The sequence below is a fragment of the Vigna unguiculata genome, chromosome 11 (assembly GCF_037176805.1).
Source record: "Vigna unguiculata cultivar grain cowpea cultivar isolate G323 ecotype 2 chromosome 11, ASM3717680v1, whole genome shotgun sequence".
NCBI lineage: Eukaryota > Viridiplantae > Streptophyta > Magnoliopsida > Fabales > Fabaceae > Vigna > Vigna unguiculata.
Window position 1 is genome coordinate 5,148,456 of NC_140802.1, and position 144,179 is coordinate 5,292,634.

General features: G+C 30.3%; 9 protein-coding genes and 3 pseudogenes across 10 annotated transcripts; 7 read left to right on the forward strand and 5 right to left on the reverse strand.

Moving 5' to 3' along the window:
* Window positions 1-3,322: 3,322 nt before the first annotated feature.
* On the reverse strand, window positions 3,323-4,835 carry LOC114168526 (MLP-like protein 43). Its single transcript, XM_028053379.2, has 2 exons — window positions 4,584-4,835; window positions 3,323-3,842 (listed from the first exon to the last, which is right to left on the reverse strand). Exons 1-2 carry the CDS (start codon window positions 4,768-4,770, stop codon window positions 3,568-3,570), a joined length of 462 nt encoding a protein of 153 aa, XP_027909180.1. The 5' UTR covers window positions 4,771-4,835; the 3' UTR covers window positions 3,323-3,567.
* Window positions 4,836-33,205: 28,370 nt separating this feature from the next.
* Window positions 33,206-34,178, reverse strand: LOC114169312 (N-terminal acetyltransferase A complex catalytic subunit NAA10-like). Its single transcript, XM_028054419.2, has 2 exons — window positions 33,809-34,178; window positions 33,206-33,682 (listed from the first exon to the last, which is right to left on the reverse strand). The coding sequence occupies exons 1-2, from the start codon at window positions 34,106-34,108 to the stop codon at window positions 33,419-33,421; spliced, it is 564 nt and encodes a 187-aa protein (XP_027910220.1). The 5' UTR covers window positions 34,109-34,178; the 3' UTR covers window positions 33,206-33,418.
* Window positions 34,179-51,398: 17,220 nt separating this feature from the next.
* Window positions 51,399-53,298, forward strand: LOC114168961 (MLP-like protein 43). The gene is made up of 2 exons (XM_028053966.2): window positions 51,399-51,671; window positions 52,736-53,298. Exons 1-2 carry the CDS (start codon window positions 51,485-51,487, stop codon window positions 53,005-53,007), a joined length of 459 nt encoding a protein of 152 aa, XP_027909767.2. The 5' UTR covers window positions 51,399-51,484; the 3' UTR covers window positions 53,008-53,298.
* Window positions 53,299-61,512: 8,214 nt separating this feature from the next.
* On the forward strand, window positions 61,513-62,795 carry LOC114170482 (MLP-like protein 43). The gene is made up of 2 exons (XM_028055968.2): window positions 61,513-61,771; window positions 62,318-62,795. The coding sequence occupies exons 1-2, from the start codon at window positions 61,585-61,587 to the stop codon at window positions 62,587-62,589; spliced, it is 459 nt and encodes a 152-aa protein (XP_027911769.1). The 5' UTR covers window positions 61,513-61,584; the 3' UTR covers window positions 62,590-62,795.
* Window positions 62,796-77,623: 14,828 nt separating this feature from the next.
* LOC114168903 (MLP-like protein 43) lies at window positions 77,624-78,744 on the forward strand. Its single transcript, XM_028053876.1, has 2 exons — window positions 77,624-77,879; window positions 78,279-78,744. The coding sequence occupies exons 1-2, from the start codon at window positions 77,693-77,695 to the stop codon at window positions 78,545-78,547; spliced, it is 456 nt and encodes a 151-aa protein (XP_027909677.1). The 5' UTR covers window positions 77,624-77,692; the 3' UTR covers window positions 78,548-78,744.
* A 7,451-nt stretch (window positions 78,745-86,195) lies between these two features.
* LOC114168970 (MLP-like protein 43) lies at window positions 86,196-87,819 on the forward strand. Its single transcript, XM_028053975.2, has 2 exons — window positions 86,196-86,437; window positions 87,378-87,819. The coding sequence occupies exons 1-2, from the start codon at window positions 86,251-86,253 to the stop codon at window positions 87,641-87,643; spliced, it is 453 nt and encodes a 150-aa protein (XP_027909776.2). The 5' UTR covers window positions 86,196-86,250; the 3' UTR covers window positions 87,644-87,819.
* A 3,544-nt stretch (window positions 87,820-91,363) lies between these two features.
* Window positions 91,364-92,834, forward strand: LOC114168326 (MLP-like protein 31). 2 transcript variants are annotated; one of them, XR_014986251.1, is made up of 3 exons: window positions 91,364-91,617; window positions 92,233-92,623; window positions 92,669-92,834. XR_014986251.1 is itself a non-coding variant. In XM_028053101.2 (2 exons), the coding sequence occupies exons 1-2, from the start codon at window positions 91,431-91,433 to the stop codon at window positions 92,499-92,501; spliced, it is 456 nt and encodes a 151-aa protein (XP_027908902.2). In that variant the 5' UTR covers window positions 91,364-91,430; the 3' UTR covers window positions 92,502-92,834. The 2 variants fall into 2 exon arrangements, 1 of the variants encoding a protein (XP_027908902.2); XM_028053101.2 differs by having other exon boundaries at window positions 92,233-92,834.
* An 8,777-nt stretch (window positions 92,835-101,611) lies between these two features.
* LOC146880912 (uncharacterized) lies at window positions 101,612-102,815 on the forward strand (annotated as a pseudogene).
* A 12,684-nt stretch (window positions 102,816-115,499) lies between these two features.
* Window positions 115,500-116,477, reverse strand: LOC146880913 (uncharacterized; annotated as a pseudogene).
* Window positions 116,478-119,009: 2,532 nt separating this feature from the next.
* LOC114168257 (MLP-like protein 43) lies at window positions 119,010-120,716 on the reverse strand. Its single transcript, XM_028053008.2, has 2 exons — window positions 120,447-120,716; window positions 119,010-119,530 (listed from the first exon to the last, which is right to left on the reverse strand). The coding sequence occupies exons 1-2, from the start codon at window positions 120,631-120,633 to the stop codon at window positions 119,259-119,261; spliced, it is 459 nt and encodes a 152-aa protein (XP_027908809.1). The 5' UTR covers window positions 120,634-120,716; the 3' UTR covers window positions 119,010-119,258.
* A 6,351-nt stretch (window positions 120,717-127,067) lies between these two features.
* LOC114180913 (uncharacterized) lies at window positions 127,068-130,256 on the reverse strand (annotated as a pseudogene).
* Window positions 130,257-142,366: 12,110 nt separating this feature from the next.
* LOC114168992 (MLP-like protein 43) lies at window positions 142,367-143,275 on the forward strand. Its single transcript, XM_028053997.2, has 2 exons — window positions 142,367-142,631; window positions 142,772-143,275. The coding sequence occupies exons 1-2, from the start codon at window positions 142,445-142,447 to the stop codon at window positions 143,041-143,043; spliced, it is 459 nt and encodes a 152-aa protein (XP_027909798.2). The 5' UTR covers window positions 142,367-142,444; the 3' UTR covers window positions 143,044-143,275.
* Window positions 143,276-144,179: the final 904 nt, after the last annotated feature.

Genomic DNA, 144,179 nt, shown 5'->3' on the forward strand with positions numbered 1-144,179 from the left:
AACATTTAAAAATATGAAATTTTGAATCTATGTAATTAGAAGTAATGAATAATTATAACAATTTTTTTTAAAAAATTGTAAAACTGAATTTTTCCCGTAGGTTAAGTGAGCTAACTTCAGTTTAGTTTAACCCATTTTTACAAAAACTAAATTTTTCACAACCTAACCCAACTCAAACCCGTAGTAAGCCGAATTAACTCACAGATGGAAACTCATTCTAATATCTCTAATCATAATTCAGCATTTGAAAAGTCAATCTTAAAATTGTGATAAGTGTACCAGAATACTGGTTGGATTTTAGTTTCCCAAAAAACTACATTTTGAGTTGATTTTACATTTTCTTTTGTTTTTGATATTTAAAAAAGAAGAGGATGAAAAAAAATCATATAGTTGATACAAATTATGAAAATAGTATTTTATAATTATGACCATTTTATCTAAAATAAAAATGAAAACAAATGTACATTTATTTTGAAATAATAAGTTATTTAAAAATAAGTTAATAGTTATAAGAAAAATAAAAATAAAAAATAAAATGATTAAAGTCGGCAAGTGACATCATTATGATCAATTACTCCTCACGTGAAAGGTATCATCCGTGTTGGAGTTTGTGCTTCGATATTGTTTTGTTTTTAAAAGGCACTTCGGATGATGGAAGAAGAATGAGTATTTAAATTTCTCTTAACCTCGATTCCTAAGCAAGGTGAGACAATTGGACGTGGTAGGAATAAATATATTTTTCAATTTTGGTTTTACATTAAACAACTATAAATGTAGATTTTATTTCAAACTATATTCTTCATTTTTATTTTTCTAAGGTTTTCATCCTAACTTATTTTTAAATGAATAACTATTACAACATAACAATATGTTTATTTTAATTTTACATTAAACTATCATAATTTTTAAATTTTATTCAATTAATTTCCTTAGATAATCTTATTATTTATTTTTATTTTACTATTTTCCACTACTTACTTATTTTTAAATAAAAGTTTATTAATAAATAAAAGTATATTTCTTAATTTTAGTTTTATATTATTAAACCACCCTACATTTAAACTTCACTTCAAATAGTTTCTCTTATATCATCTTATTATCTATTTTTATTTTTCTAATTTTTTACTCCAGACTTATTATTGAATAACTTATTATTACTAAATGAATATAGATTTACTAATATTAATTTTAAAAAAACAACTATAATTATAAAATATTGTAACCATGATTTTTTTTTTCAAATCATCTTCTTTTTTATTTCATCTTTTTTCTAGTCTTTTCTCTTTCTTATTTATTTAAATATCATGAAAATAAATAAATAAATTAGCCCATAATTCGCTTCTTCAAAAAGTAAATTTGGACTGATTTTACGACCAAATTATGAGAATTGAAAGTCTAAATTCAACTGGAAAAAAAACTGTGTTATCTCTCTTAATATATTGCACAGTCTGATTTATTTTTTGAAAGTCATAATAAACATAAAATGTAAAGTGTGTGATGACTTTGATAATATAGAGACTATTAAATCAATTGTAGATAAAAATAAACAAAATGACTTATCTAACGTATGAGAAAATAAGTTGTATTTTTATTCAAACTTAAAACAAATAACAAAGGTGAATTGTTTTATTTAAAATAAAATTTATCATATTCATGAAATGGTGAAGTACCGATACTTCAATCTAGATTATGTATATTAGCGTAATTCAGATAGTAGAAATCAAATTGATTTCTACTATATGAGAATTGCGTCCAATTTTTTTTTTCAGATTCTTTTTACAAACAATTCCAGTATCTTAGGAAAAAAAGGGGTAAAAAAACAGGAATGGTTATTACACGGTCCGCCATTTTCCATATATATATATATATATATATATATATATATATATATATATATATATATATATATATATATATAACCAGGTTAAGCGTCAGTTCATCGAAATAGAAATTTTAAGAAAAATTTGATTGGAATAGGAATCCATTTCTTCTTCTTTTTGATTCCCTTGTTTTTCTCAAAATAGGAATATGGGAATAATGAAAATATTTGTTTGACTGAAAGAGTATTTTCAATTCCTATAAGATACATAGAATACATTACACTACTAAAATATAATAGAATCAAGATAGATTTTCTATTTGAATGTGTCTGACACATGTCCGTATATGATGTTTTATGATATTTTATTGATATTAATCAATGAAACATCTGATTTATAAAGAAATAATAATTTTATGATGTCAATAATTTATAATTTCTTATATTAACAACTTTAATACCTATGATTTTAATTTGGATGTCCACAATAATATTTATTTGAAAATTATTGTATAATTTTAGAGGGGCATCCCCTCCCTCCTCCCCCTCCCCATTTTTTTATATTTATATAATTTTATATACATTTTTTGAAAATTTAATATTTTAATATATATTATATATTTGATATTCTAATAAATTTTTATATATTTATATTTATAGATTGACAAAAGTCTTTTTTTTACATTTGTTTTTCAATTTTACCTTTTAAATATTTTTTAATAAAAATAATTATTTTATTAATGTTATTTTTTAGTGATTATTTATTTAATTTAATCTTTTATATTTTATATTTTCAAACTTAATTATTATAAATAAAAATTAATTAAATTAAAATAAAAATTATTTTATATTTAATTTTATAGTTATAATTATAATAATAACTGTAATTTTATTATTTTTTATTATTAGAAAAAAAGTAAATACAAGATTTTTATTAGTTTATATAAAAATTTTGGAATTACTCTTTTGGTTTCTATTTTCGTTCAAAAATAATAAGTTTGTCTCGATTTTTTTAGTCTCAATTTGGTCCCAATTTTTGAAAAAATAATGCAATCTTATCATTTCTTTCATTAAATTTCTTGAATCAGACTAATGTTTTCTCATCAAAATGAAAGTTGTGAATAAGGATAATTTGTTTTGTTGGTATAATTGACATAATCCTAATGAAAATTTTGAATAAAAATTCTTGCTTCGCTTTAAAAAATTTAACAAAAAAGAACAAATTGCATCAATATTAAAAAGTCATAATCAAATTGAAACTAAAAAAATATTAGAAGACCAACTTGATATTTTTAGACAAAAAATAAATTAAAAGAATAATTTAACCAAAATTTAAACATCTCCAACATATTGATTGAAGACGTGTCATTGCATATATTCTACCTTACTATTTTTAAAATAAATAAATTGACGTGCCAGATATCAAAATCAATACGTGTGCATGATAGGTTGTAATCAAACAGATACTAAAATTCATGCAAAATATATAATAGTAAAACAATCAACAGAGAAAAGCAAGCACTTTTATATTGCAAAGTATACATATTCATTTATATGCATCACATGCAGCATCACATACTTCAAAGCACCGACATATTCATGCAAATTTATTCCATTCAAACAAAGGACCTACATGATAATAAGAACACTTCTCCTCGAACATCGCAACCATTATTTAAGGGCTAATAACTATACCATTATTTTAAGGGCTAATAACTACACCAGTATTTCATCTTTTACTTTTCTTCTTATGCCTTCATCACAAGATTACGATCGATATCTCTGGTGCAGTTGTGCAGGTACTCGACCCAGCCATATGGAGCATGAACTTCTTCATTAAGCTTCTCATATTCAACGCTCCATTTGATAATAGCACCACCATTCTCCTTATCAATTGCTTGAAATATGAGCTTAAACACCTTAAACCTGTGGTCTATGTCTTCACCGAACAGCTTGTAGTAGATCGTTTTATTCTTTTCATCAACAGATTCGATCTTCTCATGACATTTTGCAACCTTACCATCTGTTCTTTCACAACCAATATCAACAAGAGGTCTTTCACATAAACATTTTAAGAGAATACACAAAAAAAGAAGAAAAGAGTTATAAGTGAGATTTACAATCACTTACAATTACAATACCGTACATTATTGGAAGTCCCACATCGACTAAACAATTTTATATTATATAAGTGAGGTACAAATCTCATCTTATAAGTCGATTTTGTGGGATTGAGTTAGGTTTCAAAGTGCATTTCTAACATGGTATAAAGTCAATTAAAACCTATCCTAATGAATTTTCTTGGACAGTCTGTTCCACCTACTACTGGACCGCTAACGGACCACCCATTTCTAAACCCACGCACGAAATGTCTATACCTTGGTGTGTTGAACCTTTTTCTTCAAGAAACAAATTTTAAGTCTTTGATTTGTACAAGGAGATTTGCATACATCGACACATATGCATCTTGAACATAAGACTATATATTAATAGGTAGTCCAAATAACAAACTTCACTAAAATAAACTCTAACCCATTATTTTGATACTATATTAAAAAGTGATGAATGAAAGATAAGATTTACACTCATGTTTAAAGACAAGTAGAACTAAGTCAGTAAATTCCTATAAAAATTATACTTTTAAAATCATATAAATAAAAACTAAACCTAAGATAATTATATATATAAGAATCTATTTTTGAAAGAAAAATAAAGTTAATAATGGTGAATACCTATCCATAAGTTTTGTTTGCATATTAATTACCTACTATATAAGTCCAGTGTTTGATGGTGTCATTGTGATGCCAGTCTTCACCCTGATGGAGCTGGGTTGCATGAACACTATCAGTTAGGTGTTGAACATCATGGAGGCTTTTTGCGAAGAGGTTGTACCACTTTTCAGCAGTTGAATGAACGCCAATTTCAGTGGTGATTTTACCAACAAGTGTCATGATGATGAAGAAAGAACCACCTAATAATAGAACCAAGAAACTGAAAGAACAAGGATGAGGATGCTGAACAATAATGCCACCATTTATATACTAACATAACCCACCTAACTCCTCAACAGATAGTCAATTGGGATCTCTATCAGTAACCCTAGAAAATAATGAAAGATATATTTTTATTATTTTATATTGAAAACTTCTCATTTAAATTAGTTTGGACGAGAAAAAAAGTCGGCAGTTTTGTAATTCAATTTATAATTTTCATTTTATTTGCATGTTTTTTTGTGTTTATTATTGGTCTATCATTTTCAAGTTATGAAATTAAAATTATTTTATTTTTTTTTCAAAAACATAAAAGTGTAGACTAAGGGAGTGTTGCACAATATCAACCTTTAATCGGTTTCATCTATATTTCGAGTTCAAGTTCTTACGGATCGATATGGATCGTCTAGGAGTAATTGCCACCGACAAGAAAGTAGGTTTAGATAAGGATGTTTATGAATCGCATTTATTAACAGTGAATGAAATTCAAATTATTTCAAATTATTCGGATTTTATTAATTTAAATTGGTAGAAATTTTCTAAAATTGTGCAGATATATTAAATTAAATTAATCAGATCAGGACTTTTTCTTTCTGTAACATTTTATTTTTATAAAAATAAAATAATTTAATATAGATGTTGATTTATTTAATTAAATTACTTAATTGGGCTTAAAAAGCAAAATAAAGGTTTTGTTTAAAAAAATAAAATGAAGTTGTTAGAGAGAAAAAAAAAATAGTCAGAAATTAATTGGACTTGGTGTCTAAACGAATCATAGACCATTTTTATGTTATGGAATATAGGGGTTCCCTGTTTTTCCTTCTCATTCCATACAGTACTTGTTATTTTTGGTACTTATATAAGTTAGGCAATCTTTAAACCTCATTTCATTTGATTAAGATGTGTCTTTTTATAGATTGATTTAAGAGAGAGTAAAATAACCACTAAGGGTTTTCATATTTGTTCACATCAAATAATCAAATAATTGATGATCATTGCAAAAAAAAAAAATCATACAAAAAAACAAACACAGGCAAAAGGATAAGCTAGAGTAAAATATTTTTTGTTACAGCATTGAGCAAGAAATATTAAACAGTTTTCAAACAGGCAACACATTACGCATTCAAACATGTGATGACAAACAACAAACTCTATGATTCAATTATCCGGATACATATAATAAGACTGGATTCACTAGATGCTTGCACTTTGGTGGCCTCTACTGCTCTGCAAAGCCATTGCCAATCCTACCACGCACAAGGTTAACCCATGATCATCTAGGGACATTATCCTGCTAAAGACTAGGGCCTCCTGCTACTCTCACCACCTGAATCAGTCTGCTCTACGTGAGACTAACTGATTCTTTAGAGTTTCACGATGTAACCTTACTTGAATCCTTATCTAATTATATACACTACAACACCACCATGAAATCACCCCACGAGACTCATGGAATTACGTCTATCTCATACCATAAACATGATCTCACATCAAACCACATGTTGTCTCAAATGTCACAATCTCATGCCAATCCACCCTCAACCAATCAAGTAAAGCTTAATCTCATACCAAAAACATGAATTTCAGTCTCATTATATCACATACAACATACAGAGCATCATACTTCATATTCTAAAAGGTAAAACAACCAATCATGGAATAGATTCAACCAACATAGTCTTACCTACGCAAGTCTCACTCAAGCTAAAAGTCCCCGCTCAGTCGAAAGGGATTCTCTCGCTCAAGCGAGCCCATCTCACCTAGGCGAGAGCTCGAACAGTAGGTATTACAAGGTTTTAGCGAGTTCTCGCTTAGGCGAGACCTTCTCACCTGAGCGAGATTACTCATCGCTCAAAACGAAAGCTCGTCGCCTGACAAACAATTCAAGTAGAAATCAGGGGCGAGGTTCTACTATTCTCGCCTAGGCGAGGGTTGCTCGCTTGGGCGAAAACAACAGGTTCCTCCCCTGCTCTCGCATGCAACAAACGGACATTCGAAACCAAACAACATTTTAACATTTTCCAAGCAACCACAACAGCAAACGAGCAATAAAAACATGAAACAAAACTAAAACAAGCAGAACATTGTAAAACATGCAAACCCTAGCTTCCCTTACCAGGCAAATGCTAGCAAACAAAAATAGACATCGAACAGATGAGCATCACAACTCCAATAACAAATTACTGAGCTGAAAACATGGACACCAGAACGGAAATAGGGTTATGAAGATGAACCCTGGACAGAACCAACACAAACAAACTGAAAAGGGGAAAGGAAGCATGAAGGTTTAGTGCTCAACTTACTTCGAGGAAGAATGCGCTTAGCTAAAATGAAGAAGAACGTGACTCAAGCCCTAGTAGAGCTTCTGCTTCAAAACAATGAGGGAGATAGGGATTTGTTTTTGGAAAATGAGACAGAATGAGAGTCAGGCTCAAACCTTATTAGAGCAGAAAAATGGGCTTACATTTTTAATAGTAATTTTAGAAGTAATAAATTTTTATTATAATCATAATAATGAATGTTATTCATCATTATTAGTGTTATTAATTTTTATTATTTTGTTTTCATAATAAGCAGAAATAAAAAACAGAAGTGAAAAACAACAAACACATGCAATTGCTTCAAACCACATTCCAAAGCATCATGGGAATCGTTGCACAACAAAGTAGAAATGGATCTGCAGTGTGGTGGAGGAATCGTTTCAAGTTGTGCTCCAAGACGAAGTAATAAATTTTTAGTATAACCACAATAATGAGGGTTATTCATCACTATTTGTGTTATTAATTTTTATTATTTTGTTTTCATAATAAGTAGAAATGATAAAAATGAAAAACTGAAGTGAAAAACAAAAAATGCAGGCAATTGCTTCAAACAACAAACATTTTTATAAACGCATGCAATTTCTAATTTGATTATGTACCATAATCATGATTATTTCAATATTTTTATATATTTCAATGGACATTGGTACTCGTTTGACTAAGAGAATTTCACGTGAGGAAATTTGTGTCATAACCAGTCTCAAGCTTTTAATTGGGTCATACAAGATATTTCCTCGACATCTATTTATCCTTGTTTAAAGATCATCGTATTTCTTTGCCTTCATATGCTCCAAATGATTGATATTCATACTATCCTCCAAGTCATATTCTCTTTTCCATTCAATTCCATTAGGTAAAAGTGTTGAAAATGGTACTTGGGTTGATTGTGATGTACTTTGTTCACATCAACCCATCTATCACACATGCTCAAATCTTTCTAAGCTATTTTATAGGAGATAAATAGATGATTACATGTTTCTTATTTCTCATGGCATAAAGGTCGTGTAGTGTTCATTAATGCTACCCCATGGTAGCTTTGTCCTTGTTGATACGTTATCTAACAACACCCTATGAAATATTGCGCAGTTGGTAAAGTCTTTATTCTCCAAAGGGTCATGAACATATATCAGCGTCCTCCCCACTAAATATTTTTTTTTTTGCATTTTCATTTAAGCAAATTTTACCATATACTGTCATATATCCTTTTCTTTCCATACCTAGGTATCCTCTATTTCCTTATTGAAAGTCACAAGTGTTATCCTCTAAGAGGCAAAGTTGAGGATTGAGCCACACTAGCAAATCGACTGTAGAAAGAAACCTCAAGCATTGAACCTGAGGCTAAGCCATGAAGATCCCTTCTTTAAGAAGTTATCTCAGGAGCTGCAGCACTAAAGCATCAGTCCTGAGCCATAAAGGAAACAAACCTAGGGATAAAATCTCCATAACTAGAGCCACAAGTGCACTTTTAAGCACTACCCTGGATAATTTATAAAAACAGAGTTGCACCCCTGTTTAGACATACTTTTTGTGAGGTTTGTTTTGAGGAACTCTTATAGATTTTTTATAGACACTTTCATGTACTTAGTAAACACTTCTTGAATGAAAAAAAGACTATGATTCTTCCATGTGTTGTATTCTTCTCATCTAATATGAAAGCTAAATATTTTTTAGTGTTGAAGCAAAGATGTAACCCCTTTGAACTTTCTTGTATTGGTATTGTTTCGTTTATAAAGTATGCTTTCATTACATATTCGTGAATTAGTTTATGCTTATAGAGTTTTTGTGGGCACGTTCATGTACTTAGTAAACACTTCTTGAGGGAAAAAAAGACTATGATTCTTCCATGTGTTGTATTCTTCTCATCTAATATGAAAGCTAAATCTTTTTTAGTGTTGAAGCAAAGATGTAACCCCTTTGAACTCTCTTGTATTGGTATTGTTTCGTTTATAAAGTATGCTTTCATTACATGTTCGTGAATTAGTTTATGCTTGTTGTTGGATGAATTGATCATTCGTCTTATTTCACTAGATTGGGATTGGGTGGGAACTGGTTCAAAGTTGTGGTCCAACTAATTATCCTCTTTTAGAGGCCAGGAATATATATATATATATATATATATATATATATATATATATATATATATATATATATATATATATATATATATATATATATATATATATATATATATATATATATATATATAAGGCTCTAGCTGATTATAGAGACTTGATCTTAATGTAAGTGATTCATTCAAGCAATCACTAAGGAATCATACTGAAGTTTGATGATCCTAGGCTCTAGGTGTTATGAATGGACCTAGAGTTACATCCAAAGAGAACTCCCAAGACATGATTGATTGTATCTTTATAAATAAAATTTACATTAGAAGCATTGCCTTTTCAGCTCTTGTTTGCCTTGTGTTGAATGCATGTTCCTTTATAGTGATTTCACTTTTCACCACAAGGTCTTATTTGGTCTTGTCTCTCCATCTTACTAGAGGAAGATTGAAAGAAGACCTCTTTTGAATCTCCACACAAGCCTTTGACCTTTAACATGGGTACTCTTTTGTTGGGGCACTCATTGGTCTTGTGTGTACTACTTTGACACTTAGAACAATTGATCTCACTTTGGTGTGTGCAAGTGTCATCTCTTTCTTTCTCTCTCTTCTTTATCATTTACCCTTGGTCCTCTTCCACTTGAGAAGCATTGAGAGGATGAAGTACAAACTTTTTGTCTTTGTGGGTGAAGGTTGTCTCATTAGTATAGCTATGGCGTATGGTTTGTTTTTTCAAATAACCAAGCCTTCCTAACAAAATATGACAAGCTTATAAAGGGACTATATCACAAAGCACAACATCTTCATAATGACCTATGGAGAACTTGTCCTCCACTAGTTGATTAACTATCATGTCCTCATCATCATTAAGCCATTGGAGTTTGTAAAATTGTGGGTGGGGTTGTATAGTTAAGGCTAACTTTTCAACCAACCTAATGCTACAACAATTGCAACATGAGCCACTATCCACAATGAGAGAACATGTGTTTTCTAAAACTTTACATCTTGTGTGAAAGATGTGATCTCTTTGGATTAGTTTTTTTGTACTAGGTTGATTGTGGAGAGTTCTTCTTATCATAAGATCTCCATTGCAAGGGTAGGCATCCTCACTTTTGTTCTTACATTCATCCTCACTCTCACTATCACTTCCCTCATCTTAGCTACTATACACATCAATACCCCTTAAGATCATGGTTCTACTGGCAGGACATTGTAGTGCAACATGACCTCTACTGATACATTTGAAACACTTAATGTATCTCAGTGTGTGATGATGTTCTCTCCCTTGGTTTCTCTTTCTTTCTCCTTCCCTAAGCTCTTAGGGGGTTCTTCTACCATTTGCTTACTCTTCCTATTGTAGTCTTTCTTAACATATGAGTTTGAGTGACCAATTTTCAAGCCTTTTTTCAAATGTGTTGCTCTACTTTTATGCAAAATTGTACCAAATCATTGAGATCTTGGTAGGGAAACAACTCCACTCTATCTCTAATGTCAAGATTAAGACCTCTAAGAAACCTAAACATAGTTGTTTCTTATTCCTCTCTAATTCCCGCCCTCATCATGTAAAGTTTCATCTTTTGCCTATTGTGAGATCCAGGAAATTCATAAAAAATTAATAATTAAAAGAATATAAGAGATGAAGGGTTGAGACTACCTTAGGAGAGTTCTTTAATAAATCCTAAACAAGAAACAATGTGAACCTAAGTGGTTTAGAGCACTTAATTAGGTTGAAGGGACTTAGGTTCAAGTCCTGAGCATATCATTAGTAGATGTATTTAATTTTGTTGTATTTTGCTATTATATTGTGAATGTGAAAGCATGATTTTAGTTTATATGAATGGGTAAATTAACATGAAACATGTGATAGCTTGTTGGTGTGCATGTATTTGATGGTAGAAAGGATGTGGGTTCGAACCTTGGGTTAAGGGAAATGAACTCTATCTATATTTTTGTTTTTGCCAGGTAAGGGAAAATAAAATATAAATGAAATTTTGTTTTTAATTATTTTATTAAATTGGGCTGAATTGGGGGGAGGGAAAGGAGTGTGTGAGAAGGCAAAGAGTGAGAGTGAGTGATAGCAAAGGAAAACAGAGAGGAGGCTGAGAATTTTCGTGCTCTAGAGGGTGTGAGGGAGGGTTGAAGGAATTGAAAAAGATACCTATAGAGGGGGCCTTGGACAACAAGCACCAATCGTTAAATTGCAATTAGAGCGAGGATCCGAGGTAAGGGGAGCTGTTCATATATATGTTATTAGTATTTTTCTCTGTTTTGGAATGACTCTGTGACTTGATAATTGTGCTTTACCATTTTTCGCGTTCAAATTCGTACATTCTGGACAAAAATTCCCAGAACCGCCTGGCGGCTAAGAGTGCTCCGCCAAGCGACGCAACGTTCTTAGCGTTTTCTGGGTTCTGTGATGAACCGCCTGGCGACTATGGTGGACCCGCCAGGCGGCGCGCACTGGAACTACATATTTTGACCTGTTTTGATGCTTCTGTGATATGGTTGAATTGCTGTAATTATATAATATTGATGATGCTTTCATTGACGTGATTGAATGTTGATTTAACGGGTGTATGGAAATCCGATCAGTGTGTATTGGTTGTATGAATACTATGGTGTATGTTGATTACAATTTGGAATTTAGAGGAAGTAGTAGTGTGTTATTGAAAGTCCTAATTAGAGTGTATAAAATGATCTGTGTGTGCTACTTAAACTGATGCATGTGGTTAAATCTGTAATGAGAAATTGAATTGGAAATTTAGGGGTAATAGGGTTTTTCTGCAGATGCGGAAAATCTGGAATTTTCAGGTTTCTGATGTGCCGCCCGGCGGTATCCTATGTGCCGCCAGGCGATATTGAGTGGCCAGTGGTGTTTGGCATGCTCAATGGGTTGGGGTGTGCAGTGGAGAATCACTGATTTTAGTATGGGTGTTGGGGAATGATTTTTAATATAAAATGGGGGTACTTGTGCTATGTAAGAGTCACCTAGTGGGATGGGTTGATGCATGAACTATATTATGTGGACTTGAGATAATCGAATGAATATACTGGCAAGATTGTTTGGTACCATCGTATGCATGTTCAGAATGCTAGTATGCAGTTGGGCTTTTATGAAATGTATGATATATTGATAATGGTTAAAATGTCATATTAAGTGGAAATAGAGCATGTGAATGATTTGGGTGGTGAGTATTGCTATAAACTATCTGTTGGGAATGTATAATATGAGAGTAGTGTCCTCGTAAAGATATGAAGTAATGCTGATGGTGGTATTCGGGTCATAGTACCGCATGTGCAAGTTGGGGACTGATTGTGTACGTTTAACTTCCAATAATCATGAATGGGTGCTTACTTGGTTGAATGCTTGTGAGTGGATGAGTTGATGATTTGTAGTACTGTAAATATTGGTAGCTAGTGATCTGGATGTGAGATTTAATGGTTGAATGTGCATGAAAATCTGTGCAAGTGTATAAACCAGTAGAGGAGTGTCCTTACTGGTGTGGCGTCCTTTGCAGATGGTTTTGCATGGACGTTTTCTTTCCTCTTTCTTGGTAGCTTGGTCAGGGATATGCTGGATTGGTTACGAGCGCGGAGGTTCGTAACGGAGTTGTGAGATGCGTGATTGATGCGGGCGGGGAGGTCCGTATCGGTTGTACTCTTGTGTGGGGATACGAGCAGGTAGGTTCATATGTTCCGAGCTCACACCTGAGGCTACTATGGGCGGGGAGGTTCATAATAGGTGTTCACGCATGTTGGACTACGAGTGGGCAGGTTCGTAGAGTTGGACTACAGGCGGGGAACAGGCGGGGAGGTCCGTAGAGTTGGACCACGAGCGGGTAGGTTCGTGGGAGCATGATAATCCCTAAGGACCAAGGTTGTAGTTGAATCTTTCTCATATAGGTTATGAGATTGGAAGTATATTGTGATAACAAGTGTACCAAACCAAAAATTAATTAAATTAGATTGGGTAAGGGACAATTATTTTATCTTATGATTGTATTGTGTTCTTGTTAGCTCACCCTTTCTTGTTTGTGTGTTTGTGTTTGGCGATGATCACGTGACTTGTTACGTGGGAGCATATGTGAATTCAGGTGATCATGCAGATGCTTAGCGACAGAGCGGGGACTACCGATGGGGAATTTTCTTTATGCTATGCTTTCTTACATTTTGTAATAGACATTACGATGTTTTATCCATTATGAACTTGTAATAAAGATGAGACAGTATGAATGGATTATAGCGAGACAAGATTTAAATTTCCGCGCTTGGAAACTTATTATAATGTTTGGATTTCTTAAAGTTTATTTTGTGAAAATAAATTTTAGCTAGTAATATCCATCTGAGGTGTTACACCTATACTCTTCCACACTCATATTTCTTTGTTGGAGCTTTTGAAGTTTGTCTATTAGTTCTCTATAATAGTAGGAGGATATGTGTCTTCTTCTCATGGCACTTCTCAAATCATTCCAATATTAGATTTGAGAAGAATTTGAGAGTTTTTTTTTCTCTCACGAGAAGTCTACCAATACATAACATTTCTTTAGAAACTTAGGGTGTTTGGAAAACTTTTCTTTCCTCACTCAATTAATAGCACTCAAAAAGTTGTTTTACCCTCGTCTCCCGATCTAAGTATACATTCTTTTTTGTTTCTTTTTTGAAATTTTTTTTCTGTCACGTGGTAAAAAATAACATGTGGTAAGAAAACTTGGACTTGACTACTACTAAACACCACCTGCCACAAACATTTATATTCTACCATCCCTTTCAAATTAAGGTCACTGTCCCCACACTTTACAGGGATCCTCCCATAAAAATCTAGAAAAATTATAATTACAATTTTATCCTTATTGATAATACTTTATTTATAAAATAACTAAATTATGTTATGAGCTTTTCAGATATATGTAGGTACATGAACTTTCAAATTTTTTTATCTTCTTCATTTTTATAAGGATAAACTAGCTTTAAAGTTTTGATATTTTTCAGATTTAATTTGCTGTGGAGCTCGAATAATTTTCTTTTAGAAGAGCTTAATGCATTATTTCTGTGTTTAATAGTAAGTTTTTATTTTAGCTTACTTGTAAATGCGAGTGTAATTTATGAATAAAAAATTATACATAGCATTTATACTTTTATAGACAAAAAAATTAAGTCTTTTGGAAGTACATGTAGATAGAAGTTTTTTTTTTTTTTTCTTTTGGAATTCTATCATATCTCAATAGTTTTTTCAAATAGTCAGCTTTCTATGTTTTATGATGCAAAATCTTGAAAAAATATTTTACAACTTAAAAGGAAAAATAAATTTAGCCATGTAATAATATATATGTTATATATACTTATAAAATAATTGTTAGGTTTAATTATGTTTTGAATCTATAATAGAGTTGAGAACTTTCAATTGAGTGTCTAATAATTTTTGTGGTCGGTAATGGAGTATTAAAATTTTAAAACCTTCAATTAAGTCTTTATAGATAAATGTTACTGTTAACTTTATGATATGACAAGTGATCATTCTTCAATATCGTTACATAATATTTTGTTAGTGATTATGAGATTTTTTTCAAATATTTATTATATTTAATGTAAATTATTTTTAAATTTAATTAAAATTATAAAATTAGAAATAAAAAAATAAAATAAAATACATAATTATAGAAAATATACATATGTAATCATAAAACTATGAAATACAAAATTAAAAAACTAAAAAACTAAAAAATATAAAACTGCAAAAATTAACAAATTACAAAAATATATATATAATTTTATAATTACAGAATTATAAAACATACAAATATAAAATTATATAATTATATAATTATAAAACTATAAAATTACAAAATTATTAAAATTGTGAAATTGTGAAATTATAAAAATACAAAATTATCAAATTGAAATTTTTTTAATTTTTATAATTTTATAGTTATATATTTAATATTTTTTATAATTTATTTTTTTATTTTTAAGTTTATAATTTTAATTAAGTTTAAAAAAATTGTTAAATACAATACATATTCGAGATACATCTTGTCATTAAAGTCTATTATTCCAAAATATTATATGGTAACATTTCAGGAGGATAATGATAAAAGATAACTACCACCATATCACAAAGTTAATAGAAACATTTAAATACAAGACTCAAACTCAATTAAAAAAATTTAAATTTATTAAAAACTCAGAACATAATTAAAACTCATTTTTAATAAGAAAAATTTGAAAAAGAGAAAGAAATCCTAACATATAATAATATTTTTGTCCAGCATGCGTACTTTTTTTTTCAAATTTGTAACAGGAAAAGACCTATTTTTGTATTTTTCACGTGAAAATTGATAACTTATTAAAAAACTTAGTTCCAAAATGTTATTATAGAATTTTACACAAAATTTATATTACATTTCAAAACTAACAGTATTCTTTATGTAACTCATCTTTAAATACTTGTTACTCTTTTTTCTAATGGTTGTTATCATATGACTTATTTTTTAGTAGTTATCATACTTGTTTTTAAGTAGTTATATTATTAAACTTATTTTCAAATGATACTTTTTATTGTTAGGGTTAATATTTTTTTTACATACAAAATTGCACATACAATATTGAATAAATGTTCCTCAAAATTCAACTAAACATATTCACGATGTAAAATTGAAGTAAAAAGCTTAAATAATGAAATCAAAGATACTCTAATCTCGAACAAAGTGAAAATTATTTGAAGTAAATTAACTATATGAGACTATTTTTATAGTTTACAGAAACAAAATAAGAATCCCTTTATTTGAATTATTCGAAAAATCTTTTAGTGCCAACCATTGGAAAAAAATATTAAAATATAGGTGTGGACGCAAGAAACAAGTTAATTAGCAATGTTAACGTGGCATTGTTAAGGATTATTTATCTTCATTAAGACTTTAGCTTAAAAATTATCCCCACAAATTTGAAAACTAGCATTGTGCTATTATATGCCTACATTGTTAATAAAATAAAAATCCTAGACTTTAACATGGTTCCAACTTTTGGCAGTGATCAAAATAAAGAGAATAAGATAAGTTGTTGGATGATATCAAAATGCAGGGGGAGAATCAGAAAAGTGGTTAGATCATAGTAAAAAAATAATAATTAAATGATTAAATATGTCTTTCGGTTTTTAATTTTTAGTAAAAAATAGAATTAATTTTTTTTAAGTTTTGATATAATTTAGTTTTTTAATTTTAATAATTGGTAGATTTAATTTTTTTAATCAAATTTTATTAAGTTTATTTGACGTTTCAAATGTGTTTCATGATAATGTTTGAGTTGTTTGTATTGTTTAATATATTTCTGATTCACTGTTAATTAAAAAAATATATTTGAAACGTTAAATAAATTTAATAAAATCTTGATAAAAAAATTTAAATTCACATATTTTAAAAATTGTAAGACTAAATTAGTTCAAAATTTTAAAATGTAACTAATTCAATTTTTACTAGAAAAATTAAAGTCCAAAAATAAATTTAATTTCAAAATTAATACATTCAAAGTTTGAAGATGCTAAATACATAAAAGACATAGAAAATATATTTATATATTAATTTTACACATAGAAAATACATACTCTAAGATCCGCCACGGGATCATAATAAGTTGCTTTTTATTTCTACTTATGGCAACTTGTCTTCAATTCATTTATACGACTTTTGTGGAAATAATAAATGTAGTTGTATTACATGATTCTAGAATTCAGTATATATATATATATATATATATATATATATATATATATATATATATATATATATATATATATATATATATATATATATATATATATATATATATATAAAAGTGGAAAACAAATGTTATAAATTAATTTTGTAAACTTAATTTAATTTTAAAATCTATTTTCTAAAATAATATCAAAAATTAATTTTATTGAAATTTGTTAAGTATATTGTATTATCTTCTACAGAATCTTTATTTACTTTCATACTTGATATTTTTAATTTAAAAAGATATGCTAAACATTCATATTGAAAAAAATATATATATCGAAATTACAACATAGAAATGCAATCCAAACTTTATATTGTCAATTAGGTTTTTTAAAATAGGGTAGACTTAAATTCTATCAACTCTTATTTAAAGTTATTGTTTGTTTAGATTAGTTTAGAAAATTAATAGAATTAAAAATATTTTTTTTTCATTTTAGTAATATGTTAGCATTTTACATTTTTAGGAAAATTAAACAATCTTTTATTGTTTAATATGTTAATACTTGACTGAAATATTATAGTGGTATAAAATGGTTAGAGAAAACGTGTAAAAAGAAGAGCCAAAGATGGAAGATGTGGTTGTAGAAGTTGGACTTCCACCAAACAGCAGTGTCACATTAAACACTTGTATCCATGGGTCAATGTTTTGGACCTGCCTCATCAAGCAATATTTTATATCAACCACCCCATTCTAATTAAGGAAAATTTTCCAACACTTAAATTGGATCCTCCAATGTCAGATCAGGTTAGGTATCTTCTCATTAAGTCAAGTACGATACGAACGACTTTATAAGTACAAAAAATTAAAAATAGAAAAAAAAATTAAATGAAGTTTTTTATAAATTAAAAAATAAATTTATGTATAAATTAAAAATAAATATTTTTAAATATATATAAACTAATTTATGCATAACCAATTTTAAGAACAAATATATATTTTGTATTGACAAAAAAATAAACTAAATAAAGCATATACTTAGAATGTCTTAACTCGTATATAGAGTTGCAACATAATTATATATTAAGTACTCACAAATAAATAGGGATAACAAATAAATTTGTACCAGGAATATTATATGATTTCATTCCTAATTTAACAGAGAATTCTCACATTAACTGAGTATGAGTATGGATGTCAATAGGACGAGTATGGTATGGGTAGTAGTTTCTATGTACCCTAAATATTTGCCCCGTACCTGTATCTATATCTGTCAGGTATCCGTTATGCGGGTATCCACCTATTTTTTTCATATCCACGGGCACTCACGGGTATTTACAAAAATATTTAGAAAAACAAATATTTAACCATAAATTCAAATAAAATAAAATAAAATACATCACTGTCATAAATTTGAAATAAAGTTCAAATAAATTCAAATTCATATAATTCCAGATAATTATAAAAGTAAATATAAAATGACGTTGAACTCAATAGAAATTTTTTAATTAGTGCTTAGATCAACAAGCCCACTTTCTCCGATAATAAAAAATCACTAACAATTTATATTGTAGTTTATTTTTGAATGAAATATTAAAGAAATTACTAACTTCATCAATGTCCTCATCTTGCAACATTGTATAAAGTTTCATGTTGTCAAATTTTAATCTAGAAGAGCCTGAAAATATAAGTGCATTAAAAATTTCTAACAATCACTTAATTAAAATATATAAGTAAAAGTGTTACTTTCATTACCTTCCATGTTGGTCCATAACTAGTCTTGGAGACACATCAATGCCTCTACAATATCTGGAAGTAATCTACTGCGATATAGGGTAAGAATGATACATAAATTCGTCCCATGGATATTGTTTGATTCCATCCCTGATTTGACAAAGAATCTCCACATTAACTAGGTATCAGTATGAGAAATACCCGACTTTTTCAATTGAGTACGAGGATGGGAATATACATATATGTCCCGTCTCCATCCTCATACCCATTATAATACTCATCCCGTCATATTTTCGTCTCTGTTTAAATTATTAAAATATTCAATCTATTATATATATATATATATATATATATATACACACACACACACACTACACTCTTTGTATTTTTTATATTTGTCATTTTCACATTTGAATATTTCTACTTTTTTTAATATTTTTATTTATTTTATATTTTCTTTTCACATGAGAATGATCAAAACTCTCTATTTAAGTGTTCAATAGCATAAACATTTTGTTTATTAGGTAATACAAAAACATTATCTTCTTTATTATATTATTATTGATTTTTGTTTCATTTCAAGAACTTTTTTGTTTCGCTAAACCAATTTTCGTTATTTCTCAACCACTAACTAAGTTGATATTTGAAAAATTTTCTTAGATCTCTAAGGTATTTTTAATCTTATCATATCCTTATTTATATATTTATTTTCCTTTGTGCAATTTCATTCAATGGTATTTGTTCCTACCGCACCCAATAGTCTCAAATCGCTTAGAAGTCGAGGTCTAAGGCAATTTAAATATCTCTTCCTCCTTTTATCTTTTAAGGTGTCTTTTTTAGGACAAAACCTTGGGAGTGTGGAGCTCCGTCTCACTTCGACAGACTCTTGGGTGCGATAGGAACAATATCTTAAATTATTTCACATTTGATCATTTTTTTAATATTTTTATTTGTTGTGTTTTTTTATCATGTATAATAATATTTTGATATTTTTAAATTCTAAATCATTATCATATTATAACTTTAACACTATAATTGTATAATTAATATTTATTTACTATAATATAATAATTTAATGTAATTATCATGAATTTTTTTTATCACCATGTGAGATATATTTAAAGTTCAAAAGATGATAGATCTATGTTAAAATTTTATTATTATTAGTTTAATTTTTGTTCTTTTTGTGATTTTGATCAAGTGATGTTATAACTTCTACTAGTGTATAAAAAGAGAGATTTCATTAGAGTTTAAAAAATTGAGGTAAACATATATTTAAAATGTTTTTTAATTTGAATATTTGTTTTTCTTTGATATTTTTAAACATATTTTTAAATTTTATCAACTAGGTTTCATTAACGTTTGCAAATTTAATAAATGTTTTGATTCTTACGAAATTTTGTTGGTATTCTAATTTGAAATGCATACAATTATATTTTTTTCTAAATATTTAATATTGAATAAACAACCCTTATTTTAATATTGAATATTTAATAATATTATGTTTCCTTTATCATAATTTTTTATTATTTTATAAAAATTAATTATTTGATATTGAAACTGCTAGAAAGCAGTTACGTTACGGGTACAAGTACAAGAATATGCCCATTACCCGGTGAGAATGAGGTTGGGACAAAAATTTGATACTCGTTAGGTTTGGGGATGAGGAGGAGGATGAATTTTTTTCTCTAGTGATAGGTATGGGATAACAAAATCCTGCAACTTGACAATGCCAAACCATACCAATTTTCCATCTCATGTTTCACACAAGACATAAACACTTTAAAAAATCATATTGAAACAATTCATCTCAACCAACATCATCAAGTTCACAAATTCATTTCTCATTCCTTATCCAACAATGCATAACATATAACTCCTAAATTTCACAATGCACATAGATTGCATTTGAATTCCTACATCTCATACCAATCATCAAACATACCAACTTTTGATAGTCTCAACGCACAAACAACAATAAAATGAAATCAAACATGTAATAGCTAAAATTAGGTTCCCTCACTTGAGACAAACTCTTCTATTCTTGTTATTGCTTCCTAAAGCTCTATACAACACATGATCACTTATATAATTAATCAAAATCTCAATTAGAGTTCTAAGCATAACATCATGATTATAGAGCAACTAAGATCACCAAGAGCAACCTTGAATCATATGCATCACCCTAAGACTCACATTTAACCCAAGAGCTAAATGCCTAAAAGAAAAAAAATAAAAAATTTACTTTGTTCTACTCTTCGCTTAGAATGATCCAATTATCCTTAATCTTCAAATAGATAAATATTAGGATCTAAAATACAGAAAAAGGGTAGAGAAAAATCTAGAAAAAAATTTTAAAGAATAAATTTTATATAAAATAAAATTTAGCTATTATAAATCTTTATATTTAAATATTTTTTTATTAAAATATTGTAATGTTCTCTTTTTATAAAAATCACGACTGTAAAACAATTTTCTACCCATGCATTATTTTCCACAGTATTGTTTTCATGGGTAAAATAAATATTTTTCATATATCATTTCTCAAAATAAAATTTTCATGGATAAAAAATTATTTTCCACATTATTTTCTTAGGATGTTGTTTCATGAGTAATAAAAAGTACATTTTCCGTATTCCATGTTTCCCACAAAAATATTTTCTTGGATTACCAAAAAATTACTATTTTTATTTTGGTGCCGGTTTTTATAAAAGAAAAAAAAATATGAAGTTGTTCTTTTAATTTTTTTTTAATCTTTTTGTTAAATTTCTGGAATGAAATCAACAATTTTTTTACCAAAATTGACGTTAAAATTATGTTAATTACATCACAAAACTAATAATTTTTATTAACAACTTTAATTTTAATAAAAAGAATTTAATTTATTTTAAAAAATCTAATTAAAATAATTAAATTGTATTAATTTTTTAAAATTAAAATCAAATTGAGAAAAAAAAAATTAAAAGATGAACATAGAACATAATATTTAAAAAAATTAGGAATCAAAAGATTAATTAAATATATTTTAATACTAGAAAAATATAAATTAAGTGAAAACATAAAATTAGTGTGAAATTAAATTCCCTTCGCTCAGGGTGGGAAAATTTTACTCTGGAAGCCGCAATGCCGTGGTCGCCGCCCACCGCACCGTTTACGCCGTCTGCGTGGTCGAGCTCACCACACCGCTCTCGAGTCTTTCCATAATGCCGTCGTGCACCCCGCAAGCTGAAACTCTGACTCCCACAAGGTATCCGTAATCCTTACCCCCATTTTCACAAAAAAATTTCTTTCTGTTCTTCAAGAATTTTAGTCTCGGAAACAAAATTTCTTATTCGAAGCCTAGTTGGTGATTACTACATTGTGTTTGTCTCTATCACTAACTTGTTTCCCAAAAGAAAGAAGAAACTGAACAAAATTGGAGGAATATATGTTGGCCACGCATCATTTCTAAGATAATAGGTAAAGGAGAATCGAATTTAAGGACCTCAACCACTTGCCTTATAGAAGGCCTGAATGTGTAATCTGGATTTAATCAATGATTTTACCAGAAACATGTTATGCACAGTTTGAAAGGTCTCTGTATTAAAATATAGATAACTTTCTTCTAAAACAAAGCAAAAAAAATGTAAATTGTTACATTACATCAGAGTTATGCAGGCTCTTTGCTTTCACAAGATGCACCTACATGAAACCAATTGCCATGTTATCTCTGTCTTTGAAGATTCAGACTCTAATTCAGCAAACTTTTGCAAAGTAATTGCCACGATCCATAGAGCTTCCAAACCCACTTAACTAGATTTAGTTGACCCTCCTCAGCTTCTTGTTTAATTTAACAAATTTTCTTCCACTAGTTATCTCCAATCACACAGCCCAAAGCTGTAGATATCAGATTCCTTACTAGACTTTCCTGAAGTGATTATTCAAGAGCAATATAGACCCTAGTCCTGACTATGTGTGGTTTGTCACCCTTTCTCATAGTCCACTAGCCTAGCCAAACCAAAATCACCAAGCTTAGCATTGAAACTTAAGTCTGACATAACATTGGTTGATCTAATATCTCTGTGAATCTCATACTCATACTCTTCTTGTATGTAAAGCAATGTTGAAGCCAAGTCAAAGCTATATCACACTCTACTGGCACCACGAGTGTTGTGGCTTTTGGACCAAAATTGGCAAAGGCCACTCATGAAAACCAACAAGTGAAAAGATGACTTTAAAAGGTAATCTAAGACTGATTGGGTTAGAGTTCGAAAAGTTCCTTTTAGCCTTATGCTCTTTTGATGCACCAATATTTCACAACCAAGAGGGGGTGAATTGGTTTTAACAAATTTTACCCAGTTTTAGTAATTTCGAAACTGTTTTGATAAAATCTTTGCTTGTTGAATCAATTGAAATAGTATGATTGGATGCTTAATATTTAGAGCATTTATACCATGTCAAAAAAATAGAAAAGAAGAGATTTAACACACAAGAGATTTATAGTGGTTCGATTCTTTAGAATCTACATCCAATTTCCCCTAGCAAACTACAGCTAGAGATTTTCACTATATCTCAAGAATTACAAGATTTACATATACACATGGTAAATCTAAACTCTAAGACAAAAAGAACACACAAGCAAGACTACCACACACTTGCTTCAACCAACAAAACAGCAAGACTATCACACACACTTGCTTTAAACAGAAAACAACAAACAAAGAGTTTTAAATTGTACTAGAACATAAGAACACAGCCTAAAGGTTAGATTGAGTACACCTTTTTCAAGTCTGAATTTTCTTCATCTTACCAAGCTAACTTTGATGTGTCTTGATGAAATTCTCAAGAGGATCTTCCAAGATTGCTCCAAGAACTTATTCCACACCTTTCTTTCTTTCTTTGGGTTGAACAACTCTGTTTTGAGAGGGTGCAAGATCTGTTTTTATCTTATCAACTATTTTTATCTTATCAACTGTTGTCAGGATAAGCCTAATCGACCAAATTAGTTGGCTAGTCGACTACATTATGACAGGGCCCACATCCAAGTTTCAGAACTAACCTAGTTAACTAGATTAGTAGCTTAGTCGACTATCAAGACAACAAATTAATATTTTCATATTATCACATACATATATTTATGTCTTGTTCTGATTCCAATCATTGTTATGCTATTATGGACATCATAAAAAACTTAAAAATATCACATATTACTTAATAGCAATAAGCAGGTTAATTCATACTAGGTTATAATGCATATCAGGTTAATTTAGATATGAGCAAGTTAATTTAGATCAATTTTCAACAATTGTCAAGTTCTCCCCCTTTTTGGACATAATCAAAACAGGGACATACCAAACGAAACAAGACTAAGATAGCATATACTAAGTGATGAAAGGCATTGAGTTCTATGATGTTGGTGTGAGTTAGCGTAACAGAGATTTCATCACCTAAGTCAAGATTATAGTACTCATACACCTTGGACAAGAGTAATGCATAAGGTAGTGGATACATGGGTAGTTTTGTGGTCTTTAGGATGGTATCACACATAAGGGCAAACCAGTTGATTTTGAATCTGGAGTTTAAGGCATGCATCAAAAATATGTCTTCAGTTAAGAGTTGCCCATAATTACCAGCCCTTGGGGCTAAAATCCAGCCAATGATGAATGCCATAACATGATCGTCTCTTTTCATTCCACCACCTTTGTACAGATTACATTTCTTTGCTCTTGTAGGATGACGCAACAATGATTTGTAGATTTCCATTTTTCGTAGATTTTGAGAGCCAACATAAGATTTTTCTCCCCTTAATTGAAAGCCCACGATCGTTCTCCAGACAGATTCATCTAGGGTTATGTTTACCGCTTTTACCCTAGATACCACAATATCATTTTCCTCTCTAGCATTTGCATAAAAGACCTTAAGAAGATCAAGATAGTAGATACCTCGAATGAACTAGGTTATTAATCTAGTCGAATAGCTTTGAAATGTGACACAGAATATGAAAATGCCTAGTTAACTAGCAAGTTGACTATTTTATGCAAAATGAGAAAACCTTATGTAGAAATGATAAAATCTGATGCAGTATGAAAAGGATAGTTAACTAATGAGTTGACTATGTAATGCAAAAACAGAAAAAACTAATGCAGTGGTGACAAGTCTGGTGCAGTATTTAGATGATAGTTAACTAGTTAGTCAACTTTATTTGCTGCAAAGTGCAAAATGTGATATAGTATCTATGTAGTACATGTAGAATCAAGTATGCCAAGTTCATTTCGAAGTACATAAAATCTTTCTCTAGCCAAAGGCAAATCTAACATTGGCAAATTTGACTCAAAGGCTGATGTAGGTATATTTTTGGGTTATTCTCTCACTAGCAAAGCATAAGGAGTGTATAACAAAAGAACTTTGAACATTGAGGAATCAATCCATGTTGCATTTGATAAATGTTTGGAAGCTTGTACTAACATTCTTGAACCTAGAAAAAGCGATGAATTTCTTGAGATAGAGGGAGATTTAGCTAAAAAGCCTCAAAATGTTCAGATTGAAGAGAAAACTGTTGATACAATCACATATAGTCAACTATAAAATCAACTAGATGCTCTACGAAAAGTATGGACTGCACCAAAAGACATGTCACTAGACAATGTGATAGGAGACATATCAAAAGGGGTCTCTACAAGGAAGCAGCTAAGTCAATTATGTTTAAATGTGACATTTGTATCCCAAATAGAGCCAAAGACAGTAGATGATGCACTCAAGGATGAGAATTGGTATCTTGCAAACCAATTTAAAAGGAATGAAGTATGGGATCTAGTTCCTCGACACCAAAATCAACAGGTTATTGGAACCAAATAGGTGTTTAAAAACAAGCTAAATGATAGTGGCTGCATTGTGAAGAACAAAGCAAGATTTGTAGCCAAAGGATACAGTCAAGAAAAGGGAATTGACTATGATGAAACCTATGCACCTGTGGCCATATTAGAAGCCATAAGAATTCTTCTAGCCATTGCATCAATTCTGGACTTTAAACTTTTTCAAATGGATGTGAAGAATGCCTTTTTGAATGGATATATCAAGGAAGAAGTATTTGTGGAATAACCTCCAGGTTTTCAAGACTTTGAATTTCCAAATCATGTCTACAAACTAAAGAAAACTCTATATGATTTAAAGCAAGCTCCAAGATCATGGTATGACAAACTTAGTCTATTTTTGATTAAGAGTGAATTCCATAGAGGTAATGTTGACTCCACATTATTTGTCAAGAAATCCAATAAAGATCTCTTATTTGTACAAATCTATGTAGATGATATCATTTTTGGATCCATTAATCTTTCTTTGTGCAAGGAATTCTCTACAAATATGCAACAAGAGTTTGAGATGTCTATGATAGGAGAATTAACCTTCTTCCTTGGATTACAAATCAAGCAAGTTAAGCATGGTATATTCATCCATCAAGCCAAGTACTGTGCAGAATTATTAAATAAATTCTCTATGGACAGTTGCAAGAAATCCTCAACACCTATGACTACTAATTGTTATCTAGATGTTGATGAAGGAGACAAGTGTATTGACCAAACAAAGTACAGAGGTATGATTGGTTCTCTACTTTACTTAACTGCTAATCGTTCGGATATCATGCATAGTGTGTGTTTGTGCATGATTTCAATCATGTCCTAAGGAGTCTCACTTAACTACTGTAAAAAGAATTTTGAAATACTTAAAAGGCACTAAAAGTTTAGGCTTGTGGTATCCTAGAAGGCTAATATCATTGGTGGGATATAGTGACTTTGATTTTGGTGGTTGTAAAGTAGATAGAAAAAGCACTAGTGGAACATGTCATTTATTAGGATGTTCATAAGTTTCATGGTATTCTAAAAAACAAGCATGTGTTGCTCTTTCCACCACTGAAGCAGAATATATTGCAGTGAGAAGTTGTGCACAATCTATATGGATCAAGCATCAATTAGAAGATTATAGCATTCATATAGACAACATTCCTCTTAGACGTGATAGCACTAGTGCCATAAATCTCACAAAGAATCCAATAATGCATTCTAGAACAAAGCATATAGAAATAAGACATCATTTTATTAGGGATCATGTTGCAATAGAGGAATGCAAAATTGAATATATTGACACAAATAATCAATTGGCTGACATATTTACTAAATCTTTGGCTAGAGAAAGATTTTATGTACTTCGAAATGAACTTGACATACTTGATTTTACATGTACTACATAGATACTATATCACAATTTGCACTCTGCAACAAATAAAGTTGACTAACTAGTTAACTATCATATAAATACTGCACCAGACTTGTCACCACTGCACCGATTTTTTCTGTTTCTGCATTACATAGTCGACTACTAGTTAACTATCATTTTCATACTGCATCAGATTTTGTCATTTCTGTATTAGGTTTTCTCATTCTGCATAAAATAGTCAACTTACTAGTTAACTAGTCACACATTTTCATATTCTCTATGTCACATTTCAAAGCTATTAGACTAGATTAATAACCTAGTTAACTACGTCTAGAACACAATTTGTTTGGTAAAGTTTTCTCCTTTAAACTTCATTCCAAAACAAAACCACCAAACCCCCAAATCTGTTGAGAACCCTAAAATCCCATTTTTCTCTCTTCTCCTCTCTTCTCCACATAAACCCTATTATCTACAAATCTATCAATGGCGTCGTCATCCTTTCGCCCCAAGCGAATGAAGCGCACAGTTGTAAGAATAACCTCTCGCCCTGCTGAACTCGATGGCTTGATCAGTGATGATGAGAAGCAAGCCAACTTTATCAAGAACTCGAAGGATCGCAACATTGTCAATCCAAAATACATCGACATAGGCTTCTTCCATGACAATGGGTTTCAATTCCAAGAGTAATTTGCCTATCAAAGCTTGGAAAATTTGTGCAACTTCGAGGTATCTACTGCTCTGATCTTCTTAAGGTCTTTTATGCAAATGCTAGAGAGGAAAATGGTATTGTGATATCTAGGGTAAAAGGGGTAAACATAACCCTAGATGAATCTGTCTGGAGAACGATTGCGGGCTTTCAATTAGGGGGAGAAAAATCCTATGTTGGTTCTTAGAATCTACGAAAAATGGAGATCTACAAATCATTATTGCGTCATCCTACAAGAGCAAAGAAATGTAATATGTACAAAGCTTATGGAATGAAGAGAGACGATCATGTCATGGCATTCATCATTGATTGGATTTTAGCCCTAAGGGCTAGTAATCATGGATAACTCTTAACTGAAGACATATTTCTGATGCATGCCTTAAACTCCAGAGTCAAAATCAACTGATCTGCCCTTGTATGTGATATCATCCTAAAGACCACAAAACTGCCCATGTATCCACTTCCTTATGCATTGTTCTTGTCCAAGGTGTTTGAGTACTACAATCTTAACTTAGTTGATGAAATCTCTATTACGCTAACTCACACCAACATCATAGAATTCAATGCCCTTCATCACATGGGCTTTATCTTTACTGGCAATGGGTGGATATTCAAGGATGAACCCCATACTGAGGAAAAATCACCACCACCACTCTTCATTGACCAATCCATACAGTTTGACATCCAACAGTCTCTTGTTGCTCTCAGCATTTCAATTCAACATCTTGATGCCAAGGTCACAAAACTGCTGAAGTATCATCATATTATTGATGCAATGGTGAAAATGCTTCCAAATCTGTCTCTGATACTAGTGAAGACAACTCAACTGCTGAAGAAAATCACACCATGGCCAATGCTACTGATAGTGCTGTTGATGCTGCTACTGATGACGAAAACTATTCCATTGTAGATGACATGTCAAACTAAAGCAAACTTCCACGGTTGCTTACTCACTTTTGGCCTTTGCTAGTTTAAGTTCCTTAATCTCACTTAGTATAGGTTGTGCTATCTTAGTCTTGTTTTGTTTGGTATGTCCCTGTTTTGATTATGTCCAAAAAGAGGGAGAACTTGACAATTGTTGAAAATTGATTTGAATTAACTTGCTTATATCTTAATTAACCTGATATGAATTATAACTTGGTATGGATTGTACTTTGAAAATTTCTAACATGATATATAGGTAACTAAAATCAATTAATCTGAAGTATATCTCGCCAATGTTATCTTGTTTTGACCATCATAAAAAAAGAGAGGAGGTTATTGCTATTAAGTAATGTGTGATGTTTTTAAGTTTTAAATGATGTCATGACAATGATTGAAATTAGAACAAGACACAATTCCTCAACTTAAAAAATTTCAATTTCCTTCTTTGTTGAATGAATTTTAAACTTTATTATTTTAGTTATTTGGAATACTCCTTAAATTCTTAAATTTCAATTTCTTTTTAATCTCCCCATCCAAACATATGATTTTCCTTAAAAAAAATAAATTCTATAAATAAGTCAATTAGTCTCTTAAATTGCTTTTGCTCTGTTCAAACACACTAATAGAGAATTCTAATTCTTGAATAATATATTTGGTTTGAAACTAATTGGTGGTAAATATGTATTATTACGTTTTATATATTATTATTTATTTTGTATGATTTAAATAATTGTAAAAAAATAAAATAATTAAATGTACTATTTGTAATACGTTGTACTGACTGAGATTATATTGTAATAAAATAAGTTATACTGACTGAGTTAATTTATTTTTGTCTTTTTATGTTATTATGTGGTACTTGTTTTTTTTTTCTTGAAATTTTATGGTAAACCAACACGAAAAAGATAATCGTTATTACAAATTATTAAAGATAAAATAAAAAAATAATTTATGAACAACCATATAATATTGTTATGATTTTTACATTATGTTTTTAAAATCATATTAAGTAAAACATCGGTTTGTAAATCTTATTAAAGAACTTACTCCATTTAAAAACCCACCAAGTTTTGAAATCTAAAATCTAACTCACTGTACATCGGACTTTGAAATCCAATTTAGAAACTCACCACATTTCAAATTAAGGAACTCAATAGATTTCAAGATCTGGAAGAATAATTAACCAAATTACTTATTCTCCCCAAATTTTAAAATTCAGTTAAATAATGTACCAAATTTCAAAATCTGATTGACTTAGAATTCTGCACAGCATGAGACTAGATGGAAATCTACAACATCCAATCGTAGAAGTGGTCGTCATGGTGAAGTTGCACCATTAACTCATCCTTGTGTTCATGAGGATGCTATTGAGTCGCATGAGAATGTTGCTTAGCAACACGAGGATATTATTGACCAACACAAGGATGTTGTTGAGCAGATGTTGTTGAGCAGCATGAGGAATTTACCCAGTCCACATGATACTTCTTTGTTGACATATGTTGCATTTATGTTGTGGGAGGGCAAGGTTTGCAAAGTACATGCAATTTTCTTTGCTTTTGATGTTTGATGACTTATTTCAATTTTATTTACAATTATTTTGTCTAGGACCGAGAGAAGATAAAGTTAGTCTTGCATAGAAAAAGAATAAGAATGAAATAAATTTGCAATGTCACGTGACTATTCAGAATTTTATGATTTCTAATTTGATGCCTCTATACGATATATTTTATTGCTTGGTCCTCCCAAAGTGCAAATGTAACATGACCGCCAAAACTCGTCAATAAAAAAGTATATTGTGAACTTGCAATAAATTCACCTACTTCATGCTCGTGCTACTCAGCAACATCCTCCTCAATATGTGTGACTTCTCCAACTTCACCATGACAACCCCTTCTACTCGCAGATATTGTAAATTTCCTTCTAACCTCAACCTATGTAGAACTCTAGACCTGATATATAAAGGCACCTCGTTTTCTAGTCATGTCTGTAACAAACAAATTGAAACAAACATTAAAAACAATCCACACTTAACAAATAACAAAATTTAAAGAGAATAAATATACAATACAAAAATACACAAAATAAAAAATAAAAAAAAAAGAAATAAACAACTTTTAAAAAAGTATTTAACTGGATTTCGAAATTTGATATACTTTTATGAAATTCATTTTAAAAGTGTGTCGAATTTCAATTTAACTGGTTAAGGCTTCTCACAGATGTTGAAATCCGGTTGTTTACCACAAAATTTAGTGACCTCCTACACCAGAATTTGAAATTTGTAGCCTCTTACACAAGATTTTGAAATCTAGTAGCTCCTACACTTGAAATTCGTCTTAACCCTCCAAATCCAATAATCTTCAACACCAAATTTCAAAATTCGATGGCCTCCTAAATTGGATTTCAAAATCCAATAGCCTACTTACTAAACCTGAAATCTAATCCTCCAAATTCAATTCTTTTTTGTACATATCTAGGAATATTTCATACGTTTGAGAGCCAAAACCTAAAACCAAGCATCTCAAAGTTTTCATATAAATTCATAACCAAGTAAAAAAAAATCAACTTACCTCACTTCCAATGCATGGTCGAGAAGAAGTTAGTGATTTTTGGGTGCGGAGGACCGCAGCGCATTTTTGGTTGCAGATGATCGCAGTGCTAGAGGACTACGGCGCTGAGGGGTGAGGGTTGCTAGAGGACTACGGGTTGAGTCGAGGGGTGAGGGTTGTTGGGAGAAGAGAAGATGAAATAAGGGGTTTCTTCGAGAGGCCCTAGGTTAAATTAAATGTGAGCGAGTGGAGAATAAGGGTGAGTGAGGATATAAATAAGAGGGAGGATAATTAACTCTTTACCTCGTTTACCTACGCAGGAATCCATTTGTGGGAATTTAGAAAACTTTGGAGGTGGAGGAAGAAACCCCAAGTGTTTGACCTATGCCTCTTGGCCTACCTTTCAAAATCCCAAACTAGAAAAGTGATGCGTCTGCCTTCAAGGGCTATTTCTTTCTGCACCCCTCCACACTTTTCATGTGCAACCCATATGGTGGTTATAAGAGATCAAACTGTCTTTCTGCTGCCATCACTTGTTTCGTGCTGCCATCACTTGTTTCGTGCTACCCCTGTCTATGTGTTGCATAAAGAAAGTATTTCAGATATTTTTACATAAACAAAACTTCTGCACTGTAGTTCAGAAAAAACATTCAGATTATAATCTGAAAGATACTTCCAAAATATACAATTTGAAAGTTTTCCTACTGAAAATATAAATAGTTTCAAGATTCATGCAAAAACATGACTGCGAATTACATAATTCACAAATAAAAAAAAATTGCGGTTTATACAATCTAAAACTTTTTTCTAAAAAAAATATATTCAAATTGTATAATTCGAAAGTAAAAAATACCTTAAAAATTACATAATTCAAAAATAAAAGGAGATTCCAAATTATACAATCCAACAGCTTCATTTTTATGCTAAAAATTTCATATATTTCTCCATACTCTAGTGCAAAAACAGAGACAATAACTTTCTGTCCAAAATTATTTGCCTTCAGAAAGAAAAACAGAACAGCAATATTGAAACAGAAGTAAAAAGAATGTCAAAAAATAAACAAAATTATGTTACTGAGCATCTATAGATAATAATGATCAACTGCAGCATCACCATTGCTTTTGTCAAGAATTTTTCCCAATAAAACAATAAAAACAATCTAAGTAATAAAGCATGAAGGAGTGCCATAAGTAAAATGAATAGTGAAGGCTTTCATAATCTATTAATGATAAGGAAAAAGTTCTCATACCTTCAGTGTGTGAAAAGGCATCCACATGCTAGAACTTCTAGCACCCTCCTTGCAAGCACCTTCTATCCAGAAATTAGCAACCGGCACTTTAATGTCTAATTGAACAGCTTTCCCGTCAGTTACAAATACAAAATTATTTATCTTAATATATTTTCAGTCTCCTAATAATTGTTCAAAAGACATTGATCCAAGCTGTCCCTATCATAGAACTATTTAAAAACTAAAAGCCTTGTTTTCTCATGATGATTTCAAATTACAAACAATTTTGAATAAATGGTTACCTAGTTTGGTTCTAGCTATCATGAAATTCCACTACATCAAAGCCAAATTTAGGATGTATTTAGCAGAAACCGAGAAAGCCTATGTAACAAGTAAACAAAGTAAGAAAGATCAAACAATCTAAGACTGCAGGGTATCTGACCAAAGAAGGAAGAACTAGTAAGTTTAAAAAGACCAAGAATTTCAAAGCTCAAAAGGCAAGAAGAATTAGGTGAGGTGCAGTCAATGTCTACAAATCCAAATAAAATGATGCACGTAATCAGTTTAGTTAAAACACATCAAAGATAAACACTGAAACCATAAAAAATCAAGTATTCTCCACCAAAAATTGTGTCCAAGCACGAAAACTCAGAACTAGCTCCGCAGAAAAGAAAAAACAATAAAAAAAAGTATATAATCAAATAAAATGAACTGAAACAAAAACTTCTCATGGTATCTGAAACGCCAACACTAATCCCATGAAAGCTAAACACAGATCTTGAACCGAATTTTAAAAAGATAACAATGGCATAAAAGATTCCTCTTTCCCAGCAAAACTGTCGACAGTAGTGACCACACCAGCTGCAGCTATGCTAGAACCATGGCGCAACACAAATGAAGCCCCACTACAAGATAGATGTCGCCAATCCACAGTACCTGCAACTAACTACTCTCCACACAGAAAATCTTCAATAGAAAATAAAATAAATTCCCATGACAAAACAACAAAGACACCGAAAGTTGTTATTAATCCAAGCATCATGAAGCCGAAAGAGTATCTATATTCACCAAGCCAGTAAAGAAAAAATTCTAATAAAAGTGAAATAACACAGCCCAATAAATCTACAGCAAGTTTGCACAACACGATTGGACCACAGCCTACTATTTCAAACTAAAAGTATCATTTCTTTAAAAGACTCGTTAACCATTCAATCAGGTAGCTTTGGCATTCCCCTTGACCTCCCCAGAACAACACCCACCACCATGCTCATGATGGAGGTGGTGGTGGTGGTGATTATGGTGGTGATGGTGCTGCTTCCCTTTAAGCTGCTTCCTCATGTCATAAGCATCTTCTCCATCCGCATAATACTTAGCCTCCACATCATGAATCTTGTACCCCAAGGTCTCGGTGTACAAATTGAAGGCCGCACGGTTGCTCTTGCGCACGTGCAGGGACACATACTCGGCACCAAACACCTGCGTTCAAGAATCCAACATCAGTCAAAACAATTTCCTTAATTATAATCTTAGTAATCCCTAAGTATATTAACCATATTTTTAAAACTAAAAATCGAACAAAATTAAAATACATTAGCAGTGGACCTGTTCCATGGCGTTCTGAGCGGCGGTCATGAGTTTGGTGGCGAGACCAAGTTTGCGGTGGGTGCGGAGGACGGCGAGGGAGGTGATGTGGCCGTGGCAGTCGGTGGTCTCTTCCTCCATCTTGGCGAGGACGTAGCCGACGATGCGACCGTTGTAGTCTTCGGCGACGTAGAGAAGCTGAGGCCAGGAGAGGATGTGGTAGAGGTAGTACTTCATCTGGTAGTTCTCCGGGAGGCAGAACAGGTTGCAAGCCTGCATCGCCAGAAGGTCCTTCACCGTCGCCTTCCTTATGCACACCATTTTCCCCCTTTTCCCTCACTCCCTGAACTACCTAGCGATGATTAAGACTGAATTAGGGCTCCACACTACCCATTCTACTCTATAAAGTTTTTAAGTTTTGGATTTTATTTTTCTTTTTCTTTAAATACTTTACTCTATAATTATTCATGATTACATTTAATTTGTAATTTTTGGAATACGTTGAATCTGTACCAAAATTTGATCACAAGTTCGTGGCCCGGCTAATAATTATCGTTTTATTCTCTGATTTCATTAGTTCATAATTAAAATAACAAAATATTTAATTGACTTAATATTAAAATTAGAAATAGTTAAAACATAGGAATCAAAATTACTTATGAAAGTTCAGAACTAATATTATTAATTAAAATTAAAAAATGAAAAAAAAAATTAACATTATAGATTTTATGAAATTTATAAGATTTGATAGTACTTTTGTTTCCAATGGTATGATAATTTGGTTCCATTTGGCACCTTTCACGTGGCAAAATGATATAAGCCTCTTGGTCATATCTCCCGGAAGATATGTAAATTTGGTCCAACCCATCTACTTAATTATCATCTATGTGGGTTGGAGTAAAAAGGGTAAAAAAGTCTTATTAAAAAAGCCTACAATATCAAAATGTCTAGAAAAAGCCATGTGACTAAGCCAATTTATGGGTTTTCATTATAAATATGAAAAAATATTAATTTATAAAATATCTTATCAAATCTTCGATTTAGGTCAGTCTATCTCGATTTTTTAATTCGGCTTGTCTTAACTTTTGGCTCGAGAAATCTCGTCTCGACATTCCGCTAAAGGTAGTGTCAAATTTGACTTAGGGTTGACTCGGCAGAATTTTGATCAACGTTCGACCCGAGCAAACCCGTCTCGACCTTTGGCACGAACTGACCCATCTCAACCATTGGATTGGGCCAGCCACTCCCAATCTTCAACCCGAGCTTGCCCGTCTCATCCTTTTGTCAAGCCGATTAGTCTCAACCTACGACCTTGTCCAACCCGTCCCAACCTTTGACTCATCTCTACCTTTGACCCAAGTTAACCCTTCCCAACCTTCAATCCATGAGAACTTGTCTCAAAATTCTATCTGAAAGGGCCCATCTCAACCTTCAGCCTTGGTCGACCCATCTTGACTTGCGACTAGACTCGATATATGATCCAGGCTGAACGTATTATTTTTAAGAGTTAATTAGAGTTTTGTAGTGAAGTCAAATCCACCTTAGCCATGACCCTAACCCACTTGAGGGGGGGCTTTGGGGGTTGGGAGCATGGGTCAAGTTGAGAGCTTTATCTAAATGCAAAAATATATTCCTAAAATCAAGTATGAGATGTCATCTTTGGTTAAAGTTAGTGTAAGGAGAAGTAGAATAAATAAGCTTTACCGTTGGATAATGTGTTCCTAAACAGTCAATGCCTTCAAGTTTACTCCACACAAACTTTACATTTGTGAAAAATAAATCAAATACAGTATAACTAGGGATGTCAACGGGGCGGGTAGGGTACGGGTTGTAACTCCCTCGTACCCTACCCGTTTGATAAATATTCGCCTCGTACCCGTACCCATATCCGTCGGGTATCCGTTATACGGGTACCCACCTATTTTTTTCATATCCGCGGGTATCCACGGGTACCCGCGAGTATTTACAAAAATATTTTAAAAAATAAATATTTAACCATAATTAGTGTTTGGATCAACAAATCTCCTTTCTCTCATTGATTATTGAATAACAAACAAATAAAAAATCACTAATAATTTATATTGTAGTTTATTTTTGAATGAAATATTAAATAAATTACTAACTTCATCAATGTCCATCTCTTGCAACATTGTCTAAAGTTTCATGTTGTCCAATTTTAATCTAGAAAAGCCTGAAAACATAAGAAGTTCATTAAAAATTTCTAACAATCACTTAATTAAAATATCTAATTACAAGTATTAATTTCATTTCCTTCCATGTTGGTCCATAACCAGTATTGGAGACACATCAATGCCTCCACAGTATCTAGAAGTAATCTACTCCGTTGTGGGGTAAGAATTCGATCACCATTATTGAATGAAGACTCATAATGTTTTTTACTAATATATATATATATATATATATATATATATATATAAGGGTATTTTTCTGAATTAAAGTTTAGCGGGTACGGGTATCCATGGGTACGGATACTATGATACCCGTACTCGCTCCGTTAACATGCGGATATCAAAAATACCCGTACCCGCGGGTAGCAGATATCCATTTTTAATATTTGTTTCCTACTCGTTGCGGGTTTTATCTGCGGATACGGATTTTTTTGACATCCCTAAGTATAACAAAAATAGATTATGTATTGAAATTAAAGGATGACAATTGTGCTATCAAAGATGTTATTCAAAATTTATTTTCGTAAAACTCTTCTATAGGTTAGCTGTATGTTAATAACATGTAATATAAAAAAAAGAAAAGAGATAGAGGTTTACACAAATAAATAAATAAATATATATATATATATATATATATATCAAACTATGCTCTATTAAACAATATCATAAGGGTAGTAGAAGAAAATAGAATAGACGATATCAAGAATAGAAAAAATATTATTAAAGGATAGAAAAGTACAAAGAAAGTTGGAAAAGAAGAAAATATAAAGAAGAAAATGAACATAAACAAACTAATACATCTAACACATTAACAAAACTAAAACATCCTATAACTCCAATAATGCCTTATCAAGATAGAAATAATATTGATAAAACTATGGCAATATAAAGACTTATTAAAGATATTAGTAAGTTGGTGATGCTTTCTAACATGAAATATTTTGATAGTGCCTTTATCAACTTGTTCTCTAACTTAATAAAGATCAATTTCAAGATGCTTAGTTCTTTCATGACGTGAAGGATCGGTAGCAATATGAATACCAACCTTATGCTAAAGTAAAGTTATTGCAAAAGAAAAAGAAATATGAAAGTTAGATAGTAAGTTGTGAATCCAAGTAAATTGAGTAAGGACAACAACACGATATCTAGACTCATCTTCAACTGAAGACTTGCTAACAATCTTATGTTTTTTGACTTTCTAAGAGATTAAAAAGTTCCCTAAGAAAATACAAAAACCAATAGAAAATTGTCTATTGTCAATACAAAATTTCTTCAGTGAGATTACCATGATGAAAAACATTATTGAGCAAGATGTTAATGTTGAAAGTCACAAAAGATAAAAGAAGTCGTAAAGTAGTAATTTTGGCAACTGCAGAAAAATTTTCGTGAAATTCAATACCATATTGTTGAGTGAACGCATGAGCCACAAGTATAGCTTTATGTTTAGCGATGTTGTCATCAAAATTTATTTTTATTTGAACAACCACTTACATGTTACATGCATTTTACTAGGAGGAAGATGAGTCATAAACCAAGAGTTATTTATATCAATAGCATAAAGCTCAATAGTTATAGCCTCCTTCCAATAAGAGATTTAATGGCTTGAGACTATGATTAGGGTTCAAAATAAATTTGACAACTAAAATGGGTGTAAACATGGGAAATTTTGGAATAATCCATATGATGTTGAATGGGATAAAGAGTATTAAGATCAATGGTGACATTATAGAAATCTTAATAAAAAGATAGTCAAGAAGATTAATATTTCTACTAGCCCTACGAGGAGGAAGATGAGTGGGTTGAGGGGGAGAAGATTGAATGGTAGTTTGATCATTAGAACCAATATCAACAATAACTTTACAATGAATTAATTTGGGTGTAACAGATTAAAGAAAATTATCATGATTATAAAAACTTGTGTCTTTGTTTTGAAAGGAAAAATATTTTCATAAAAACAAACGTCTCTAGAAATGAAATTTGTTTGGTAGTGAGATCAAACAACTTATAATCTATATAATCTGAAGGTATCCTAAGAAAACAACACTTGTAGCCCTAAGACTAAATTTGTGTCTTTGGGAAAGAAGGGTGGAAGCATAGCATTAGGGACCAACAATCCCATAATTGGGGTAGTTAGTCGTTTGGTCCTAATTTTCGTAAACATAGTTCAAATAGGTCCCTCAATTTTTTCAGTGTCAATTAAGTCCCAAATTTTGAAAAAAATTGATACAATTAGGTACTTTTCGTTAGTACTGTACCAACGACATTGAAGACATGTCATGTGTTCCTTTGTAATTTTTTTTTTGTTTTTTATTATTTAAAAAAAAATTAAATATTTTATTTTGTCCATGTGTCAGGTGCGTGTTGTGGCATGTTAGTGTAACGTGACAATGGTAGTACAACATGTTAATGTTAGCACAAAGTTTCATTGTCCTATATTCAATTTAGTCCCTTCATTTATTTATTTTTATTCAATTCAGTTTCAATTCTTTTTAAATTAGCAATGTTGAAAGGCAACAAAAGATAAAATAAGTCCTAAAGTTATGTGAAATTCAATACCATATCGTTGAGCAAAACCATAAGCAACAAGTCTAACTTTATATTTAGCAATATTGCCATGAAAAATTACTTTTATTTCAACAACCACAAGTTCATAGGCACTTTACTAAGAGGAAGATGAGTCACAAAGCAAGTGTTATTGACATCAATAGCATGAAGCTCAACAATTATAGCCTCCTTCCAACGAGGGAATTTGATGGCTTGAGAATATGATTAGGGTTCAAAAGAAATTTGACAAATATAATAGGTGTTAACATGAGAAGTTTTAGAATAATCCATATGATCTTGAATGGGATAAAGAATGTTAAGATCAATGGTGACCTTAGAGCAATCTTAATAAAAAAGATAGTTAGGAAGATTAATATTTCTACTAGCCCTACGAGGAGGAAGATGAGTAGGTTGAGGGGGCGAAGATTGAATGGTAGTTTGATTATTATAATATCAACAATAACTTTAGAATGAATTAATTTGGGTGTAATAGATTGAACAAAATTATCATGATTATCAGAAATTGTGTCTTTGTTTTGAAAGAAAAATATTTTCATAAAAGCGAACATCTCTAGAAATGAAATTTGTTTGGCATTGAGATCAAACTACTTAATCTTTATAACCTGGAGGTATATGAAGAAAACAATAGCAATAGCCTTAGGACTAAATTTATGTCTTTGGGAAGAAAGGGTGGAAGCATAACATAAGGGACCAAAAGTCTCATAAGAAGAATAATCAAGGAGCTTATCATACAAAATTGGTTTAATTAGAGTTTTGGTCGCAATTTTTGTAAAAATAGTTCTAGTAGGTTCCCTAAATTGTTTTTAGTGTCAATTTAGTCCCAATATTTTAAAAATTGATGCATAATGTTCATTTTCGTTAGTACTATACCAACAACGTCAAAGACATTTCATTTGCTAGTTCATAATTTTTTTTGTTTTTTTATTACTTTTTTACTTTTAATTTTTTATTTTGTTTTTTCATTTTGTCCACGTGTGAGGTGCAATGTGACAATGGTAGTGCAACATGTCAATGTCAATGTCAAATATCATTGTCTTATATTCAATTCAGTCCCTATATATACATTTTTTTATTCAATTTAGTTCCATTTTTTTTAAAAGAAGCAATGTTACCTTTATTCAAATTGAGACCAAATTTAATTTTTATATAAATGTTATGAAGTTTTTCAATTCACGTATATATTTTTATTAAAATTAACATCTTTATTAAATATTTCTGGAATTGTTTTTAAACCAACTCTAAACTATTATTGGAAGTAAGATTCTAGTGTTATCCATTGGGGCTAAAGTTCTACCGTAAACCAATAAGTTTGAAATGAACTAAATAGATTTAGATTGGTTTGATTGTATTGAACTATATTAATTTTATGAAAGTTGAATTTTTTTGACTAAGAGGCTTTGAATGAATTAGGTGTAATTAATTCTACAATGATTTAATTAAATTGTGATTAAAGATGTAAATTTGTGTGATGATCACATGATTAACAATAAATTATAATAAAAGGTGTTGATGTTTTACATTATGCATCTGTTTACACTTCAAATTAATTGAAGTTCATGTACAATTTTTTTCCATTTTTATATTATAATAAATTTTATGATTATACTTAGTATTACAAATTTTGAGTGCAATTTTGCAAGCCTAATGTTGTGTTTAGTGGAGGTAATTTAGAAGGGTAATTCATTTATTTGAATAATTTAAAATTATTTACACTAAAATGGGTTTTTAAGATAAAGTAATTAGAATGAAGTTCAAATTTAGAGAATATTAGAAGGTATTTCTGTAAGACCCGAGAAATTTAAATAATTAAATAAATAATTATTTTATAAATACGGGTAGTGGGAACCTTTATGTCATTTAATGGTGGTTCTTATGATGTAGAATAGTACTAACTCAAATGGTTGAGAGTACCTAGTTATTATAATGGGATTTGGGTTCAAGTTCATTGTATGCCAATTGTGTGTTACTTTAATTGTTTATTATTTTGATAATATGCTTGATCATGAGGAGTGATAATATAATCATAGAACATGAATTGGTTAATTGGTTGTATATTGACTCGATAATTGTGTGGTGGTATATTTGAACCTTGGCTTGTGCAAAATAAAGTCCTTTTTGCAAAAATTATTTGTCATGATTGTGAAGGTGTGCAAAATAAAGTCCTTTTTGCCAAAATTATTTTTGTCATGATTGTGAAGGAGCCGTCTTGAGGGGCAGATGGAAGGGACCATCTAATAGTGGTTTTGAATGGCAATTAGAACCATTTTTAATGCAATCCCGTCTTCTAGTGATTAAGCCTAATTAAAGTGTAGTTAAGATCAATTTTGTGGGAGGAAAGTAGGTTTTTGAGACTACCATAGTGTGAGGGTTGTTGAGAGGGCATTCTGGACACCAATTAGAGAAAGTATTGAGGATTGGGAGCAAATTTAGAGAGGAGACCAAGGGTAGAGCAAGTGTAGAGCAAGAAGGACTCTAACTTATTCACTTGGAGCAAGAATTTCTAATTTAGGGGAGCTAGATTAGTTTTGTGTTGTATTTTAATATAATCGTATATTGCATAAACTGTTGTTATTGGTTTTGCCCTGTTATATTGAATTCTACAAGTTTATGGAAATTTTCCAAAAACTGCCTGACAGGCCTTCAAAGCCGCCAAGCGACTCATACCCATGTTTGTGCATTTATGGGTTCCTAATAGGAACCGCCTGGCGATAGGAACCTTCCACCCAATTTTCTTGGTTTTTGTATGATCTGCCTAGCGACGATGAACACTCGCTAGGCGACGTGAGCAAGATTGGCTCGATTTTGGTGTTTAGGATTTGTTGGGTGATTTTGATCGAAGAAAACAGGGAGCTTATCTATTGATTAAGCATTGGATGCCTATAATTGTTGAAATGCGTCTCAGTTTGAGGTAATTGGATGAATTTGGGATTTAATGAGTATTAGGGTTGAGATTAATTTAGGAAAAGTGGGTGGTCGAACCTAGATTTTTAATAAATGGTGATTTCACCTTATGGATTGGTATGCCTTGTTATGAAATTGAGCCTAATTGGAGTAAGTAAAGATAATGGAAACCTGATTCAAGCGCAAATTTGATTAAAATTGGTGAAAGAGAGTAGAATTGGAGTTTAGGGTTAGAATAAAGGCTGTGAATTTCTAGGAAAATTCCCAGGAGGGGATGTTCCACCTAGCAGTACCCAATTTATCGCTATGTGCCATCGTAGGGCAAACTGTAGTGTGTGATTTGGCAATGTGAGGGCTGCGGAAATGGAACCTTGTTAGTGAATGACTTGATTTTTTTAGGCATGGATAATGAAATAAAAGGTAAGGCATGTATTAGTTGGATTAATATGTGAGTTTAATTGGTTCCTCAAAGCTAGAAAATTGTGGAAATATGATATGTTGGTAAAGGCATGTTTAAGAGTAAGTGAGAGGTTGATTTCTGTTGGTCTTGGATTCTAGTGTAAGTGTGCAGACTGTTCTTGGGTTATGACTGCTATAAATAGGTGTTATGCATAAGTGGAACCGAGATGATGATACTAAATCTCTTAACTCAATAGAGTTATGAATATATATATATATATATATATATATATATATATATATAGGGAGGAACTCGAGAGGTTATTGGGTATTGGTGTTATGATGAGTTACGCTTAAGAAAATGGGGTATTTTGAGGTGTAAAACAGTAGGATCTAGATGCCTGAACCCCTTTTTGAGTGCCTAAACCACTACTGTGCGAGTTACTAGTGTAGCGCCTGGTGATGAAGGTTGAACCACCGAACGATAACTACAATCACAGAGGGTCACTAGAATTTGTAGGGTCTTGTGGTGAGGTTGGTTCCGCTACACGATACTTGAGAGACTAGAGACTACATAGGCGTGTGGCGCCTGATGGCCAGAGGGTTTCACCAGACGGTCTGCAACTGGTTTTCCCTTGGCGACACTTAAGCAACGCCAAACGATTACGCTGGGGCAATGCCTTTGTTCTTCTTGTGATGTGTGGTCTACGAGGCATTGGATGAATACCTTAAAGATGGACTTGCTGGAGCATTCCTTGAGTTGTGGCTCGGAATGGTATCGCTTGAGTTGTGGCTCGGGATAGAGGGTAAACATGTGGCATTCCTTAAGTTGTGGCTCAGGATGACATCCATTGAGTTGTGGCTCGGGATGGAGAATGAACACAAACATTCCTTGATTTGTGGCTCGGAATGGTAAGTGTTACCAATGTGAGTGTGCGAGTTGTGGCTCGTACGGAGGGTCTCCACTTGATCGAGCAATCACAGATTGTGGCCAATGATGTGCTAATCTTATGTTAAGAGTACGAATTATGGTTTGTATTGGAAACTCCACCTAGCGTTGCAGAGTGTGGTCTGTAGCATGATTTTCCCTCATGTGTTTCTACAAGTTGTGGCTTGTAGATGGTGGTAACAAAGGATATCTTAAGGTTACCATCCAAAGATGTAGAACACAAATAAACATGGTGGTGGTCATGTGTTGTGGAATCAAGGGACAAAGTTTTCTCTAATGAGTGTGTGTACACCGACTTTTGTTTATATATGTATATGTTTATATGTTAGCTCACCCTATTTGTTTGTGTTTAGCGAGAAAAAACACATAATACATTATTATTATTTTTCTATATTCATAAAAAAATGAATATACAAAAAGCTCATGAGATAAAAAATAATAATGTTTTCATTATCAAGTAAGACAAGAGACGGGAAAAGAAGAGGATAAATGAGAAATATAATGTGTTTATGTCTAATGTTTTTTTTCTTTAAAAAGAAAAAGAAGACATATGAGAGTGAGTGATTATTACAATTTGTGAAAAACTAAAAAACCAATGAAAATAAAATAAAAATTATGTTAATAAATATTTAGTTTAATTGTGTTAATAAATATAATATATATATATATATATATATATATATATATAATTCCAAAAAAATTCAGAATTTTGGGGGGCCAGGGCCGAAGATCAAATCAAGTTGTCACGGGCCGCAGGGCGAGCTATTTTGCCTCCAGCCAATGGTCGAGCTAAGATGACCTGGTCTGAAGGTCGTTCCAAGTTGGTCCATGCTGAAGGTTGAGATGGCCTAGGCCGAAGGTCGAGCTAACTTGCGTCGAAGGTTGAGCTGAGTTAAGCCACACTGATGGTCGATTCGAGTGTGCCTTTGTCAATGTTCGAGTTGAGTGGACTCGGACTAAAAGTCAAGATGAGAAAGACTGAAGATTGAAATCAATCAATCCTAATTGAAGGTTCGAGGCGCCTCACTCAAGTCTTATTAGCCGGTGTCGATTAAGACTGAAAGTCAAGATGAGTCATCTTGAGTTGAAGGTCTGACTAACTCAACTCAGACTCATGGACAAAGTTGTTTGTCGTAAATAGAATTAAATTGTTTTATCCAAAAAAAATCTAATATATTGCTATTATTTCATCCAAACAAACTATTTAAGAAATGAGAAAAATTGAATCGTAAATAATTTAAATACTTTGTATTTTAATTTATCAGAATAGTTTAAATCCTTCGTGTAAACAGAGTATAAATGTTAAAATACCTTATTATATCTATCTTTAGATCCATATAGAAATTTCTGTTTTATTTAGAGAAACAAGTTCTTCTTTAATAAATATATCATGGATCGCAAGGTTCGAGAAAGTATTATTGTTGTATTAAATATTTGTGTTTCTGTTGAAACAGAGATATTAAATTGCTGAACTTCTGGTTCATCCATTCCATTTTTGGCAAATCAAACTTGAGTAAAACATTTCAGACACTGTATATAAAGCACGTACGGCTCGAAATTGTATATTTACACAAAGTATAAATATTCATTGAGCAAAAATTTTGTTTCTGTCCATTAGCATAATTTTATCTTTCCTTTCCTCCATGATCTTTTAAAAAGGTTTAATTTATACTTTTAAATTTTAAATTTATTCAGATTGATCAGTAGTAATATAGATAATTTAAAGATATTAGGTTAAATACCCTCATTAAATAAAAAAATGTTTTTGAAATATTTGATAGACTTAATTGAAAAAGTAATATTGGTTAAAAGTAGTTTCTATAATACTTAGAATTTTAAAAATTAAAAAAATGTGTAATTCTTTATATTCTTTCAAGTTTATTAGGATTTTCCGTAACTAATTCATCATCTCTTTTGCCATTCTATAATACTCCATTCATATATATTGTCAAATGTATAATATGTAATCAATAATATTTTTTTTATAACCTCATGTTAGACATCCATATCTACTCATATCACATAAAAAAAATCAATAATACACCTTTTGACCATATATATTTTTCTATTAAAAATCATCTTAGAATTCTCATACACTAATGAGTTAAAAATAGCATATGATATCATTGTTTATTTTACATCAAGTCATTGAAAAAAATAATAATAATAATAATAAAAATAAATAATGGGCCTTTAAATGAATTTCACACACACACACACACATATATATATATATATATATATATATATATATATATAACTATCTATTAAAATAAAATTCACTGCACAAACTACATAAATAAAAGAATCATCATGCACTACAACATTTTGTAGTTTAAATCACATTAAATTAGATAACAACTAAATAAATGTGGTCTAAATATATAATAAACAATATTTTTATAAATGTTGTATAAATATCATGAAAGTTCATGATTATATATCTGTAGCTTTAAACTATGTTGACAAAACTAGTAAAAATGTGGTCTAAAAATGTGAGGTCTAAAATCAACATGAAAAAACTGTTGTCTATTGTGAGGATTTTAAGCAACAATTTTAAAAGTATTGTCGTACTAAAAACCGTTGTCTATTACCTATAGCTACACTCACCTATACCATACCTAAAAAACTGTGGCATAATCTTTAAACTGCAATTTTTATAATTTAGATTACAATTTTATGTCATTGTCTAAAATGATTTTTGTTGTAATGACCGTCTTGATTTTTATTGCTCTCTGGACTATCAATTTATGATCTTAAATACATTATTATGAGAGTTAAAGAAAGTAATTTATATCTTTATCAATATGGTTGATCTCCAAAAATTTAAGGATGAGTTTTTCTTGAGAGAAAGAAAACAAACTTTGATTCCTTAGTCTTCATTTATGATGACTAAGGTTGAGATAATACATCAATGTGCCTTGTAACACGTTATTTGACTATGAAGCCTCTACTCCACTCACAGTGTATTAATTGAGTGCATTGACGTCCAGTCTCTCTTACATCGAACCGAAAACAGTTAAATACAATTTTAACTTTAATTCAATCTTACAAAATTAATTTGTAATGTGAGATTTTTACATATTTATATATTATAAATTGATCTTATTTCTAGTTGATTTGTAACTTTTAACACACCCCTTCGCGCTAAGATATATATGTATGTATATATATCGAATATGAAATTGGACATTAATGACCGGTTCTTTAATGGTCTAATAAAGGGTGAAACAATAGAACCATATAGCTGGTTAAACAATAAATCTAGCAAACAACAAATTTTGTTAGGATAGGCTAATTCATGACTTTGATACCATGTTAAGAAGTGGACTTACTCAACCTCACAAAACCGGTTTGTAAATGAGATTTGCACCCACTCATATATTGTAAATCAACTTTACACTAGTGCAAAAATAGTTTTCTATGACAAATTTTTATGCTGATCCACCCATCATAATAAGTGATGCGATGCAGAATTGTAAATATGATAAGACTTTTTATGCCGATTATCACTAGAACTAGCATAGAAATTTGACGTGGTGACAATTTCGTAACAAAGTAGAACACCTTCTATGTTAGTTATACATATAACCAACATAAAAATTGGGAGCGATGGAAATTTCATAATAAAGTAGAAGAGTTTCTATGCCGGTTATACCTAGAATCGGCATAGAAAGTTGGTGCAATAGCAATTTCATAATAAAGTAGATGCCAATTAAATCTAGAACAAGCATAGGAAGTGAAGCGCTTCACTTCACTTTCCTCCATTTGCTCCACCTCAACACTTCTTCTCCCCTTTTCCTCGCACTGCCGCTCTCCTTGTCAAACTCTCCTCTCTCGCACTCATCCCTCCCTCTCGTGGTCCTCATTCGTCGTCTCTCCTCGTTGTCACGACTTTTCTTCCCTTGTTGTTGCATTGTCTGCGTGGTTCTCACTCTTGTTGCTCCTCCCTTGTGGAATGCTCATTCTCCTTGCTCTCCACATCTTCAACGAGTATTATTGATCGAAGCACAAGTTGTTGGTGATCATCGCCCTCATCATCGCCAACACTCTCATCTATCTTCACCTTTGCCTATTCGATTCCATCATTCCTCCTATCCAAAAAGTAAGGTTGAACCTTCTCCTCATTCTCATGGTAACTTTCTCAATTCATCTTCATATAACTATCAACATTTCATTCGAATATGAAGGTTACATCATGGATGAGTGAGGGCGAGGCACAATGTCAAGGAGTTAGGGCAACATTTCGGTGATGGAAAAAGAGTTGTTCACGAAGGTGATGGAAAAAGAGCAACAAAGGTAGGATTTAATTTGGGGAAAGTTGAAAAGATTTGAAGCAAGTGTGACAAGATATTAGATTTGGGGATAAACTGAAAATCATTTAATTTGAGGCAAAAGGAGAAAGAATGAAGGGAAGAATTGAAAATAGATTAGCCACTGAACACTATTCAATCATTAATCTTTTTGGGTGAGGGGGAAATTGGACTCATGTGTTAGCTACTGAAATTCCCTAAGTCGCTATCTAGCTAGTGAAATAAATTCGATCGTTGCAAAATCACTTCGGTAGCTAATTTAGTGGCTAAATCGAATAACTTATTCTATTATTCATAGCCACCGATTTAGTGACTGAATTTTTGCCACTAATGTTTTCGGCTGCTATTTCAGACCTTATACAAACTAATTCAAATAACAAACAATTCAATTACTATTTCAGTGGCTAATTGAGACCGACTTAAATCGGTGGCTATTTCAGTCATAATTTGTGATCATATTATTTTAGTGGCAAATTTTGGTGACTAAATGACTTTTTTCTAGTAGTGCTATAAAAACACATAAATAACTCCCCTTACTTGTAATCTTTCGATTTCAAAGAAAGTTTTTCAACTCAAATTAGAGGATACTCAAAATCTAGGGACCTAAAGGAAAATATCCAAACATAAAATATTTAGTATGGCGTAACCAAGTTAAAATAATCACTTTTCTTAAATGACTACACTAACTTATTAAAGTAAAAAGAAGGGAATAAGAAATCTTTAAAGTATAAAACTAACTCTATTTGAAAATTTGATTAGATAAAAATGGTCTTTGGTTTCTCAACTACTATGTGGAGGTGTGATTAGATTCTGATAGATGGGGATGTTAAAACAGGCCAACTCAACCCCTTTAGGCACATCTCGTTTCTAGCCATTCAAATTCGGGCAAGGCCAAACCAACCCGACATAAAAAAGAAGGTTAAAAAATTGAACCCGTCCTACCGGGCGGGCGATTGACCCACCATTTCTTCACCACAATCATCTCTCACTGCTTCCTTCTTTTTCATCACCCTCGACTTTCATTTTCTCCATCAACAGATACACAAAATTAATCATCTTAGTCAACCTAGTTCACGCCACAAAAATCTCAATATGAAAAAACACAAATCTGCAAAACCCCAATATGTAAAAATTGCAACCTACAAAATCTTCACAATCAGAAATCAACCATTATTCATATGTTGTGGAAGCGAAAGTTGGTTCACGATCATTATGGAGAACAAAAAACAAAATTGAAGAAAAGTTATTGTAGTGTTTGAATGGTGGCTCCATTTAGCATCATTGCGTGTGGGAGAAAGTGAGGTGGCTAACGCTGATAAAGAATCCCACTCCGATCATCGTAGCTAGCACAACCTCGGTGGGGCGGAGGAGTGGCGCGAGCAGCAACGATCTTGTCTAGGACTGGTGGTTCGCGAATGTTGAAAGGTATGAAGAAGTTGTTGTCTCTGGGTCAAAGTAGGAAGGAAAGAATGTTGTTGTCTCTCTCTGCTCATTGAAGTGGATGAAAAAAGGGTTATAAAAAAACTAAACATAACGGGCTAACTGGTTGATGCGGGTTGACCCAATTATGGTCCTGCATGTTAGTGGGTCAAGTTGGTCATTGTAGTGGACTAATGGGTTAAAATATATCATCTAGTCCATGATTGTTTTGTCGGGTTGGCGGACCAACCCATCAAACTTGATTTGTTTTGATACCCCTGATGATAGGGGTGTCAAAACGGACTGGGCCTAACGGATCAGTCCGTCAGCCCATGTTAAAAGAAACGGATTGTGTTGAAGATTTCAACCCGTCAGCCCGTTCTGGCCCGTCCTGTCCAGTCTGTCAACTTGACGGGTCAAAGTACGAGCCAACTCGTCCTAGCCCGTTGGTTCGTTTTAAAAAAATAAAATAAAATGAAAGTAATTTGAAAGATTAATTTTTATTATTATATATTTTAAATGTATAAATATAATAGTATTGTAATTTAAATCATTAACACCTACAAATTAAATTTGAATTATTAGTTATAATTGAATAATTGAATATATAAATTTAATAATTATTTTAACTTATCTAATTAAAAACATTAACTAATCAATTAAAAGTTTAAAAAATATTTTATTTGATTAAATATGACTTTAATAATAATTTATATGTATATATAAACAAATTTAAAAAATTAAAAAATTTGAAAACAAATTAAAAAATTAAAAAAAAAAAACTGGACGGCCCAGCCCAGTCCGAGCCGTTAGCCCGTCCTATACGGGATAGGTTATAATTGTTGACCCGTTTCTGTTTGACGAGTTAGTCCGACCCAACCCTTTTTTGATGGACCACATACGATCGAGCCAAAATGGACGAGCCGACCCATTTTGACACTCCTACCACCTGATGATAGATATGAATGAAGAATCTTAGGAGAGAGAAAATTTGTTGAGAAAGAAAAAAGAGAGAGAGGAAGGAAAGAAAGAGAAATGGATCGTCCACTAACTACTATAATTTAAACATATAAACACAAGATGGGGAAAGCTTCAGAACCCTATTGTTGGGTCGGAAAGTGTTCTTATTATAAAGAAATGATTAGTTATAAATTAACACATGGTTAATAGAATAAAGTCTATCATACTAGTTTTTATAGCCACGAGACGCATGATACTTTTTTTTATGTTGGATACAAATCATAACTAATACTTAATTTTCATATTTTACACATACTTTAAAAATTACTTTTGTAGATAATATTGCGAATGGAAGTTAAAGAATTAAATATTGTTTTAAAAATTTTACATTCTAATAAATATTGGTTGTTTTGCACACATATGAAAAAAATAAATAAATAAATAATAATAATAATAATAATAATAATAATCTATAACAATATATAAAGGGGATTCTCCTTTTTGTGTTCACATTTCAAAATATCAAGTTTACCCTTTAAATATAATAATTTATTAAATTTTTAAAAATTGACCATTACTTTTATAAGTTTTTTATAAAATCGGTTATCTCTGCTTCTTCTCTTCTTCTTTATTTATCAATGGTTATTTTTTCATTTGTTCTGATATACTTCACTTTATTGTTAATAAATATAATTTTAGTATATATATATATATATATATATATATATATATATATATATATATATATCAACTTAATAACATTATAATATTATCATCTACTAATATTATAATTTTATTTTATATACTAACTTAATGACATTTTAGTTTAAAAAATCATACAGACAAGTGCGATAGCGCCTATGTTTACGCTAGTAATAAGAATAAGAATAAGTCCTTGAGTTAACCTTTAAAACATTATCTAAAATTTCAATAATTTCTCTAAAGTTAAATTCTTCTGCAAATAAGAAAATAAATAAAAACAATTATAGTGGCTGTATTTTGGATTAGAAAAATGTCCCATTAATTAATATGGTTCATTACATAAATAAAAAATAAGCAACCAGAATAAAAATGTAAAGTCTATAGTTTGCATTAGAAAAATGTGTCAACATATGATATTTGTTCATTATTTTATGTGTAAAGATATGAATTAATTGCTAAAATATTATACATTTATTTTAGGGTTAAATATATTTTTGTCCCTCAAGTTTTAGTGAAATTTGGAATTAGTCTTTCTTTAAAAATTTTGACCATTTTAGTCATTCATATTTAGAAATGCGTGAATTTAGTTTTTTTAATCAAATTTTATTTAATTTATTTAACCTTTCAAACACGTTTTATGATAATATTTGAGTTAACATTAAAGAAAAAATGTGTCAAATAGGATAAACAATTTCAATACTTTCATGAAATACACTTGAAACATTAGATAAACATAACAAAATTTGTTTAAAAGAACTAAATCTACATATTTCTAAAGATAAAAAACTAAATTGATCAAAATTTTTGAAAAGAGACTAATTCCAAATTTTAATATGAGGAAAAAAACATATTTAGCCCTTTATTTTACATATGTATACTGCATGATAACTTACTGTAACAACTATTATCTTTAATGTTTTCTGTGCAAAAAATAAATAACTAATGCATTAATTTGAAAATTGAGACAGTGATTTTATTATGATTAGCATAAAAAATTATCCTTTAATTTTATATAAAAATAAAAAACAGTATATACTTATTTATCCTGTTATATATAACAACATTGCCACCAAATAAGGCATGATACTTATTTTAATAAGATGCTTACATATCAGCCTATTCTATTCTCCATGTTTATATAGTTTAATATTGAACTCAAAGTTTAATTAATTAGTAGTTGTTAGGAGTGGGTAAGTTAAGTCCCTATAAAATTGGTTCATGGTGTCAACTTTCTTCCTCCATCCCTCTCATCCTTTCTTGTTTGTTCCAAATATTCCTTTCTTTCTTGGTTGATCACATCATGTCACTTTCTGGTAAAATCAGCACTGAAATTAGGGTTCATGCAACTGCTGAAAAGTGGTTCAACCTTTTCGCAACACAACTCCATCATGTTCAAAACCTTACTGATAGAGTCCATGGATCAAAACTGCACCATGGTGAAGACTGGCATCACAATGAATCCATCAAACACTGGACTTGTACCATAGGTATAACTAAATTCTAACTATATTAACTAATACACTGTTTGAGTTTTTCCCTCATGATTCTCTTTCTTTCCGTTTTAATTCTGATTTTTAGAAAGTAGTTTAGTTTTGAGTTTCTAGCCACAAGTTCTTTTGGTTCGAAAGGTTCGAAGGAGACGTAAGGGGCATTTGACACTCATAAGTCAAAAATAAATTCATACATATATATATATATATATATATATATATATATATATATATATATATATATATATAAAAGAGATAAGAACATTATTTTAGATCTATGAATCTTCTATTAATATATTATTTATCTTTTTCATTTTTAATCGATGTAAAACTTTTAACGGATTTGAATTCTTAATAATACTAATAACAAGGTATACAATAAACATATATCAATATAATAATATTGAAAATTCAAGTGTGAGTTTACACTACTAAAAAAACTCATTTCTGGCCAATTTTGTTTTAAATTTTTTTCGTATAAAATATTTTCAAATTTTGTTGTGAAAAAAGAATTGCAAGAAATTGTTATCAATTTTCTTGCAAAATATTTTATGTAAAACATTTTTCGCATCAAATTTTGTAGAAAATACTTACAAATTTTATAATTTTGTAAAAAATGATTACCTACGAAGGAATTACCTACCAATTAAAATTCATAAAAAAAATTGCAGAAAAAAGTCTTTTCTTGCAAATTGCAGAAAAAACTTTTGCAAGAAAAATCTCATATAATATGAGAATTTCTATTAGTGTTAAGTCGCATAAATTAAGTACCTTATAATAAGGAAGACATATAAATTCATTATTATATGAAGGTGTTGGATTGAAAATGGTATTGATCCTTTATATGAATTGAGTTAAGACATCCTTAATGAATTATTCCTCGAAAGATCTATCAAATAACAAGATACATAATGAACACACTATGATTAAGGTTAATATCTTAATGATATTAATTAAAGAAATGAACATTAAAGCTAAAGGAATTATCAAAGGGTTTAATTTGTTCTCTAACTCTCGTGTCTATTTACGTTGTTTGTATTGATTGGTTGCAAAAACATCAGATGGTAAGGTTACAACATATCACGAGAGCGTTGAATCCATTGATGAAGCAAACAAAAGAATAACCTACAAGGTGTTCGGTGAAGATTTCGATGACAAGTTTAAGGTTTTTAAGGTAATATTCGAAGCAACTCCTAAAGATGAAGGTGGTGACATCATCAAATGGATCATTGAATATGAAACTACAAGTGAGGAAGTTGATCCTCCGTTTGCCTTCCTTGAATTCGTGCACAAAGGAAGCAGAGATGTTGATGCCAATCTTCTCAAGGCATAATAGCTCCAAAAGTTATGAACAAAACAACAATTATAAAATATCAAATAATGGAGTTCGACTAAGATGAAGTCATTATATATATACAATAAATTCGTGTGATCGTTTCTTTGTGTGGAATTAAACATCATGCATGTTCGTAATATATATTCGTGCCGTCCTTTACGTTGTTTCTGAATTGTTTAAATTAAGTTTTATTTGCCAAATATATATCTTTCTCATGTTGTAATGTATATTACCAAAAAGTTATAGAATTTACTATATATATGAAATAGTTTATCAACCCTTGCTATCCACGATATGTTTTTTTTATATCAAAATAACGACTAATCTTTTTGTATATATATTTAATAAGTTGAGAATTTGGAGAAAATAATTTTAAAATGAAAAAATTATTGCATTAAAAAGTTTGGTTAGGTCACTCACTTCTCGGAGTGGTTAGTCACTTTATAGACTACGTAGTTCCATTTCTTTTATTTTAAAACAAAAATAATAAAATTAGGATGAGTTATTTTTAAAATCAATTATGGAAAGTTTAATAACAACCTCCATCATTAAACAACAATTTGTGGTTAAAATGAAAATTATCCAATAATGGTTGTTATTGAAAATTGAACACTCCAAAAGCTTCGAGCACAATATATAGTGAACAATTAAATAATCAACAAATAATAAGGAAAGTAGCAAACCAGTTGAATTACCCAAAATAAAACACAATCATATAATTGAAGGACTAAGTTTCACTCAAAACCCATTATCTTCAATATTTGGGAGCACATTAGAGTCATTTACTTATAAAGTATAACCAATCCATCAATAACCAGAGAGATTGTCATCCAAATTTGTAAGAATATTTGCAACCTCTATTGTCCTTAAAAAACCTTAAAAAACCTTCAAACCTTACCTTTTATATTATGCATACTCTACAAATTCCATAATCCTATTTTGTGAGTTCCATGACTAAAAAGTTGTCGTTTTTCCACTAATGATATTTTCATTAGTTGAATTCATGCTAGTAATAAACCAAAAACGTATTCATAGGAGATGATTTTTGGATCTGGAAAGATAAAGAATATATATAGTAAAAAAGAAATGATACTTTGACAAAATTTTGTTTGATAAACTTTGACAAATAATTATTATTGATAAAAAAAATTCTACAACTTTATTATTTTATTTTTATAATTTTCATAAAAAATAAAAATTACTCTATTTAATACGTAGAACTAACTAAAAAAATTCATATGTCGGAGATCTATATGATTTATATAACATATTAAGGTGGTGGAGAAAAATCTTAGTAGGAAATGAGAAAAATGAAATTATTGTGCAATGACAAGTAAACATGACATTTTTTTTTCCATTAATTATGACACGTTAAGCAGTGTTGCCATGTCGTTGTTTCAAAAGAAGAATTAAGCAAAGAATTGATAGTAAAAGTTTTGAAATGATGATTATAAGAATGAATAAAAAAAAGCATTGAATAATGAAAATAATAAAAATCTAAATTAAGTGAAACAAAATATCATGAAACAGTAAATCAAAATTTATTTCTCATTATTTTATTTATTTAAAATAATCTTATAAATTGAAATTACTTATTAAACACTATTTAAATCTTGAATGACATGTTTGGTGTATCTTTAAATAGATTGCAATAAGTAGATGGACAGGCCCTACAATTTAAATAGTGAATTAAGAACGATTAGTTAATTAATTAATCAGCTAACAACCACATCCCAAAATAACTTGAAAAATGTTTAAAAGCAGAAACAAATGAATAAGCACCGGTTATAGGCAGCGTAATATATATTCCTTTCTTCCTTTACGTTGTTTTTGAATTGTTTAACAATTGGTTAAAATATCTTTTTGGTCTCAATTTTCGTCAAATTTTTTCAAATAAGTCCTAATTTTAGTTTTGTGTTCAAATAGGTTTTAATTTTCGTCAATTTTGTTCAATTTGATCCTTTTTTGCTAACACCGTTTAAATCATTAACGGTCATGAACAATGACTGCCACGTGTCACTTCATAGTTTTTTTGAATTTTTTAATTTTTTTTTAATTTTAAAAAAAATTTAATTTTTTTAAATGTACACGTGTCAACCCAGTAATGTGTCACGTGTCACTTCGTAGTTTTTTTGAATTTTTTTTTTTATTTTTTTTAAATGTCCACGTGTTATTAGGTCCTAATTTTTGTTAACATAAACCAATTTGGTCATATTGAAGATGTGACCAAATTTAATTTTTATATCAAAATTATAATAATGTGAATTTTAATATATTATATAAAAATATTTAATAAAAAATGTGAATTTAATAAAAATAGCAACTAATCTTTATATATATATATATATATATATATATATATATATATATATATATATATATAATAAGTTGAGAATTTGGACAAAAATAATTTTAAATTAAAAAGTTATTGCGATACAAAGTTTGGTTATTAGGTCACTTGTCGGAGTGGTTAGTCCACTTTATAGACTAATTCCCTTTCTTGTATTTGAAAACAAATAATAAAATTACGATGAGTTATTTCTAAAATCAATTAAGGAAATTTTAATAACAACCTCCATCATTAATAAAAAGTTTTGGTTATAATGAAAAATCATCCAATAATGATTGTTATTCAAAACTGAACACTCCAAAAACTTCAAGCACAATATTTATTGACATTGTTTTCTTCTTTACGTATTTCTGTTATACTGAACAATCAAATAATCAACAAATAATAAGGCAAATAGAAAACCAATTGTATAAAATAAAACAAAACACAAATCATATAACTAAAGGACTAAGTTTCACTCGAAACCTAATATCTTCAATATTTGGGAGCACATTAGAGTCATGTACTTATAAAACATGTTATAATGAAATGGTTTCTCGCGCAGCAACCAATCCATCAACAACTAGAGATAGGATGACATCCAAATTTGTAAGATTTCGTGGAACCCTTATTGTCCATAAAAAAACCTTGTATCCTTACCTTTTCTATTATGCACATTCTACAAAATTCATAATCCATTCTTTTTGAGTTTTATGACCAAACTATTGTGGTTCACTACGTTCACTACAAGAAAAGTTTAAATTACCAATAGATATTAACTAATAGATATATGTCCATCGGTAAACCGTACTTATTAACAGAATTAGCATCGAATATCTTTCAATAATTTACTGACGAAACTATTTGTCGATAAGATATTATGTGAAATTGTTGACTTATATTTACCAATGAAATTATTGACGGATATTCTTAAGTAATTTATTGACAGATATGTGAAATTGTTGATTTATTTACTGACGAAAATTTTGTATTTACCAATGGAGTGAATCCTTCAATAAAGTCCTCGATGAAATCAGAATTACATTTCACTTTCTCTGCCCCTAATTTTAGTTCTGTGCCAAACTGAAAACCAAATAATTGGGTTTGCATTGTGAATTACAATTACGGTGACCTTGCGCTATTGTGAACTTGTTGTTGCCCACTGTGACACTATTGTGACGTTCGTGGCCTGAGAAAGGTGTCTTCTTCAATCTCAACAAGGGTCGTTGTCATCCTCCCTTATTGTTGTCTATTTTCACTCTCATTGGATTGTGTTTCCCAGTCCACTGGTCACATGCGTTGAAGTTGCATTGTTGTGAGGCATCTGCGAGAGACCTGAGTCATTGTTAGGTATGCCATTTCCCCCTTTATATCTCGAGCCCTTATTGAGTGATATGTTCTGTTTTTGGTTCGATTGAGTTGTTTGATTAGGGATTTGCTGTAGTTTTGAGCTAAATGTGTTCATTCCTTATTAAAGATTAAAGATTTCAAAATGAAATTTAAGTACAATTATAGATTGATTATTCAGCCCTTTATACCTATTTTGATTTTTTATGCAATGGTGGCATGAATTGAGTTCAATACTTGGACAACATGTGTATATTGATGAGGCATTTCAACAAACTCATCTCCGCATGGGATCCGGCAAGTTTGTTGATGAAAGATCTCAGAGGACACATGTAAGCAAACACTTTCATTTATTTCCCATAAAAGTTTAATTTTGACTGTATTTCACTAATACCTTCTTGTTTACTTAACATGAATAATTTGAAAATAGACTTCCACATGTCAGATCTGAGTTAGACTCTTGTGTTGGTCCATCAAATCCCAATGATGATCTTGCAACTGAAGAGACAATTAAGACCAAGTGTTGGGTTGAGGTTGTTGGTGGGAACAATAAAGGAAGACTATATAGGACATGACAACTTGCTGCAAACACAGGGGGAAGCGATAACCTCAAACACCAACCATCTTCTTCCACTTCTAGTGTTGAGAATGTTATATGCCTCAAACAACGAATAGGAGCATGTGATTAAGCTTATGAGGAATTGAAAGGCTAGCTTCAATCCTTACACAATGTAGTCTTGACATTACTACTTCCTGATTACTACGCCCTTCAACAACCTCAATCCAACCTAACACCGTCCCAACAGCAGCTCGCACCAGTCCAGCCTAGCCCAATCCAACCTGCACTAGTCTAGCCCAATCCAGTACCAGAGCCACCACACACTATGGAAGAGGACTTTGATTTTGATGATTATGTAGACTATTAGAACCATATATGAGAGTTATTGAGGATTAATTTAGTTTGATTAAGTGGGTTGAATTTTATACTACTTCAGTTTATGTTTACATACATACATATTATGTTTAATAAATATTGTGATATATGTTTACGTTTAATGTTGGAGTTATTGAGGTCTATTTGTGGATATTTGTGGTTTGGAGGTTTCTTATTGTTTGTTGTGTGTGGTAAGCAGACATATAAAGTTGACTTGGTAGTCTGATTCATATTTATCGATGACATTATCGACGGATGTATCCATCGATAAAGGTTGTCATCGCTTTATCGATGGATTGTGTGTCCGTCAGTAATTATCGACAAATATATCAATCAGTAAATGTTTGAATTATCGACAAATATATATCTGTCAGTAGTTACCGCCGAACATGTGACCCGTTGATAAATTTTACAGACAAGCTGGTTATCACAAAATTTTACCTGTCAAAAATTCGATAAAAATTACTGTTTATCAACAAATATCAGCATTACCGATGTATATTGTCATCGGTAATACACAATTTTCTTGTAGTAGTTCTTTAATTAATGATGTTTTCTTTTTCATTAATGCTAGTAAATACCTCAGACGAAATAGCTTAAATATATTTATAATTAATAAATATAATAATTTATTACCAGATTTATTATATATTTAAAATATCATGATATAATATTTTATTATATAATAATTTATTATCTAATATTTTAATGTATAATATTTTATTATTGTATTAATTAGAGACAAATTTATAAATTAATTATTTTTATCTCTAAAACCTTGACCACTACTTGTAGGGATCAATTTATAAACTAATAATATTTTTTTATTGATAATAATAGTGACTATTTTAGTAACCAATAATTTTTGGTTTTGTAAATTGATATCTAAATTAATCACCACACTGACTAATTTTTTTTTATAATAAAAACTTATTACCTATTAAAATATTCAACTTTCTTAATCATATTTCTCGTTTATTAGAAATCTTTTGCATATGAATTTTTCCTTTGTTTCTCGTTAAGACGTGTGACTTTCTCATCCAGAACTATTAACCCAACATTTCAGAAGCTCTAACCCCAACCTAAAGACTCTCAACAAATTCCCATAAAAATATCTGGTGGGTCAAGTGAGCTCAAACCCACAACCATAAGATTATCTCATTTTCCTTTACTTTTACAACTATACTTCACCAAACATACATTAGTACAGTCTCCCATCAATTAATTAACTTAGACATGTTAAAACAGGCTAGGCCCATAAGCTCATCAAGCAAAGGATGGATCGGATTGTAGTTTTTAACCCGCCAACCCGTTGTGGCGCGGCCCGCCTAATCCGTCAAAGTGACGGGCCAACCCGTCCTAGTCCGCCAACCCATTTTTTTTTTAATTTTTGTTATATTTAAAAATTAAAAATAATTAAAATAAATAAATTTTTATATTATATAAACAAATATATATATATATATATATATATATATATATATAAATTTTACAAACAAAAATTTAAAAAAAAATATAAAAGAAATTTAAAAAAATTAAAAATAAAATAAAATTTTAAAAAAAGTGATAGGCCGGTCGACCTACTCTGAGACGAAACAAATTACAATATTAAACTTATTTTGTTGTGACGAGCCAACCTGTACCAACCTAATTTTAATAGATTAAAGACGAGACGGACCAAAACGAACTTGACTGACCGTTTTGACACTCACCGTTTTGACACCCCGAAATTAACTAAACATCAATGTAGAAATGATAAACTTTACTTACAATAGTAAATTCAAGAAACCACCATATAGCTAAAAGTGTTATAATTATGTATTATAATATGCTGAAACTAAAGATTGTAATAATGCATACCTAGGATCACTTTCCAGAAAACATACAAAAATATTTATATATTTACTTATTGACTTGACCCTTTAAATAAATTTTCTCTTTTGTTTCCTCTCTTTAACATTTTCCATATATAACATGTATATTCAAAAATAAAATTTGCATTGCAAGTTATATATATGTTGTAAAATCATATTTCTTTTGGTCTTCATATTCATGACATTATTTTCCTCCGTTTTATCACTAAATTCCTTTACAATAATTCTTCCCATCAAATTAGTTTTTTTTTTTTTCAATTCCCTTTTCTCAATTTTTCTTGAACTTCGATATTCATTTGTTTTTCTAAAATTTCAGCCTGTTCCCTACAAGCATTAGGTAATCCATCAGTATCCTAATATTTCATCAAATTTAATCATTGTGTTCACCTATACTTAAAGTTATATTATTTAAATGCGTATTTTAATATCATATAGTATTCTATATTTACTTCCTTTAATTTGTTCTTTTCATTCACTCAAAATTTTCAGTTTTTATAGACAACTTCTTACAATTCTTTCCTTTTATTTCATATATTTAGATTTTAATATTCTCAGTTTATCTCAATCAATTTATTTTTGTTTCAAAATTCATTCTAATACTTCCCATTCATTTTAATTGTTGTTTTAATTTATACGTACAGTTATATTTCGTCCCCACAGTATTTTATATTATACTTCAGTTCAACCTTTTGTTTTATTTTGAATATTTCAGCTGTGGGTGAAGAAAGGAATTAGAGAATAACAGTATTATATTGAGTGGTTATAAACTTCCCACATACGTTGAGTTCACCGTTTTTTAAAATCAAATCAAATCAAAGCCAAAGAAATTATACATATAAAATTTTTAGTATCTTTTGTTAATTTGTATTTGTTTTCTTTGACTTTTAAATTAAAATTTTTTCTTGACTTTTCTGAAATGCATGTTGCCATCATTATATATATAATTGTGATGCGTGTAATGGCTATTTATTTACATCATTAATAGATACATATCAGGAGATTTTCAAAGGAAAATTTATTGCTCTAATAATTAGTTGCAGGGGCGGAACTTGACCAAAAATTTTAGGGGGGCCAAATTATATTTGTTATATATAAATTATTTTTTTTAATTAAAAAAATTAATTTTTTTTACATAACTTTTTATTCAAAATAAGTATTCATGACAATATAATTCAAACAATATAACAATAATATATAATCCAAATAATATAAAGCATGATTTTATGATATAGAGATATGCCTAGAGCATAGAAAAGTCACATACAAGAGAGGAAAACAAATTGCTTTAAAAAAAGAAGGGAAAAAATGAACTTACTCAAAAGAAGAAATTGTTCAATCCAAAATGTTTATTAACTCTTTAATTTTGTCATAGTATAATTTGATTTTGAAAATAATAAGAAATGATGGTGAAAATTGAGATCGAAATAAAATGAAAAAAAAAAGACGGAAGCACGGAAGAGAAAAACTAAATAAAAAATATAAAAAATTATAATAGAAAAAAAAACATGATTTTTAAATTTAAGAAAAATAATTCAAACTAAATTAATATAAATAAAGTAATAATATATAAATAAAATAATAATATATAAATAAATAAAGTAATAATATATAAAAATATTTTTTTAAAATATATAAAAAAATAAAATAAAATAAAATAAAAATCAATTAATATAAATAAAATAATAATATATAAATATTATTTTTTAAATAAAAAAAGGAAAAAAAAAATGGTTGGGGCTCCCCTCCGTCCTAACGTTGTTTCGTCCCTTTGGTTGTGAGAAGCATTAGTAGATAAGGTATAGAATCTGATTTCTCTGTTGATTATTTTTGTATCGTTTTTTGTTGAGCATTAAAAATATACTGTTTTAATATTTTAAAGATAATTTTAATAAATTTTAAAATTTTAAAATTAATGATCATCATTGTATTTTGAAAGCACAACAGAAAAATAACATAGGAAAACGAATAGAAAATCCAAATTCCTGAGGTATCTCTATATAAGTTAGATTATGGTGGCAACATTCTTTCCTCATCTTCCACCATTTTCATTAGTTTGTTCAAAACTACTTGCTTCTTTCTGCATCATCATCATGTCACTTGCTGGTAAACTCAGCATTGAAATTAGGGTTCATGCAACTGCTACAAAGTGGTTCAACCTCTTGACAACACAGCTCCACCATGTTCAAAACCTTACTGATGCAGTCCATGAAACAAATCTGCATCATGGTGAAGACTGGCATCACAATGAGTCCATCAAACAATGGACAAGTTCCATAGGTAACTAAACTTCAAACTAAATTAGATAATTTGCAAAGACAATTTGTGAGATTATTATTTCAGTTTAAAGATGATTTACAGTTCTCTTTGTTTCAGTTTTAATTATTGTATATTAAAAGGTGTTAAAAAGTTGATTTTAAATCTAAGTCAGTTGATATGGGACTTTCAGTTCACAGTCTAAAATTCTAACATATTAATTAATTAGAAGACCAAAATGGTAGATTGTTTCTGTTTAAATATGTTTTATAATAACAATTCTCTTTGTTTCAGTTTTAACTTTCTGTATTTAAAAGGTAGTTTACCTTTTTAGTTTCTATAGCCACACGTTCTTTTTTGTTCAATAGTATTCGTACTTATGAACCAATAGCAAGACATATACACCGAACACACTATGATTATTAGGGTTTTTTTTAATGATTTTTATTTTAATTTTTTTTTAAAAAAACATTAACACTAATTCTAAAAAATGATAAAAGAGTTTCATTAGTTCTTTAACTCAAATGTTTATTTATGTTATTGGTATATTGATTTAGTTGTGAAAAACAGATGGAAATGCTACAAAATACCACGAGAGTATTGAATCGACTGATGAAGCAAACAAAACAATAACCTACAAGATCTTCGGGGAAGATTTCGAGCACAAGTTTAAGGTTTTGAAGTTAATATTTCAAGGAATTCATAATGATGAAGGTGGTGACATAATCAAATGGATCATTGAATATGAAATTAAAAGTGAAGAATTTGATCCTCCATTTGGGTTCCTCCAATTCGTGTACAAAGCAAGCAAAGACGTTGATGCCAATCTTCTCAAGGCATAATAGCTCCAAAAGTTATGAACAAAATAATAAATATACAATAAATGGAGATGGATGAAGGATGAAGGATGAAGTGATTGTATATACAATAAATTCGTGTGTTGGTGATTTTTTTTTTTTTTTTTTGTGGAATAAAACATGGAGATACATGCTCCCAATGCCTTTGAAGTGTATTACATATATTGAAGTGTGTTTTATTTGAGTTTAAATTCTCTACTGATATTTCTCTGTTGTTCCTCTGTTGTGTCTTCAAAATACACCGATGGTCATTAATTTTAAAATTTTAAAATATATTAAAATTATCTTTAAAGTATCAAAACAATGTATTTTTATTTTTAATACTTAACAGAAGACCGTAAAAAAAAAAATTCAGCAGAGAAACCGGACTCATTTTATCATCAACAATAATAAATAAAACATGGAGATTATTTCATTATATGTTGAAGTGTATTCATTGTGATGCTCATGAACTCAAATGAATGTTATATTATACATTTATTGTACCATCCTTTACATTGATCCAAATTGTTTCAGTTAAGTTTGAAATGTCAAATATATTTTTCATAAGTGGAATGCCTTATCCAGAAATCCAGGAATTAAAAAAACGTGTAAGCAATCATCAAAATTCGAGAATATATAAATAAATAATTTGTCAACCATTGTTATCCCATGATATGCTTTATATATCAAAATAATAGCACAACGAAATATATTTTAGATATAAATTACATAACACAAAAGAAAAAGGTAGTATATGTTAATATAAACTTCACACATAAAAATATTTAGGACAATTATATTCTCTGACACTATTTTTTTTACTCGCATTTAAAATTATTCTTGATTATCTTTCTCTAGCTCACAATTAGAAATTTTTATATTTCATGAAATTTGTTTTATAAATTTGTTATAAAATTTTGCAACAAATTCTATTTTTTTCCATTTTGTCTAACAATTTTAATTTAAAAATAATTTCTTTGTAAATAATTATTTTTTATAACTTATAAAATTCGCAAGTATAATTTTTTTTGTGAAAAATATTTTATATTAAATATTTTATAAAATAATTGATAGTAATTTTATATAAATATTTTTTATAACAAAATTTGTAATTATTTTATAAAAGAGATTTCGAAATAAAATTAATAACAAATGTGTAACTTTTAATAGTGTCTTTTTCTTCGGAAATAAAAAAGTTTACTTTTATTAGAATATTTTATACCTAAAAGGGTTGTTAAATGGTACTAATATCAAATAACTTTTATTTTCAAATATTTAATTGTTGTATTTTTCTAAGGATATAGTTTCGTATATATTATTAACTTTTGGCGGATTTTAAACTTATAATTACATCTATAAGAGTCTTTACGACAAGTGTGATTTTGGTTACCACTTCTCGTACTTTTCTACGAGATACTTAGGAAATTTAATATTTATGAGTGATTAATTTATATATTAATTTATAAGATAAAAAATTATTATTACTAAAATAGTTTTTATTACGAATAAAAAGTTATATTTAGTTATTAAATTGGTCATTAATTAATTAAAAGATTAAAAACCAATTTTTTTATAGTAAAAAATTTGGTATTTAGTATTTATTAATTAATTTTTTTTAGTAGTTAAAATCTTAATAATTAATTTAAAAATCAGACTAATTATAATTTATTATTCATAATAATGGTTATTTTTATAACAAATCAAACACTTCTTGGAAAATACTAATGGCAAGAACCAAAATGAATTATTTTTAAAAAAATAGGATGAGATTAAGATAAAAGAAATTCTGAAAAGAGTAAATTATCCTAAAATAAAATTAATATTATACATCTATCTCATGCCTATTTCTCCAAATAAAAAGTAGTAAATGGTGAATTGATTTGTAGATCAGAACTCGTGGAACATAATGTTTTGAGGAAATTATATATTCTTTACAAAAATTTTACATAAGGTGAGTAACATGTTGAACAAATAAAATAACAGTATTGAAAACAATTGTAATTTTTAACTTGTTATTTTCTTTTATTTTTCATTAACCTTTTATACTATTTATGATTAATTTTTTTTCTTATTTGTAGTTATATGAGTTTCTTCTTTTAGCTTCTGTAATATTTTTACTTTATTCTTCTATAAATTTTGTTCCATTAGATCTCATATCTTTTTATTTATAGTATATTACTCTCGTGATGACATGATTGACATGACACTTATGATAACTGATTGTACACGTTCATTTTTTTTTTCAATTTCACACTGCAAAAGCCAAATTATTAATGATTGCACAATGAGTATATGACATATACTTTTTAGCCAAATTGTCAAATTTTTAGTTATGCGTTATTATTATGACACTATTGACATTTTTTAATGATATAAGAATATATGTATTATAACACTTGCTGATATTCTTAAAACCATACGCTCATTAATAACTCTTTAATGATATATGTATTAGAATTTTAAATTAAAATGAATAAATATAATTAAAATATTATTATTTTAGGTTGTAATAGGAGTGTTTATCGTTTTTTATAGTAGAGTTACTTTTTTATTAATAATTAATTTTAATGATTAATAATGATTAGTTATTATAATAATCCATTTAGATATTAATTTAAAAATAAAAAATTATTGATTATTAAAATATTTATTATTATAAATAAAAGATTATAATTGGTCACTAAATTGGTCATTAATTAATTAGAGACCAATTTAGAAATTAAGTCATTTTGATAGTCAAAACCTAGATAACTAATTTTTAGTGACTAATTTACTTTGGTGGTCAAAATCATGTAGCTAATTTGAAAGACAATTTAGTGACCAATTATATTTTTTTTATTTATAATAGTGACTATTTCAGTAACCAATATTTTTTTACTTTGTGAATTGGTATCAAAATTGGTCATTATAGTAATTAACAATTTTTTGTTACTAAAATTAGTTACTAATAAAATATATTTTTTGTAGTGTTAATATAACACTGCTCAAAACAAAATCCTAATAATAAATCAATGTCATGTCAAAAAAACTTGCTTAAGTCTGTGTTTTTGGAGATAATTATTGTTTACAGGAGATAGGTAGCGATGATTTAGTAGATTTTTCTTGTTATTTTCCGTAGAATTGGAAGCGAGGGAAGGCAATCATTTGCGAGACCGTTGTCCATTTTGTATCCCACTTCTCACATGAGATTTGAGAGTGATTTTAAGTATTTTACTACCATATATCCTTGTTGGACGTTGAGAGCCGACCATAGTGAAGAAGATAACATACACAACAGAGTGGAGGAACCATATTTGTTATATTTGAAATTGGATCTGTTATTGAAAAACCAAATTGAAACTGGATCTATTATTGAAAAACCAAATTGGAACTGGATCTGTTATTGAAGAAACAAATTGAAACCAAATCTGTTATTGTTGAAAGGAAATGAAACCTTTCCTTATTACTGGATCCCCTCCCAAATTCATTTTTGATAAAGAAAAAAAAATAATTAAATTTTTAAATCAATAACATTGAATAATATTTATTTTATTCAAATAATAAATATTATTATTTCAAATGTTAATTTTTTTAATTTAATAAAGAAAAATTATTAAAATAATTATTTTTTCATATCAATTATATTATATTTATTTTATTCAAATACTAAATATTATTAATAATTAATTGTATGTTGTTGTGTGTACTTTTTTAGATATTTGTAGTTTACTTTTTATTAGTGGTGTGGTTGCAAATGTTTTTTTTTCTTTTGAAAATTAAAATATTAATTTTTTTGAATCAAACATATTTTAATATTATTTTTTTTTCAATTAATAAATGTTGTTAATATTTTTATTTATGATAAAAATATATCAAAAATTAATTACAACTAATCTAAATATCATTTTATATTACTTTTTTAGCACCAAGGACAATTAAGTAATTTTACATTTTCATCTATTAAATTTAATTTTGTATTAGTCGCATCAATCAACTCTTTCACAAACGTTCATAAAAATTACTTTCAAATCCAATCAACTATCACCCCAAAATCCATAAAAAAGAACAACATGCACATCACTTTCTAATCAACCAAAATCAATCATCTCCCTCTCCCTCAAATCATCACTTACATAAGAACACACCCTAAGGCTGTGTTCACTTGCAAAGATGGATTTGAGGGAGAGGGAGAGGATGGGTTTGGGTGAATTTGAAAGTGAATGGTGTGTTGTTTTTTTGAAGGGATTTAAATGTGATTAGGAGTGAATTTAGTAGTAAAGTTTGTGAGAGTTAGTGAGTGATTTGATTGATATGATAGATTAAAAAAATTAATATATTTAAAGGAGAGTTTACCATTTTGCCCTTATATAAAAAATAGTATAAATTTGTGTTTGTATGAGTTTAATAATCAGATACGACTATTTGGATCCGGATCTGCACCATCATGGATCGATTCCGCCTCTTGTTGGATCGATTCCAACTTCTCTGGATCGGTTTCTCACATGTTGGGATCGGATGTGGTGACTGCGGATCGGTTCCAAGCTGTTGCAGAACCTTCAGCCACCGTCTCCTTCCACCCTTGCTTCGACGACATCCCTTCCAGGCCACCAACAACCTGCAGCAACCACTGTCTCCTTCCACCGTTGCTTCCACCACATCCCTTCCAGGCCACCAAAAACCTGCAGTAGCTATTTTTTTCTGAGGGAATCTCACTAGCGGCTGAACCTCCACTGTACATGCAAAACACGTGAAAAATTTATGACGAGGGTAAATGCGTCTTTTATTACCACTCTCCTTCAAATCTCTGGTTCATAAGCGTGATGCTAAAATTGATGGATCCTTCAAATCCTCTCACAAACCTGCCTGCAAATCATACCAACTGAACACTGCAAATCACCGCTGATCCATCTCTCCATTTACGTTGCAACAAGAAATACATGGAAGCGAACACAACCTAAATGTCATTATTATGATTGCTACTACATTCATCTTTTTATTTTAAAGAAATTTACAATATTAAGAGAACAAATTATCACGGTTTAACAAAATGAGAGTAAGTTACTTTATAATGACATGGTCTTCTGTGTTTAGATTTGTTTAATACGGAAAAAAGAATTACAAGGTAAAGCTAAAAATGTGTTAAATGTTCATATTTTTAATTTTAATTAAAGCTACTAATTCCATGCACATCACATATAACACGATGGATAAGGCAAAATAACCGCATTTTCAATAATATAGTTGTAACCAATATTCAATGATGTTATTATATACAATGATAAAGTGTTGTAGAAGAATAAGGCGTAACTATCATGGCAAATGAAATGATGGATCCTACATATTTTGCAATGACATCTTTTCTTAATCACCAATCCTTCATTAGTCATTCCTTTTCAACAAAATGTGATGCTTTGTTTATGATGTAGTATAATTGTATGTTTCAGCTTAGTCTTATAGGGAAAGTGCTCATAAGATGGTTATTAATTTTGTTTTTTAGTACAAGGTTTGGATAATCCTATTGTCCCATTTTTAATTCATAGTTATTGTTGATAAAAAAAGAGTTGTTCTCTTTAATTGAAAGTATTTTATTAACTAGGTTCTAAACAAGCTTAATTATATTCAATGTATGTTAATAATTTTTCTAAGGTTTAAGTATGTTTACATTCTTACAAAAACGGTGTAATCAAATTTTAGTTACTAGTTAAATGTATAGTTTAGTTAATTATTGAATGTATAATTTAGTGTATCTACATCTAAGGAATTTAAATTTGGTTTACGAAAAAAATTTAAATCGATTATTGTACAAACAAATATTATTGATTGGTTTTCTATAAGGGTGGGCAAAAAATCCAATTTTTATAATCCAATCCATTTTTTCTATGATCCAATCCATTTAATATCCATTCTATTAAAAATCCAATCCATTTAAAATTCATTTTATTGGATCTGGATATCAATCTAATCTATATTTTATATATTTTATGGATTGGATATCCATTCTCGAAATCTATATTTTCAAAATGGATAATCCAAAATATCCATTCCAAATTTTCACTTTATATTTTTTGTTAGGTTAGGCTAAAGGTTGAGACGGACTAGCCCAAATTTAGTCGTATTTGATTGAGTTGACGTGACCCTATACAAATGGGCCAGGGCCGACTCAGCCAAATCTCAATCGGGGCCAACTCGATTGAATTCGACTGAATTTTGACTGGAACCAACTAGGCTAAATACAGCCAAATTTTTGTCACGGTTGTTTCGACCAAATACGGTCAAATTTTGTCTAGGTCGACTCAGCCCAATGTAGTCAAATTTGGGTCGGGGTTAACTCAACCGAATACTTCTAAATGTCCAGGACCAGCTGGGCCAAATTTTGATCGGGACCGATTTGACAGAAGTAAGCCAAATTTTGTATAGGGTCACGCTAACTCAATCAAATATGACTAAATTTGGACTAGTCGGTCTCAAATTTTAGCCTAACCTAACCAAAAATATAAACTGACCAAAATTTGGTCGAGTCGGCACTAGCCCAAATTTAGCCGTATTCGGTCGACTAAGTCCCGAACGAAATTTGACTATATTCAACTTAGTCGGCTGTGATGGAAAATTGGCCATATTCAGTCGAGTCGGTCCCGACCGACAAATTTAATGGAGTCAACCTTGACCGAAATTTGACTGATCAGGCCCTGACACAAATGTGGCATATTTGGCCAAGTCGGCTTTGGCCAAAATTTGGTCGTATTAGGCAAAATCGACCCTGGCCGAAATTCAGTCGAATTCAGTCAAGTCGATCTCAACTAAAATTTTGTTAAGTCGACCTTGACCCAAATTTGGTCATGTCGCTCCCAACCGAAATTCGTTCGAAAGTCATCCAAGTTCATCCCATGCTGAAATTTGGCCTCGTTGGCCCCGACAAAAAATCTGCCAAATTCTATGGTGTCAGCCCTATGGACACAAGTTTTAAAAAATTTAATTTGAATTTATTTTATGAAAAATGGATTTTGGATTTTGAACTTGATCCAAATATTTAGATCTGGATTTAAACTTGATCTAAATATTTGGATCTGGATTTTTTAAAAAATCCAATCTACTTTTTTTGAAAAAATGGATTTGGATCGAAAATCTAATCCAATTATTTGGATCCAAATCGGATGTGGATTGGATCATTAAAAATTCAATCCATGATCACCCCTAGTTTTCTAGATTATGCAACTATTTATAGGGCTACACTATATTTAAATTTTTTTTAGATTGGTTATTATTACATAATTGGTTGGTTTTATATGCAAAACTCATTAGCACCTTTGTCATCCCCTTCATAAACTTTTGTCTACTCCTGTCCTTTCAATAGAGAAATTACCTTTTAGATTTTTTTTAAGCAAAGTATAATTTATATACATGTATATACATGAAACATTAGGGGTATCTCAACCCTTACAAAATGTTTTTTGTTCTCAATAGAGATATTACATTTAATTCCACCAAATTCCCACACTTCTAGCCTTAACAATGATAAATATATTTTGTTTTCACATATTAAAATTTGTTTTGCATTGAACATTCTTAGTTCAATAGTAAAGATTGTATTTCTTCTATATATTAGTGTAACATATACCTTTTCAATTGAAGAGTAGTATTTGTTGCAACCCTTGAATGTGAAGTTCTTGTAAGATTAATGAGCCTTTTGTGGTGTTGTCCATAATTATGCAACTTCCAGTGGTGCATCCCATAACATTCCAAATAAATTTCTTGTATCCGTTGATCAGGTTCGCGTGACCCCAATTTAAAATGGATTGAAACTGAAACATATTGTCATTTCTCATGATACATTTCATTCCATCCTCCAGATTTGGTATTGTTGAGTAACAATGTTGATCCTTCACTTTTTGATAGTGTGCGTCTTTGATGTGGCACTGATAATACACTCTACCTATAACCCATCTGTCCTTGTATGTCCTTGCACTTGTATAATATTTTTTGCAAAAGCAAACCTATAGGCTAAACTGCTTGAGTGTGGTTACTGCATTGTATCTTTTTGTATTTGCATAAACCCCATTCTTTTATTTCATAGCTAGTCCATCTCGTGTGGTTATTATCATACTTGATGTATTATGTTTTGCCCTTTATTTGAATCAATTTAGTTCCTGAGATGGTTTGTTTGTTTTCTAACTTAAAAGTGTGCCCAATGTTCTAGCTATGTTGTTTTAGAGTCTATCACAGTAATGTTCTAATACAATGCATAGGGCAAACATACCAATCGAAATATGAGAAAGTTGTCTTGTCATTTTTGCTCCTTATCCATGCCCACATTCTCAATTGTGCCATACATAAAATTTCCTCTACATCAGGCTTGCTTTTTCTAAATATAATTCTATTTCTTTGATTCCATATACACCATATAATTTCTATCCACATTCCCTTCTAGATCACATTTCCATTTTGGTTTAGCTCTACTAGGTAGAACTGTTTGAAATGTATCCTTAGCTGGTTATGGTATACATTACTAACTCCTACCCAAAAGTCACACATATTCCATACTCTAGCTGCTATCTTACACTCAAAGAACAAATGATTTGTTGTTTCCTCAGTCCCCCCACACATGGCACATAAAACAGCGTCCAAGTTGCATCCCCTCTACCTTAAGTGTACCTTTGTAGTAATTCTATTTAGCATAACCTTCCAACCAAAGTATTGGGTAGATGGTAATATCCTAACTGCCCATAATGTTGTAAAGAGTGTTGTATCTTCATGGCTAGAGTTGTCATACAACTTCCTATAGGCATCTTTAGCTGTGTAAACTGTGATGACCAAATTTTTATTTATTTATATATATATATATAATTATTTTAATATTAATTTTTATATTATACTAAAAAAAATTAAAACATAATTTACAATAACATATAACATAATTAAAATATTCACATATACATATATTTATATATTTTACAATACTGTATGCATATTAAATTTACATCATTTGGTACATATTATATTTTCTACACTAAAGAGGAAGAAGTATTATTTATTTACAGTTTCCCCCTCATATATTGGTCTTCAAGCATGTGGAGGAAAAAAGTTATGGATAGGGTTCAATTAGACTATTAGGGGTAAATAAAAAGTGACTCGTATTTGTCCTTCAAGATAACCGGTGCCTTTGGAGCATTTAAGAAGGTGATAGTAGAATTTCCAGTTACTTGGAATGTTCAAATTGTTTACCGCATTAGTTTGCCATACGTTTCCCAGAAATACTGCTACTATATCAACAAGAAATGGGTCAGACATGTTAGGGATAACCATCTACGATGACATTATACTATTTTCTTATACACAACCATAAAATAGGGAAGTGAGACAACTATCACATGAAAATATAACATACTTTAATGAAATAAAATAAAATGAAAAATCTTTTCAAATTCATAAAACTTGGATCTTTATTTTATTTTATAAAGATTTTGATTAATTTTGTAGTAACTAATCAGGATAATTGAGTCTCATCATGACCAACAAAGTTACTCAAGAATATCTCATCTTGAGTACCAACTATTTAATTCCCCAAGGTTATACCTTCAACTACAAAAATCAAATCTTTATTTATCATAAGTTTTATTTTGATGTTAAATCATATAATTATATAAATAAATAAATAGGATCGGTGCATAACTAAAAATAAATAAAGAGGATCAATACATGACTTGAGATCTATATAAGTAATTAAAAGAGGGTAAATATAAATTGAATAAATATGACCAATGCAATGAAGATGAATATAAGTAAATAAATAAGAACAGGAACTAAATATAAGTTATAATGAGGTTACATGCATCTCACTTAAAAGTAAATATAAAATTAAAAATAATTATTAAGAGATAAAAAAATAAAAGTAAAAAGGTAAAATATTAAATGTCTCCTCCCTTTACCTTATTTATTGTGGAAGATATACCAAGGTTGTATTGAGACTTTAATGATATATTTTCTTTTTTCTTTACTGCACTTAGACCACCTATTTCTTATACTAGATGAACTTGATGAATAATTTCAAAGCACTAAACTCTTTTTGTTTTTGACTTTTACCTCACCCTTCATCCCTTCACCCTTCACCTATTTATACTACTTAAGTAATGATTAGTGTTAGTTTTATTTTAACCAAATTATTTCCAACACTGTGTCCATTACATTGCTAACTAAACATTTCGATCCTGATATTTTATTTTCAGATGGATGTGCATTTATTGCTATTCTTTCCATGTTTACATGTTTTTATTACATGTGTTTGCAGAATATAAATATATATATATATATATATATATATATATATATATATATATATATATTATAATTAGATTTTGTTTTTTCTTTCTTTTACTTATGGATTACCTTTGAATATGTAACTTTGTTTATAACTCAATCATTCACCATACACATTTGTTTTATTTACGTTTCTTATATTATTATAATAGAAAAGATTCTTTCTCATTAATATATATATATATATATATATATATATATATATATATATATATATATATATATTCTAAAATATTTAATATATTTCTTATAAAATATTCAATTATATGTATATTTTGGAATAATATGTATATTATATTCATATATTCATAATTTATTATAATAGATATGTTATTATTTTTAATAATATGTATATTATATATATATATATATATATATATATATATATATATATATATATATATATTATAGATACATATTAAAATGCTTATAAATAAAGTAATCTATTCCTTCATCGTTCCATACCCAAGTGTCCCTTTCCTTTGTTAATTGAATTATAGACATATGTGACATGTACACACACTTGTGATTTTTCTCATTCAAACCATTATTGCCTCTAATGCATGTTGAATTCCCACTTGTTTTCAATCCATTGGCCTAACTCTCCTAGAATTACTTTTTCATATTTGAATTAGCATATAATCTAGGATATGTTTCCATGAGTGTCATTTCATTAAGCAATTTATCTTCCCAAAATTTTATCCCTTTTCCTGAACTAATTTCCATTTTATGTTTTCGTCAAACCAACTTTCTTTTGAACTTTAACAAGTACTCCTCAAATCTCTTCACCACAAAGATTCCCCTTTAAGGCATTATGCATCATTTAGGTTTCTCCATGATCCGTACGTAGAGTCTATTATGTCCTTTCATAGCCCTGCTTTTTCTGATCCTAATCTCCACTTCCATTTCTCTAGTAAAGCCATGTTAAATGGTTTGATATCCTTAATCCCTAGACCACCCTCTTCCTTATTTTGACACAATTTCCCATTGGACCCAAGCTATCTTTCTACCCTTTGTTCTCCATCCCCACAAGAATTGCCATTGTATTTTCTTAATCTCTTCACCAGATAGGTTGACATCTTAAACATAGACATGTAGTATAAAGGTAGTGTTGTTATAATAGATTTTATTAGGCACACTCTTCCAGCAAAGGTTAAATGACTACCCTTCCATTTTTTTAATCTACTCCTAATTTTATTGATCACAAGTTGCCAAAAGTTTGTTTCCTTAGATTACCTCCGACGTACTTAAATAAATGGCACTTTCATTATTCCACAATTGAGAATGAGCGAAAACTTCTTTATTTCGCTCTCATCTACACCCATTCCTCCAATTTTTCTCTTGTGAAAATTCACTCTAAGGCTTGATATTAATTCAAAGCATTTAAGAATACTTTTGATAACCATTATATTTGTAGTGTCTACCTTACATGTGAACAATGTATCATCTCAAACCGCAGCATATTCACTGTTATCTCTTTTTTTCCCCACTTTCACTCCTTCTAAAAATTGTTTTTTCGCAACTTGTCTACCATCCCAGCTAAACCTTCTACTACTATTAAGAATAAAGAAGGTGCTAATGAGTCTCCTTGTCTATGACCTCTTTTGGCTTGAATTCTTGAGTTGGACTATCATTAACCAGGATTGATATTGTAGATGATTCTAAGCAACCTTTTATCCACCTAATCCATGTCCCATAATAACCCAATCTTTCTAGCATGTAATATAGAAAATTCCACTTTACCGTATCATATGTTTTTTCATAGTCTACTTAACTATTGCACACTTTTTCTTTTTCCATCTAGCCTCCTCTACCATTTTATTTACCTATATAGAATACTGTCCAATAACCCTCTACCCTTAATGATTACAGATTGTGTAGTAACAATTATGCTACGGAGTAGATTTTTCAGCATATTAGATAACACTTTGGATATGATCTTGTACATGCATTCTACCAAAGATATTGGTCTATATTCGTCTAGGCTAATAAGATTATCATTTTTAGGGATTAGCACTATAAACTATGTATTACAGCCCCTAGGTATGGGTTCTTTCTCCTGAAAATCATCAACTGCTAGTTATCAAGATATATAATGATTGATGCATCACTATGAGAATTGACTTTGTCAAATTTTATTAAGTTTGAGATTGTTTGATGATTCAAGTGTCTTTTTTTTATCAATGTGTTTGTCATCCAAACAGATCTCCAACCTTTATGAATCAATCTCAGTAGCAATGATGATGACATAAATTTGAACCACTAAAGTGTCATAGAAAATGTAATAATTGTGAAATAACTAAAACTAGCTCTCTCCTAACTATCTACCACACAAAAAAGTAAACAAATAATAAAAGAAAAATCCACAAAAGAGAATTAGCTAGAAGGTAAATGAAGGAAAGAGCAAGAAAGAATCACACTGAGAAAATTAATGTAGTTCAATTGAAGAATTAATGAACTTCAATTTATAATCGCCACTAAAATTTATCAATACATATAAATTCATAATACCAAATATGGTGACCACATTTCAATTGAATAGGATTTCTCTACTCTAGGCCAAATATCTATGATGGACTTTGATAGTTAAAAGGCAATGAACAAATCTCTTAAAATCTTAGAAAAACGTTAGAAAAAAAAAATAAAAGAGACAAAAGTTTAGAGGGATATTAATTTTCTTTTAAGAATAAAACTTGAATAATTAATTTTTCTATTTATAAACTTTATATCTTAGATAAACTATCTTCACTTTTAACTAGATTTTTACCAACATCACATTAGACAAATGTACTTGATTATATGATGATATGTTAGGCCTTTTACTTTAGGATATGACTTTTTTTTAGTAATAGGAATGGCTTTTTCTATTTCTTTTGTTTAATGATTGTTGTGTCATGAATTTTGGTATAGGGCCATATTCTTTGTTTTCCTTTTCATAGATAACTTTGTGATGCACCTAATCGCACCACAACTTTCATTAAAATAAGAATTTAATTAATTTAATTAATTAATTAAAATTACTAATTCAAATCTTGAATTGTCATCATCATCATAGTAATGGTGTCTCTTCAAAAGCTTTATGAATATAATAATAAGAAGGGTTGGACCTACAATTTGAATATTGGATATTAAGAAGGATTTGCTGACAATGTGATGAGATTTTGGAAATTATGTAGTCTTAAATATTGCATGATCTTGATCAAATACCAAATCATAGCATGTAAGAATAATTTGAATCTATGAAAATAGTAAATAATGAACACTAGATGACAATAATGATTCACATCATCCATTAATTTCCGAATGACAAGACCGTGAATAACTGCTTCATTGTTGTTTATATGGAAAAGCCTCAGTCAGAGATATGTTTCTTCGTGTAACTGCTGCATGTAAAGGTGTTTTGAGCGGGAAACATTTTGTTATATAATATTATCACGTTTGTATTATATTATTATATTATATAATAATAACGATTGCTCTTATTACAATAAAATATTATATTATTTTCCAAAATATAATTTATTAGAGTTGAATAAGCTTTTAAAAGGTAGCTTTTCTTCCAAGCTAAAAATTGTAAAATTATTTTTTAAATTTAGTTTTATATTATGTATAATATATATTTCGGTTCAATCAACACTTATTATAAAAATGTGGTAAATTAGTTGTTAAGGAAAGTTGGTTTAGTCAACTTTAATTGATAGTAATCATTTTTCTTTATTTTTTAATTAATTAGACTAACATTAAATTTATTTGTTTAGATTAATATTGATTAGGTATTGCTAGTATAACATTTGTTTACGGATTAAGTATGTTTCAGTCCTTCAACTTTGACACAAAATTAGAATTCTCTGTTCCAAACTTTAATATATTTTAGTTCTCAAACTTTCAAAATGAATGAATATAGTACTTTAACTTAATTACGTTAATATTTTTTAACATTTCAAACGCGTTTTTAAGTTGACATTGAAGCAAAAACTTGTCAAACAGAATAAACATTTTAAATGCTAGCATCAAACATGTTTGATGTGTCAAGAGATTTAACGTAATTGTATTAAAAAAAACTATTTTTATTCATTTTTTAAGTTTTGGGACTAAAATGTATAATAGTTTTGAACATGAATGAATTTCAATTTCGCATTAAAGTTCAGGTATTAAAATCCTATTTAACCCTTTATTTTAAATAATATCAATTTAGTTATTTCCAATTTTTATTTCTATACCATGAATTCGTGTATTGATAAATAATAAAACTGTAGATTATTAACGTAATCACATAAATTTAAAGATAATAAAAATGATGTAATCCGTATGAGTTTGATTTAAGGAAATTAAAACACAATTTTCCTCTCGTAGTGCTCTATACTCATCCCATTCATCTATAATTATTCTTTTTTATCTAAATATTTTTTTCATTCACATTAGTCTCTTTCACCATACGAAAATTATGATCTCACACTGATAAATTAGCATCATGTTGTACATTGAGTGCAAATTCGACACACTAGTGTCAATTTACACTATATATATATATATATATATATATATATATATATATATAATAATAATAATAAAATATTAATAGATATATGCTGTTAGATAGATTTGGATTTTCTGATTAGGTATTTTCTTTTTGTGTAGGGTATAGAAATGGACCCCAAAGTTTAATTAATTAGTTAAATGTCAGGGTAGGTAAATTATGTTCATATATATATATATATATATATATATATATATTATATAAGTAGAATATGGTGGTAATATTCTTCACCATCTCCCACCCTTCTTTTTTTGTTTCATATATTCTTTCTTTATCATCATGACCCTTGCTGGTAAAATAAGCACTGAAATTGGGGTTCATGCAACTGCTGCAAAGTGGTTCAACCTCTACACAACCAAACTGCATCATGTTCAAAACCTTACTGATAGAATCCATGGAGTCAAGCTGCATCATGGTCATGACTGGCATCGGAATGAGTCCATCAAACACTGGACTTACACCATAGGTAACTCAACTTCTCACCATATTAACCTACAAATCAAAAATCGCATAAATTCATTATTTTAAGGTTTGGAGTTAAAGATAATGTTAATCTTTTATTTAAATTGAATTTATCTTTCATTGATGTTGTATCTATCTCGTAAATCTCTTAACAAATTTATGATATACAAATATATATAGGTTTCTCTCCGTATATATATGGCTCAACTTTTTTATTTTACTCGATGCGAAACTTAGATTAGATTGATACTTGAATTTTCTCAAAGTCCATATTACTACGATTTGGAAATAATGATTCTGATTAAAGAAATTAAAATTGAAGGGAAAAAAAGATTATAAATTCGTTTAGTTATCTCTATGATTCTCACACATTGTTTATGTTTGATTGTTTGAGAAAGAACAGAAGGTAAGGTTATAACATGTTATGAGAGCGTTGAGTCGGTTGATGAAGCAAACAAAAGAATCACATACAAGCTCTTCAATGGAGACATAGATTCGCAGTTTAAGATGTTTAAGCTGATATTTGAAGTTGTTGAGGGTGATGGTGGTGCTATTATCAAATGGAGCGTGGAATATGAGAGGGTTAATGAAGAAGTTGATCCTCCATATGGGTATATAGAGTGCTTGCACAAATGCACAAGAGATATTGATCATAATCTTCTCAAGGAATAGCTTCAAAAGTTTGTAATATGAAGCCCTAGGGAAAGTGTTTATATGATCAGTATAATAAATAATGGCTTTGACATTGCCCTAGGGTAAGACCTTATCTGTATAATAATAATATATGTTTGTGATGTTTGACAAGAAGGATGCTTATGAAGATCCTTTGTTTGCATGGAATAAATTTGGGTATTTTCTGATTTGGTTCATTTGAATTCTTATGATTTCCTCAAAATTTTCAATAAAATGTTGCATTTTACGGTATGTATATTTAGTTTGAATTTGGTCCACATACTAATTTCATCGATTAAATAAGATAAAATTGTTTAATTTTATTTTTGAGATTACTTAGATGGTAAATAGATAATCTTTCTTCTATCGAAAGTTAATCCTTTATTTTTGTTATTGGAAAAGTTGAACTTTTAACCTCTTCCATCTGAATCTTCATTTAACATCTTTCAAACCAACTTTATATCTTCCAAATGTTATTTTCTTTTCAATTTTTATCACTAAATCAACTTTATCCTAATAATCGGTCTAATGTTTAATATTTCAAACATTTTTCTTTGAAGTTAAGTTATTTAATAAAAACCTTATATAACTTGTAAAATTTGTAGTTAATAATTTAAGTAATGGATAAAATATACACCATGATAATATTAATAACTAATACAAGATTTTAGTGAAAAAGGAAAAATAATATAATAAATCTTTCTTTTTTTCTCAAATGCTTTCTTCTCGTTTTCTATCTTTAGTCACAATATAACACTTAGCTATAACAATATATAAAGAGAATTCTTTTTTTTGTCCATATTTTATAATATCAATTATATCCTTTACAATATAATTATTTATTAATTTTTTTTAAAATTAACGGTTACTTTTATTTATATTCTATAAAACTGTTTATCTTTTTTTTTATTCATCAACAATTATTCTCTCTATTCATTTCATTTTATTTTTAATAAATATATATATATATATATATATATATATATATATATATATATTTATTTTATATATTAACTTAATAACATTACACTATTATCACCTATTAATATAATATCATTCATATTTAAAAAATGTGTATGTGTATCATTCATATTACAAAAATGTGTATGTGTTTAAGTTAGTGTTCATAGAGACGCTTGTATTTATGTAAAACATTTTTAATGTTAGTGAAACTTATATTTATATTTATGTAATCTGACGATTTTTAAAACAGAGAACGATTTTGTATACAATAACTCTATTGTAAACTATTTTTTCAATTTCTAAAAAATAAATTAGAAGCAATTTTTTAATTTAATTTTTTATACAAAACTTATAACAGCTACATATAAAAACCATTGTTGCAGGTCTAACTTTAGAAAAACTATTTTCAAATATCTAACACAAAAAATCGTTTTCATATTTACTTATTTTTCAATTTTTATATCATACTTTTATTTTAATGATCATATTACTTTTAATATTTATCTATTTTTTCTCTATTATTTGTAGGTATTTATACGCCTAACAACTTACTTTCAACCACCAGTATAATTAATGTAGTAATTGTCTCACATGCACATTTGACTATATATTATTTTTATTTAATTTTAAACATAATTTAATGTATACAATTAATAATAAAATATATAATATAAAAATGTATACTTTTATATATATATATATATATATATATATATAATTAGCAAATTCACTTTTTAATCAGAAGTATACTTATATATATTTTTTATTTTTAATGTTTTCAAAAATATAACACTATACTTTTTATTTATGTTTTATATATGAAAATATAAATTTTAAAAATTCTAAATTGCACAATTATGAAAATCCCCTTTCTAGCTTATGAATTCCAATAGGGAAAATTCATGCAAGAAAGCAGTTTGGCACATGTTATCAACAAATTTGAGAATAAATTGGCAGCTTGAAAAGGAAAATCTTCGTCTTTTGTAGGGAGAATATGTCTCATAAATTCAGCCTTCATAATTTTACCAATTTATTACTTGTCCCTTTTTATAATCCCACCTAGTGTTAGAAATATTAAGCAAATACAAAGAATATTCCTATAGGGTTAGGTTGCAGAAGGTAGGAAAATAGGATGGGTTAAGTGGAAATCGGATGGTGAACACATCTTCATGGACAATTCAACCACTGTTACAGGGTTAGGTTGCAGAAGGTAGGAAAATAGGATGGGTTAAGTGGAAATCGGATGGTGAACACATCTTCATGGACAATTCAACCACTGTTACAGGGTTTGGTAAAGGAAAAATACTCTTAAAATTTACCTCTAAAAAAACTTCAGCTTTGAATGATGTGTTGTATGTCCTTTCCCTTCTTAAAAACTTAGTTTCGGGTAGTTTGTGTAAAACAATTAAGGATCTTTAAGATTTAAGATTTTCACACAATAAAATATAAAAGAGCACTAACCTTGATTCATAAGAGATTATGTGAGTATGCATTCTTCAATTTGTAATTTGTGTGCTATATGATCATCGTTTCCCAATCTATCCTTTGCCTTTCTTTTCTCTTCTCACACATTCTTGGATGAATTATTGTAAAAAGAACCTTATGCCAGATACAGAACCCCAATCCAGTGGCGGAACTTGGACCAAAATCTTAGGAGAGCCAAAATTAACTTTTTATATGTAAATTATTATTTTTTATATTAAAATAAAATTATTTCCTCACATAATTTTCTATATTCAAAACAAGCATATATGATAATAGAATCCAGAAAAATATGATAATAATATATATGAAAGTGTAACATAAAGTTTATTATCAATAATCATATATTAAAAAAAGCAAAAATTACCTCTAGTGTTTCTCAATGTTATTTCAATTACTTAAAATCTTGAACAATGGATTCATAACTGAAATATGTTGCAATATCCCTTACAATATGGATTATTATAGTGCTTGTTATAAAATATTTTAAAACCTATAAAAAAAACACTAAAAATGGTTAAAACATGTTGATGACAAACAGCTGAATGCCAACTAGAATTAAATGAAAATCAATTCAATTACATGTAACAATAAAAACATTTGAGTCAAGTTGTCTGCTTGGTTTTTTACTAAAAAATAGTACAGTAAGCAATATGCAACATTTTTTAATTGCGAATACCGAATACTTTAGCCATAAAGGAAATAAGTTAAATCATGTGTATTAGAATCTTCTTGAATAACCATCTTTAGTAGACAACGCATAATTTTCTAGATCCATTTGATATGAACCCCATATTTTAGATAAATCCTTCGTACCTCATCAATTTGATTTGGTAGGTATTGTCGAATTTGAGGAGGTTTTCCCGGATCACATTCTAAAGAATTTTCAAATTCATTGTATGTAACTCTAGGAACTTTAAATAGTTGTTTTTCATTTTCTTCATTTTTTGGATTATCGTGAAGTTTCTCAAGTTTAGATGACGTAGATACATTTTTTTCATTTGCATCACAAGCATTCCTTTTGAAAAAAGAATCAATTCTTCTACTCTTTATCATAATTTTTCTAATGTAAATTTGTCACCCTCAACTATTTCGGAAAAGATAAAATTATGAATACCCCAACCAAATTAAATCTCAAAACCAAAACTCAATATTTTAAGAAAATTAACACCTTCTAAATGGTCTCTTACCTTAAAGTAGATTCCTAATATTGTTCTTCCCTTATACAACTTCAAAGGCTAAAATAGCTCTATCTACACAAAGAGAGTTTGATGAACAATTAGAGCATGATTTTATGATCATAAAGATATGCCTAGAGCGTAGAAAAGCCATAAAGAAGAGGAAAACATATTGTTTCGAGAAAAAAAAAAGGATAAAGAATGAACTTACTCAAAAGAAAGAATTGTTCGATCCAAAATGTTTCTTAACTCCTCAATTTTGTTGTGGTGCTGTTTGATTTTGAAAATGATAAGAGATTAATGGTAAAAATTGGAATGGAAAGAAGAACATAAAAAAAGATGAAAGTATTGAAGAGAAAAAAAATCAAATAAAGAAGTAAAATAATTTACAACAGAGAGAGAAAACATGATTTTTAAATTTAAATAAAACTTTTTAAAACTAAATTATGTAAATAATATAATAATGTATAAATATATTTTTAATATATATATATATATATATATATATATATATATATATATATATATAAAATAAAGAAAAAAAAAGCATTGGGGGACTCCCCCTATCATACGTAAGTTCCGCCATTACCCCAATCCCTTTTATAAATCAACATCCATCAAGTTAGCTTGTATTTTATCTTTATTTTATTTGATTATCACTTCCCATAATAACCAATAGTTTAAATTTTATTAAATCACAACTAGGTCCATCATAATATTTCAAATGAGTCACATAATAGAATTAATTCGTCAATTAATTCTAACATTCTTCCACTTGACTCATATGATGTCATAACATCATGTGATTTAATACATAAACATAATGATCTTACATAAATTTGTTCCATCATTATTCATGATTAAAGATACAGAAATAATAAGAGTCATGGTGGTCACACATCATTCGGTCAACATGATCCCTTCCATGTATTATTGTATATCATCCCTTTCTCCTTAATATGACCTTAAAACTACGAGAAGTTCATAATGCATAATGGGTTCAAACATAATGTCTATATATATAGAAAGAACACATGACAAAAATAATTTTCAAAACTTTATTAGATTATCACCCCTTAAATTTAAAAATAAAGTTGTATTTTGATTATAAATTATAATTTTAATTTAACAAATGTTTAATTCTTGATATGAATTTGAAGAATTACTTGATATAGCAATAAATGAGAAAGATTTTATCAGCACTAAACTTCTACTCTTTTAAGTAAAAGGACCAGGGATAATATTTTTTTCTTGTATTAATAGGATTTGAATATATTAGTGAGTGTAGATATAATTATCGTTATAGTTGTCTCAGTTCTCTTTTAAGTAAAAAAAAATACAAAGTATTTTGGGTATTTGGGTCAAACGTCCACTTAAACAATTTGCCAAGTCTTCAAGTTTTCACTTCTATTATCCATTCGGTTCTCCTGTTCGTCAACCAATCGGGGTACTTGTCGAATGTGCTCTGATGTTAAAGTTAGTGGTCAATCGCTCGGTGGAAATAATAAATGTTGTAATTAATGCGAGAAAAAGTCCCAACATCCATATTTTGACCTGTATTTATACACTACAAAAAAAAAACACAATTTAGCAACTAACATTATCGACCTAAAAACATTGGTCGCAAATTGCGACTGAAATAGCAATCGAACAAAAGTAGTTGCAGATTAGTGACTGAAATAGTGACCAAATGAGTGCATAGTAACATTTATTCATATAGCGACATAAATAGCGATTGAATATTGTTAGTCGCTAAATGTAATGTTTAGCCACCAAATTAGCGACCGAAATAATCTTAAAATAGACACAAAAGATTTGTAATATGTTTAATATGTTTATTAGCGACCGAATCTTTTTGGTTGTTAAACATAATGTTTTTGGTCGCAACTACATAATTTTGGTCGCTATTTTGGTCGCTAAATGATTTGCGATCGATTTTAAGCCTTTTAGCGACCGAAATAGGTGGTCGCTAAAATGTTTTTTTTTTAGTAGTGATAGTTTCTCACATGGACCCGTGATTAGAGCTGGCTTAATCATGGCCAATATTGTTTTTTAATCCTGATTACTAACCTTTTTGTGCTAATTAGATGACTGGTTAATTCATTCCGACGCTATTCGACATTACTAATCGAACGACATGACGCATACTTTATGTAAAGGACAAGGATGAAATCCTAGGGACAGTCCAATTGCTAATACTAGGAGGGACCGCTCGGCAGCTGAGCGGTTGCTGATCATATCAATAGAGATCTTCTTCGAAGTAATCTCACACGATCGGCGAATACACATTTGATTACATCTTTGGAATATTTTTTTGAAGTAATCTCACATGACCGGTCGGTAGAGCCCACCAACTAGCCCATACAGTATGTAAAGAATGATGAAATTTGTTAGCTTAGAGAGCTTGAATATGCTTGGAATTTTTCGGTAGAAACAAACAACATCTACTAAAGAATCTCTTCTTTCGTTGATCCCATTTTTCCTTTACCAGCAATAAAATTTGTATTAAAATAAAGTATTTACGTAACATACAGTTTCTAGAAACTTAAATATTATATTTAGATAAGATAATTTAGAAGGGAAAATTATTTATTTGAAAAAATTTAAAACTTTTTACACTAAAATGATTTGTTTGGATAGAGTAATTTGAAAGAAATTAAAGTTTAAGGAATTTTGGGAGGTGTTTCGAATGAATAAAGTAGAATAATTTCAAATACCCTTAAAAATATAGAAAATTTGAAATTTCACTCCTTTTCACCTCACTCTCACTCCACTCACGAAAGTTGACCCGAGCCAACACATGTTGAAGACTCAATCTAGTATGCTCCAACTAAAGGCACAATCGAGCCAGTTGGGCCAAAAGTTGAATCGATTCAGTCATAGTCAAAGTTCGAGACTACTTGGCCCAAGTCGAAGGTCAAACTAGGTTAGTTGGGCAAAGGTTGAAACAAGTTTATGCAAGATGAAGGTCAAGTTGATTTAACGCAAGCCGAAAGTCGAACCAAATTAGCCTGAATAGAAGGTCAAGATGATTTTTCCTAGGATGAAGGATGAATCGAGTTCGGTCATGGCCAAAGGTCAAGATGAGTTGGTCGGACCAATGGTTGAGAGGACTAGACCCAAACCTAAAGGTGGAGATGGGTTTAAATGAGTCAAAGGTCGAGCTAGGTTAAATTGAATTGAAAGTCAAGCTGGGTCGGATCAAGTCAAAGGTTAAGACGAATTGGCATTAGTTGAAGGCTCTGAAGATTGAGACTAGTCGACCTAGACCGAAGGTTGAGTTAAATTAACTTTGACTGAAAAGATAGAATTGAGTTGTCCAAATATTTTTAAAATAAAATTTTACTTTAAAAGAGAAATTAAATTACTTTATACAAGTAAAAAAAATCTAAAATATTTTAATTACATATCAAACAAAATAATCATAAAATAAAAAGAATTGAATTATAAATAATTCAGATATCATGTATTTCAATTTGTTGAGAGGGTTAAAATCACTCTTCTCCAAGTAATAACATTAATCCATTGGGTTCCATCATTCACCCCAACATAAAGTCAATCCTAAATATATATAATTGTAATATACAGATTTTGTGGAAATGCTATGTATAGCACCATTTTTTTTTAAATGAACTTATTCTTCATAATTTAAAGAAGTAATCTTAAATAAATTATCTAATAGGAAGCCATTTTTTTAAATACTTTTATACAACTACTTAATTCAAAATAATTTTTCAGAACATCGGTTTTAGAAGTGATTTAATGAGTCTTGAGACTGGATACCTTTTGTTATATATAATATTGTTACGTTTTACAGAAGGTCTTCATTTATTTTATAGTAATGGCTACACAATAAATAAAATATTATTACACAGATTGCGAATTTTTCACTGAAAAGTGATTAGGTATTTTCATTTCTTGTGTAGGGTATATAGAAATGGACCCAGAGATTAATTAATTAATTACTGCTACTGAGCAGGTAAATTAATTTGCTATATAAATGAGATATGGTCTAAATATTCTTCACCAATCTCCCACCCTTCTTTGTTTCTTAGATTTCTTGTTTTTTTCTTGATCACAATGTCCCTTTCAGGTAAAATCAGCATTGAAATTGAGGTTCATGCAACTGCTGCAAAGTGGTTCAATCTCTTCACAACTCAACTCCATGAAGTTCAAAACCTTACTAACAGAGTGCATGAAACCAAGCTGCACCGTGGTCGTGATTGGCATCACACTGAATCCATCAAACAGTGGACTTGTACCATAGGTAATTAAACTTCTAATACGCAATAGAAAATCCCTCGCTAACTTCTTATTAGGTTAAATATATTTTTGGTCTCCACAATATAAAATTAAATTCGTTTTTGTTTTAAACTTGTATATATTTTGATTTTCAAACTTCAAAAATAAATAAAAATAGTCATTTTAGTCCAACGATATTCATTTTTAAAGCTTGTTAAATGGTGTTCCTGACACTTAAGCCTCAAATGTGTTAAATGGTATAAATAACTCAAAGATATTAATTTTTTAAGCTTGTTAAATGGTATTATAAATTGATATTTAAGTTTGAATGTGTTAAATAGTATAAATAACCCAACCGTCATCCTAAAAACACGACTCACTCGTCCAGAAAAATTTATGAAAATTAGACTAAAATAACTATATTTATTCATTTTTAAAATTTGAAGACGAAACTATGGAAGTTTGAAAGAAGGACGCATTTCAATTTCAAGTGAAAGTTTAAGACTTAAAAATGATTAAATATATTTTTGGTCCCTTAACTTTCATTAAAAATTGAAATTAAATTCATCTTCGAAATTTGGTCGAATTTAGTCTCTCAATTTTATAAATATATGGATTTAGTCATTTTAACTAAATTTTGTTAAGTTTATTTGACATTTCCAATTGTTTATACCGTTTGACACATTTTTACTTTAGTGTTAGTTGATAAACGCGTTTGAAACATCAAATAAATTTAACAAAATTTTGGTAAAAGAACTAAATTCACATATTTCTAAAGATGAGGAACGAAATTTGTCTAAAGTTTCCACGAGTGACTAATTTCAATTTTCACTAAAAGTTAAGAGACCAAAAACATATTTAACCCAATTAAAAACATTTAATCCTTTTTCTTTCTTAACTTTGAATATTAGTGCATTTTATTTTGCTTCTTCTACTGATCTTCTTGATTTGTTGTGAAACAATAGATGGTAAGGTTACAAAATGTCAGGAGAGTATCGAATCTGTTGATGCAGCGAACAAAAGAATCAGCTACAAGCTGTTTGGTGGAGATATTGGTAGTAAGTACAAGGTGTTCAAGCTCATATTTCAAGCCATTGATAAAGATGGTGGTGCTATTATCAAATGGACCATTGAATATGAGAGGATTGGACAGGAAGTTGATCCTCCATATGGCTACGTGGAATACCTCCACACTACAAGTGGAGAGGTTGATGGCCATCTTAAAGCATAACTTTGAACGTTATGCACAAAATATGTAAGAAATAAGATATAAGAAATAAAAAATCATGGGTTTTGCCCTTGTGTCTTCGTCTGTATAATAAGGTTGTAATGTTTTATGAGAAGGATATGGTTATGTAAATCCTTCGTTTTCATGGAATAAATGGAGAGATGTTGGATATGCAACAATTAAGTTCTTTCTTGTCAATATTGAATCTCCAAAACTAATGCGGTAAACAATTTGATAACGTTTCCAGAAATGGAAATTTTACTATCACCTTCTTAAATGCTCCAAATGCACTGGTTATCCTTAAAGGATAGATTGGAGTGACTTTCTATTTATCCCCAATAGTCCAAGTGAATCTTATCTATAACTTTTTTCCTCCACATGCTTGAAAACCTATACGAGGGGTAAACTGTAAATAAATAATACTTCTTTCTCTTCTAGTGTAGAAAATATAATATGTACAAAATGATGTAAATTTAAGATGCATACAGTACTATAAAATATATAAATATATGTATATGTGAATATTCTAATTATGTTATATGTTATTGTAAAATTATATTTTAATTTTTTTAGTATAATATAGAAAATAATAAATAAATAAAAATTTGGTCGTCACACACATCCACACCCACACACACCTACATACACCCCCCACCTACACACACCCACACACATATATTGATATGACCCCAACAAGTTCAACATCAAGCCAAGGTACACCTTCAAGCTCAAGCCCATTAAAAGGCCCAATAATAAGGGGCATGCTCAAAAAGATCCAATTGGGCTTCATCCAAGATAGTCTAAATCCACATGGGCTTCTCACACTATTCACATGGGCCAAAGAAGATGTGAAGATTTGAAGAGGTGTATCAAAGAGCAGTAGAATAACAATTAGATTGGTCCATTGTTTAGGCCTTGTTTTCTAGAATAATGAGTTAAATAATGTGTAGTTGAATTGCTAAAATTGGACTTGACTAAGCCCAATAGGAGATTTGGCCATGAGCTACCAAAGGTCCAAGGTGGACTAAGTGGAAGTCAACATTCCTTCCTACACCTCACAGTCTTAAGGGCTAGGAATGCTTCCTCCTTTTCCAAGGCATCATCCAATGGTTGTGAGCATTGTTCCTTCTCCAAGCCAACTTCCACGGCCAAGATTGAAGCCCACTGTCATCCAAGGGCTAAGAATGCTTATGTGTATTTGCTTTCATATAAAAGCCTAAATTTTAAGCTATTGTAATCACTCTTGAAATTTAAGCAATAGATGCCTAGTGTTGAGATGACTCCACTCCTATTGTCTTTTGAGAGTCACTTGAGCTAGAGGATTGAATCATCTCCTCTAGCCACCTTCCTCTATCTTCTCTAAGATAGAGTTCATTACTCACCTTTCACTCCAAATTCCAAGAACAACCTTCATCATTCACCTTGCTTCCGCTAACTCACACTCTTCCATGGAGCTCTCTTCTTCACCTTCATCCAAGGGGTTCCAGCATATATTGAAGCACCTTCAAATGTATTTTAAAACATGTATATTTTGAATGAAGGCTTTATCATCTTCTTTAAATTGGAGAGCTAGATTCTAAAAACCTTCTATTCTACTTAGTCCACCTATTAAAAAACCCGAACCTTGGAATAAATTAAAACTCACGATATTTGAAATACTTACGATTGAATTTCTCTTTATTTCTTTAATAGTTTATTTGGATAGAATAATTGAAATATCTTAGATTTTAATTTTCTTGTTTGGATAAATTCATTCAACATCTCCTTTAAATTAAAATTCTATTTTAAAAATATTTCGATAACACAACTCTACCCTTCAGCCCAAGTCGACTTTGCTTGACTTTTGGCTCAGGCCAACTCATCTTGGGTCGTCTTAATCGTGGGATCGAGACAAGTTGTCTTAACCTTCGACATGGGTCAACTCATCTTGACCATAGGTGGAGATAGCTCGTCCCAACCTTCGACTTGGATGACTCAACTTGATTATTAGTCCAGCCGAATCGACTCAACATTTGACCCGAGTCAAATCAGCTCGATCTTCGACTCGACCTAACAAGTCCTGACCTTCGACTCATGTCGACTCATCATGACCTTCAATCTAGGCTGACTCATCAAAACCTTCGACCTGAAGAGACTCATCATAACCTTAGATCCAATGAAAATATCTCGACCTTCGACTTCGGTTGGCTCATCTCGACCTTTGACATCAGTTGACTCATCTCAACATTTGTTCGAGGCATCAACTCAACATTTGGCCCAAGTTGAATCATTTAAACCTTCGACTTTAGGCCGATTCATTTCAACATTCAACACCTACCATCTCAACCTTCTAATCGTCTCAACCTTTTATTTGAGTTGAATCATCTTGACTTTTGACCTAGGCCGAATCATCTCAACCTTCAGCCCGGGTTGAATCGACTTGACTTTTGACCCGAACCAAATTAGCTTAACTTTAGGCCCATGCTAAATCTACTCAACCTTTGACTGAGGCTAAATCGACTCAACCTTCAACCCTAACCGAATCTGCTCACCTTTGAACCAAGACTCACCTGCTTGACTTTAAGCCCAAGCCGAATCGTTTTGACCAATGACCTTCAACATGTGTTGAATCGGGTCAACTTTCATCTAGATCCAAATTAGCTCAACTTTATTCTTGGACCGAATCGACAAGATCTTTAGTCTAGGCTAAATCGATTGGACCTTTGGTCCAGACTCAATCAACGACTCGACTTGCGATCTGAACCAACCTAGCAAGACCTTTGGTCTTGGCCAACACAACTCGGACTTTGGTCTAGGGTAACCCATCATGATCTTCAGCCCGAATCGACCTGACTCATCTATTGGCTCAGGTCTAGAAAAAATTTTAAGTTGGTGGATCTATGCCTAATTTAATTATACAAAATCAACAGAGTAAAGTGTGGTTTGTTTCCCCTTATATATTATAATTTGGTTTTATTTCTAGCCAATATAAGTTCTATAATACATGTCCTCATTCGAGGATATGTTCAATGGTCAATCACATAATAGGTCTAAATCCTGACTAGGATAGACTCTTTTATCTTTGATACCACGTTAAAGTAGGGAGTTTAAGAAAAAGGTCAAGCTTTCAAAATCAGCTCACGAAGATAAGATTTTGACTATTTATATTCTATAATTTACCTTACGTCTATTTGATACGAAATGTTCAACAAAAATCTTTAAGATATAACCTGGAAGGCATATTTTATATAACATGAAGAAAAACCATTATTTAAAAATCAGAGCATGTTCTGTAAGATACCTTTAATAAAACATGAACAAAAATCATTTCAATGTATCAAAGTAGTTAATAATAGATGACAATAATGACTCACAATATCACCCAATAATTTCGGAATGAAAAAACCGTGAATAAGTGCTTTATTGTTGTTTATATGGGATATACTTCAAGCATCACTGTTGCACGTAGAAGTGTTTTGAGCGGGAAAAATGACTGTCACGTGGTTTAGAAGGTCTTCATTATAATAATTGGTATATGATAAATAAAATAATAATATTAATAATAATAATAATAATAATAGATATATGGTATTAGATGGATTTGTCTTTTACAGAAAATGTGATTAGGTTTTTTTTCTTTAAGGTAATGGTAGGGCATCAAAATGGACCCCAAAATTTAATTAATTATTTGATTGTAATAATTAGGTGAGTGTTGTTGCTATATAAATGGGGATATGGTGGCAATATAATGCACCATCTCCCACCCTTCTTTGTGTATCTCATTTAGTTCTTTGCTTTTTTGTTTCTCATCATGTCTCTTGGTGGTAAAATCAGCATTGAAATTGGGGTTCATGCAAATGCTACAAAGTGGTACAACATCTTTGCAACGCAGCTCAATCAGATTCAAAACCTGACTGATAGAATTCACCATGCCAAACTGCATCATGGTCATGACTGGCACCACAATGAGTCCATCAAGCAATGGACTTATATCATAGGTAATTTATCTATTTTGTTAACCTAACTTTCAACGAGTAAGTCACAGAAGTGAAAAGTGAAATAATAATTTGAATTTGATTGTTACTGAACAAGTGAAGTCGTCGTAAATCATGATAAGTGTTACTATTTTAAATCAAAGTTGTCATGATTATGATAACTTCACTTCCTCGATACTAAAATCGTGAATATTCTTGACGACTTATTCTTTTTGTTGACTTGTCTATTTATATTATTGTAGACAAATCTGGTTTAATCACGTAAAAAAAACCGTTTGCCTCCGGAGTTCTCTTTGTTTTAGTAATTATTTTCTTAAAACATTTTGATTTTTCAAGAATGAGTATGTTTATGTTAGTTGTTTTTGTTAGGAATCTAAGTGTGAGTCTAAGTTTCACATTGAATAGAAACGAGAAAGTAGAGCACTATATAAGAATAAAAACACATAAATTCATTGTTTTAAGGTTTTGGGTTGAAAGTGATGTTAATTACTTACTCCTATATAAAGTCTAAAATACACCAGAAATGAACCACGTTAAATTCTTGTATCATTTATTTTCTTTCTCCTTATTCTTTCCTTGGCTTGTTCCTAATAGTTTTTGATTGGTTGAGAAAAACAGATGGTAAGGTTAATACATGTCAGGAGAGTGCGGAATACGATGAAGCAAACAAAAAAATAATCTTCAAGCTCTTCGGTGGAGACGTGGCTAAAGAGTACAAGTTCATCAACCTGATATTTGAAGTAAGTGATAAGGAGAATGGTGGTGCAAATATCAAATGGACCGTTGACTATGAGAGGCTCAGTGATCAAGTTCATCCTCCATATGGCTACATCGAGTACCTCTACAAATGCACTGTGGATTTCGATTCTCACCTTCTCAAACCATAGCTCCAAAAAGTTATGCACAAAATTCAGAAAAATAAATAAATAATGAACTTGGCCTTGGGTTAAGTGCTTATCTGAATAATAATAATAATAATAATAATAATAATAATAATAATAATAATAATAATAATAATAATAATAATAATAATAATAATAATAATAATAATAACAATAATATATTTGTGTGAAGTTTGAGGAGAACGATGGTTATGTAGATGCTTCCTTTGGGTGGAATAAATTTGGATATGTCATCATGTCGGTGATGTCTTCAAGTTTCTTGAATTATTATGTGTTAAACTGTTGATGCATATATGAATATTTATGATTTGTGTAGCATACGTTGAGTTTGGATTCTCTAATAATTTTTCTTTATTATTATTATTTTATTGTCTTTAAAATATATCAATAATAATTAATTTTAAAATTTTAAAATATATTAAAATTATTTTTAAAGTATCAAAATAGTATATTTTTAATGTTTTTGACAGAACAAAACTTAACAGAGAAACCAAATTCGTATATGTTGTTTGTTTACTAATTTTCTATTGATGGAATTAACTGATTTTGTAAGAATTTATGAGAACATGGAAACGAAGTAATGAAAATTTCAATAATTTTTTTTTCTTTTATAAACAAAGAATGAATCAGGGACTAAAAGGACTAAACCATGCATCTCTCATCCCATAAAATTGTAACATTTCCATAAACCACTTTTCTTTTATGACCATCAAATTATAATATTCTCACCGATTTTGAACATCTAATATGGCTTAAACATCCATATATTTTTAATTGTGTCAATATAAATATTTCTATAGCGTTTGCTATTCCATTCCTAAAGATGATATGATTTTTTTATTTTTTTATTCCAAGTAATCCAAATTAATGTCATCCACATGCACGTCTCATTATTATTTTTATTGTTCAAATTCCATAAGATAAAATTGGAGAAAATTTTCTCTGCATAATGATGCACATTGTTAAACTACCCACTTGTTGCATTGATTATCACATATTTTACAATAATGAATATATATATATATATATATATATATATATATATATATATATATATATATATATATTATTGGAAAATGTCATAACACTTTAATAGAGGGGACCTTTTTTTTCTCCTCACACAACTAACACACATTTCAATGTTGCAAACTCATTTTTGAATAATACAAATCATGAGGATATTTTTGTGTATAATATTGCATACCTATTGGATACAATAATTTTGAACCTCATTCATGATTGGATAACATGCTACCTTTTTAAAGCATCCTCTAACAATTCTCACAATTATGCAAAATTTTTATTTGTACATCAATCTCGCACACCTTCATGTTTTTTCTTTTATATTTGATTCATTATCATGTTCTTGTCCTCTATAATCATTAATACCAAGTTCAACATTTTCTAATTCATATCTATTATAGCATACAAAAATACTTTTTCGACTTGTATTAATCACTTTTAAAATTATAAAAAATATTCATTAACTTGTATCGGAATGGATAAAAAAAAAACATTTACTCTTGATGACTTATATCTCTGAATACAATCAAGATAATTAAATATTGTTTTGCATCCCTAATATTTTCTATAATTTTTGTTTGATTTCACATGTTAACAAATTTATTAACTTATTTTGTATGCCAAAAGTAATGGTTGTGAATTTTATTATCTTTAATCCGGTGAATATGATTTTGGGTAATTGTATAAAATTCTATAATAATTTTAATTAGTCAAAAAAAATTTCATTAACTTTTTAAAGAATATTTTCATTGTTTCCTCAGGAAGACCAAGTTATTTTTACCAAGAGTTTAACAACTGTAATCATTCTTAACATATTTCTCCGGTGTTCTATATATCTACTTATTTGTTCTTGAATATATTTATTCATTGTTTTGCTTTTTGTGAAACTTATTTCCCAATCAATTCATGCATTCATGTTTGTAATATTCATTCATTATTTCATGACTCTTCAACCTGTCACCAAGATTTCTTCAATCTTTACTATCTTTGTTAGCTAGTTTACTCGTAAAAAAGAACAACATTTACAATTTTCAACAAAAACAAAAGACTCTATTAAAATTTTAAGAATAAATTAGTCATTTTCTTTCGTGTTTTTTTCCATTTGGTAATATTTGAATATATGATGAAGAAAAATATGTATGGGTTATATTTGTTCTTGTTGTTTATTTTTTTTTTCTTCCTACTTTGTTTAATTTTTGTATATGAGTTTGGGTAATCCTATTGTCCCTATTAATATATTTGTTATTGTTAATAAAAAAAATGATGAAGAAAAATGCTTAGAATATTTATCTTTCGGAAAATTTATATCAACGATTTTAATAGGATCCTTTTCAACTAATAACAATCTTTATATTAATAGAGAATAATAGTATAACAAGTTTTAATTTGTGGTTTTTATTCTTTTACCTTATATAACCCATTGTCGCGTCGAAAAGGAATAAATGTCGACTAGCTATTTTCATTAATTAAAATAGAAACTGTGAAACACATTCACAACACATAAAACATGAGAATAAAATGGCAGTTGAGTAATATGTGAAACGGAAGAAATGTTCAAAAAGAATCCAAGAAGTTAAGGAGTCACATAGAGAAAAAGAAAAAGAAAATATAAATTAAAACTGATTATTAAAATAATAAAAATAATCCACTAATCTTTCTTTCCTAAATAAAATTATAATTCATAAAAACAATTGTGGTTCATTAAAAATCATTTTTAGTATCAATAAATATCAACGGTCAGTCATAATATTTAACTAAATTTTATTCTCAAACATAATTTTCCTTAAAAGTATATTTGTACTAATTGTTTTTTCTTTCTTTAAAAGGATCTACAATAATAGTTTTACCTGCTTCTCGGCTGGGACAACCATTAATGGAATTATTGAACGGCTGAAATGTTCTACGTCAGACATCTCACTTTTCTTTTTCTTTTTTTTCTTTTCTCTGATTACTACATTATCTTTCATTTATTTTTTTTCTTCTTTTCTGTCTGTTTCTTCAATAATCTGGACCGATATCTGAATTGATTTTTATAAAACATTTGTTGCATCGTCTTTTTAACCGAAAGAAGTGTTATTTGTTTGGACATGTTTTTGTTTTTTTTCTTAATTTTGATAAACATAATGCAGGGTTATATGATAGGGCACCCTTTAGTTTCTTCACTGATTTGGAACGGTTGTTGGAGCAGGAATTGCAGTTATTTACCTTTTGCTTGGTTGTTGGCAGTACATTTTTTCTTTCTTTATTGATGCATTAAAGAAAATAATCAACGTTAAAAGTAATATAAAAAATTATGTAATCATAGATATTCTAAGAAATGGTTTATAAAATATTGGATTAAATATATTTTGTTTTTCTTAACTTTTAGTGAATTTTAAAATTTGTTCATACTGTTTAATCAAGTTTTGTTAGGTTTATTTGATGTTTCGTAAGTATTTCAAGATTATATTTAAGTTGTTTATACTATTTGACACTTTTTTTTCTTTAATATTAAGTCAAATACTAGTATGAAACTGTGCTTGAAATATCAAATGAACTCAACGAAATTTGATTAAAATGACTAAATTCACGTATTTTGATAGATGAAGAACTAAATTGGTCCAAAATTTCAAAATAGACTAATTCCAAAATTCACTGAGAGTTAAGGAAAAAAAAACATATTTAACCTTACGATATTTAACGTTTGAAGTTGATTTAACAAATTGCCCGTTACCTCCAAATTTTTAATAAATGTTAAAACAAATGGGTGTTGGGAGAAAAACCATGAAAGGTATATATATCTTATGTATTTTTGGTGAGTTTTTTTCTTTGGTGCAAAAGTTTTTTGTTTTGTGGTTTGAAAGAAAGTATGGGTGAAAGAAAGTGGAAGAAAAGGAAGTGCATGTTTGATTAGATGTGTAGATCTTAACTCTCTCTGCAAGAAACCTTCTACATGTGGGTGATGGGTTTTCATTTGTCAATTCCCGGAAGTTAAGGTTTACTAGGATAATGGTGTTACTTATATTATTTGATTTGGGTCTTTCTTCCTGTACCTCCAAAATTTCTTCTACATTTCCAAACTTTTTTTAAATTCTTAAAAAGCTTTTTGACCATTTAAAAAAATCCGCAGACACTACACCTCCAAAATTATGTCGACTTTCAGAAGTCAAAATATATAATTTCCGGAAGTCAAAATATATCACCCGAAGTCGATTTTTAGAAATTAAAATGTATCACCGGAAATCGACTTCCGGAAGTAAAAAAAATTCTCGGAAGTCGACTTCCAGAAGTCAAAAAATATTTGACTTCCGGAAAGTCAAAGAAAAATTCTCCGACTTCCGTAAGGTAAAAAAAATTTTTTTTTGAATATTTTTAATTCTTTTTAGAATTTATATTTTTTAACTTTTAATGATTTTTTTAGTTTACTATTATATTTATTTTTTATGTTTTCATATTTCTTAAAATATAAAAAATATTAATATCTATATATATAATTTTATTTTTATTTAACATAATAAAAAATAAATATAAATATAAAAATAAGTAAAATTAAAATAATATTAAACTTTAAATTAAAAAAACAAAAAAAATTCTGCTTCATTTAATTTTATTTAATATTTAAATTCATTTTAAAATAATAAAACTTTAAATTAAAAAAAATAAAAAAGAAAATATATATACAAATATATATATATATATATATAAATGTATTGGTTTTTTTTTAATTTTAAATGTTATTATTTATATATTATTTATATATATTATTTTAAATATGATTGAAAAATATATATAATTGAAAAAATTTTAAAATGTTTAAAATAACAAAACTTTAAAGTTAAAAAAATGAAAAATATATATATATATATATATATATATTTTTTTTTTCTTCTTTTTAACTTTAAAGTTATCTTATTTTAATTTAAATTATTTTTCAATTTTTTATTTAATATTTTTATTATTTTTATTTATTTTTTAAAGTAATTTTTTTAAAATTTATATATTTTATAATTTTTAATTCGTGTTTTTTAAAAATTGAAATAAAATAAAAGTTAGAAAATATAAATTTAAAAAAAAATTAAAAATGTTTAAAATTGATTTAATTTTACTTATGGAAGTCGACTTCCGTAATGTTTTTTAATTTTCGGAAGTCGACTTCCAGTAATGTTTTTTGATTTCCGAAAGTCGATTTCCGGTAATGATTTTTGACTTCCGGAAGTCAACTTCCGGTGATATATTTTGACTTTCGAAAGTTGATTTCCGGTGATATATTTTGACTTTCGGAAGTCATATATTTTGACTTCCGGAAGTATTTTTGGGGGTGTGATGTCCGTGAATTTCCTTAAATGGTCAAAGGGTATTTGGAGAATTTAAAAAAATTTTGGAGGTGCAGAAAAAATGCTTAGAAGTATAGGAAGAAAGACCCTTTGATTTTACATATGGATGTTGGAAATGGTGTGTTATGTCCAAATAGCATAAAAGGATTGAGTGGAGGAAGCTATATAGGTTAGGATGATTAGGATAATGATTTTAAAATGTAGAGTTGTGTTATCATTTAAATATTTTCCATATTTTGTTTTTTTAATATTTAAATATTTTGATACATCCATATAATTACTGAATTTGTTATGTTGATTGATGGAAACAAAATGTTTGTTGATTTTTTTTATAATGTAATACTTTTTTATATATTTTAAATTTTTATCATCACCAAAGTATTTTATTGAGTTATAAATTTATAAATATAGGTGGATAATAATAAATAATAAAATATTTATATTATGATAATTGATAATGATATATTTTATTTAAAAAATAATAGTGATAATTATAACCATCATAAATATAACGATAACAATTCTTTGCTGTCAGTTTTTTTTTTCAATAGAAAACTATGTCAATTATAATTTATATTGTTTACATTTTTTAATGTGTCTCCATGACTTAAACGAGGGAATGTAAACAAGTTTTAATCTAAATATGACAAAATATAATGATCTTCTGAGCTTAATTTGCACAACCGAAAGTTCATAGTTTCTTCTTTTATTTTCTAAATAAAAAATGTCCTCACACTCAACTGTCCTTATCACGTTTTTCATCTACACAAGATGAAAGCTCCTTCTCACAAGAAGGAAGTATCTCTCCCACCAAAATTTCTTCTTAATCTTTAGTCCAACTCCATTCTCAAGAAAATCACACGTTACTGTGTCTGTTGTAGCATGCTATTGTGTGCTATAAGAATTATATTATATTAAGTACGAAAAATAAAATAATTTATTATATATATTGATTCCTATGATTCCATATATTTCACACTATAGTAATCCATCTCCCTCCATGGAATATTTCCTTTGTGATTGAAGTCCAACAGGTGGAAATTTTTGAAGGTTTCACAACACGTTCTTTATTCCATTTTAAGGTATTTCCAATCCTTTAATATTGGGTTTGTATTTTGTTTTGTTTGTTGCTTTCATCGTGTGGTTGACATTTTTGTTTTGTATTCGATTTGTTATGACAACTCGTAAAGATTATTATCTTCAGTCTATTAGTGTGCAATAGGATGGTAAAAATTATTCCTATTGTAGTTATGTTATAGAAAACTTTCTTTGTAAGTCCATGTGGGATTGTGTTTCAGGTGTTAAGACAAAACGGGTTAACACCAAAGTCGATGATTATGATGCTCCTTTAAAGGTATGTGAAGCTGTTAACTCTAAAATTATCTCTTGGATCAATAAATTTGTCACACACCCGATTGACATTTAATTGACGAAATATGATACTGCAAAAACATGTATGGGATACTTATCTCGATTGTAAATACACAATCTAATTTTGCCAAATAGTATCAACTTAAGACATATATTAATGCAATGAAGCAAAATGACATGAGCATTCAAGTCTTTTATTATGTCATAATAACCCTGTGAGATCAACTTGTCTTGATTGAGCCTGTAGAATTGAGTGTTTTTACACCGTATATTAACTACATCATTTTTTGTCTTAGGCAACACTGAACTTACCAACACTTAAAAAAGTGTTGTTCTAAACATATAAAAAGCAACAATTTTATTCTTCTGTTTAAAATTTACCAAACACCACACTTTTTTATAGTTGTGGTTTAAAAATTACCAAAGAACACACTTCATAAAATGTTGACTATTTGTATCACACCTTTTAAAATGTTGTCTGCAAATGTGCTCAAACCCATAAAAGTGTGGCCTTAAATTTACAAGGGTTAATTATGTTTTTCGTCCCTCAAATATTGTGCGATTTTGTTTTTAGTCCCCTAACTAACGTTTGTTCCAATTTGGTCCCTCATGTTTTGAAACGATTTGAAATAGTCCTCCTTTTTGGACGCCGTTAGTTTTATTTACACCTGGCAACCGGACTGCCACGTATGGATCCCGTTTTAAGCTGTGTAAGTGAAGTGTGTTTCTGCACGTGCTAATTAAAGAGGAGCTTTAATTAAATAAGACGAAAATGTTATTTCTTCCGTGGAAGAGTTATTTTGTCTGAATTAAGTGGGTTGTGTTATTTAATTAAGTTCTCCGAATTAAATGAGAATGTCGCATCTTGAGTGGGAGAGTTATTTTGAGTGGGAGAGTTATTTTGTCTGAACGAAAGCGTTGCACAGACCAATCCAAGGCTTGAGGGAAAGGATTAAACCCTTACACAGCAATCAGGAGGTTGAGGATAGGGATTAAAGCATGGAAGAGTAGAATCGAGAGTAAAATCAAGAGGTTGATGTAAAGGATTCAAGTATTGAAGAGTAGAATCGCGACCTAAGGTAAGTTCGGTCCTTCATGTTTTTTTTTTGGATACTTGGTCTGGTTTGGTTTCATATTTTGGTTCGTGTATGGTTGTGTATTGATTGGAGTAAGGTTTTTTACGATAAATCGCGACCTAAGTAAGTTCGTTCCTTGTATGGTTGTCTATTGTAGGGCTGGAAATGGGGTTTGCAGTTGCTTTTCATCATATGGGACGATTCGAAAGGAATAAGGGATTAAAATACGTTGGGGGTGAGATTCATGTAGTTAAAGGGATCGACCCCGATTTTTGGTCTTATTTTGAAGCATTGGGCATCCTCAAAGAGTTTAAATACGGGGGTGATGTTAAACTATGGTGGAAGGGTTCAAAAGAGAAGCTATTAAACAATCTACGGACGCTGAATGATGACAAGGACGCAATGGCTTTGGCTTTCTTTGCAGAGGAGACTAAGCAAGAGGTTGATATATACGTTCAACATGTACCTAGTCAGCCTGAAGTCGTACACTTTATTTGTGATGGTGTAGCAGAGGAGGTAGTGGGTGAAGAGAATGTTATACACCAAGAGGAAGTACTGGTTGAAGAAAGTGTGGTAGGAGAAGAGGAAGAACTGGCTGCAGCTAATGTGGTAATTGAAGAGGAGGGAGTGGCTGCAGCTAATGTGGTAATTGAAGAGGAGGGAATGGGTGTACATAATGTAGTTGTAGAAGAAGAACAAGTGGCTGCAGATAATGTGGTAGTGGAAGAGGAAGAAGTGGCTGTAGATAATGTGGTAGTTCAAGAGGAAGGAGTGGCTGTAGAAAATGTGACTCAACAGAATGTGGTAGCAGAAGAGGAAGTAGTGGCTGAAGATGTAAATTGTGAAGATGAAGAAGGTTTAGCTGGAGAGAAATTAGATGACAGTGAAGAAGAGAGGGTGGCAGACGATGATGATGGGTTTGGGATGGATATTGATCCACCTGTGAGGAAGTTTGGGCCTGTTTTAGATAGGTGGAAATCATTCAAACGGAATTCAAGCAGAGTGAAGAGGAAAAGAGATATTGGTGAAGGGGCATTTGTGACAAATGAAGATGTTGGAGTGCATGACATTAATGAGGACTACGAATCAGATGAATTAGATTCTGATGTTGACAGTGATCAATTGTTGGTTGCAGTGGGTAGGGACCCGAATGATCAATATTATCCGCTGGCTTTTACAGTAGTAGAAAACGAGTGCAAGGAGACTTGGAGGTGGTTCTTGACATTGCTGTTAGAAGATATTGGGGACATTGGAAATCATAGATGGGTATTTATTTTATCAACAAAAGGTAACTATCATAGTGGAATGTAAACTCTGATTTAAATTAATCTGGAATGTCAAATTGATATCTAATTTTACCTCTGAATTAAATTTGTGCAGGGCCTAATGACGGTCTTTGAGGAAATCTTGAATGGAGTGGAGCATCGTTTCTGTTTGCGACACTTATATAGCAATTTCAAGAAGAAATTTGGTGGTGGTGTTGTGATCAGGGACTTGATGATGGGAGCAGCAAAGGCAACATACTATGCAGGATGGGAAAAAAAGATGGGTGAGTTGAGAAACATCAACCCTGATGCTTTTAATTGGTTAGTTGCCTTTCTTAGGGAGTCTTGGTGTAAACATGCATTCAGCATGTATCCAAGATGTGATGTCTTAATGAATAATCTGTCAGAGTCATTTAATAGTACTATTTTACTGGCTAGGGATAAACCTATAATTACTATGATGGAATGGATTAGATCATATATAATGAGTAGGTTTGCAACCCTTAGAGAGAAAGTGAATGCATATACAGGAACTGTGATGCCTAAACCACAGAAAAGGCTGGACAGGGAAATAGAAAAAAGTGGGAATTGGCTTCCTGTATGGGCAGGGGATTCTAAGTTTGAAGTGACGTAAGGGTTCACTATGGAAAAATTTGTTGTTGATTTAAGTAACCATAGCTGTAGTTGTTATTTTTGGGATTTAGTTGGTATACCTTGTAGGCATGCTGTGGCAGCCATTAATTACAAGGTTGAAAACCCAGAGGATTATGTTCATGCTTATTACAAAAGGGATGCCTACCAGGCTTCGTATGGCCCTCAAATTACCCCAATCAATGGACAACAACTTTGGCCAAAAACTAATGAACCTGAACTACTACCACCCATTTACAAGACTCCACCTGGGAGACCAAAAAAGCTAAGAAGAAGGGAAGCTGATGAACATGTCAGCCATTCCAAACTATCAAAGAAGAATATCATCATCAAATGTAGCAAGTGCAAACAGTTAGGCCATAACATAAGAAGCTGTAGAAGGGGAATCAGAAACAGAAAGGTAAACACAAATCTGTACTACTTACAATTTCTTTCATTCCTAAATACAACTTCTGAATCTTGAATTCATACCAAATTGGCAGGGACAGATGCATACAACTGGTAGTGCAGCAAGCAACACTGCAGGAACATCAAACCTTAGCTCCACCAGTAGAACCAGATCCACATCATGGGTTGCAGCATCCACCAACCAAGGAGAAAGACCTCGAACCACCATAAGGAGAAGAAGAATGGGAACAAGGGTTTTAGGGTCTCAAGCAAGTACTGAAACTTCAGCACAGCCCACGTGAATGTGAAAGAATGAAGTTTTTTTGTTGATTTTTTTGTATGGTGGACCACTTTTCTGTAATGTAGTGCATTATAATAGTGGACCACTGTTTTAGAATATTGGGCATAGTGAAAGTTACCCACTTTTTTGATTGCAGAACTATTGCATTATTGTATTAACAATTTGGGACCACTTGTCTGCTAGACTTAATTGACAACTACTGTTTGTTGGATTACGTTTTATTGTTTATGAATGAAAACTATTTATCAGTAAATCATGATGTAATTATTTGGGCCTGTGAGTTTTGTTTCAATTCCCTGAATGTGGTATTAAGGAAAAATTTCAGAATCTGAGATTGATGATAACAGTAAACGCATAATAATCACAACTACAAGTTCCATTTTCATTGCAAATACTAAGACATAACAGTAACCAAAAGTTTGAAATTCCATTACAATTCCAATAATATCATAATCACAACTACAAAAAACTTCCCACTACAGTAATCTCAAACATTGCAATTAACTTTGAACAACAGCATGAACACCATTACAATTGTTGAGACCCACGATATCACAAATAAAAAAAACAGGAATGTCCTAATTTTTTTCTCTTGTTGCAATTTCATCTTCAACTTCTCATTTTTCTTCATCAAATCAAGCATAATTTTCTCCCTTTTCAAAGAAACTTCATCTTCTTCACCTTTTTTCCCACCATCAACTCTTTTTCCACCACTGGTTTCACTTTCTTTTTCTTTCCCTTGAAAATCAAATTCCTCGTCGTCAACCCATTCAAAGTAATTACAATGTGAATTGGTCTGCGAAAGAAAAAGATGAAACAATTACCACAAATACAAAAGCAACATCCAATAAGTCACGGGATTTGAAACTTACAGCCCAATTTCGACATCTCCAAAATAATCTCCCTTTGTTTTTCACAGTAGATGCCTTTAGGAGCAACAATCTTTCCCCACACCCACAGACTTTGGATGACATTTCTGAAGATGACGCACAACTTTGCGACATTTTCGAACCTGTATTCCGCAGCGTACATGGAAACCCTTTGCTACCACTCTTCATGAGTCAAGAACGCAATAACTATGCCAAACTTTGCCTGCCCAGTGACGATATGCAGCAATTCCTCACTATCTCGAAGCCCCAATTCACAAATTTCAATTTTAGGGTTTCTAAATTTCCCAACCCCTCTTTTATTTGGATGAGCTTCTCTTTAATTAGCACGTGCAGAAACACACTCTACTTACACAGCTTAAAACGGGATCCATACGTGGCAGTCCGTTTGCCAGGTGTCAAATAAAACTAACGGCATCCAAAAAGGAAGACTATTTCCAATCGTTTCAAAACATGAGGGACCAAATTGGAGCAAACGTTAGTTGGGGGACTAAAAACAAAATCGCATAATACTTGAGGGACGAAAAACATAATTAACCCAATTTACAAATATACCTTACACAAAAATCCTAAGTCTTTTTACACATAATATTTGTTTTTGTTAAACTATCCAATACAGTAAATATATCAGAAATATTTTCTGATGGAAAACGATATCTGATTTTTACTTTATCTTTTTACTAATTTATCAATTTAAATATTTTACTAATTTAAAATTATATAAAACGTAAACATATTTTTCTCGTTCTGTATTAATAATAATATATAGAAATTGTATGTTTATGACAGTCTTGAAATTTGTCAATTATATTTCTAAAAAAAGATAATTTTAATTATAATGTTATATATTATGTTAAAAGTGTCATGTATAGCAATTTTCTGCTTATCATCATTATTAACAAAACTTAAAAATATATTTAAAAAAAATACCAAAAAGTATTTTTAAATATATTAATGTATTTTGAATTCTTACATGTGTATCCTATATATTTAACCCTGTATACTTTTAATTTGAATATAAACTACAGTTTATAAATGTGGATAATGAAGATACTAATATTTATAAATAAATGTATAATAATTTTTAATATTAATCATATACTAAAATCACATGTTGAGATACTAAATTATATTTGTGTCTTTTTTCACATTGTCTTGGTCAATAGGAATATCATTGATTTGATCTAGTTAGTCAAACATTGTATATCTTAAGTCATGTTGTGTTTTTTGAACATATTTCATTCTTTTCTATTCCAACTAGCTCACATTATTTAACTACATCTAATGTCATTAAACTTAATCCTTTTGATATTAATGACACTAAACCTAGTTTCGTGCCAACCCTAGACCTTGTCTTTGAACCAATTATAGACACCACATCAGAGTTTATACTTGTTGATCTCCCCACTACCCATGCTCAATCATTTGTTGAGGTTACGGTTCCTCTGCCACCTACTCGTCCTAATCGTAATTGTAAGTCTACTCAACAACCAGACTTTGTTTATTCCTCTTATTCTAGTTCATTTGTCGTTTTTATTTCCTTTGTTTGTCATCTTCTTGACCCTTCATCCTATGGAGAGGTTGTATGTGATCCACTTTGGCAGAATGTTATGGCTGGAGAACTTGTTGCTCTATATCAAACTCATATATGGGATCTAGTTCCATTGCTACCAGGAAAACATTCCATTGGATCTCGTTGGGTATACAAAATCAAGATAAAATTAGATGGCTCAATTGAAAGGTAAAAAGCTAGACTTGTTGCTAATGGATATACCCAAGAGTATGGCATGGATTATGAGGAAACCTTTACTCTTGTGGCAAAGATGACTATTGTTCTTACCTTGATTGTTGTTTTCAATGGGAGATTTTTTAAATGGATGTGAAGAATGCCTTTTTGAATGGGGATCTATATGACTCTACCACCAAGTGTCTCTCACAAATCTGGTGAAGTTTGCAAACTTCAAAAAGCCTTTTATTTTCTTTTTATTTTCTTAAACAAGCACCTCGTGCTTGGTTTCAAAAGTTTTATACAATAATTGTTTCTTTTGGTTTTGTTGCTAGTCATCATGATTCTACTTTATTTGTCAAGAAAACCAATGCGGGAAGTATTTTCCTATCCTTATATGTTGATGATATGATTATTACTGGTGATGATTTTGATGGAATTGCATCCTTAGAAATTGTATTATCTCATCGTTTTGCTATGAAAGATTTTGGTGTACTACGTTATTTTTTAGGTATTGAGGTTGCTTCTTCTTTCAAAGGTTATTTTTTGTCTTAGTCCAAGTATATTGTTGACCTATTTGAACATGTTCAGCTTACTGACAACAATATTATTGATACTCCTCTTGATTCCCCGACAAGATTGTTGACCTATTTGAACATGTCCAAGTATATTGTTGATTCCCTATCGGATGGTGTTCCTTTGACTGATTCTACTTTATATCGAATTATTGTTAGGAGTCTGGTTTATCTTACTATGACTTGTCCAGACATAACACATGTTGTTCATGTTTTAGTCAGTTTGTTTCAACTCCAACAACAATTCATTAAGGTGTTGTTCTTCGTATTCTTAGGTATCTTTTGGACACTCAGTTTCAATCTCCTTTTTTTTCTTATATGTAGTGTTTAGACTTGCATGCCTTTTATGATACAAATTGGAATGGTGAAAAGTCCACTACTGAGTGGTGCATTTTTCTTGGTGATTCACTTATATTATGGAAGAGTAAAAAACAAGATGTTACATCTCGATCGCCCATAGAAGCTGAGTATCACGTCATGTTTGAATACCTGTGAGATTATTTGGCTACGTTAGTTACTTGCAGATATTGGGTGTCTATTTGAAAGATCATACACCTCTACATTATGACAATAAAAGTGTTATTCATATTGTTGTAACTTGTTTTTCATGAGCAAACCAAGCATATTGAAATAGATTGTCATTTTACACGTCATCATCTTTATAATTTGTTCCTTCAACACTACAGATTGCAGATATGTTTACCAAGTTGCACCTCGTTTTACGCTTTAATTATTTATTTGACAAATTCTCAATGCATTTAGTCGTAACATTGTGAGTTTGAGGGAGATGTTAGCATAAGCTCATGTTTTAGGCTCATTAACTTGTGACTTCTATGGTTAGTTTTGTGTGTATTGCATAACACATCTCTTATAACATTTTCTAGACAATCAATAATATATAATATCCTTCTTCATACATTACTTTGTTTTTTACATAGAGAAAATGAGCCTAAAACATGGACCTACGCTAACAAAATTATGATCAAAGTGTGATGATGTATATTAATAGCTATTATATGTGTATTTGAAATCAAAGAAACAATATATTTTTAAATTTGCATGAATTGATGCTGACAAAGTGTTCATCACTTTACTCAACTTAAAACAAGGTCTTGAATAGAGTATAAAAATCCTAATGTAAAATTTTCATACTTTAATCGGTGTTTGTGTTCAAACATATCTACAATCTATATATACCTTTAGTAAATTAGATATTTTGGTTTGGGTTGTTCGAAGACTCTTTTCTTATTCATATATTAGAAGAGTGATGTATTAACTTATGGGTGAGAATAACACTGCACTATTCTCTGTTACATTGGGTTTAGAGTGGAATTTGAAACTAGTTTCTATCATAAGAACCTACAAGATAGTAGGAAAAGTTTTATAAAGATGATTTTATTTTTTTTTAATTTGTAACCTATGTTGTTGCATAGTCTTTTTTTCTAATTATCTCTACAAGAACCAAAATTGTAAGAAGACCGGTAGACCAAGTTTCTATCCCAACTCTCCTATTTTGTTCTTTTCCTATATTCATGTAATTTTGTGGACAATCAATATGGGAGACAAATATGTTTAGTTAATGAAAGACATTTATCATGGGTTGTATTATATATATATTTTAATATATTTCTTTTTATTAATTTAAAAAATTAAAGTATGTAGAGTCATAACAATAATCTTATTAATTAAAAATTAGTGACATAATAATACCAGTTTAGCTAATAATATAGCTAACTTAAATGACCCTAATAAAAATCGATATTAATGAATTGAAGTTTTTATGATTCTAAAATTTGTTACATAATAAGATAAAAACAGTTAATTAAGTAATTATTGTGAGCTTTTAGTCATGTTAAACGTCTATTTTGATGATAGTGAAAACTTTGGCTACATTACCATAATGGAAATAATCAATAGTGAACATGCTGCCACTGCCACAGTTTGCAGATAAATCCCTAATTTTGGACGGTGTTTCTTTTTCCTACAATTAATTAATGTTTTCATTACAGATTATTACATTTCCTTCTTCCATATACTGGAGATTAATTAGACATATTTGGATTTTCCTATCTCAATAATTGTTTTCAACAGAACGTATTGGACTTTTTCTTTTTGAAGACAAAATTTGAAAGGTCCTATATGTAGTGTTAACCAATTGAACACTAAAATCCACCACTCCTCCTAATTATCACATATATCTCAAGATAATGAGTAATGACCTTTTTAAAATCTGATTCCAGACAATTTCATAGATGGTTCCAGTGCAAATTAGGGATAGTTTTTTACCAAAATGATGTAATTTTTTTAATAAATTATAAAAAAGGACGAATTTAAATAAAATTACCTTTTTTGTGTAAGTTGTCTCTAACATACGCAATTTCCTGTTTTATTTTACTCAAGTCGTGATATAAAGAGACAATATCAAAATTTTAATTTTTCAAATGACTTTTTGCATACATATATATCTAGAGTCGTCATCATAGCATACACTTTTCAATTATTATTTTTCTTAAATTAAGAATTGTCAGCTGACAAAACGCAAAGGATTGCACATCAATAATGTTTTTACTATATGTACCCCACTAATAATTTTTTTTTATATTATACGAGAATTTTGTTGTAAGTTTGTTAAAAAAAATTTATAAAAAAAAAAATTTCTGTTATTTTTCTAAAAATCTAAAGATTTAAATCAATAAATAATTCCTTCGTAAATAATTATTTTTTACAAAATTTATTAAAAAAATATTTTATAAAAATATTTTGTATAATAATTGGCATCAATTTCTTGTAATTTTTTTTCATAACAAAATTTATAAACATTTTTTAAAAAAAAATTTCAAAACAAAATATGCAGGAAATATAAATTTTTTTAGTAGTATCCTTCGCTTAATTTTAATAAATATTATTTAGGATAATTATTTCAAATATTTTATTAATATAAAACTAATAGCAATATTTTTTTTCTTTTATAACTTACTTAAATAAAATATCTACAAAAGTCAAATTTTAATTATGACAACTTACCCTAATTCATGTAGGATAAATAATTATACAAAATATCTTATTAAAATTATTTATTGTGGTATGTGGATCACAAAATTTTAAAAATAATTAAACATATTATTTATTATTTTAGTAAATAATTATATAGTTTATTATAAAATTAATATAAAGTTTATGATCCATTGTATAATTTAACTATATTGATGACATTTTAACTATTATACCTCCTGTTATCAAATATTCTACCTTTTAATAAATTTTATTTAGGATAAATTTTATTTCAAATATTTTTTTAATGCAAATGCATTTCATTTCAACTTTTTAGAATTAAGAATTAATGAAATGTTTCATCTAAACATAAAAGTTATTTAAAATTCTTTTACTTCTTTTCATTTGAGATACCTTCCAAAATTTCTTAAATTTAATTTTTTTTCTAATTACTTTATCCAAATAAATTATTTTAATGTAAAAAAATTTAAATTCTTCAAATAAAAGAATTTCTTTTCTAAATTAACTCATCCAAACACAACATTAGCTTATAATAATTTTTTATTCTCAACAATTTTATTGTTTAGCAACACTTGTTCTTACACATATACAAATTTCTTTTTATTTAAGAAATAAAATTGGTATTACAATATTTTGTAATAATATGAAAATTTTTATTATGATATTAAGTCTTAGACATACTTAATAATTAGAATTTTCACTCATTTAAAATTTTTATTAGTTTAAAATTTGAAAATTTAATTATCATGTTAAAAAAAATGTATTTGTTTAAAATTTTAAAATTTAATTATGTTAAGTCTTGGAAATATTTTATTATTAAATTTTTCATTCATATTAAAACTATTTGATTATCATATCAAGTGTTAGATTCGCTTGATAATTAAGACTTCATAACAATTTTAAAAATTATTAATTATTATGTCATGTCTATAATTTGATTGATAATAAGTATCTTGGTATCAAATCTCAAAAATCAAATATTAAAATTCCAAAATTAAAATTATATCCACCTTCAAACCCCTTATTTAAACAAAAAAAATTATAACACTTATTTCTCATCTTGAGTAAGAATACCTAAGAGCACGATTTATATACAGACGTGGAGTGTTAATACCTTACCGATATATATAACTGGTTCTCGAACTTGATATGGTTTTACAATACATACCATTTTTATTTTAAATTTTTTCATAATTTTCCTTTAGATACTATGGTGACAGTTATTAGGGATATCATGTAAACATAAACGCAGAATATGATCTTATTATTAATTCTGACATCTTCATGCACATAATCACACTTTTACGCACATAAACACGCACATTCATGTACATAAACATAATATAAATAATAATATTGATTCTAATAATCAATCATAAACTCATAAACAATATCTCATACCTATACTAATAATCATGTTGTAAATAGTAAACAGAAGCGTACCTGAATTGGCCATAACGATAATATTAGAGCACTCCTATATGCACAGTGATCTTCCTCCTGTAGAGCACCTTGATTTCCCTTTGGTTTTCTCTCTTGATGGGGATAGAGGGAAAGGATCAGGAAAAGTACGTTGACTCTGTGTGTACTCTCAAAAGGGGACCACGACCATTTATAAATTGAATTACTTAAGTTTTAGTATTTCTAATTTGGTCCCTCATCAAATTAGAAATTACTAACTGGTCTCTACACAATATTTATTTTCATGACATATGTCTTTAGCCAAATCTTTAATTTAGTCAGATCACTTTATTATTTGGCTTTATAAATAATGGCCCTAACACATTTAATTATGTGTCATATATATGCATGACCCAAAATTACTAATAATCTCCCACTGATCACAAATATATATGTCCTTACAACCTTATAAATGTGTTAGACTTTATGAGCTCAAAATTGTCATTATATTACTCGAGCATACTCCAAAAGTCCCATCCATTGATTATATCAGTATGTAGAACCAAACCAGTTTTTCATTGCATCAATCGCAACTAAAACCAACAATGATCACTAATCCTGACACAACCAAATGACATGGATTCATCATGAAATGTGTAGCATGATAAATATTTGAAGGTGATTTGTATATACACATCTATTTTCAACTGGTTCAAACTTTAACTTAATGAGATCAATATAAAAACTTAATGTACAAAGTGTAAAATTAAAACCACATATATATAAATAACCAAATATGTTTGAAAGTTTAATGTATGCATACAAGAAATTAAACATAGAACATAAAACATATAAAAAATGACTATCTCCCACTAAACCTTAGATTCCTCAAACTGTAAAACACCAATGTGAGCAACATGCTAATGAAAGACCTTGGGTGGAAGTCCTTTAGTTAGAGGATCTGCAATCATGGAGTTTGTCCCTAAATGTTCTATGGAAATCTGTCCACTCTGTACTCTTTCTTTAACAACTAGGAACTTAATGTTGATGTGCTTCGACTTAGTCGAGCTTCTATTGTTGTTGGAATACAATACAACTGATTTATTGTCACAATATAACTTAAGTGGCCTTTCAATGCTTTCCACAATTTTCAGCCCTGTGACAAAATTTCTCAGTCATATCCCGTGATTAGATGCCTCATAGCATGTTACAAATTCTGCTGCCATGGTGGATGAAGCTATAAGGGTTTGCTTGACACTGCGCCAAGAAACCGCACCACCTGCCAAGATAAAAATGTAACCTGAAGTAGATTTTAAGCTATCTTGACATCCTGCAAAATCTGAGTCAAAAAACCCAGTGATCTCCAACTGGTCTGACCTCCTGTATGTGAGCATATAACCTCTTGTTCTCTTTAAATATCTCATGACCCTCTTTGCTGCTTTCCAATGGTCCATTCCTGGATTGCTTAAGTATCTGCTTAGAACCCCAACTATGTATGCTATGTCTGGACGCGTACATACTTGGGCATACATCAAACTCCCTACAGTTGACGCATAAGGAATCTGCTGCATTTCCTCAATTTCCAAATTTCCCTTTGGGCACTGATTGAGACTGAACTTGTCTCCCTTAGCAACTAGAGTATCCCCGGATTTACATTCATGCATGCTAAACCTTTTAAGAACTTTATCGATATAGCTCCTTTGTGATAATCCTAGAATACCCCGAGATCGATCTCGGTGTATCTAAATTCCTAATACAAAGGAGGCGTCACCAAGATCTTTCATTTCAAAATTCTTTGACAGAAATTTCTTAGTTTTGTGCAATATGCCTATATCATTAGTGGCAAGCAGAATGTCATCAACATACAAGATCAGAAAAATAAACTTGCTCCCCTTAAACTTGTGATACACACAATCATCAACAAGATTCATCTTGAAGCCAAATGAGATAATTACTTAATGAAATTTATGGTACCATTGACGGGATGCTTGTTTTAGTCCATAAATGGATTTAGTCAATTTGCAAAACATATTCTTTGGGTCTCCCGACACAAATTTTTCTGGTTGCACCATATAGATCGTCTCGACAATGTCACCATTGAGAAAGGCCGTTTTGACATCCATTTGATGAAACTCCAAATCATAATGTGCAACAAGAGCCATAATTGTCCTAAAAGAGTCTTTTGATGAAACTGGAGAAAAAGTCTCTTTAAAGTCAATCCCTTCTTTTTGAGTAAATCCCTTAGCTACAAGACGAGCCTTATACCTCTCCACATTACCGTTAGAATCTTGTTTGGTCTTAAATAACCATTTACAACCAATGGGTTTCACACCATCTGGTAATGGGACAAGTTCCCAAACCTTATTGTCTTGCATGAATTTATACTCTTCCCTCATTGCTTCAATCCATTTTTCTGAATTAGGATCTTGTATGGCTTGACGAACGGTGAGTGGGTCATCTTCACCAGTGCAGAAAAGGGTTTTTGCCGCAGTTATTTTGGTCATTTGGCCTCGGTTTAAGACCCGAGGCATATCTAGCCGAGGTAAAAAGGTCCACCTTTCTGCCTCAGTTCTTACTCGAGGCATATCTCATCATTACTGCCTCGGTTCTGATACCAACCGAGGCATAAAATATGTTAAAAATTAAAAAAAATAATTCCAAAATGGCTGAAACCTGCAAGAACACAAGCAAGCAAAAATGCAACTCCGCCAGTTCGCAAAACCTCAACACCTCGTGCGTCCAAAATCTCGTGCCAACAACCATTAAATCAACCATTATGTGAAGTTCACCTGCACCAAAACATGACGAAACACAGCAAGACAAACCCCAACCCTACAGGAAAAACACCCAAGAAAATGGATTCAAATCGCAAAATGGAAACGCAAAAAATACCCCAATGTGCGGACGAAGGTAAGCTGTTGTTCTCGTCGAAGGAGGCACAGCGCCGACAGTAAGTGGAGAAGGCGGGCATGGCGGCGGATCTGCGATAGTGGGTCGCGGGACTGAACAGTGAAGATGCATCTGTAGTGGTGGCGGAACAGTGTGGAGGCACAGGCAGCGCTGATTTTCGAAGGTAGAAGATGCATCTACAGTGCAACGGATTTGGATTTTTAAAACCTAACTGGCCTTACAGCCTCGGTTGATTCGAAACCGAGGCATATACTCACGCAAAAAAAAAAAATCAACCACGTGGAAAAATTCTGGCACTAATAGGTCTCGGGTGAAACAACCCACTGCAGTAAACCATTATATGCCTCGATTTATTGGGACCCGAGGCATAAAACTACCCAATTATTTTCAAATTTTAAAAAACAGGAAAGTGTGAGTTTTTGACAGCGTTACTGCCTCGGTTGAATTTATAACCGAGGCATAAACATTCATAGGCCTCAGTTGTTTAGTTAACCGAGGCATAAAAGTTGTTCGAAATCATAAAAATGCCACCGCATCCTTATCTACCTCGTTTGCGTAAGAACCGAGGCATATAGGGCGTTGTCTAAACATGAAACTGCACTAGTGCTTCCATCACACCATTGTTAGGATCTTCATTTTCTTGGAGAAATACAACATAATCATCTGAAATGGCACTTCTCCTTTCTCTCATAGATATCCGCAAAGGTGCTGGCTCATGAAGCATAGGTTGTTGAGGATCTTGAGTTTGTTCTTCATGAACAACCAAATCATCTTGAGTATGGGGTTCATCAGCAATGTTTTGTGGAGGTTCCGAACTTACTTCATCAAAAGTAATTGTTTGAATCGGTTCTGGAATTATTACCGATTCTTCCTCCAAAACAAATTTTCTAATCTGATTCTTCCCCCCAAACTCAATATCCTCAAAGAATGTAGCAGTCCTTGTCTCAAAAATTGACTTTAATATGGGATCATAAAATTTATATCCCTTGGATCTCTCAGAATAACCAATAAAGTAACTACTTACTGTTCGGGAGTCCAACTTCTTTTCATTTGGCTTATAAGGCCTTGCCTCAGCTGGACAACCCCACACATAAGGTGTTTTAGACTAGGCTTTCGCCCAATCCAAAGCTCATAAGGTGTTTTAGTAGCTGCTTTAGTTGGTACTTTATTTAGAATATAAGCTGTCGTCTTTAGTGCCTCTCCCCAGAATGACTCTGGTAAGGTGGAATGACAAATCATACTCCTTACCATATCCTTAAGAGTCTGGTTTCGTCTCTCAGCTACACCATTCATACTGGGTGATCCCGGCATGGTGGAACAACTCCACACTCCTCTAGGTACCTGGCAAAAGGTCCTGGACGTTGTTCACCTGATCCATCATATCTGCCATAGTACTCACCACCACGGTCAGATCTAACAGACTTAATTCTTTTATTGAGTTGATTTTCAACTTCAGCTTTAAAAGATTTGAACACATCCAAAGACTATGACTTTTCATGTATAAGAAATACGTATGCATATCTTGAGTAATCGTCTATGAATGATATAAAGTATTGTTGACCATTCCAAGAAGGTGTAGGAAATGGCCCACAAATATCCGTATGAATCAACTCTAAGACGTCTGAAGCTCTATATGCACCTAATCTCTTCGCTTTGTTCTGTTTGCCCTTAATGCATTCAACACAAACATCAAAGTTTGTGAAGTCAATGGACTCTAAGATTCCATTTGACACAAGTCGTTCAAATCTATTTTTAGAGATGTGACCTAATCGTTTTTGTCATAATGCTCCTGATTGAGTATTGTCAATTTTACATTTAATACCATGAGATTCTGTATTGAGGGTTTCATTATAGGTGGTCACAGTATCAAGCAAATATAGATTATCATAAGCCAAAAGTGAACCAGTTCCAATAATATTTGAATTAAAAGACAAACTAAATTCATTGTTTCCAAATGAACAAGAATAACCGGATTTGTCCAAATAAGAAATTGAAATTAAGTTTTGTCTAAATGACGGCACAACAAAAGTGTCTTTCAAATCCAAATAAAAACCAGTACATAATATATCCATTTTCCATCTCCACCTATTTGCCATCTCCAACATATATCCATCTTTCAGAATCAGTTGGCTTCTGGTAGTTCATGCAACCCTTCATAGAAACACTGATGTTAATAGTTGCACCTGAGTCTAACCACCAAGTGTTACTAGGTACTGACGCTAAATTGACCTCAGAACAGACCAAAGTAAGAAACATACCTTTCTTTGCACGCCAAGCATGATATTTGTCACATTTCTTATTTACGTGTCCAGTCTTATTGCAAAAGAAACATTTGCTTTCCTGAGATTGTTTCTTTTGTTCTGGACCCTTAGCAGCTTCCTTCTTGGGATCCTTCGATCTCTTTCTTTTGTCCTTAGCCTTTGAGGTGCTTGCAAAATGAGCACTTTTTGTCTTGTCTTGCTTTTGTCTTTCCTCTTCTTGCACACAATATGAAATGAGCTCATTAAGAGACCATTTATCCTTTTGACAGTTATAAGATACTTTAAACTGATTAAACTGTGCAGGAAGAGAAATCAACACCAAATGAATGAGTAAGTCTTCTGAGATTTCAAGCTTTAGTGCCTTGAGTTTGAAGACAATATTAGACATGCTCATAATATATTCCCTGATATTTCCTTTGCCTTGATATTTCATGGAGATCAAGTTCTAAAGAAGAGTACTTGCCTCCGCCTTATCGCTTTTTGCAAAGTGCTTCTCAATCTCAGCAAGGAATTCTTTGGCAGTAGTAACGTCTTCAGAAACAATGCCCTTAAACACCTCTGGGATGCTGCGCCAAATGATCATTATGCTCATGCGGTTTGAGCAATTCCACTTCTCATGATCCCTCCTCTCTTCAGGAGTACTCTCCGCCGTAGGAGTAGAGTGTTCCTCAGTCCTTAACGCAAGATCCAGATCCATGCAACCAAGAATAATTTCAATATTCTCCTTCCAGTCCTTAAAATTTGTTCCATTGAGGATCGAAACAGAATTCACATTGGCAGATACAGAAGCAACTGAAGCAATATATATATATATATATATATATATATATATATATATATATATATATATATATATATATATAAATATAAAACAAGAGGAATAACTTATTATGCTCACATAATAAAATAAATCATTATAAAAATATTCAAATAATGGTTTAACCCATCCCAAAACACCCAATGCACCATTAATATCAAGTCTTTGGACAGTAATATCAACTGCTAGAGGTATCTATCTCGTTGTAATGATCAAACATTGATAATAAAGCACGTCCAACAACAAACTAATCTTTGGATTAATTTATCATCGACAAAGTAAATTCTTATAATTATCACATGTTTATCATCACAAGTGTGTATGCAATCCGGCCAAATATTAATCTTCCTTTGGGCCGATCAATACTCGCATGAACGTACATAAACACCAACATTTAACATTTTTTCACGAACTATCTACTCAAGAGAGGTCACTTTGGTGACTTCTTGATTCAATTAATTCATTTAAAATATTAAACAAAACCAAAATTTGATTATATATTTATTCCAAAACCAAATATATTTATTTTATATATTAAACAACCAAAAAATATATAAAATAAATAAAATTATTTATATTCTAAAATATAAATCCTTATGTTCAAATGTCTTGAACCCAAAATTCAAAATTAATTAAAATAATTTACTTCAATTAGGGTTTTAAGAAACCCTAGGATTCTCAATTTGGGGTTTTTCTCCCAAAAAACAAATTTGGGATTAAGGGTTTCAGAATTAGGGATTTAGGGTTCTGAATAGAAATTAATTAAATTAACCAAAGACAAACATGAATCAAGTATGGGCGGCTCTGATACCACATGTAAGCATAAACGTAGAATATGATCCTATTATTGATTCTGACATCTTCATGCACATAATCACACTTTTACGCACATAAACGCACATTCATGTACATAAACATAATATAAATCATAATATTGATTCTAATAATCAATCATAAACTCATAAACAATATCTCATACCCATACTGATAATCATGTTGTAAATAGTAAACGGAAGCGTACCTGAATTGGCCATAACGATAATATTAGAGCACTCCTATATGCGTAGTGATCTTCCTCCTGTAGAGCACCTTGATTTTCCTTTGGTGTTCTCTCTTGATGGGGATAGAGGGAAAGGAACAGGAAAAGTATGTTAACTCTGTGTGTACTCTCAGAAGGGAACCACGACCATTTATAAACTGAATTACTTAAGTTTTAGTATTTCTAATTTGGCCCCTCATCAAATTAGAAATTACTAGCTGGTCTCTACACAATATTTATTTTCATGACATATGCCTTTAGCCAAATCTTTAATTTAGTCAGATCACTTTATTATTTGGCTTTATAAATAATGGCCCTAACACATTTAATTATGTGTCATATATATGCATGACCCAAAATTACTAACATATCAACGGTGCGGGTAGGGTATACGTATATTTTTTTAATATTCATGGATATATATGGATACGCGCGTGTATTTACAAAAAGAAGTTTAAAATATTTAATAACATATTTTAACTATAAATTCAAATAAAATACAATATATAACATTCATCAATTTCAAACAAAATCCAAAATAACTTATTTAAATAGTGTTGAATAACATTTTATAAAGAAATGAAAATTTCTTAATACCAATTAATCCATTCAAACGTTTGAAGTATTGGTATTAGGAAGAATGTGGTCTGATTAATGTATACTATTATTATACTGTTTGGAAATTTGGTTGGGGTCTGTTTTTAGGTATGCATACTCTTTGTCCCTTTTGTTTTTTGGATCACAAAGTTGTTCTAAATTGTGATCATCTAGTTTTGGATGGTCTTTTGTTTTGATGAAGCCACGATGCTAAGCTATTTCATCTATTTGTCCAAGTTCTGCTTTTTTAAGGATTAGAGCACCCCTGAAGTGCTTTATTTAATTTATTTTATTCTTGCTGATAAAAAAATTCAAAATAAATGTGTTAATATTTTAATATTTTTTGTAATTTAAATTAGAGTACAACGGGTACAGATATATGTGTACGGTTACTATAATACTCGTACCCGGATCCTGTTAATATACAGATATAAAAAATACTCGTTATCCACATGTATCTTTTATAATATTTATTTCACATCCATTGTAAATTTTATCCACATATACCCCTCGAATGACAACTCCTCTATGATATTTATATAGATTTTATTGTTTCTCATTCCGTCGCGATTTGTATTTAACTCTTTCTCTTCTAAGTTGATGACAAAAATGAAAATGACCTCCATTGAAATCGATGATAAGAAAATAAACTAAGAGCGTATTCATTTGTAAAACAATTAAACAACTTTAACTACCGTAATATTATATAAAAGCGTTAGTTCTTCTCTTAATATCCGGTGATGTCATCAACTGTTATATATTATATTTGGTTTTGCAATTGAAACGAGGACATTAAAATATCCATAACTTATCGTTAACGCGTTTGCACGTGCCGCTGAAGATTTGGCAAATCAACTTTAATTTAAACAACGCACAAAACCTAAAGCACAGCACAAAAAGTATTTTTTTTTTATATATATTCATGTGAACAATAAATAAGCATTATATGTGCATCACAAACGAGCACTATAACATGAAATTTATAAGCACACTCGAAGACATCACTGATTACATGCATATCAGAATTTATTTAATACAAAGGAAGGATCTATGGAAGCATCCTTTCTGTTCAAACACACCCATTATTTCTTTTCTTTTCTTTTTTTTTATTCATAAAGTTTTGGAGTTAATTAAGCCTTGAGAAGATGACCATCAATGTCACTGGTGCATTTGTGCACGTACTCGATGTAGCCATAGGGAGGTTCAATTTCTTCATCAACCCTCTCATATTCAATGCTCCATTTGATGATAGCACCACCATTCTCCTTATCAATTGCTTGAAATATCAGCCTAAACACCTTGAACTTCTGGTCGATCTCTTCACCGAACAGTTTGTAGTAGATTGTTTTGTTTGCTTCATCAACGGATTCAATACTCTCATGACATGTTGTGACTTTACCATCTGTTCTTCCACAAAAAATACAACGAATCATCACGGTTAGAAATTTTCATATTATATTATAGAATTTTTCTTGAAATTTTGTTAAAAGAATTTTTAAGAAAATACTTTTTTCTGTCATTTTTTCTAAAAAGTTTAATTGGCAGGTAATTCCTTCATAAATAATCATTTTCTATAAAATTATAAAATTTGCAAGTATTTCTTACAAAATTTGTTGTGAAAAGTGTACTATACAAAATATTTTGCAAGAAAATTGGTAGCAATTTCTTGCAAATTTTTTTTATAACAAAATTTGTAAGTATTTTCTTCGAAAAAAAATTTTAAAATAAAATTAATAGAAATTATGAGTTTTTTAGTAATGTATTTTAAAACAATTATACCAAAAAAATAATTCATTTATGTATACCATCTTTTTATATATATATATATATATATATATATATATATATATATATATATATATTTTTTTTTTTTTTTTTGTGTGCGCGCACGTGCGCCGCTTTTTATATAGGAGTTTATTCCATCCAAATCAATAGAAACAAACTTGTTTTCACACATGGAGTAGGTCTAACAAGATTTACATGACAAAGCATCTATCGTCTCTTTTCTATTTCTATTTACTATTACTGACATAGAAAAAACAAAAGACTCAAGCAAGAAACTAACTACACATGAATAATTAATTTGACGGTAGACGAGCACGGTAGACATAATAAACAACAAATTTTTTAAATTAAATAAATAATAAATTTTGTTAAGATATATTTTAACTTAAGACTTTCGTATTATATTAAAAAGTAAATTTTTTAACACGATTCTTCAAAATCAACTGATAAAGTAAGGTCTCCACTTACACGTATAGTGTAAATTAGTATTATCTCCAAGAATATGTATGTATATATATTAGAAGTTGAATTACCTATGACATAAGTCCAGTGCTTGATGGACTCATTGTGATGCCAGTCTTCACCATGGTGCAGCTTGGTGCCATGAACTCTGTCAGCAAGGTTTTGAACATGATGGAGTTGCGTTGCGAAGAGGTTGTACCATTTTTCAGCAGTTGCATGAACACCAATTTCAGTGCTGATTTTGCCCAAAAGAGTCATGGTGAAGAAGAAAGAAGCAAGTAATAGATGCAAGAATTGGAAAGAAGATGAGAAAGATGGTGAGAATAAAGATGCCACTATCCCACTTATATAGAACTCAATTTGCCCAATTCTCAACTAATTCAATTGTGGGGTCTCTCTACCCTACAATAAAGGTAAATGGCTAATATTTCTTCTTTAAAATATAAATTCAATTCAGTTACTCACTTTTTTTCTTCTTTTTTTATTTATCAACTGGTGTGAAATTTTAATATGAAACCTATTACCATATTCTCAATTATATAGTCTTAAAGCAAAGATTGATAATATAATATGTAAAATGTCAAACTAACAATAAGACACGGAGAACATAACATGAAGTAATAAATAATTAATTTCAATATAAACGAGGAGGAACTTTTAAAATATGTAATTGAAATAAAAGAAAAAAAAATTAATATGCTCTTGTTAAAGTCATCAATTATTGAATCAGTTCCAATGGCCTTGTTTTATTTAGTGTTTATTTTATGTTGATTGATAACACGTCTCTTCAATTAGTATTGTCGGTTTTAGGAGGAAAAAAACTTGACAAGATGTCATAAAATAACATGCATTATTATTACGCATTCTATTTTATATTGTTTGTATTCACATGATTCATAGGATTCTTTAAAAAAAGTATTTGTTTGAATACTGGAGCAATATTTCCTTCTTAAAAATAAAATTATTTCGGCGGATAATAATTACAACGACTACCTATTATTATTGGTTACTCTAAATCTTCATACATTTTATTACGAATATCTTTTGTCGTGCTATATGTATTATTAATAGAGGTATATACTCATAGTATAGCTATTATAAGTCCACGCTACATGAAATATCTTATAAGTCAAAAGTTTATAAATAGAAAAAATAATTTTTTCAATTTTATTTTATAAAAATTATTCTTTTTGTTTAACTTATTCTCTATTTTTTTTATATTTTTAAGAGATCCGTTTATCCTATAAAATATATGACTTTGGCATAATGATAGTAAGCATAGAGAAGGATATCAAATTTTTATTTACAATAAATCATTATTATAAATTTTTGTATTTCGTGACATTTTTCTTGTAAATTTGTTAAAAATATTTACAAAAAATATTTTATCATTTTTTAAGAATTTTAATTGATAGATAATTTTTTTGTGGATAATTATTTTCTGTAAAATTATAAAATGTTTAAGTATTTCCAACAAAATTTTCTGTAAAAACTGTTTTATACAAAATATTTCGCAAAAAAAGTTAGTGACAATTTCATACAAATTATTTTTAATAACAAAATTCGTAAGTATTTTCTGTGATAAAATTTTCAAATCAAAATCAGCAAAAAATATATGCCTTTTTTAACAGTGAATTTACTTGTATTCTCATTTTCTTTGTTTGATTATATGTATTGTGGTTTGCATATGCATAGGAATAGTTGCTTTTATGTGGGGTTTGATAGAAAATTGTGAATCTTAACTTTAGTTTATTATCATGGTCTTCTTTGAGTAGGTTTTAGATTCTTGTAAGAAAATAGGACTTGTTGTTTGGATTAACTACTATATTAGGTAAGGAGAATTATAAGTAAATTTTGGTAGCACCTTAAAATAAAATAGAAGAGCTACACTATAAATAGGGATGGTAGTGTGTTGGGTGGGTGAGATTTCACTTTTCCATTCTCCTTCCTTAACTAAAAATTCATCTACATTCTCATTCAATATGAGATCAAAAGTCTTGCTATTCAATATATTAATTAAATAATATTTTTTGAAAAATGACAAAAAAAATATATTATCAAAGATTCAACATTAAAATGATAAACATTTTTTTCAAACATAAAAATATTATAATTATATACATCTCAAATTAAAATATTAAATTAAATAAATATTAAATAATTATAAAAAACTACATGAAATATGTCTTATTAAGTTTAGAGACTAAATTAAAAATATTTTATTCATTTAATACGAGAACGGTTTTAGGAACGAGGAATCAATATAAAATTTATAACTATACAGAGAAATAGAATACATATATTTAGTACTTTTTAAATTTAAAATTATTCATAATAAAAGAAATATTTTTTTAGTTTTATTATTTATTAATTATTTTTTTTAATTCAAATAATTAGTCATGATAAAAGAACTAGGGAAAGCACAAACACTATCGTGCTTTTGAATTTGTATTTTTTAATTTTTATATAAATTTAAATTAAAATTAATAATATTTACTTTCAAAATATATAATTAAATTTTAAAATAGTTGTTAAATAAAATTGCTGTTAAAAAGGAGAGGTTTTTAAACAATAAGTAAAATTAAAAAAATAAAATATGTACATAAAATAGGTTTTAGTGGAAATAATTGTTAAAAACAAAAGCAGGTTTTAGAATAACAGTTAAAAGTAAAATATTTATAAAATAATTAATTTTTAAAATAATAATTAAAGATAAAAATAAAAAAATAAAATGTGAACACAGAAGAGATCATTTCTTCATATATTGTTATAGATTATTTACTCATTTATCATCTTAGTAACTACTTTTTTAAATTTAAATAATTACACATAATAAAAACTTTGTTTATTACTTATAATATATCTTTTATTTGAATAATTAAAATTTATTTTATCTATAACTATATACACCTTTTACTTTTTTGTCCTTTTAATTACTACTTTTAAAATTTAAATAATTTATAAATAGTTAAAAAATACATATACACATACGTGATAGTGTGATCGTGCCTATGTTTACACCAATGGAAATAACACCTAAAAATAGAGTTTGTGTTTTTGATGTTCATATCAGAAGACAACACAAACAAACTCACCAGATAAACCTAAAGATGCCTTTTATATTTTTATAAAAATATTTTTAAATTTTATCAACTAGTTTCATTAATGTTTACAAATTTAATAAATGTTTTGGTACTCATGAAATTTTATTTGGTATTCTAATCTAAGATATAAATAATTATAATTTATTTCAAAGTATTTGATATTGAAGAAACAATCATTCTCCTAATATTGAATATTTGATAATATTATGTTTTCTTTACCATAATTTTTTATTATTTTATAAAAATTAATTAAAATTAATATTGAAATAGTAAGAAAACAGATACGGATATGATTATGAGATTATACCCGTTATCCGGTGGGAATAGGGATGAGACCAAAATTTTATACTCATTGAGTTTGAATATGAGAATGAGATGAATTTTGTCTATGAGGATGAATGAGATAGCGAAATTCGTCCCCACCATGTCCCGTTGTCATCCCTAGATAAACCAAACTCCTAAAAATATCAATGTTTTGGATTCATAATTTAAGTGTAAATAATATTAAATAAAAATATGTTACAAAACTTACGAAGATCAGGCCAATATTAATTTTCATTCTTAATGACAATAATATAAATATGTTAGATCTTACATATGAAATTGCTATGTAGGATCATGTTGTACCATTTTCTTTATATATTTTTTTGTAAACGCTTTATAAAAATATTTTGGGTTTATATCATTGTCCGTTAACTAATTATTTCACTAAAAATATTATCTTGTCTTGCTAATTATACCTTGACTAAATCAAATTTTCCTAAAATTATATTTGCAAGTTAAATATGACATCAAGTAGGGAAGATATTCTCCTAAGAAATTCTTATAATTTTGCAAATCCATAATTGTGAAGATCGCGTATCTCTTGATGTAACACATGTCTCTTTCCCAGTGAGGTGTTGAACGGATAATTTTACAATATTGAGTACTTGATGCATTGCTTTAGTTAAATTAATGATTATAATTCTATTGTTAAGTTTCAGTATCTGCATTAGAAAGATGTTAAGTTTTAATTATTATGTAAGCACTTAGTTAATTGTTTGGAAGTAAAAGTGGTATAATAACGGATAGATTATGAATATTTTATTATTTAATTATAAAAATTTTAATTAAGAAAAAAAGTTAACTATTCAAGTTTCAATTAAAATCATCATTATGTTTCTAAAATGTTTTTTCTTTATATTCTTTTTGTTTTTTCTGTATATACTATTCATTGTGAGATTAGAGTTTAATCCAAGCATCATGATGGATCGAGAAGACAATGGGTGGGTGGAAACAAGTTCCATCATCATATATATTCAACTTGAACACAAATTTTAAGAGGCCAAATATATATATATATATATATATATATATATATATATATATATATAATTTTTTTAATTAATTTTTTTATATTTCTTTACATTATTATTTTTTAAAATAAACACATGATAATATAATCCAAAACATATAACAATAATATATATATATATATATATATATATATATATATATATATTGTACCTGATCGATACTATTTAGGTGCGGAACCAGACGGTCTCAAGTACCCTCTGTGTCGAACCTCCTCCTGCTCCTTCCTGGACTCCTCCTGAGCCTCCCAGCCGTCTGCACTCCGAGGGTGGGGGTACCTGCAGGCACTTCGACGCTCAAGTTAGAGAGTGATTGATATGAGTAGTAGTAGGTTAATCAAAAAAGTGTGTCTTTACCTGTTCACTAGGCCTTAATTTATACTAACTTCTTAATGGACCTGTTATTAATATTTGCGGGCCGTTTGTATTTGAGGATCGATTCCTTCCTTTTCGATTGAGGTTGCACGCATCGGCTCTTTCCTTATTGGCAGGAATTGTTCTTTTGTGCTTTTAATAAAGATCGGCTCTTTCCATTCCAGAATTTGTTCATCTGTACATATCAACTCCTTCCTTTCTTGGCCGTCTGTACTTTTCTAATATCAATTCCTTCCTTTCTTGGCCGTCTATACTTTTCCAATATCAACTCCTTCCTTTCTTGGCCGTCTGTACTTTTCCAATATCAAATCCTTCCTTTCTTGAGGTTTGATGGCATGATGCCCCTCTGTAACGCGTGTTCAGCCTACTGCCCCTTAGGCCGGGGTGTACTCAGCCATGAGGACGGGAAGTACACGGCCGCTGCGCTTACTGGGCTGCCAGCGCTGCACTGGAACCAAGTCCTCGCGGTTGGGCCATCACGTGGGGACGCCTTCATCTGGGCCGGGATGATCCCGGCCAGTTTTCTTCTCATTGGGCCGAGTACTACTCGGCCATGTGCTAACACCAGCCCCCCTAGGCTCGCAGTGACCGAAGTTCATAAGAGGCTATGATGTGCTGCCTTTGGAAATGGTGCCGAGAGGTTCCCAACCATATGTATTTATGAGTCTTGTTTTTTATTATGGGGAAAGAGAAAATATTAACTTGGCTCGCCGTTCGAGGCTGTCTTGTCATAATGGGGTGGTTTAGGTGGGAAGTTTTAAAGGAAATGTGCCGACAACCGTTGGATGTAGCGAGATCTCATGGTGATGAGGGGGCTACTTTTGTGAGAGTGGTCCACTATAGAGGTGGGGTCTTAACATTGTGAGACAAAGGAGTCATTTAGGAAGTGAGCCACCGCCAGCCTAGTCTTCCCGTCTGCGCCATCTCAGGTATGTCGTCCTCCTCTGCTTATTATCTTTCCAGTAGGCATAGCGACTCTGAGGAGGAGGGGACCTTGTCTGACTCCCCGTGTAGTAACAGTGTGCAGAGGGACGATGAGGACTCTGTGGGTGCCGAGGAGTTCTCGGCCCTGCGTCATCCGGGGTACGAGTGGGTAGATCCCCGGGTGAAACTCCCGCTGTCTAGGTTTAGTAAATCTGCCACCATAGTTGATTTTCGTAAGAAGTATGATATTCTAGCTGATACAGTAGACGATCGTGTTATTAGTGTAGAGCGAGCCAGGAGTGGGGATAGTGTGTGCCACGGTCGAGAAGGTCATTCGCATGACTTTTTCTACATGTATTCTACCTTAATCTCTGATTTGCATGTGCGCCTTCCCTTTGATGATTTTACAATGGGAGTGCTACGGGTGCTGAATGTAGCTCCCACCCAGCTGCATCCTAACAGTTGGGCGTCCCTTCAGGCATTCCGACTGGTCTGCCGAGTGTTCCATTTGAGACCCTCCCCTCAGGTTTTCTTGCAGTACTATTGTACGCGTCCGGGGGATCTGGTTAGTTGGTTGTCTCTAGTGGGTCAAAGCCACCAGTGTCTACTCGCGTCTTATACGCAATCTTTTAAAAGGTTTAAGACTGGTTTCTTTAAGGTTGTCATCCGGTCCGCCGGGGCTGGATATTTTTACTTTGAGAATGGCGAGCCCAAATTTCCGTTCTACTAGACCAAACATCCAACCCCCTATCGAGTTTGGCCGAGAGCATCCCTTACCCAGGAGGATCTGTATGTGCTGTCTTATTTGGACCAATTGCCCACGAAACTCTCTTCCAAGAAAATTATTGGTGTGTTTAATTCCTCTCGTCCGCGCGACGACCTTTTCGGTATGTATGTTCGTCTGTCTCCCCATAGAGATGCGTCTGGTATGTTTGGTCTAACGCTTATTTCCTTTTTTGTAGATATCATGGCTGCTGCTGGTAGCATTGGTAGAGATGGCTAGGTATACTAACAGGGGTTTCCCCTTGCTAGGCTTCTGTAGTACTGGGGGAGAAGACAGATATTCCTTTAGTGACTGGAAAGATTGTTCGCAAGCCTCATCCCATACGAATTTTTGTGCTTTTTTCAGGAGCTTCAGCATCGGCTGGATTCTTTCTGCTAATTTAGGCATAAAACGTGACAACGCAGTTAGCCTCCCTACCAATCTCTGTATCTCCTTGATGTTGGATGGACTCCTCATGTTGACAACCGCTTGGCACTTGTCGGGGTTGGCCTCTATTCCCCTGCGGGTTAACATGAAACCCAAGAACTTTCCGCCTGCAACCCCGAAAACACACTTTTCTGGATTCAGTCTCATGTCATACTTCCGCACAGCTGCCAAGACCTCCTCCAAATCTTTGACGTGTTGTTCGAGTGAATCTGACATGACTACCATGTCGTCGACGTAGACCTCCATACATTTACCGATGAGATGACAAAACACCTTGTCCATTAACCGCTGGTATGTGGCGCCAGCATTCTTTAGCCCAAAAGGCATGACTTCATAGTAAAAATTAGCCTCTTCCGTGATGAATGCTGTTTTTTCTTTGTCGGGAGGAAACATTGGAATCTGATTGTACCCAGAGTACGCATCCAGAAAATTGAGCACCCTGTGTCCAGCTGCACCGTCTACCAATCTGTCGATGCTTGGGAGAGGGTATGTGTCTTTAGGGCACGCCTTGTTGAGGTTGGTGTAGTCTGTACACATCCGCCATTTCCCATTTGCCTTTTTTACCAACACTACGTTGGCTAACCAGGTCGTATAGGTGGCCTCCTTGATGAAGCCTGCTAAAATTAACTTCTGTACCTCTGCTCTGGCTGCTTCCCTTTTTTCTCCACCCATTTTTCTTCTCTTCTGTGCAACGGGCCGAGCTTCCCGAAAAATAGACAGTTTGTGACTGGCTACTCTTGGGTCGATGCCTGGCATGTCGGCCGCACTCCAGGCGAACAAATCAACGTTCCTTTGTAACACTTCCCGCATCTCGGGGGTCTTTACAAGTGTCCTGCTTACATGGGTGTATCGCTGTTCATCGAAATGGAATTCCTCTGTACTTTCGATTGGTTCCACCCTCTCCTCGCTGCTGACCCGAGGATCCAGGTCTACTTCTGCTTCCCCTGGGACCTTCTCAACGTTATTCACTGCTCGCCTGGGAGGAGACTCGGGTCTTTCTCTCAGACTGTCCGCGTAACACCTGCGAGCAGTTGGTTGGTCTACATGCACTGTGATTATGTCTCCTGAGGCGGATGGAAACTTCATGGCCAAGTGATATGTGGAGACTACTGCACCAAGCGTATTCAACGAGGGTCTCCCTAGCAAAATATTATAAGAGGTGTGAGCATCAACAATAAGGTACCGAATTTTTACCGTTCGTGTTACCATTCCTGTTCCGAACTTGGTGAATAAGTCGACGTAGCCTTTCGTACTCACTCGCTCCCCTGCGAAGCCCACGATTGGCTCTGAGTATTGCTAGATCTCTTCTTCTGGAATTTTCAGTTTCCTGAGAGTGCCCCAATATAGGATGTCCACCGAACTACCTGGGTCCACCAGGGTTTTCCTGACCGCGAAGTCCTCGATCTCTACTGATATCACCATTGGGTCGTCATGCTGGGGGTCGATCGCTTGGAAATCGTCGTCTCGGAACGTGATGGGTGGCATGTGCCGTCTGGGACATACTGTCACAGCGTTAACACTCTGGATTGCTCGCACATACTTCTTTCTTGCAGACGTAGTGGCTCCACCTCCCGCGAAACCTCAGGAAATATAATTGATTACTCCTCTTAGTGGCCTTTCTCTCGTATCCCGCTCCTCATCTTTCTTGGGTTCGGCCCCTCTGCGGGTGCTATCTCCTTCCCTATCTCGATACTCTGACGTCCTTCGTGGTCGCTCCTCGTAGCGTTTTTCTCGTTCTCCCCTTGAGGAGAATCCCCCGCCTTCCCGTTTTACGAATCTTCTTAGGTGTCCTGCCTGTATCAGTTCCTCGATTTTATCTTTCAAGGTAAAGCATTCCTCTGTTGTGTGCCCATAATTTCGGTGATACCGACAATGCTTGGTGGTATCGGCGTTCGGGGGAGTCGGGGCCCTTCGAGGGGCTGTTATCAAATCGGTGTTCAATGCTTCTTCCAGAATTCTTGCCTTGTTGGACACGAGTGGTGTGTACCTGTTGTATTTCGGCTGCCTAGAGTCTTTGAACCTGTGGCCGGATCGGGGTGCTAACGCTCGCTCCCTATCATGGTGCCTTTTCTCCTATGCGTCCGATCGAGTTGTATTGCGAAACTCTTTCAATTCCTCCATCTGCATGAATTTTGTGGCCCTGGTCCGAAGTTCGTCTAGATTGCTCACGGGCTTCTTGCATAGACTGTCAACAAAAGGGCCAGGTTTTAGTGCTGTGATGAGGTGGTGCATGGCGACCTCAGGATTCAAATTAGAGATATTCAAGGATATCTTTCCAAATCGTTCCATAAACTCCCGCAGAGACTCTCCTTTTTCCTGTCGTATATTTACCAGTGCCAGAGAAGTAAGGTGGTGTGGCTTACTAGTGGCAAACTGTATGCCGAAACGGGTGGCCAACGTATCGAAGCAGTCGATAGAGTTGGGCGGCAATTGTGTGAACCAATTGAGTGCAGGCCCTTTTAGGGATGTTGGGAAAACACGACAGAGGATTGCGTTGTCCGAGGTATACAACCCTACCTGGGTGGTGAAAACGTCCACGTGCTCCTCTGGATCAGTAGTGCCATCGTACTGGCTCATAGTTAACCCCTTCCAGCGCGCGGGAAGTTCTGCTTCCATGATCCCGTCCACGAAGGGGTGGCGTCTGGCTGCTCTGGGCCTTGCTTCTATTTGGTTGGTGGCGGTTTGTGCTCGGGACTCGTCTCGTCCGGTACCATCCCCTCCCTCTTCATTGCTGCGGGATTCCTCCCTGTGGGGGGGATTCTGCTCAATTTGCGCTCGCATCCGTTGGTTCTCCTCTCTTAGGGCATTCAACTCTTCCTGGTTCTTACGCCTTAACTCTTCCAATTGGCGATTCATCTCTCGTTGCATCTCTGCTGCTACTGAATTATGATCGACTGCTGCTCTTGTCGACACCATCCTACTTGAGAATTGTCTGGCCCCACGGTGGGCGCCAATTGTACCTGATCGATACTATTTAGGTGCGGAACCAGACGATCTCAAGTACCCTCTGTGTCGAACCTCCTCCTGCTCCTTCCTGGACTCCTCCTGAGCCTCCCAGCCGTCTGCACTCCGAGGGTGGGGGTACCTGCAGGCACTCCGACGCTCAAGTTAGAGAGTGATTGATATGAGTAGTAGTAGGTTAATCAGAAAAGTGTGTCTTTACCTGTTCACTAGGCCTTAATTTATACTAACTTCTTAATGGACCTGTTATTAATATTTGCGGGCCGTTTGTATTTGAGGATCGATTCCTTCCTTTTCGATTGAGGTTGCACGCATCGGCTCTTTCCTTATTGGCAGGAATTGTTCTTTTGTGCTTTTAATAAAGATCGGCTCTTTCCATTCCAGAATTTGTTCATCTGTACATATCAACTCCTTCCTTTCTTGGCCGTCTATACTTTTCTAATATCAATTCCTTCCTTTCTTGGTCGTCTATACTTTTCCAATATCAACTCCTTCCTTTCTTGGCCGTCTGTACTTTTCCAATATCAAATCCTTCCTTTCTTGAGGTTTGATGGCATGATGCCCCTCTGTAACGCGTGTTCAGCCTACTGCCCCTTAGGCCGGGGTGTACTCGGCCATGAGTACGGGAAGTACACGGCCGCTGCGCTTATTGGGCTGCCAGCGCTGCACTGGAACCAAGTCCTCGCGGTTGGGCCATCACGTGGGGACGCCCTCATCTGGGCCGGGATGATCCCGGCCAGTTTTCTTCTCATTGGGCCGAGTACTACTCGGCCATGTGCTAACATATATATATATATATATATATATATATATATATATATATATATATATATATATATATATATATATATATATGTGTGAAAGTGTAATACAAAGTTTATCGTAAACATTAATATATTAAAAAAAGTAAAAGTTGTCTTTATTAGATAGTTCATCTACGCTCTTTCAATACCTTAAAATCTTCAATCATTTAATCAGAGCTAAAACTTGCTGTAATATCCCTTTTAATATAGATGATTATAGTGTTGACTAAAAGTTCAGCCTCCGTCTTATGTAGGAAAAGATAAAATCATGAATACCTCATATTAGATCTCAAAACCAAAATTCAATATTTTAAGAAAATTAACAATTTCTAAATGATCATCTTCCTTTATCTTAAAATTAATTTTTAATATTATTGTTCTGTTACTTAACTTCAAATCCTAAAATAGCTTTAATTACACTCCTCCATCTTATCGTGGAGTAATTTGTTTTTGAAAATAATAAGATGTTGATGATCAAAATTGAGATAGAAAGAGGACAAGAGTAGGAGATGGAGGTACAAAAGAGAGAGAAATCAAATAAAAAATAAATAAGCAAAACTTGATTTTTAAATTTTAAAAAAGTTTTTTTAAACTAAATTCATATAAATAATATAATAATATAAATGTTTTTTAACACATATATAGAAAATAATAAAAAAAAACGTTGGGGGAGTCGTGGCTCTCCTGCCACAGCAAAGGTCCGTCTCCACACATACTCATTCTAAAAAAAATTCATTTACATTATCATATCAATATCTAACAAGTATAACATTTTTATATCATCATAATCCCCACCGAATAATGGATATATAATTGTATCCATTTTTTTATTATTTTAAAATCAATTAATAATTTTTTTATAAAAATATAAAAAATTATGACAAAAGAAACACAATATTATCAAATATTCAATATAAAAAAGATGTATTCTTGTTTCTTTAATATCAAATATTTAGAAAAAAATTATAATTATATACATTTCGAATTGGAGTATGAAATAAATTTTTCTCAGAACCAAAATATTTACTAAGTTTGCTAACTTTAATGAAATAAAGTTGATAAAATAAAAAAAAATTATAAAAAAATAAGTATTCAAGTTTGAAAATGTTTCTTTACATCCCTTTCTCTAAATTCAATTAACTCTTTTTTTATATACAAATAAAGATTATAATTAGGGATGACAACAGGTCGGGTCGGGCACGGATAGTGCCTACCCGCAATCCGACCCGCAAAAAAAAAATTCGTCTGATACCCGCCTATTTATCCGGCCAGGTATCCGCTTAAAAAATATTCGCAGATATTTTTAAAACCTGCGGGTACACGTGGATACCCGATACCCGCAAATATTTAAAAAAAAATTTTATAAATTTTTTAATATAAAATTATAAAAATAAAATATAAATAAAATAAAATTATAATTATAATTATAATTAAATTTGACATAATAAAATATATTTTTAATTTTAATTAAATTTAACTTAATAAAATATAAATTAAATTTTAATTTTAATTTTTTGCGGGTAATGGGTACCTGCAAGTACGGATAGTATGATACCCGTACCCGGCCTATTTATAAGCGGGTATTAAAATACCCGCTACCCGCGGGTAGTAACTATCCGCTGCGTATTTTATCCGCGGATATCCGCGGACGTAGGTATTTTTGCCATCCCTAATTATAATACACCAGTTGAACAAAATCACAAATAGAACAAAGATTAAACTAATAATCATTGAAATTTAGCATAAATATTTCATTTTTTGAACTTTAATCTTTGTTGGCTCGATATACATAAGATTCATGACAATGATATTAATTTATTATATTATAGTTAGGGGTGTCAAAACGGGCCAGCCTAACCCGTTTTGACCTGCCTCATTTTTGGCCCGTTATAAACGGGCCGGGCTGATCCGTAAGTGGAAAACGGGTTCGTTTATTCAACCCGACCTGCGGGCTGGCCCATGGGCCAACTTTGACATTTTTTAAAAAAAAATTAGAGGTCCAAAAATCTGTCTTAGTTTTTATCAAATCATTTTTTTTCATCAATTATTTGTGTTAACAATGTTGATTTTAATCATTGTAATGACAAAATCTGAGATAGTAATAAAGATATGAAAATGTTGTAAAATATGGAAATTTTTACCACAAAAAAAAAAAACTTGAAAATAGTTCTACCCAATATTTAGTGTAGGAAAAATATTACAATCATTTAATAAATATGTAAAACTTAAGAAGATTAATACCTGCAAAAGCAAAAAACAAAACAAAACAAAACTTTTGTTATGATTGTTGGTTAGTGTAGATAAAATACTAAAAAACTTATACTTGAAGTGAATGTTGTAGTTGTGTATATATATAACTCCAAATGAAACGTGTTTCTAAATTTAATTGGCGTAAATGAATATCTATGACATTTTTTGCACTTTAGCAGAAAGTGTTCTTTCCAGTTTGAACCACATGTTGCATGTGTATTTTTCTTTTTAACTTAGAAGGCCCACGGGTTGGCCTGCAGATTGGCCCGCGGGTTTGTCCATCAGGTTGACGGGCTAGAGGGGTCAGGTTGGTACAAGTTGACAGGTTCTGTTTTCTAACCTGACCCGCTTTTTTTTGGCGGGCCAACGGGTCGAGCCGTCGGACCTGACCCATTTTGACACTCCTAATTATAGTAAATAATATATCTTTATACAATTGCGATGATAAAATTATATTTACGAAATAAATTAGAAAATAAAAATAGTTCCAATAAAAATTACCAAAACAATATTTTATATGATAAAAATAAATAACAAATAAAAATACTAAAAAAAGAATAAAATTGATTAAATGTGTGTAAAAAAAAAACAATTTGATACACAATTCAATGAAATCAAACAAATGAAAAAAAAATATAATTAAGGACCGGTAAAATGAAAAGTACCTTAAAAATTTAGGAAACTTTTTTCAAAGTAGCTGAATAGTTAAAAGATGATGATAGTTACTTTAACAAAATAAAAGTTCTTCGTATGAAACTAAAATTAAGGATCAAATAGATTAAAAAAGATAAATTTTCTATATTATCTATTAAATGAAAAATTTATGTATTTGAACATTTGAAATTAATAGTTAAACTTTTTTAAATGAAAAAAATAAAAATAGTAAAAATGAGTAGAAATATTTAAATTTGAGAGATAAAAGTATTTGATTTACTGTAATTAATAATAAATCATTTGAATATTATGGTAAGAGAAAATTATCTCTGAGACGCAAATAAATTTCATAAATATAAAACAAATAAGACAAATAAAAAAAAAAGTGTATATTATATATATATATATATATATATATATATATATATATATATATATATATATATATATATATTAGGAATCTAAGTATAGATATAAATTTTATATTGAATAAAAATAAAAATATCAAACACCTTATAAGTGTGAAAATTTATAAATTTATTATCTTATTCTAAGTCAGAAGTGGTTTTAATATTGTATGTGGAAATTGAACTCATCTTTCACGTAAATCCATTATTTCAGCATGTTCTGGTATCATGCGGTGTAAGGAAATTTTTCTCATTTTTCTTGGAGATTTGGACAAGTTCTACCTATCACCACCGCCCGACACAAAATACTTTTCCCTTACCCAAGATAACAAAAAAGTCATAGTATGTCGGTTAATAAAATCATAGTATGTAATAAAATTGAATTTTATTATAAAATTTTTACTTCCGATAATTATAGTGATAATCGATATAAAAAAATAATCGACATAATTTCATCACAAACTCAAACATTTATATTCAATCAACTCACGAACCCCTGCGAAAAACCAAATAAATCTTGTGAGTACAACACTTTCATAAATCATCTACCATAAAGTACAATCAAATCTTAACAAGTTTTGATTACGGGATAAGGTTTGTATATTCATGTTTAAACTTTCAACTCCACTACTCTCACAACAAAACTAAGCATCTATATATAAAATGACTCTAATCATTCATCTCAACACACCCTTATGATTTTGAGTTAACAAAAATTCATCTTTACTCTAAGAATCACATATAAGAAGAGTGTATATGGGTTAGGTAACCCAATTCATTAATTTAATTTGTTTTTATCGATAAAAAAAATTACATATAAGACCTCTAATATCCTTACGTACAAAACGTTCCAGAATCGAAAAATAAGCAAAGAGAAACTTAATCTAGAATAAATTTTAATAAGACAAATTTGTGTTGTCCCTGGATCCAAAGCATTAGGCAAAAATCTATTTTTGATCATGTACATAATGACAAAATATACATGCCATGAATGTCTCCCAATGTATAGGATAGAAGTTAAGATATGCCTAGTATACAACACCAAACAAAAATCCATTAGAATCATCTTAACATCTTAACATGTGTATAAACCATTATGAACAAATATGATGCGAAAGTTTAAAAATATCTGAAATATTATTAGAAATTTTTATATTACATGAGATTTTTCTTACAAATTTGTTAAAAAAATTTACAAGAAAAAACTTTTTTCTGTCATTTTTTCTAAGAATTTTAATTGGCAGGTAATTCTTTCGTGGATAATCATTTCCTACAAAATTATAAAATTTGCAAGTATTTCCTACAAAATTTGTTGTGAAAAGTGTTTTATACAAAATATTTTACAAAAAAATTGATAGCAATTTCTTGCAAATTTTTTTTCCTTAACAAAATTTGTAAGTATTTCCTATGAAAAAATTTTCAAAACAAAATTGGTAGGAAATATGAGTTTTTTTAATAGTGAAAACTATCAAGTTATTTCATTAGATAAATAAGCTAATAGATTTTAAGGCTAATCTATTAGGTTGTTAATAGAATCAATTAAATGTATCAGAACAAGACTTTGATCATTAAAACTGGTTTCTCTGACTTCACAAATGAAAAAGAAAAAAAACTCATTGTGCAAAAAGATTATGTGAAAGCTTTCTTAGAGCACAGTGAAGGAAACAAGTAGATTTGCTCAAGATCCTTCAAAATTGAAGTGAATCAAATGGATCTTGACTTAGTAAGTTGATATGAGATTGAACATGTGTATTCAATCTAGTTATTGTTGTTAAAATTCTTATTTGTTATCTGAAAAATCATTTTGTTTTTTATTGTGTTATTGCAAGTCTGGGTAGACTTGCATAAAAATTTTTCTTAATTAGTTTGTCAACTATTTTGTGTCTAGAGTTAATATTGACTACATGTTCCGATAATCTTGTAATTCTTTCAATACATAATGAAAACACTCAATAACTAAGTTTGTTAGGGTAAATTGGATGTATATTTCAAAGAATCTAAGTAGTATAAAAATATTTTAATTTTGTATTTCTTCACCTATTTTGTTATGGCATATACAATCCAACACTTGAGCATCCAATTACATTGTGTTAACAAGTTTTCTTCTAAAAACAGATTTTAAAATAAATCAAATCTAATTAAACTTTAAATACTAATTCACCCCCTTTTAGTATGAGAAAATTGACCATACCATTTTAATAATTTGCTCTCTTCTTCCCGAGGATCTCTACAAAATGATAAAAAAACCCTTCAATAATATAGAGAGAAGAAGAAGAATAAAATAAAGAAAAAATGTTTTAGAACGGTAATAATATTTATAAATGAAGTTGAATAGTTAATTTTTTTTTCTATTTATAAATTTCACAATTAAACGATCAAATATTTATACTTCATTCGATTATACCACCTTCAATTAAACAAATCCTTACATTAACTAATTGTATTTAGCCGCTGTAAAAATAAAAGTTTCTTTTCTTATTTTATTTTATCAGCACAAATAAAAAAGTAATGTTAGAAAGAGGTATACTTTTCTTTAAAAATTTAAAATATGAAAATGAATAAATGCGAGCCACATGCAAACTTGACGTTTATGAAACCATTCATCAATGTGAATGTGACATTTTGAATAAAAAAAAACAATTTGAATTTACATTAAAAAAATTGACACCAATGGGTAAGTTAAAATGGTTTTGGACACCATTTGTTTCTCTATATATAACAACAAATCGACAAGTAACTCTAAAATAAGATTTTGAAGACTTATTAAGTAGCATGCTCGTATTTCATAGTACAGTGTTTGGTTGACATTATCGTAAAATGAGAAAAGTGAGGCATGTGGCATGTGGTGGATCGAAGACATTGAGTTAGTTAGTTGATGGTTGTTTGTAGGGGGCTATTACAAAGTTGGACATGACTACAATCTAATGTTTCAACATCCACCTTATAATCACTCTAATTTTTACGCGTGGAATAAGTGTCTTCTCTACATTAAATTAAAACTATTCACGCCTCTTAATTTAATTATAGTCACATATATATTATCCACTTATTCAACCGTAATTTAAATAAATATTAAAAAGAAATAAAATTAATATTCATTTAAGTTACACTACTTTCAAATAAGGTCATGCTAAATATTATAATAAACTTTGACATTTCACGTATGTTAATTGATACTCCAAAGTCTTTGAAAATTTATTAAAAAGAAAAAAAAAAATACAGAGTATGGAAGATCACATCAACCCATGATAAAAATCACACTCTATGAAACATATGCAAATTATACATATTATGAAAATTTTAAATAAATACATCAGGTAAATGTTAAACCAATTATATTATTCTTTATGAATTAATGTTAAATTAGTTAATTTAGCAGCATAACGATTTTTCTTGTGAAACATGACAAAATTTGAACTACATATATATGCTTACAAAAATGCAAGCACCGATCGATGTCATTTTTCTTTAAGACTCCAAAACTTGTTAATCCAAAAGCCAATGATAGACTAAATAATACTGACTCTCCAACAAAAACCTCTGAAAGTTCTACCTCTAAGGATGATGCAAAGGTGAAAAACTATCCACATATTCAACTTGATTTCTTCTAAAAATACTAGTGCATAAAGTCAAACTAGGACAACTCTTAGTTGCACCACCAATATGCACCTTAAGCTAATTAGCAGATGAAATTTGCATATTAAATCCATAAATGTAACCATACCCTCCCTAGTTTGAATATTGAAAAATTCCATTACCAAAAAATTAGAGACAATATTACATATATGCTTATTAGATTTATACATAGTCCTAGACACTTGCTTCTTATTAATTTGAAAAATAGCATAAGGAAAAGCAATGAGAATCCTGAAATCTACTATGATTTCTCATCTTCCAAATCATCCAACTAACCAACGATAACCACTTTAATCACAATAAGCAAATGACTACAAGAAGACTTCATAAATTCAAGAACCATATCCAAGGAAGAAAGTGCAAAATCCTGAAAAAATTTATTTGACCATTTCCGCAACTGCATAACAATAGAACAATGAAAAAGTAAATGAGAAAAAAATAAATCAATATAATTTCCATACAAAGAACACATAGAGCATGAAACCGTTCATTTTTTAACCACCAAATCAATAAGTAAATGACCATACAACTTCAAAGAACCAATGTTTTAAGTAATAGCACATCATCCAATCAAATCAAGTTATCTAAATCCACACATTCCATACCAAAAGAGTAATAATATATATATATATATATATATATATATATATATATATATATATTAACAATAAATAAAATTATGATGAGATGGATTAACACTAAAGTTAAATAATTATTAATAATAGATTATATTAACATTAATTAAACTGACATTAATTAAAGACATATAAATATTAAAATTATTAATACTGATTTAACTAACACTAATTCTAATAAATATTTTAAATTAAATTAAATTATATTGATATGTAGAGATTAACCGTAAATTAAATATTTTATTTTTAAAAATATATTAATAAAAGAAAATAATAAAGGATACTCCAACACTTTTTTTTATTAGTAATTAACTAATATATAAATAAAAGAATGAGGTATTATGGATGTCTAAACCCATGTATAATACCAATAAAAACAAAGGAGATGAAAAAATGAAACCTATGAATATTATATTTCCTTTTCAACATACAAAACCCACAAACAACAGTCAAATCCTGCACAAGACAAAACACAAATGAAATGTATGTTATGATATTTACATAATCAAAATATTACAAAGAATCTATGCATACAATTGTATCCTAGGGTCATCTCCCACAAAGATAGATCTAACATTATATATATATAACATACAATAGATTTGCAAAAAAACTGAGGACCAACAAACTATCGTAAATCATCCTTTTCCACTAGAGTTAGCAAAAGATAATTTCTTTTTCAGAGTAACTTGTTTCTGATAATTTCAAGAGATAGCTATCTCTTTTGCAAAAATTTTGCCTAAAAACCTTAACAAGAAAACAACACATAGCATAGGTGATGACAATAAGAGGTTAGATTGAAAGATAATAACACTATAGCATATGAGACCCTTATTTTTATCTCACTTCTTAACTAATGTGGGACAGATTGAATACATGATTTTGGACATAGACACCAATCAGAGTATGAAAAATTTGCCTTTGATATTTTGTTTCTCAACCATGTCCGAGTTTTCAACTATGCTATCCGAAAAATTTTCTCACCATTCCTTTGGCTGTTTTTAAATACAATGAAATTCCTATGGTCCCATATACTTCTAATCATAGCCACCCACATCACCTTCCATAACTTATTTCCTTTTACATTCAAACTAGACATATAAAATTGATCAAAATGTTGTAAAGTTTAATTATGCTGTGTTGTGTTGTTAATGCTATAAACCATTTAAAGCAAAGATTTCAAACAAAGTTAAATATCATACACTCAAAGAAAAAATGTTGAACTTTACAGACCCATAAATTATAAGATAATTGCATCATTTTTTATCTTAATTATCTTTTGTGCTACACAATTCAAACCCACTCGCCAAACAAAATGTAATGCATTATGGATCGCTTTTAATTCCCAAATTATTTTGAAAAAATCAATTTGTTCCCAATTACAGTTATTTAGTATAATATTATAAGCTGAAATAAATAAACAAAAATTACAGATAACAAAAGTAAGATGTGTGCACTGTAAAAGCAAAAGGAGAGAGATAAAGTCAAAAGAGATTTATAGAGCAAAAACACAAAAACAAATTTGAGAGCCTAAATATTTATATCAAATACATTAAATTTAATTAAAATTTAATGTTTTAATATAGAATTAACTTAACCGATTTTATATTTATTGATTATATAATCTAGATTATTAGTTTGTAAATTGGTAATATTATTGTATATTAAGATTTGAAGATTTGAAAAAAAATATTTAACTTGAACCGGTTTCAAATTAATGTGATAATCAAATTTCATCATGATAAAATATTTAAAGTAAGATAAAATAATTTCTACTGTTCGCACATTTGCTTGATGTACGTTGATTATGTCCCATGAAAAATGAAACATCGTTGAAATATAGCAATAACAAGTGGGTATTCTAATTAATTTTTTAGTTTTAATTAAAAATTATGTATCCAGTATTTCTTTTTTTAAGTTTATGTTAAGTATTATTTTGTACTTTTGATATTTCAGCTAGATTGATACTCTAAACTTATTATCACATAACATTATAAAAAAAAAAGAAAACATAAACATGAAGATCAAATTAAATACATGTAAATAAATAAATAAATGAAACTTCTTAAGAAAATTATACAATTCTCAATAAGAGAAGATGAAACCTATTATTATAAAAAAACTGAGATTTTATTAATTTCATTTCATAAATGAATTTTATTATGCCCAAGAATTATTTACGGTTTTAGACACACACTCCCTCAAGTGTCGTGTGTCGAATGTCTTAGGTCAGATTCACATCCACATTGTGTAATGATTTTCACGACATAGATCTTATAAAGTTTGTCTCCTTCTTTTCATAAACCAACAACAGTCTGTAATGATTCATTGATTGATGGCTTGGTTTTTCAGTACTCATGTTTAAAAAGATGAATCATTCGCTTTTTTTTTTTTTTTTTTTTTTTTTTTTTTTTTTTTTTTAAGTTACATGCTTTCGTGCTCCTTTTTTGGATTAAAAGAATTTATCAATCCCCTCGTTTCGTTAAAATATTAATAATTTTATACCACGATCCTTACTTTTTATTATTATACCATTTAACAAATCGTTCCTCTCCCTCTTTAGTAAGCAACATTTTTCTATAAAAGTAGCAAGCCATAATGAAACCAATATATATAATATTAAATATTTCATACCTAGAAATGAAAATTTGAAAAAATTAAATAAAATTTATAATCACTTCTCAAAAATTATATTAGATGACATTTATATCTTCTTTAATTCTAATATATATTCTTCTTCTTTTTTCATTCTTTTTGTAAAATAATAGTCATTGCTCAATATTTTTAAAATGAATATTAATTTTCTTCACGATGTTAAACTATAACTTCTTTATGTTTTTAATAATGTGATGCCACCTCCTATTTTATTTACCAATATAATAATTTTTATATTTTGAAATTTTAATTTTCGTCTTGCTTTGGTAAATTATTATGGTATTTTTAATAAGAAAATGCGCCATTTAGTTAAAAATATAATAAAAGGAGTATTAATCATTAAAAACATAACGAGATAAACATGTATTTAAAATTAGAAAAAAAAAATTAAGATTCTTTTACCAAACACATGGTTCTAATTCAAAAATAAAGAAAAGGTACATTTAGTTTAATTTTAGAAAAAATAAGAGATTTTTTAACTTAAATAGTTAGACTTATTGCTAATGAAAACAACATTATATAAGATACCAAATTTCAATTTAGGTTACACACTTAACTTTTGGCGTTTCAAAGTAAAATTTAATTTGGAAACTTCTTTTCTATACTAGGGAAGGTAAGTACATTTAGCTTAATTTTAGAAAAATAAGTGATTTTTTTCAACTTAAATAGTTGGACTTATTTCTAAGGAAAAATCAAATAACTAATAAGATGCCAAAATTACAATTTAGGTTGCACACTTAACTTTTGGCGTTTCAAAAGTAAAATTTGATTAGAAATTCCCCTTTCTATACGAGGGAAGGTAAGTACATTTAGTTTAATTTTAGAAAAATAATTGTTTTTTTAACTTAAATAGTTACACTTATTGCTAATGAAAAATCACATAATACCAAAATTACAATTTAGGTTACACACTTAACTTTTGGCGTTTTAAAGTAAAATTTGATTAGGAATTTCCTTTTTCTATACTAGGGTTTGAAAATGGACCCCATAGTAATTAGTTGGTAAATTATGTTCTATATAAGAGGGATATGGTGGAAATACTCATCATCATCGTCTCCATCTTTTTCTCTTAATTTTTTCCTTCTAGTACTTCTTTGATCATCATGACACTTGCTGGTAAAATCACCAATGAAATCGGGGTTCATGCAACTGCAGAAAAGTGGTTCAACCTCTTTGCAAAGCAACTCCATAATGTTCAAAACCTTGCTGAAAGAGTCCATGGAACCAAGCTGCATCGTGGTGAAGACTGGCACCACCCTGAGTCCATCAAACACTGGACTTATGTCATTGGTAATTAAACTTGTAATAACTCTGTAATATGAAACCCTAACGTAGTTTTTTCTTTTAACCTAATTTTGAATAACATGCTTGACCTTTTTCTTCATCTTTTGTATAATTGTGATACTGGTTTTTGATTTTGAGAAAAACAGAAGGTAAGGTGACAACATGTCTGGAGAGTATTGAATCTGTTGATGAAGCAAACAAAACAATCACCTACAAGCTTTTCGATGGAGGCATCGATCAGCAGTTCAAGGTTTTCAAGTTCATATTTCAAGCAATCGATAAGAACAGTGGTGGTGCTATTCTCAAATGGACCATTGAATATGAGAGGGTTAGTGAGGAAGTTGATCCTCCTTATGGCTACGTCGAGTACCTGCACACATTCACCAGAGACATTGATGCTCATCTTCTCAAGGCATAGCTCAAAAAGTTATTCACGAAGTTAATAATAAGAAACAATGGCTTTAGCCTTAGGTTAAGTGTTTAACTGTAATAATATATATGTGTGTGGAGTTTGACAGAGGATATGGTTATATAGATCATTCCTCTGTGTGGAATAAACTTGGATATGCATGTGGGTCATGTCTTGAAGCTTGTTGAAATATTGTATGTTCAGCGTTCAATGTGATGCATAAAATATATATTTCTTATCATTTTTTTTTTATGTTTATTGAATTAATTGAATTTTGTCAAAATCTTCGACAGCAAACGCACTGGTGAAAATTTCAGTTATTTAATGTCAGTTTTTAAAAAGAATCATGAATGTAATATAATATATAAATGATATGAATATAGACCACTATAAATTCTCATATTACATGATTTTATTTTTGTAAATTTGTTAAAAAAGTTTGCAAAAAAATACTTTTTCTGCCATTTTTTCTAAAAAATTTAACTGGCAAGTAATAATTTTCTACAAAATCATAAAATTTACAAGTATTTCCTACAAAATTTGTTGCGAAAAGTGTTTTATACAATATATTTTACAAAAAAAATTGGTAGCAATTTTTTACAATTTTTTTTTCTACAAAATTTTTAAGTATTTTCTAAAAAAAAATTAAAATAAAATTGTAATTTTGTAGCAGGTGATAGAAAGTTATGTATCTCACCGTGGTTGAATAACCCTAGGGCGAAATAAGCCTTCCAGTAATTAAATGAAAACCGCTGTTAAAAAATGTTAAAAAAGCACGGTGATAAACTTGTATGCCCGGTTAAAAAATGTTAAACACCACAAAGCCCGCATTGCATGCCGTTGTGTTAAACATGTTAGTTTCATATTTTAATTTTTATTTTGTTTCATTATTATTATTTTTTATATAAAATGTACTAGTGTTGAATTAGATAGAATAAATTTATTATTACTAGTTTTGTAAATTCTTTTTCTTAATCTTTTGATGTTTAGCATGAATTCTTAGATATTTTTATTTCTTTTAGTTAGTATTTATTATTTGTCTATTTTAGTTGTAATTTGAAATATCGGTTAAATGTGTTGGTACTGAGTTCGGAGGTGTTCGACCATTTGGCAAACATTGACTTGTCTTGTACTCTTCCAATTTT

Excerpts from the sequence above, each read along its gene's own strand:
- LOC114168526 (XM_028053379.2), bottom strand. The coding sequence starts at position 4,770 with ATGACACTTGTTGGTAAAATCACCACTGAAATTGGCGTTCATTCAACT. Across the intron at positions 3,843-4,583 it reads ACACTGGACTTATATAGTAG|ATGGTAAGGTTGCAAAATGT; the intron begins GTAATTAATATG and ends GTGAAAGAACAG.
- LOC114169312 (XM_028054419.2), bottom strand. The coding sequence starts at position 34,108 with ATGGTGTGCATAAGGAAGGCGACGGTGAAGGACCTTCTGGCGATGCAG. Across the intron at positions 33,683-33,808 it reads CTCAGAACGCCATGGAACAG|GTGTTTGGTGCCGAGTATGT; the intron begins GTCCACTGCTAA and ends TCTTGAACGCAG.
- LOC114168961 (XM_028053966.2), top strand. The coding sequence starts at position 51,485 with ATGTCACTTTCTGGTAAAATCAGCACTGAAATTAGGGTTCATGCAACT. Across the intron at positions 51,672-52,735 it reads ACACTGGACTTGTACCATAG|ATGGTAAGGTTACAACATAT; the intron begins GTATAACTAAAT and ends CAAAAACATCAG.
- LOC114170482 (XM_028055968.2), top strand. The coding sequence starts at position 61,585 with ATGTCACTTGCTGGTAAACTCAGCATTGAAATTAGGGTTCATGCAACT. Across the intron at positions 61,772-62,317 it reads ACAATGGACAAGTTCCATAG|ATGGAAATGCTACAAAATAC; the intron begins GTAACTAAACTT and ends TGTGAAAAACAG.
- LOC114168903 (XM_028053876.1), top strand. The coding sequence starts at position 77,693 with ATGACCCTTGCTGGTAAAATAAGCACTGAAATTGGGGTTCATGCAACT. Across the intron at positions 77,880-78,278 it reads ACACTGGACTTACACCATAG|AAGGTAAGGTTATAACATGT; the intron begins GTAACTCAACTT and ends GAGAAAGAACAG.
- LOC114168970 (XM_028053975.2), top strand. The coding sequence starts at position 86,251 with ATGTCCCTTTCAGGTAAAATCAGCATTGAAATTGAGGTTCATGCAACT. Across the intron at positions 86,438-87,377 it reads ACAGTGGACTTGTACCATAG|ATGGTAAGGTTACAAAATGT; the intron begins GTAATTAAACTT and ends GTGAAACAATAG.
- LOC114168326 (XM_028053101.2), top strand. The coding sequence starts at position 91,431 with ATGTCTCTTGGTGGTAAAATCAGCATTGAAATTGGGGTTCATGCAAAT. Across the intron at positions 91,618-92,232 it reads GCAATGGACTTATATCATAG|ATGGTAAGGTTAATACATGT; the intron begins GTAATTTATCTA and ends TGAGAAAAACAG.
- LOC114168257 (XM_028053008.2), bottom strand. The coding sequence starts at position 120,633 with ATGACTCTTTTGGGCAAAATCAGCACTGAAATTGGTGTTCATGCAACT. Across the intron at positions 119,531-120,446 it reads GCACTGGACTTATGTCATAG|ATGGTAAAGTCACAACATGT; the intron begins GTAATTCAACTT and ends GTGGAAGAACAG.
- LOC114168992 (XM_028053997.2), top strand. The coding sequence starts at position 142,445 with ATGACACTTGCTGGTAAAATCACCAATGAAATCGGGGTTCATGCAACT. Across the intron at positions 142,632-142,771 it reads ACACTGGACTTATGTCATTG|AAGGTAAGGTGACAACATGT; the intron begins GTAATTAAACTT and ends TGAGAAAAACAG.